Below are 144,179 nucleotides of genomic sequence, written 5' to 3'. Positions count from 1 at the left end.
ACTTAAGCCCAGAAGCGGATGGCTGCATCTCCAACAGACATTGCATAAAACAGAAGAATTATCCAGCTGTGTCCAGATAGCCCACATAACTGTGAAAGATAATAAAATTGTTGTTTTTTAAGGACACTGAGTTTTGGAGTGCTTTATTATAAACATTGGATAACTAAAATATGTTATCTGTATAATATATTATAACATGTTATTATAAGATATTATCCTGCATCGTATCCCTGATACTTTACACAGTGACTTCAACATTGTAGACACTCAATAGCTATTTGACGAACAAATGAATGGAAGAAACAATGCAAGAATATATTCAAGGCGATCAAAATATATCTATATTAAATAACTAAAATAATTTGGTAAAATAAAAATGTTCATGCTTTCATTCCACCATTTAATTACAACGCACATTAAAGCAAGGGTATTTTCACTATTTAAAACAGTGTTTCTAAAAGGGTGGTTCAGTGACAATCTAAACACTGAGCATTCCCAAAAGAGAAAATCATTTCCAACAGGTTTTGCTTTTTCTTTATTTTTTTCAGATTTGGTTGCTACTGACAAATGCTTGATTTTCCAAATTTTTTTCCTGCTTTCCTGCTCTAAGAAAATCACTGATCTTTAACTTATGCAAGTGATTATAATATTCTTTCAAATGTGCTTACTGTAGTCCCACTCATTTAAGTTGACTTGTCTTTTTCCTCTTCAATCGTAATGAAAATCTTGACGAGCAAGCAAATGTGTGAATAAGTAAGGGATAGTGTGTCTAGGACTCAGGAATATCAGAATAAGAAATAGTCATATTAAATTTATTCTTTAAAAGAAAGAGAATGGAATGAAATAAACCAATGGTATAATATAATTGACGTTATTGCAAAAATTAATCATTTGTGATATTACATTCTTTTACTTGAGAAAATATACTTTAAATGCTCATAGATTATCTTGCAATTAAATGAAGTATCCCATGCATTATAGCTTTCAAATACATCTTTAAAATTCAATAGAATAGGTCAGACATTGATTTTCTTTCATTGTTAGCTTTTTCATATTTTTCTGTTACAACCTGAAATATGGAGTGGGTTCCAAATTTGATTAGATTTAGAGAAAAAATATTTTAATATATTTTAATTGTTCTATCAACCTTTTTTTTATTAAAATAGTTGCAAAAAATGGGAATTATACAAATAAATTATAGCAAGACCTTCCTCCAATGAACTGTAACTGTGTTCTTCAAGAGCTAACATTAAAAAATTTAAAACTATGTATCATATAGAATAAAAAAAAACTATATGTCCTCAATAGTAGTCTCAATTTTCTTTGTGTCAATGGACGCCTCTGACCATATACTGTAGAGCAAAATTAGTGAAGTAATGGTGGATACTTATCAAGTTTATTTACTGTATTAGCACTAAACTCTTCGTTTTCAAATAATGTTTGGATTCTTAAAATGTAACTAAATTATTAATTTTTTGACAAAACTTTTATTAAAGAAAACCTAATATTACAAAGTAAGCAAACTGAAAACTGTGTAGTATATAATAGCCAATAAATGAGCTTTTGTACAGGTTTTATATATATATATATATATATAACTATAAAGTTTCCAAAATGTTTTATATAATGCATGTAATTTACCTTCCTAATAAAGTATATCCCAAAGTAAACAATAAAATAAAAGCTAAGCACTGATTTCTTTTGTGTATATGTTTCTTCAATAATAATCCTAAAGACCTATATCAATAGATGCCTCCAACTGGCAATCACTTAATATCAAGATCAATAAAAAGGTAGCAGATAGCACTGATTAGTACTTCATGATAGTTTATCTTCACACATATTCAACTAAGCTGATAAATTTCTTATTATAAACTGTGAATAGATGAATCATAGAATCCTAATATACAAAAGTTAAATATATCATATCGAAAGACATTAATATTGTTAAATCACTTAAAATTTGCTACTTTCTTTTAAAAGAGCAGGTAGGACCTCTAAAATAATACATGCTCACTATGCAACTATAAGTAATTACAATAATATAGAAAGGAAGGAAATATTTAGGTCATTTTATGTGGCTATGTGGATGCTCTTAGATTCTCTGGAATTTTAAAAATGCATATATGAAATTATAAGAGAAAATAAGTAACCATATAAACTATATATAAAAAGATTGTCATTGACTTTCAAAAATAGTGTCAACCATAAAATTACTTTAAAAAGAAAGAAAGCTATTAGGCTGCTGATTGCAACAGGTAATTTAATGTTATTGTTAGGGAGTTTGAATTTGACAATTTATAACATTTTATTTTAGACTTTTTGTTAAGAAGAAAGCTATTAACTGAGAAATAACTCAGCTTACTTGGAAGATAGAGTCAAAAATATAAGTAGACAACAAAGTGAGAGTAACTGTTTTTTTCCTTGTATTATGCTCAGGATAAAGGTAAATGAGTCACTGTTCCTACCCTCAAAGGCTTTTGACTTGCCACAGGAAGTAAACATGTAAAAAATTAACACAGAGCTATTGATGACTCTAAAGAGTATGGGAGAAATTAGGGGATCTTAGTTTGCTTATGTGTAGAAATGATGAGAATCAAGTTTCCAAAGTTAAGTTTAGTATTGTGCCTATGCAATTTTTCAATATTGTCAATTTTGAATGGTGACCTGTTAGGGGCAGGTGAGGAGCCTGGACTGTGGGAACCACAGAAGCAGGCTGAAAGGAACGTTCTCTCTTAATTCCTATTCCAATGGCATAGTTGATCTTGTAATTTTTCATTGGTCTGTGGATATGAAAGGAGGTAGAAGCAAGGTCCCTTGAGTTCTGTAAATAATCCTAACTTCCCAGGCAAGATTGTTATTTATAAGAAATGTGGGTGAAGCTTAATATGGTATAATTTTGAAAAAAAATGAGGGCTTGAAGATGAGAGTGGCCAAATGCTTCCAAAATTTAAGATGTGACAAATTAGACGTTACAAACTTTAGACATGTGGTCTTGATAGAAAAAAATAATAGGGGACGCTTGAAAGCATTATGAATAAAATACATATATAATAGTAGTTCTTTGAGAACAAATTGTTGTGGTAAAATTCCTGGTGAGCAGGGAATGTTAAAAACATGGTATTTAATTTTTCATCAAGACTATCAATGAAAAAAATGAGATGTATAGGCTGCATTAAAATAGAGTCATGCAAATTCTAAAGTATTTAGTAGTTTATGACAACCTGTATGAAGGCATGCTTTTAAAAATATACCATGGAGCACATTATCTGTATTATCAGTAACTCAGAGAAGCCATAGAGGTAATGGTTGTCTCATTTTCAGATGACAAGATTCCAGATGGGATGCAAATGCAGGAATTCACAAGATATCCAGAGATAGAAAGGATGAGCTGAATCTATCAATACTGTATATAAAATATATGAACATAAAGTTCAGAATTTTATAAGGAAAATTTGAACTAACAGTGGACTACGCTCAAAATCTAATGTAGCTAACAAGATAAACATTAAAACAAAATTTAAAAACAATATAAATGTAGCACAAGCACGTATAGAGATGTTTTACTAACCATGGCATTGTAAGGAATTAGAAAGTCCATTCCTTGTTATATTTTAATTTTGTTTTCTTCCAAAACCACAAGAATCTATGAACTGAAATATTTCACAAAACACATCAACTGAGAAACAACTAATAAAACTTATTTTGCTTTTCCTGAAAATTTCATTATATGTAATATTCCTAGTTAGTTTTATTTTATATTTCAGATGCAATAGAGAACTGCTTGTGACAAGCCATCTCTCGTTGTCATTCACAGCTCAAAATAAATGTCTGCACAACATTAAAATGAGAAAATTAAATGTTCCAGAGAAACATTCGGGGAATTAATTTTAATATTATATAAAAATTTGTTTGTTTGCTACCGCCGTACAAAAGAAAAATTCAACCATTCATTTACCAAAGATTTTTATCCTTCTTGAGATGATTGTACAACTCCTCCTTTCAAGCAGCAAGATCAAAGTGGAAGAGGTGAGTGTATGTTTTCTAGGGTGGAAACTCCAGCCTTCATATTTTTGTCAAAAATTAAAAGACATTTGAATTGAAAACTAAAAGATCATAGAGACTTGGATTTAACCATTTATTTTATTGAAGAATGTAATATTGTAATAGCTCTGTATTATAGTTAAAGCAAGGGCTAACTTGCCAGAAGACATGCAAAACAGTGCCTAACTCTAAAAAAACAAATAGACACGCATATTTCATTGAAATCAGTAGTGTACATATTAGTTGTTTGCATCACTGCTAGTTTTTGTGAAAAACATATATGTACTTTCATCGTATTTCCCTTTATTTTTTTCATATTTCAATATCTAAACCGTTACCTTTTATTCTATCGGATCTCTGCTATGTTAGGTTATATGATACCATATTGACTGAACAAAAAGAGTTAGTAAGATAGTTTGTTTTATATATTAATATATAGCGAAACTTTATAAATTACTTATGTGTATATTAATTTAAAATTGACAATTTGTATATAAAATATATTGTAAAATAACTTTATTTATTTGGTGAGGAAGTTTGGCCCTGAGCTAACATCCATTAGCAATCTTCCCCTTTTTTTGCTTAAGGAAGGTTAGCCCTGAGCTAACATCTGTGCCAGTCTTCCTCTATTTTATATCTGAGGTGCCCCCACGGCATGGCTGATGAGTGGAATAGGTCCACACCCGAGATCTGAACCCGTGAACCTGGGCTTCCAAAGCAGAGCATGGGGAACTTTTTTTACCACTCAGCCACTGGCCGTCTCCAATAACTTTATTTTTGATTAGTGGGAAAACAGTAGTTTTGGGTTTTACCCTTTATTTCCTTTTCTAGCATTTCAACTCATTTTACACTTGATAAAATTGGGGTTCAAAGAAGTTAAAGGGCTTTATATATATATATTTTCCCCAGAATTCAGTATGGCAGCAATAAAAATGTGCTCACCCGATGTTTAGGCAACCACATAAAAACATTTCCTGAAGGTCCCATTAGAAGTATCTACCCCTATTCCCTGAGTCTGAGCACTCATACATGCTTTTTAGCCATATAAAGATTGTATTATCAGGGTTCTCCAGAGAATCAGAACATATACGTATACATGTAAATGGAGAAAGATGTATCTTAAGGAATTGGCTCGTGTGATGCTGTGGGCTGTCGGGTCCAAAATCCCCAGGGCAAGCTGTCATGACCTGGGGAAAAGTTGATGTTTCAGTCTCAAGTCCAAGACGGTCTGGGGCAGAATTCCTTCTTCCTCCTGGGACTTGAATCTTTTCTCTTAAGACCCTCAACTAATTGGATGAGACCCAGCCACATTTTGGAAGCTAATCTACTTTACTCAAAGTTTACTGACGTAAATGTTAATCACATCTAAAAAATACCTGCACAGTCACATCTAGATTGATGTACTACCAAAAATATGGTCAAACATAGCCTAACCAAGTTGACACATAAAATTAACCAACACAAAGGTAAAATCCATTTCCCTGGGGAAGAGAAGTCCTGATTACTTTTGCAGCATATTATATCATTAAATTGGTTACCTAGTAAAGCAGACAGTTTATCAAGTTTAAATATACGTAGTGCTTTCCTTTCGGTCAGAGGCTAACCCACTTTGGGTGTTATAGTCGGGTTTTTATGAGGAAAGCTGTTTGAATCTGAGAAATTTTGATTCTATACTATTAAAAAAGTGTTAATAAACTCAACTATATAGGGTGATGAAAAAAATGACAATAGACAGCATGTGGGAAAAGAAGTTTTTGAAGTGCCTATGGCAATTAATATCTATCACTGTTATGTTTCAAGAAACATATGGGATTTTTACAATATAAAACCATTATTAAACTTTGAAGTCTTATATTCTTGAGGCTAAAAGAAACCATTTCTGTTAAATTTATTTTTATGAATCTTCTTCCAACCCACTGTGGTTATTCTATGACATTTACGCACTGAATATAGGTGTTCAAAACTCTAATAAAAGTCTGGTGGATAGTTGGTAAGTAAGACTTTGTATATCAATTCGTAAACATTTTCTTTGCTGACTTCAATATATATCTAGTATGTTTCCAGTATGAGAATATATGTTTAAATACCCTTCCCAGGAAATAACCCAGCATACGTGTGTGTGTGTTTGTGTGTGTGTGTGCGCGCGCGCTTTGGGGTAGTTGTCCATCAATCCTGAACCTAGGTGAATGAGTCTACAATATGCTACAAAATTCAAGGATCCTTTTTTTCAATATATGAAACTTATGGAAACATGGTCAAGTTTCACGAGTACTTTTTGTTTGTGTATATCATTGCACCCAGAGGCCATAGCCCCAGAAACTGAAAGCACATTTACACACACACACACTCTTGCACAAATCCTCACACACAGCCACATCATAATGTTAGACTCTCTGGGTTGGCCTGAAATGACTGAGAGAGGCTCATCAATTAGAGGACAACAAAATAAAATTTAAGTCTAATCACCAATATAGTCAAATTGAAAGGAAGAAATGAAAAGCTGTTCTGGTTTGTCTTTGGTTATATTCTGCTCCACCTTATTATACTTGGTTGAATTGACTGTTGGGCTATTTTAGTCATGAGGACTGTTAACTTGATTTGAAGGCAAACTGTAGAATGGGTCTTACTCCCGAAGAATATCAATGTGCTCATAGACATCGACATCTAGACTATCATGACCAGTGGAGAGATGCAGCTTTGTCAGAGACAGACTTTATTGTGGCATCAAGGTTGCAAATATTCTGTCATGAATGACATTGTTTTACATTTTGCATGAGAGTATGTGTGCACTTTAGAGAGGTTGTACATTCCTGTAGTTCTAGAAAAAGTGGGGTAGAGGGGTCCCCTTCAGGAAAAGAGGCAAAAGTCCCATTTTCCTCTTGCAAAAATGAAACAAACACCAAGATGGGAAGAACATATTGAGCATATATGTTCTATATAAAATATTTAGAACATATTCTGAATACATCAATATTCTCTAGTAGTGAATGTAGCAGTGTAGCACGGGCTCTGGAAACAAACTGGGCCAGCTCTTTACAATCCCTGAGATGTTGTGCAAATTACCTAAGCTCAGTTAATATTAGCTACTATCATCCTAAACAATTTGGGTCAGGAAAGAGACATTAGAACCTAATCTTTTTAATTCAATGCTTAGTAAAAGAAACAGTAAAAATAGCTTTGAAAATAGTACCAGAAAAAGGAGGCATTGATTTGTTAAAAATGTAGAGAAATTTCCCTGATTAATATGCCTTATATTGACTGCATCTTTCTGTTTAATAGATTGATGTCTAGCTGGAATGGTTTTTAGTGGTTGTGCCAAAGAATATTATTCCTGACCCTGCATTATTGGACATTTTAGCTGATGATTTGGAGAAGCCAACTGTGCCAGACATCTTCCATTTGATTCTCCGGCTCCACTCCTTCCTCTTCTCCACTCAGCTCTCTCCTGGGGAAGCTGACGTATTCCCGTGGCCTTTGGTTTGTGTTTGGAGATTGGAGAGCTCCTCTGGGAGATCAAATGAAGGGAAAAGAGTGAGGCTCATCTCCTTCCCTCCAGGCCAGCACATGACTCCCACAAGAAATAAAAACAATTTGTTTAAATAATGAATATCAGATAAGGTACAACTGTCTTTTGACTTATAAATAAAAGGCTGGAGAAGAATTTTAGGTAAAATCTCTAAAATCCAGTCTCTGTATTTTTCCTTTCCTTTGTCTTTACTATTAAGCATAAGAGACAAACACTTATGGTTTCCTCTCTTTCTAATAGCCAGGACTAATGTTTAGATGGTCCTGGGATAATATAGAAAGGAGTCAATTCCTTTGGGAGAGGATGGAAAAGTGGCTGGTAAATATAATAACACATTATTTCCATTTTTATTGTATGTATACTTGCTTCATGAATATAATAATAATTACCACAGTGTTTTCAGGAAGACTAAATTAATCAATATTTATAAAGCACTTACAACTGTTCATGGCTCACTGGTGCTTTGAAAGAATGGGTGGCAGGTTGTGTTTAAAAAGGGCAGCATCAGTCCCTTCCCTCTTTGTACAAGGATGCTGTTCCAACTATCTGCAAGGTAAGAGTCTATTTTTCTCTCTGTGGACATGTATATTCCTAACTAAACCAATGGAATTTACTCATTTATTGACCTTCATAAAAAAAATTAGGCATCATTCCATTGATATTGGATGTAACATAAACTTTCTAGATCATTTTGCAACAAAAGAGCATGTTACATTCTACTGCCACCACCTCTAGGTCACTAATTTCTGTTGACATAGAATAGCAAAAAAATGGGAAGATAAATTGGATATAGCCATGTTTATGGTGGTAAAACTCTAGGAACCACTGAGCTCTAGTAGTTAGAGTTGGAAATAAATCTCCTACTGGCTAAGGAGTGGCCAGAAATTAAGATTGCTCTTAGGAGACACCTAAACATTTTATTTGGGGTAAGCATCTCTTTTATAGTATACCCAAATGATGCACTAGGTGCCTATCAACTAAGCACCAACGGTGTCAGCCTGAAGCTAGAAGTAAAGTCACTGGGGATATACTATTTGTAAGCATACACCTAAAACCAATGCAATTTGAACATTTCATTTCTTAATACTGTTTGGTCTATAGTGCATCTCAAATTCAAACCAAGCAAACTCGACTCCATGAATTGTTACAGAAAGCTCAATTTACCCACAAGTTCATCACCCAGGTGTGGGCAAACCGACACCAAAGGGATTTTCAAATATTCCAGTGAAAGCATGTGATAAATACTGGACAGAAATACAACAAAATATTTACAATGGTTCGATTGTGGATGATAACTTTTCTCTCAACATCGCTGTGTTTTCCCCAGAGACTTCAAATAATGTTTACTCTTTTTAAATTAAAAAAAAAAGCCACAGGAAGAAGCTAAAAATAAAGTGGCACCACTACAGTTACAAAAAGAAAAACTGAATGGAGTCTATGTTGATTTATTTTTATTTTGGCTTTCTTGGATTATTTTATATAGGTGTGTGTGTATGTATTTATGTGTATAGACATATATTAGATTACAGTTGTTTGTTTATTTTTGTTACTTGATGATATTTACTTGTAGTTACTAGAAAAAAAATTGCTTAAGAGAAAACAAAGCTGAACAAGAATGAGCTTGAGGTGTAATTCAGAGTAACAACAAGATAAAGACAAATTTAATTATTTCTTTCTTGATTGTCAGTCAGAGAGAAATTTGATGGGTGCAGAAAAGTGAGTAGTGAATTCCAGGAGAAAAATATATCTCCAACTACTACAGCAATAAAAACACACTAACTTTTTTTTTTCATCAACAATTCCAAATCCCAAAGTTGTAAACTTTCTTCCTTCATAAAATGTTAAATATAGTCATTGTCAAATAATGTTTTACTGATAACTGTAAACTTGTTAAGATCTCTCCCACAGTTGAGAAACAAAATAATCTGTGTATTATCTGAGTTTGTCAGTTTAATTATTTGTTTAGCATTTATAGAAATAAATTATAAATATCTTATTATTTTGCTTTATAATTTTTCCAGTTTACAACTACTCTTGACAATTTTATAAATTCTTGACAGGAAACAGAAATGAATCTATAAAATTAATACTTTCTCCTTAGCTTTTCTCATTTCATTCTGACATATGTGCCAGGGATTGTGGTATATATTTGTGTTTCCACTGAGTGACAAACTAACCTTGACCTATTTATAATGGCATGTTGTGTTGTCACTCAGGCTCAAGAAGTCATTAAAGCTTGACAGCATTGCCTCCTGTCAGCTTTCCCCAAATCCCAGTTGAATATAACGTCTATCAGAATTATGACTTTGTTTCACTTTTTTTTTTGAAATGACATCTTAACTAATTAAAAGTAACTTGTTGGATTTCAGTTCTGGCCCTACACAAGCTAAAGGTCAGCCCATCGAGGATTTTCTTATTGACAAGGCAGCTTTGCTTCTTATGGACACATCTTCATAGCAAATAGGGTAGTTTGAAAAAAGAAAAAAAAAATCATAAACCCTGAACTTTGGCTTAGTATTTTTTTTCCTAAACTCGTGGTTTCCTGGCAGATAATCCTTTAATCTGAAGGGAAAAGCAAATACAAACCATAACATGAATCTACAGAAAAATTTTCAAATAATTTATTTATGTTTATGACAGATTATAAAATTGTATGCATTCGTAATTACAACCAAAATACAACATTGCACGCTTAATCTTGAATCTAAATTTTAGAAAATATTTAAGTATATAAATAAGGCTGTATATCAAAGAAGAAAGCATAAGTCAAAAGGATGAAATGAATTTCCAAAAGAGCAATTGAACTAAATTTACCATTCTTAATGATCCAAGAGAGATGAAAGAGGTCACAGTGAGTGGCTGGGAACCGTAAGCTAAGCTACAATTTTCATCCATTAGCTATTCTCATATTTTTAAACACAAAAGAACTCAAGAGAGAAACAAAGGGTATTTGAATTAATTCTCCAAGTAGCCCTTTAAAATGATTTTCCTGTGGAGACTTCAAATTTAACTTAATATTATCTTTGAATAGCCTATGAATATGGCTAAATGGTGCAAATAAAATAAAATAAAGGTAAATAAAAGGAAAAAGCTATCAAAATTGAAAATTGTATTCTTACTAGCAGTAGCTGTGTAACCTAGAATATATTAATGATTTATTAAAAAAAAATCTACCATACAAACTGTTGTATTATTTTAGCATCCCATTTAAATTTAGTAAGGAGGGAGTATTTTAAATAATGCCGTATTTGGCAAGAGATGATAGCATCACTAAACAAAAATTAATTTGGATCCAGAATCAAAGAGAGAAAGCATTTCTTTGATGAAAAATATGAGATTATTATAGCCTTGGCAACTGGTTGGGAATGTGATTCTAAATCCTCACTAAACATAACAACGAAAGAAAACTTTCAGATGATTGTTTATTGTGAGTTTTACCTTTTTAATAGACAAGATTTTTCAGAGGTCCCCAGAGTCCACGCCAGTTCTTGATCTTCATAAAATGTTTGTCTTATCCAATTACACTCCTACAGTGCACTTTTCTGATAGCTAAATTTGCCTCCAGTGCCCCTTGTAAACTGTTCCTATATCACAGGTGTTGTGCTGGGCACAGAGAGGACCCAAATGAGAAAGACCTAGTCCAGACGGCACTGAAGGGTTAACAAGAATCGGTAGGATAAGTCGTTTAGGAATGTAATTCTGATTACTCAGAGAACGATTATGTAAGGGTACAGGACTGAAAGCAGGAAAACCAATTAGGAGGATATTGCTGGAGAAAATGTCAAGATTTGAATGTGTTGCGTAAGGAGAGAGGAAGGGAAAATGAAGGGTCAAATATAACTTTCAGGATTCAAGGTTGGGTGTCTAAAGGTAGACGATGTTGTCCTTTATAAGGTCAAGTACAAAAGAGAAGAGATGTAGACGAAGATTTAAAACGACTGGACTCAGTTTGGGATATATTGAATTTGCAGTGTCTTCAGAATATCCAGGCAAGTAAGAGATTATGAAGAAAATAAGCATATGAGGACATTGTCTGCCTATCAACATAAAAAGACATAATTTGTGTAGGAACCTGGGCTTAAGTGCATTCTTGAGGTATAGAATTTACTTGACAAATTAAATCACAGTTTCTGAGAAACTCATGTTTTAAATATAGGCTAATAGCATCCCAATTTTTTATATAAAACCAGTTCACATAGCCTGTATTTACAGTCACGAAAAATTATGTCTACACAATGGAGGCCAGCAGTATATTAGGTTCACTTATACTTCTAAAAGAAAACCTCATAAGAAAACATAAGGGTCTTCTGATTTTGGAAATTACCATGCTCCATGCATGCCATTGCCAATATATTATAATTATCTTCAGTGTGCTAAAAAAATATTAGTTAATTGGTATCTTAAAGTGGGAAAAGGCACTACTTAGGATTTAGAAATAAAAGTTGCTGTTGGTTTTAACAAAAAGGGTGATATTTTATTTGAGTTTGAAAGATGACTAGCCTTTTTCAAGTGGAAGAGAAAGCTATATGTGGGGAGAAGTAGACCTTTTAAGCAGAAGGAAGACCATGTTCAACACCATGAAATGGCATTGCACGTTTTGGAATGATATTATATATGTCACGACTGTTACATAGGATACAAAAGTAAGTAATAATCTCCAGAGAAGTAACCAAGTGATCATATTGGGAAGTACCTTACATTCCATGTTAAGCGATTTGCACCTCGAATATTTATTCTTCAGCTGATGGAGTGCCAATGGTGGTGTTACATTTTCCCCAGAGGAATTAAATGATCTGCTATGCTTTGTTTAGAAGTTAACACTCCTGACAGTGTGAAAAATGAATGTGTGTGTAAACAGATTTGTAGCAAGAGAGCAGTTAGCAATTTAGCAATGGGAAATGATATGAGAAAGAGCTAATGTAGGGACAGTGAACTGGAGAAAAGAGAGAAAATAGAGAAAATATCTGTAAGGTATCAAAATTAACGATAGAATTTGAAAACCCATATGTTAATGTCTTCATTATGCCATACACTAAAAGTATTACAATCAATTCAATATTTAATATAAAATTAAATTTTGAAAGTCAAAGACACTATTAGTGAAAATTTAACTAACTTTAGAATAAGACATTACTTTTTAAGGATTAAAAAATACTCCAAACTAAAAAATGATGAGTAAACTACATAAAGTAAAAACATCTCTAGATTAATTATCATATAGATAGTCAAAATGGTAAATAGTAAAGTGGTAAAATGGTAAAGTGCATAGAAATATTTATAGCAAATCCTGAAAAAGTATCATTAATGGTCTTAGTATTAAAAGAGATATGATAAATAAATTAAATACTCCTTAGTTACTTCAACAAAATAATTTACAAAATATATAAAGACAATTTTTGAAAGAACAACAAAGACCAATAAAAAGGAAAAAGTATATTTTATCATTGCTGGTGATCAAACTTATAAAATAAAACCAATATTGATGTATTTTTTAAACTATTAGCCTGTCATATTTTAAAAAGATAATATTTTGTGGTAAGAGTGTAGTATACATATCTTCAAACAGGTATTATTCAATCATTACTTAACTGTATTCATATGAATGTTATCATTATATTTTAAAAAACTGCGTTAGAACAACGTAAACTGCAACTTCTTTCCACGTGTATCAAAGTGTTTAATCAGAAAATTATTTGAAAAGGCTTCTAAAGTCTGTACAAACCCAAAGTTGTAATTATAATGCAAACTAATCAGAAACAATCTCTATATTTGATATATGCTGAACTTAGCATAAATTGATAAATTGCATAGTATATATTTTCAGTTAAATGCTTTCAGATATCACTCAAGGGCCTTTTCTACAAAAAGACCATTATCCTATAACTTATTAGTTTAAAGAGAACTTACACTAATGATCTCATTTGCCTTCTGCCAAATCATTTTTTTTTATTGATGTTTTAATGGTTTCTAACATTGTGAAATTTTGGGTTGTACATTTTTTTTGTCCATCACCATATATATGACTCCCTTCACCCCTTGTGCCCACCCCCTACCCCCACTGCCCCTGGTAACCACAGTCCAGTTTTCTCTGTCCGTGTGTTGGTTTATATTCCACATATGAGTGAGATCATACAGTGTTTGTCTTTCTCTTTCTGGCTTATTTCACTTAACATAATACGCTCCAGACCCATCCATGTTGTTGCAAATGGGACGATTTTGTCTTTTTTCATGGCTGAGTAGTATTCCATTGTATATATATACCACATTTTCTTAATCCAATCGTCAGTCGAGGGACACTTAGGTTGCTTCCACTTCTTGGCTATGGTGAATAATGCTGCAATGAACATAGGGGTGCATAAGCCTCTTTGGATTGTTGATTTCAGGTGCGTTGGATAGATTCCCAGTAGTGGGATGGCTGGATCATAGGGCATCTCTATTTTTAATTCTTTGAGGAATCTCCATACCGTTTTCCATAGAGGCTGCACCAATTTGCATTCCCACCAGCTGTGTATGAGGGTTCCTGTTTCTCCACATCCTCTCCAACATTTGTTGTTTTTTGTCTTGGTGATTATAGCCATTCTAACAGGCGTGAGGTGGTATCTTAGTGTTGTTTTGATTTGCATTTCCTTGATGATTAGTGATGTTGAGCATCTTTTCATGTGCCTATTGGCCATCTGTATATCTTCCTTGGAGAAGTGTCTGTTCATTTCCTCTGCCCATTTTTTGATCGGGTTGTTTGTTTTTTTGTTGTTCAATTGTGTGAGTTCTTTATATATTATGGAGATCAACCCCTTGTCAGATGTATGTTTTGCAAATATTCTCTCCCAGCTGGTTGGTTGTCTGTTCATCTTGATTCTGGTTTCATTTGTCTTAAAAAAGCTCTTTAATCTGATAAAGTCCCACTTGTTTATTTTTTCTTTAGTTTCCCTAGTCTGGGTAGGCATGTCATCTGAAAAGATTCCTTTAAAACCAATGTCAAATAGTGTGTTGCCTATATTTTCTTCTATGAGTTTTATAGTTTCAGGTCTCACCTTCAGGTCTCTGATTCATTTTGAGTTAATTTTTGTGAATGGCGATAGCACATGGTCCACTTTCATTCTTTTGTATGTGGCTGTCCAGTTTTCCCAACACCATTTATTGAAGAGACTTTCCTTTCTCCATTGCATGTTCTTAGCACCTTTGTCGAAAATTAGCTGTCCGTATATGTGTGGTTTTATTTCTGGGCTTTCAATTCTGTTCCATTAATCTGTGTGTCTGTTTTTGTACCAGTACCATGTTGTTTTGATTACTATTGCTTTGTAGTATGTTTTGAAGTCAGGGATTGTGATGCCTCCTGCTTTGTTCTTTTTCTTTAGGATTTCTTTAGCAATTCGGGGTCTTTTGTTGCCCCATATAAATTTTAGTATTCTTTTTTCTATTTCTGTGAAGAATGTCATTGGGATTCTGATTGGGATTGCATTGAATCTGTAGATTGCTTTAGGTAATATAGACATTTTAACTATGTTTATTCTTCCAATCCACGTGCATGGGATATCTTTCCATTTCTTTATGTCATCTTGGATTTCTTTCAATAGTGTCTTGTAGTTCTCATTGTATAGGCCCTTCACCTCCTTGGTAAGATTTATTCCTAGGTATTTTATTCTTTTGGATGCAATTGTAAATGGTATTATCTTTTTGAGCTCTCTTTCTGTTAGCTCATTATTAGCATATAGAAATGCAACTGATTTTTGTAGATTGATTTTGTACCCTGCAACTTTGCTGTAGTTGTTGATTGTTTCTAATAGTTTTCCAACAGATTCTTTAGGGTTTTCTATATATACAATCATGTCATCTGCAAATAATGAGAGTTTCACTTCTTCGTTACCTATTTGGATTCCTTTTATTCCTTTTTCTTGCCTAATTGCTCTGGCCAAAACCTCCAGTACTATGTTGAACAGGAGTGGTGAGAGTGGGCAGCCCTGCCTCATTCTTGTTCTCAGAGGAATGGCTTTCAGTCTTTCCCCGTTGAGTATGATGTTGGCTGTGGGTTTGTCATATATAGCCTTTATTATGTTGAGGTACTTTCCTTCTATTCCCATTTTATCGAGAGTTTTTATCATAAATGGATGTTGTATCTTGTCAAATGCCTTCTCTGCGTCTATTGAGATGATCATGTGGTTTTTATTCTTTGTTTTGTTGATGTGATGTATCACGTTGATTGATTTGCGGATGTTGAACCATCCCTACGTCCCTGGTATAAATCTCACTTGATCATGGTGTATGATCTTTTTAATGTATTGTTGTATTCGGTTTGCCAATATTTTGTTGAGGATTTTTGCATCAATGTTCATCAGTGATATTGGCCTGTAATTTTCTTTCTTTGTATTGTCTTTGTCTGGTTTTGGTATCAGGGTGATGTTGGCCTCATAGAATGATTTAGGAAGTGTTCCATCTTCTTCTATTTTTTGGAATAGTTTGAGGAGGATGGGTATTAAATCTTCTTTGAATGTTTGGTAAAATTCACTGGAGAAGCCATCTGGTCTTGGACTTTTATTTTTTGGGAGGTTTTTGATTACTATTTCAATCTCTTTACTTGTTATTGGTCTATTCAGATTCTCCATGTCTTCTTGGTTCAATTTTGGGAGGTTGTATAAGTCTAAGAATTTATCCATTTCTTCTAGATTGTCCAATTTGTTGGCATATAGTTTCTCATAGTATTCTCTTATAATCCTCTGTATTTCTGTGGGATCCATTGTAATTTCTCCTCTTTCATTTCTAATTTTATTTACTTGAGCCTTTTCTCTTTTTTTCTTAGTAAGCCTGGCTAAGGGTTTGTCGATTTTGTTTATCTTCTCGAAGAACCAACTCTTTGTTTCATTAATCCTTTCTACTGTTTTTTTTGGTCTCAATTTCATTTATTTCTGCTCTGATTTTTATTATTTCTCTCCTTCTGCTGGCTTTGGGCTTTGTTTGTTCTTCTTTTTCTAGTTCTGTTAGGTGTAATTTAAGGTTGCCTATTAGGGCTTTTTCTTGTTTGTTCAGCTGGGCTTGTATCGCTATGAGTTTCCCTCTCAGGAACGCTTTTGCTGCATCCCATATGGTTTGATATGGCATGTTATCATTTTCATTTGTTTCCAGATAGTTTTTGATTTCTTCTTTAATTTCATCAATGATCCATTGGTTGTTCAGTAGCATGTTGTTTAATCTCCACATTTTTGTCACTTTCCCAGTTTTTTTTCATGGTTCATTTCCAGTTTCATAGCCTTATGGTCTGAAAAGATGCTTGTTATGATTTCAATCTTCTTAAATTTATTGAGGCTTCCTTTGTTTCCCAACATATGGTCTATCCTAGAGAATGTTCCATGCGCACTTGAGAAGAATGTGTAGTCAGCTGTTTTTGGATGGAGTGCTCTGTATATGTCTACTAGGTCCATCTCGTCCAGTTTTTCATTTAAGTCTAATATTTCTTTATTAACTTTTTGTCTGGATGATCTATCCATTGCTGTAAGTGAGGTGTTAAGATCCCCTACTATTATTGTGTTGTTGTTGATTTCTCCTTTTAGGTTTGTTAATAGTTGCTTTATGTACATTGCTGCTCCTATGTTGGGTGCATATATATTTATAAGTGATATGTCTTCTTGATGGAGTGTCCCTTTTATCATTATATATTTCCCTTCTTTGTCTTTCTTAACCTGTTTTATCTTGAAGTCTACTTTGTCTGATATGAGTATGGCAACACCTGCTTTCTTTTGTTTGCCATTAGCTTGGAGTATTGTCTTCCATCCTTTCACTCTGAGCCTGTGCTTGTCTTTAGTGCTAAGATGTGTTTCCTGAAGGCAGCATATTGTTGGGTCTTGCTTTTTAATCCATCCTGCCACTCTGTATCTTTTGATTGGAGAGTTCAATCCATTTACATTTAGGGTAATTATTGATATATGAGGGCTTAATGTTGCTGTTTTGTCACTTATTTCCTGGTTCTTTTGCATTTCCTTTGTTTCTTGTCCCATTTGTTTTGGACTGCCAATTCAGTTTGGTTGTTCTGTCTTATGATTCTTCTAGTTTTCTCTTTGTTTATCATATGTGGTTTTGCTTTGATTATTTGTTTAGTGGTTACCTTGAGGTTTGGGCAAAAAATCTTGTGTATGAGATAGTCCATTATCTGATGGCCTCCTATTTCCTTATACTAAGTCAATTCAGTCACTTTCCTCTTCCCCTTCTAAGTTGTTCTTGTTATACCTTATTCTATCTTGTGTTGTGGCTGTGTGTTTACAGTGATGAGGTTAAATTTATTTTTGGTGAATTTCTTCCTTTGCTCTTTGAGTTTAGTATTTAAGTGGTTGCTAACCTATTCCGGTAAAGATCTACTATTTCTCTGAGTTTGTCTACCTACTTTTCTCCTTCCTCCAAGCTTTGTGTTCCCTTTCTCTTCTTTTTTTCAGGCCTGAGGGCCTTCTTGAGTATTTCTTGTAGTGGGCGTCTCGTGGCCATGAACTCCCTTAGCTTTTGTTTATCTGGGAGAGTTACTATTTCTCTGTCATATTTGAAGGATATTTTTGCTGGATAGAGTATTCTTGGCTGAAAGTTTTTGTCTTTCAGTATTTTGAATATATCATTCCAGTCTCTTCTAGCCTGAAAAGTTTCTGTTGAGAAATCCGCCAAGAGCCTGATGGGAGTTCCTTTGTACGTTATTTTTTGTTTTTGTCTAGCTGCCCTTAATATTGTTTCTTTGTCATTGACCCTGGCTAGCCTTACCACTAGGTGTCGTGGTGAAGGCCTTTGTCTGTTAATATATGTAGGTGTCCTGTTGGCTTCGCTTACTGGTATTTCCTGCTCCTTCCCCAGATTTGGGAAATTCTCAGCTATTATTTCCTTGAATAGGCTCTCTGTCCCTCTTTCCCTCTCCTCTCCCTCAGGAATACCTATAATTCTTATGTTACATTTTCTAATAGAGTCAGATATTTCTCGGAGTCTTCATTTCTTTTTCGTCTTAGTTCTCTCTCCTCTTCCATCTGGAGTATATCTGTATTCCTATCCTCTAAAGTACTAATTCTTTCCTCCATATTGTCAGCTCTGTTCTTTAAAGATTCCAGATTCTCCTTTATCTCCTCCATTGTGTTCTTCATCTCCATCAGCACTGATTGGTTTTTCTTTATGATTTCAATCTCTTTTGTGAAGAAACTCCTAATCTCATTGAATTGTTTGTCTGTGTTGTTTCGTATTTCATTGAGTGTTTTTATGATAGCTATTTTGAAATCTCTGTCATTTAGTTTATGGATTTCTGTGTCTTCGGGGTTGATTTCTGGGTGCTTGTCATTTTGTTTCTGGTCTGGTGATTTCATATATTTTTGCATTGTGGTTCCTGTGTTGGTTTTGTTTTGCCTCATCCTGGAAGTCTCTGATTGCAATTTCCACCTGCTGCCACTGCCTGGTGGTAAAGGGCTGTGTAGTCTAAGCCCCCTGCGCTCTGCCCCAGTTTTTCTGCTGCGATCCGCAGTTTTGTTTTGTTTTTTTTCCCTGCTGCGATCCACGGGTCCAGTCTTTTGATCAGGTCTGCCTGGGATCGCTAGGTCTGGTCTGGTCGGTTGAGCTGCAGAGTCCGGGTTGCGGGGAGGGGGGAGCTCTCTCTTTTGCCCTCTGGGTCCCTGACGTGGGGGGCTTCTCGTTTGCCCCTCTTTATCCGCTCTCTGGGGTGCTCAGATGTTGATGGTAACCCTGTGGCTCCTCTGAGTCCTCTGTGCGGGAGTTTCCCACTGGCTGAGAGAGTCCGAAGAGCCACGGTTTCCCCGCCGAGGGCCACCCCTCCCTCCTCTCTGGGAGCTGCGCGCTCCGGGATCACTGATCTGATGGGGAGGGAGCGGAGTTCTCCTTACCTCTCCCCACTTCCTCCGGGAGCCCAGCACGTTCCGCTCTCAGATGTGCGGCAGTGTGGATCCCTCCGCTCTAGGTTTTCACTGTCTGGGATTCCGTTGTTGGTCTGTGACTGTTGCTTTTGTTGTATCTTGTCGGGGGAAGAGTTCACGGGAAAGCTCACTCCGCCATGATGCTGACATCCCCAAATCATTTTTTAGCTTCAACAAAACAGTGGTATTTTGATTATCTCATTTTACAGAGAACTCAAAATTATCAATCACTTTAAAATGCCCTTTCCTTTTGGACTTAAAAATTAACATATTTTTCCAAGTTGTGCATCAAAAAACCCCAGATATTTATTCTACTAAAGTCCTCCAAATACTCAAAATGAACACTTCCTTTTTCAGTCCACATTTCCACCTGGATTTCATGAATAGACAAAGAATTACATTTCATTTATCTTGCTAACTGAGCATTTTAAGTTAGATAGGGAAAATGAGTCAGGGTTAACAATAAATGCAATCTTTATAAACTCTTAATATTTGCCCAACAGTTCTTGAACATTTCTTATATTTATTAGATATTTTATTTTTATCAGTTGAATTCCTGGTCAAATAGGAGGTAGTGGGGGAACTGGTAGGTATGTAGAATTTCATTGAAAATTCATGCCAATTTATTTGAGAAAAGATTACTGACCTACATCTGTTCTTCAGTAAGTAGATTTAATTATTCATATATTTGTGTTTATTCTTTTATGGTTCTCATCACACTGCATTATAATTATATATTAACATTTCTAATTCCTCTAAATAGAATAGAAGCTAATGCTCTTCTGCTTCTTCTAGTAGATCATGGCAAGTTGGGTAAAATATAATAATTAACCAAACAAACATCGGATGCATAAATGTTTCTGATAAATTTACTAACTCACAAATGAAATGCTTACAAAGAGTGTCTGTGGATCAAATTTTGCATGTATTTAACTAAAGACAAGCTTGGATAAAAGTTAACATCCTAATAAATGCACCACTTCTAGATCAGCTAAACCCTTTGTCTTTGGTACATTGTATTGATAAAATGGTTCATTCATCCAAGATCAAATATATTCTCTTCTGATGAAAACATGATGGAAAAATAAATGATCAAGGAGGAGATAATTAAATCACCCAGGATGCCTTATCAAATGAACCATGAAAATTGTCATACGGCACTCATTCAGTTGGAAACACCATTGAAAATATCTTCCCTTTCACTTTGTTAAGTGCTCACTGTTCATAAAGGTTGTCCAGGTTTGTTCCCAACATTTGCAACTTTGCTCTTTCTTGCCTTATAGGAGGCAACATAATACTGTTATCAGTTTTTGCAGGGTTTGAAGGTAAATTGTCTGGGTTAGAAGCCTGGCTCCACCACCTCCTAAAAGGGTGATCTGGGTGAAGTTTCTCAACCTTTCTAAAGCTTCAATTTCCTCATCTTTAAACCTAAATATGTATCTCTTTAAATTAGTGTTTTCATTTTCTTTGGACAAATACCCAGTAGTGGAATTGCTGGATCATACGGTAGTTCTATTTTTAATTTTTTGAGGGAGCTTCATGCTATTTTGTAGTAGCTGCATCAATTTACATTACCACCAACGATATACTAGGGTTCCCTTTTCTCCACACCCTTCCTGCACTTGTTATTTTTTGTCTTTTTGAAATTTCATAATGTATGTTAGTGTTGAATCACTATGATGTACACTTAAAACTAATAGAATGTTGTATGTAAATTATACTTAAAAAAACAGCAAAGGGGCTGGCCTGGTGGAGTCGTGGTTGGGTTCATGCACTCCACTTTGGTGGCCTGGGGTTCACAGGTTCAGATCCCTGGAGCAGACCTACCCACTGCTCATCAAGCCATGCTGTGGCAGCAGTCCCACATAAAAAAAAAAATGGAGGAAGATGGGCACAGATGTTATCTCAGGGCTAATCTTCCTCACAAAAAAAACCAGAAAACAAAAAACAAAGCCAAAAAAAAAAAAAAGCAAAAAAACCACTAAATATAAATAACATATTTACTATCTCAATTATTTTCATAATAACCTTAATACTAAATGTTTAGCACAGATCCTGGCTACTAGTAAGTGGTTGTTAAGAGTTGTCATTTGTCTTGGTTAGTTTGTAAGTTTGTAGATCTTATTGAATTGCCTGACTAAAAGCAAAAATGAGCACAACAAAATGATTAAGATAAAACTCCTTTATGGGAGATATGTATGTGTATGTACTTACATGTACGAATGGAACTTTGTAATTGGTAAAATCCATTGAATATCAGATTTCCATGTTAATTGGATTCCAAATCAGTTTTGATAACAGATTCTCCAAGACAAGAGACAAATTACAATAGATACAAGCCGCCTATGACTCCTCCAGATTTAAAATGCCTTTACCTGCTTTGAGAATCACTACATTCTATATAATTATGTGCATATACACATGACACAAATGCACACACATATCAAGCCAGAAGATGGCATTTCAAAATATACACAGATTTAATTTTTACAGTATTGATTTTCGTATATATAGTGTATATTCTAGTGCCTGAAACCAGTATGAAGAAATTTATAAATGAAGACATGAATCAAAGAATCGATCAAATTCTCCTCAGATGTATTCTTTAGTTCATGCAATGAAAATTCATTGACATTGTACCCTAACTTAAAGTTTCGTTTATTATTACAATTGCTATTGTTGTTGTTGTCGTTAGGGAGAGAGATAAGAATGGAAACAATAAATTATAGTTAAGGCAGGATTACAAGCTTCATGTTAAAGTTTATAGGCTTCTACGGAAACATATGACTTCCATTAGATATATAACAATTCTGATTCCAATTCCAATGTGTGGATTTTTTCCCCACACTATCAAGCAGTTCTTCAACACTGGCTGGATGACCTACAATTCAACTCAACTCTGACACTATCTACCCAGAGATAGCATCACATTCCACATGTTAAGGACTCAATCCCAAAAAACTGTCCTCTCCACACACACACTTCTGACAATAGTCACAAGCCCAGGTTGTCACCTGTGCTTCTGACCCTCCAACTATAGATGGAAGGTTTAAGGACCTCTTCCTTGGGTTTAATTTGCTAAAGCAACTCACAGAACTCAGAGAAACTTTTTTCTTGCTAGATTATGAGTTTGTTATAAAATATAACTCAGGAACAGTTAAATGGAAGAGATGCATAGGGCAAGGCATAGGAAAAGGTCATGGAGCTTCTATGCCCTCTCTGGATTCACCTCTCTCCCTGAATCTCCATGTGTTCACCAACACAAAAGCTGTCTGAACCCTGTCCTTTTGGGTTTTTATGGAGGCCTCATCACATAGGCATAGTTGATTAAATCATTGGCCATTGGGGATTGATTCAGTCTCTAGCCCTTTTCCCCCCGCCAGAGGTCAGGGAGGTGAGACTGATTGGTCCAATCTTCTAGTACGTGGTTAGAAAATAGAAAAGCCTTTAGAGATAATTGTGAATATTTTATAATAAAGCCCCCAAAACTCAATGAGTGATAGTTTCATAACTTTCATTGCAATGTGAAATCTGAAACCATATCAATCCAGTTTTTGCACTCTGCTGCTTTAAAATCTTTTGATTTGTCTTTTATTTTAATGGTTTTTTGCAATTGCAGGATTTTGTTACCTCATGCATTGATCATTTGTAAAGTGTTAGTTCACTAACTTAATCAGATTTCCAAATTTTGGCACACTTATTATACAATATAGAAAACACACATTTGTTAATATCTCATCAGAATTCTTCTAAGTATTGTAAAATTTCAAGCTTACAGTGGCAAATGCAAATTTTCCAAAATTTTAATTTTTCTTTGAAAGTTGAAATTTTATGATTGACAACAAATACTTTCTTTTGTTTCAATAAAATTTATACCAGATATTAAAATTAGAATAACTGTAGTTTGTCTGTCAGTAACTCTTCAAATGAAAATGCTGTTTCATGAGAAAAAGCAACTGGTTCAGCTCACAACCCAAACAATCACCCCGACCAGGGCTTTCTCTTGAGACAGCGTCATCCTTCCGTATGCAGCGGAAGTGCCAACTTTAGCTTCCTATTCGGTTTATACACTATTAAAACTTTTTTCTATTCACTTGTCTGTATTTTTTAATGATTTGTTGGAGTAATTTATACTTCCTTCATTGGATACAAGACTTTCTTCATTGGATCTATTCATTGAAAATATCTTCTTTTACTCTCTGATTTGCCTTTCCACTCTTTAAATGATATCTTTCAATAAGCATGTTTTGAATTTTCATGTAGTTTCATTTATGATTTTTTTCCTACATGGTTACTGATTTTCTATCCCATTTAAGAAATCTATTTTTTTTTTCCTGAGGAAGATTCACCCTAAGCTAACATCCACTGCCAATCCTCCTCTTTTTTTGCTTGAGTAAGATTAGCCCTGAGCGAACATCTGTGCTAATCTTCCTCTTTTTTTTTTTTTTTTTTTTGTGAGGAAGATCAGCCCTGAGCTAACATCCGTGCTAATCCTCCTCTTTTTGCTGAGGAAGACCAGCTCTGAGCTAACATCCATTGCCTAATCCTCCTCCTTTTTTTCCCCCCCAAAGCCCCCCAGTAGATAGTTGTACGTCATAGTTGCACATCCTTCTAGTTGCTGTATGTGGGACGCGGCCTCAGCATGGCCAGAGAAGCGGTGCGTCCGTGCGCGCCAGGGATCCAAACCCGGGCCGCCAGTAGCGGAGCGCGAGCACGTAACCGCTAAGCCACGGGGCCGGCCCCTCTATTTTTTTTGTATATGGGACACCACCACAGCATAGGTGGTGAGTGGAGTAGGTGTGCCCCAGGGATCTGAACCCACGAACCCGGGCTGCCTAAGCAGAGCATGCAGAACTTTAACCACTGGACCATGGGACGAGACCTAAGACATCTTTTTTATCTCAAGATCATGAAGATACTTTCCTAAATTCACACCTCAAAAATATTGTTTTAGCTTTTAGTTTAGAGGTGTTATGTATGTTTTTGTTGTCAGTGCCATTGAATCAATTCCAACTCCTGGTGACCCTGTGTACAGCCGAGAAAAACCCTGCCTGGGCTTTTCATGCCACCCTCTCACCTTCTGGCCCCAGATCAGACAATGCTCTGCTGCTATTCACAGGGTTTTCTTGGCCAATGTTTTCAGAAGTGGATGGTCAGGTACTTCTTCCGAGTCTGTCTTAGTCTGGAAGGTCTGCTGAAACCTGTCCTCTATGGGTGACCCTGCTGGTATTTGAAATACTGGTGGCATAGCTTTCAGCATCACAGCACATGCAGCCATCACAGTGTGACAACTGACAGATGGGTGGTGTGATTCCCTGACTGGGAAATGAACCTGAGCTACAGAGGTGAGACTGCCAAATCTTAACCACTAGACCACCAGGGCTGGCTCCTATATATGTTTAATTAGCTTTATTCTTAGGTATTTTGTATATTTTGATGCTATGGCAAAGGATATCTTATTTTCTCACGTTCTATACTTTGTTGCTCCTACAAAGGAATGCAATTGTTTTTTATATATCATTGTATCCAGCAACTTGATACATTAACTTAATAATTCCAATAGTTTGGCTGTAGAATCTTTTGAAATTTTTACGTATACGATCATGTTACATGCAGATAATGACGGTCTTATTTCATTTTCTCCAAATCATAAACTTTTTATTCCTTTGTCATGCCTCATTTTACTGACTGGGAACTTTAGGACAATATTGGATGGAAGAAATGGTAATGGGTCTCACTGTTTCAAGAAGATTTTTCTTAATTTAAAGAAATATATTTTTATTCATAGTTTTAATGTTAATTTCTGGTTTTAGTGGAATCATAATCAGAGGTTATGGCCTATAAGATCTCTTCTGTAAGACCGAACGCATAAAGTAGATGATGGACAACAGAGTACAGAGATGAAGAACAAGTCCTCTGAAAAGAAGTCTGCTGTTTACAGAGGGAGTCATTGTGATTGGTCACCCAGACTGGGCAACAAGTCTTGAGGAACTTAGGGCTGTGGTGGTTCTAGGTACAGCAGAAAGGCCGTACTGGAATACATCTCTATCTCCTGAAAACAAAACAAACAGACCAAACAGTTCTACATGTGACTTGAAAGATATGTCTGACTAAACTGTAAAACTTTAGAGCCAAATAAATCCCCACTTGGGATCTCCATCTCCATCCCTAGACCCAACTCTTTTCTCACACTACCAACAGATCATCACTACCGACATCTCAATATCTATTTTTAGCTGAAATGAATCAGCAGGAATGAAGAAAATAGCAAATACAGCTGTGTACATACATTCTTATATACTGATAAATCTGTGGATGCAATTCCTCAAATTTGGGTCAAAGAATATGAAATTTAAATGTATATAGGCCCCACCTCATAGAATCTAATGTATTTGATTTTCAGTGCATCCTTTGAAGCAGTATTTCTAAAATTCCCTTGGTGATTCTGATATAAAACTATGCATGTAAAACAGTGCGTGGAAACCATTTACATAGTTTCTGCCTCTTACACTAGTTGTGTTTCTTTTGTCTTATGTATCTTATTCAGTCCATTTTATGCTCTTTCATGTGAGGTCTTTGAATTTTTCTCAGATCTATAACAATATCATTATTACTGCAAATATCACTTTGAGTTTATTTACTCTTTTTTTTTTCTTTTAGGCTAAAGCTTACAATAGTTAGAGGCTGTCACACTCACTTTCCTCTTGACCTTTGGCTGAGAACTATTTCTTAATATCAGACTTACTTGCTGTCTGGAGAACCTGCAATTCTCTAACCAAGCATGTTCTGGTTGCTTTATGTTTAATGTCTTTTTTCTTTTAGCTTATCTCCCTTCTCTCACATTTTAATGTAAGCAGCAGAGAAAGCCAGGCTCCATCTACAATACTACATGGTAATCTCCTCAACTTGATCACCCAGTTCATTGCTATATTCTGTACTTTTAATGTTACTTCAGCAACAGTGTTGCTGCCTCTACATCACAAGAATCCCCTTGACTCTAAAATTGTCCTCATGTTCCTTTAAGACTTTCAATTTCATCAGGCATCTGCCAGCATGATGCTCAAAGCTCTTTAAACTCTGATGAACACTCTCAGCAGTTTCTATCCAGCTTCTATTCTAGCTGTGTACTGGTCCCAAAGCCACTTCCACATTTTTAGTTTTAGTGTTTTTTTTTTATAAGTAGAAATAACTTTTGATATCAAAATCTGTGTTAGTTATCTACTGTTCTAGAATATATTTCCCAAAACACTAATTGGCTTAAATGGATGGTTCTGGCTTGCGATCTCTCATGACATTGCAGTCAAGGTATTGCCTGAAGTTGTCATCATCTGAAGATTGACTGGGACTGGAGAATCTGCCTTCCAGGTGACTGACTCACTCACATGGCTTTGAGTTGATATAGGTTGTTGGCAGGAAGAGGAGAGGCCCCACATGGGCCTCTCCACAAGAATACTTAAATTCTCATGATATTGAAGATGGTTTTCCCCAGCATGAGCAATCCAAGAGGCCAAGGCAGAAGCTACAATGCTTTAGAAATCACAACTCATCATTTCTGCTACTTTCTATTGCTGCACAGACAAGCCTTGATTTAATACAGAAGGGAAATACACAAGAAAGTAAATATCAAAAAGTGAGGCTCATCGGGGCCCATTTTGGAAGCTAGTTATCTCATTTATAAAAAGTAACAATTTTTTGACGTGGTGCTGTGAATACTACAGCAAATGAAAACATGGACCTGATTCACCTTTATTAATTTAAAAAGTAAAATTCAAGTCGCTTGAACAAATAACTGAGAACTTTATACCTCCCTAGTCATAATCTAGTAGTAATATTTACTGTGTTCTTATGATATGCCAAGCATAGTATTAATTTCTTTAGCTGCAACTTAATTTTCATAACAAAATAAATTGTGAAATGCTGGAATACCTACTAAGATATATTTGTTTTCCAAAAATAAAATATTAGTTTATTATTTAACATTTATGAATGCATTCTGACACCAGTTCTTTGATATCAGTGGGTATCCTGCAATTCAATTCAAATCTGTCACTAAATACCTAGTGTTAGCATCAGTCCCACAAGTTAAAGGGCCAGATCTCCAACAGCACTGCTTTTACTTCAGACTCCCACCACAAAAGGCTATTTCCACTTTTCTCCCCCTTGGCTATAAATTCTTGGGTTCACATGACCCCTTTTTAGGTCGTATAATTTGATCGAACTCACTGAATGTGCTATACTTATGATCATAGTTTTATTATAAAGGATACAACTCAGGAACAGCCAAATGGAAGAGATCACTAAGGCAAGATCTCAGGGGAGGAGGGTGGCATTGAGCTTCCACACTTTCTCCTCCTAGAACCAGTAGAATCCAGGCATGTCATTCAGCCAGCGCATCAATGTGTTCATCAACTCAGAACCACCACTGAGCTTCAGTGTGCAGAGTTTTTATTTCGGTTTCATTAAGTAGGAATGATTGATGAAATCATTGGCCATGTAATGTGAACTTAATCTCCAGTCCCACGTTCCTCCCTGGAGTGTAGTGATGGGGCTGAAAGTTCCAACCCTCAAATCAAGTGCTTGGTCTTTCCGGCTTGGTCAGCCTCTCCCTTGAAACTATCACCTCATACTTAGTATGGTCTAAAGGGGCTCATTATAAGTACAAAAAACACTATTATCACTTAGGAAATTCCAAGGGATTTTGAAGCTCTGTGCCAGGAACCAGGAACAAAGAACACCTATATTCTTTATGATATCACAGTGAATACTATAACTAAAGAAATTCAAGTTTTTCTTTATACTATACTTTTGGATAGTACTTGTATGAAAATATCAAATAATTGCAATCTATCAACCATTATAATGCTATTGGCTAGCACTGCTGGTCTAGTGGTTAAGAATCAGCACTCTCACCTCCACAGCCCAGGATTCATTTCCCAGTCAGGGAACCATACCACTCGTCTGTCAATTGTCATGCTGTGGCGATTCTGTTGCTGTGATGCTGAAAGTTATGCCACCAGTATTTCAAATACCAGCAGGGTCACCCATGGTGGACAAGTTTCAGTGGAGCTTCAAGACTAAGACAGACTAGGAAGAAGGAGCTGACCACTCACTTCTGAGAAAATTGTCCATGAAAACCCTATGAATAGCAGTGGAGCATTCTCTGATATGGTGCCAGAGGCGCGGCAATGATGCAAAAAGACTAGGAAGAGTTCTGCTCTGCCGTACACAGGGTCACTAGTGTCACTGACTAGGTGCCTTGAGAAACTCAAAGTTGGGTTTGGAAGCAATTAACTGTTTTTCCAAGTTGTTTCTCTTCCTTTTGTATGTTAAGGAGATGTAACCACAAGCCAGCCTGAAACTGACCAAGCCTCACCACAAGAGCTACGCCCATGACCTTTGCCTTATTTTTAATGCAAAGATCTCTCCAGGAGGAGCATAGGCCTCATTATGTGGAGGCACGTTCTCCAGCTGAGACTGTGCAAGCAAATACCCAACTCTCCCTTTTGTATATTCATTCCCTAACTGAAATAAAAGCTCCTGCTTCCCTTTGTTTGGGGACGCCATGACTTTGGAAATGATTCCTCACAGCCTCCTTTTAGCTGCAAATACACCTTACTTTGTGAGAAAACTTCCACTGGTGTAGAGTCTTATTTAACTCACGAGGAGGTGAGCCCACTTGGTTCAGTAACACTAGGAGTCAGAATCCACTTGATGGTAATAGCAATAACAAAAATGCTATTAAGCTTTTGTTCTACTATTCTGGATAGAAAACATAAAAGATATTATATGATAAGGCATTCATTTCCCTCATAATTCTCCAAGTTAAAAAAAAATGGATTACATAGATATATTTGAAGCTTGCTCATTTTACTTTGCCTGTATATAAAAACACAAATTTGAGTAAAATGTCCCTTTTACAGAGAGCAGCTGATATAATTCATTTTTTAAAAGGGCATGAATTGATGGGAACGTTGTGGTAGTTAGGTCATTAGTAAGCTATACTTTAGATAGCAAGGGGCATATCTAAGAATATATCTTAACTTTTTATCAAAAGAAAATTTATCATAGCATATTCAATTGGTTAAGATGTTAGATGGTAACCCGAGTCTTTTATATTTATTGACATTGGAAATTCTTTGGCTAAGTCAGGATATAAAAATAACTCAAAAGCTGTTTTAATGTAGCTAAAGGTTTTTATTTTTAAAAAGTCATTTCTTGTCTTCCTCTGGGCTTCAATTCACAATGATCTTCTTTTAACTTGGAGTCAGTCCTGCATAATGCAGGAATTGAATATGCCCTTTAAAGACACTTCCAAATCTGAAGATCTTTGATTTTAAAATATAAATGTAGTGTTATTCAGTGTCAGACCTGCTTGTTTTCTTCTACTCGCCCTATCTTACAAAGGATACCAATTTAACCCTTACACAAAACCCAGCTCCACAAAAATCTCATTCAAATTCTAGCTCTTAGAAAGGAGCCTTTCTTTATACCTCTCCGACTCTGAATCAACTCAGCTTTGCTGTTCATCTCATCTGGCTCTGGTTTTTTAAATTCTTAGAGGCCGGGTTTGTAACATTTGTAGTCTTGTGTCTGAATTCCACTCACTACATTTCCCAGATTCTGCTTTTTAATTCTTCTTGCATTCTAAAACCACCCACCAACTCAGACGACAATGAAACCACTATTTCATTAGGACATTTGTTTTATCTTCATTTAGAAACTCACCATCACACTCATAGTTCACATGTCCTCTGTATGTCAAATTTACCTCTTTCTTTAGTTTAATTCCTCCCTATCTTCCTCTTCTGCCCATGATTGGACTGACGTAACGAATTTGGACTTTGCCTTGATCTTGGTATATGGTACTAATGTTCTACTAGTCCTTTCCCTTCAGTCTCATCTCTTGTTTCACTCTGCTATTTAATACGAATCAGTATGTTTTACATCATTTTGTGAAGCTGAACTGATTCTTACAGAAGTGAAGTGACTTGAAAATTTAATAGGTGGTGCAGTTATTCCTCACTCCTGCATTTTCCTTCCACGTGGAGAGTGCGCCAGTCACGGTGTCTCTATCAGAGGAGAAGGAACGATTTTGCCGATTTATGAATGTGGGGGAACGCAGCCTGCAATGGTCAGCCCCTTTTCCCCTTTCCTCTCTTTATTTGAAGGGAGGGAGTATCTACCTTTCTCCAGCAAGGACATTCTCTAGGTTACTTCAGTTCTTTTGGGAAAGGTGTGGAGAGTTTCCCTTATCTAGATTTGACTGTGACTGGCTATTTGATGAGATATTCACATCTCTCACATTTGGTAGCTATACAAATCTCAGCCCTCCATTTACCAGATGTAAAAGAGGTTTCTCGTCTCACCAATAAAATAATTTCTTTAAAACGGTGACCATGCTTTTTCTTCCACTCCTGCACAGAAAATCTTTCATAAATAAAAACACTCTGATAAATGCTTTCTTTCATTTAACCTTCACAACAACGTTTTGTAAAAGGGTTATATCATCCTCAGTTTACAAATAAAGTTCAATGAGTGTATATAGTCAAGTAGATTATCTAGGATATCACTCCACAGCCTACCGTACACCACTATGGCAAGGAATCCTTCAGCTAAGCTGGGTCTTTGCCAGCTTCCTGCACTTATTAGTCAAGTCACTTCAGGCAAGTGTTGAATTTATTTGCTACTTTTCCCTCCTTTGTAAATAATGAACAACAAATCCTGTCTTGCATAAGTTTTAAAGTTGTGTATGCTTAAGAAAATATATAGATGCACTTTGTATATATGATCAATGACATTAAAAAGATCAACCAGAGTCCTTTAAAAATTACTTACATTTAAAAAATTGCTTTGGTATTAATAATGTTAGTTCTTTAATAGGAGTAAAGCTTATATTGCCTCATGAGTGAGTTTGCTATGAAAATCAAACAATTAATTTAACAGTTTTTAACTTACGGGTCCACTGATGGAATTCAGCAGGTGCATGAAATTGGATGGGAATAAAATGATATCTTTACTTTTTCTTAACTTTGAACTTAAATTTAGCATCTTCTTCAGTTACAAAGGTAGGCAACAGCCACAGTAGTATAAACAGTAACTGTCCCTTTTTTTCCTATATAATCATTGATATTTTTACTTTTTTTACCATAGATCCTCTGAAATTTTGAAAGTATCACATATTTGTTTCAGTGTTTACCTTTTGATTTTGTGTGTGTGTGTGTGTGTGTGTGTGTGTGTGTGTGAGGAGATCAGCCCTGTGCTAACATCTGCCAATTCTCCTCTTTTTTTGCTGAGAAAGACTGGCCCTGGGCTAACATCCGTGCCCATCTTCTTCCACTTTGTATGGAATGCCGACACAGCATGGCTTGCCAGGCAATGCGTTGGTGCATGCCCGGGATCCGAACTGGCGAACCCTGGGCTGCTGCAGCGGAGCGCGTGCACTTAACTGCTTGCGCCACCGGGCTGGCCCTATCTTTTGATTTTTTTAGCCTAGGTTCGCATCAAAAAGTGGCACCTAAGACAAGGGCTTGTTGTGCAGGCTTGTTTGGGGAAGTGATCCCAGGGACCAAGAGTGGGGACTGGGGAGAGTGAAACAAGGAAGGAAGGGAAGAATACACACAGCTGTGGGCCATGGTGCTCAGTTCCGCCAGGGTGTGCCGAAGATTTAGCCACTAGCACTCAACCCTGTTGGTCAAGCAGCTGCTTCCTGGTGTGTTAACCATTAATCCCTGAACACGTTCAGGTTTTCCATGAGTGAAGGTCCTGTTATTTGCTCAGGAGTCCCAACCTATGGAGAGTTCAGCTAAACTACTCCATAATGTCGCTGCCTCGGCGTCCATTTTGTGTGGCCAAGAGGCCTGCAAGGGGCCTCGAACTGACACTAGCTCCTCCCACATACCCCAGATAAAAGCTGGCAGAGTCACAAGTAAATGCAAGTAAGTTCCTGATGTGCCTTCCCCAATGCACCTAGTGATAAACAGTCTCTCCTGCCTCACAGCTCCTTCCCCTTGTTCGCCCCTTAGATAAGACCCCCGCTGAGCTTACCAAAGCTCCACTCTTTTTGGTTTGAATTACCCAATCTGCCCTTAGCTGAAAACCCCAAAGCACTCCACCTGGGGACCCTAATAAAGGCATGTGCCCCAGGTCGTACGGCTAGCTTTCTGTCTGCACCCTGCCTTGACTTCTCTGTGTAGCCCCTGGAGGCATGTTGTGTATATCCTCCAGGACCTTTGAGTAATAAACTTCTCTATTTCACTTTCCCTTTCTGTCTTTTATTGAACTTTGGCTCACTATCCAACACCCCAGGGTTCTACTTAACAAATGTTAGTTCAACAAAAATCACAACACAACCTAGTTCTCAGAGAAAGTGCCGGAACAGCAAGAAAGAAATGATTGCGAAGCTGAGGGAAGGCCCTATCTGGTTACAACTGCATGAAACTGGTTGTCACAGCAATGGCTAGAGTAAAATATAGGCTCAGAAGTTGCGAGACAGGGCGAGAGAGATGTCTTACATAATTTTAGACTTAGGGTTTTACATAATATATCTACTTCTTTCTTTTTTATTTACAGCAGCTATCAGATCCTTTCTATAAGAATAATAAAATTAGCTTCAACTCTGAATTTTTGTCACTAGCATTATTTTTCTTAGAGTTTACTTTTGTATTCTTGAATAAGCTTGGATTTCTAATACTTGTTTTGTCAGCTTTGACTCACAGTTATTATAGATGAGGCGTGCATTAAGCATTTTAATTTTTCCTACATATTTTCCCTGTTTTTCTCCCCCTTTCTTTTAGATGTATCATGTCTACATTGTCAGTGTGTATAATGTATACACTCCATTCTTTCCTCCTTATCCCATCTTGGTTTTAGAACCAAGGATCTTTAATTAAATTTTTTAAACGCTCAGTGGCATTTCTTTTGCTAAAATTTCCACAGTTTCACTTGAATGAATTGGAGATATTTCTCTTGTCTTTCTTTAAAAGGGCTCATGTTAACAATATTCCCTATGTTATTCCAAGTTCAAGAGATTTGTCTATAGTTATTTGATGTAAAAGATAGATTGCCTGGATATAAATTTCTTTATTCCCATGAGAATGTTGTAGCTGTCACTCCACTAATTTTGGTCATTAAATGTTACTGGATCCATTAGCTTTTGCTTCATAACAAATTACCTCAAAATCTCAGTGGCACACAACATTAAATAGTCGTTTTTCACGCCTTTGCTGCTCAACTGAGATTCCACTGGTCTATTCTGAGCTCAGCGGGGCAGCTCCGATAATTTTGGTTGAAGTAATTTTTATACCCACAGGCTGGGTCAGGTGACCTGATCTAGGGTGGGCCTGGATGGGGTAGCTCCATTCCACATGTCTCTATCCTCTCAGAAGGACCCGTTCATCCTAGGAGACATCAGGCTGCTAGCACAGGCATGTCCTTATGGTGATGGTATAAGTTCAAAAGCAAGTAAGTGCTATCATAGGAACACTTTTGAAGCTTTTAGTCACGTCACACCAGTAACATTCCTTTGGCAAAAGTAAGACATGTGGCTTATCCAAATTCAAGTGTTGGGGAACTATATTCCAGTATTTTATTTTTAGGAATTGCAAAGTCATATGACAAAGAATCTGGATCCAGGGATGGATGAAGAATTGGACCAATACTGAAATCTACTTCAATGCAGTAAATAAGTTCTACTACAGCCTGACTTTATTTTCCTACTGAAATAACTTGATCTTATATTTGGCTGCCCAAAGTATTATTTCTTTGTCTTTAAAATCCAAAATTTTACTAAAAGGGACCATTTGGGTTAACTTTACTTGGAGTACTATTGCCCTTTCCATATGTAATTTATCTCATTAGATTTCAGAATACTATTCTTGAATGCGTCAAAGCAAAAATTACATCGGACAAAGTTAAACAAGCTAGGGGGACTTTCTTCAAGGCCATTGGAATAGAGAAGAAAGACTAGAACTCAGTCTGAGCCCAACTCAGCTGAAAGAAAGGGCTGGAGAGTTTTTAAGAGATGGGGTGGAAGAACATCTGTATTTGCTAATTGGCTTTGCTCAAAGGAAAAGTAAACTTTCTCATATCTTCATGAGAGCAGATAGTTTTACAATTTGGAGCAAAACGGTGAGGAAATTAAGCTCCTACTCTCTCACAGAAACTAGAGGATAAGGTACTATCTTCCTCGATGATTACATTTCAAAGAGATGGTTACCAGGTCATTGAGAAAGGTATTCCTGGGTTGTAAAACTGTTAAGAAGTTTTTAAAAAGATTTACATCTCAAAAGGACGAAGGAAGAATTTACAATTACACATTTTCGAAAGTAAATTCTCTAAGTAGATGCTCTAGGTCAGGGACCTGGAGCCAGGAAGAAGCCTGTATAAGTTTAGTCAAACTGAGGGAAACATTAAAGCCTTCTTGGTCAAATTAAATTTTAAAATATTTTATTCCCTTTCAGTTACTTTAGTTCTCTCTAGCTTAGCTATCCCCCTTCCTGTAGGCTGAGTCATTGAGTTCAATGAGGTTTGAAGGAATAGTTTTTCTTACATTTCAGAAGAGGTTCCAAAGTTGTAAAATATTTTGTCAACCATGAAGGAAAGTTAATCAGAATGTTTTTTATTTACTTTTGTAATACCATACTGTAATAACTTTAAAAGGAAGGCACATATTTTTGGAAAAAGCATTTTGGACCAAGACTAATGGCTTAAAAATAGAACCTTATAATTGGATTTTGGGGTCAATATTTTTAAATCCAACTACGTACATCTTGCAGTATGAAGGATGCTCTAAGTAGAGTGACAAGGGTCCAGTTCTCCTCCTAAAATACTCTTGATGTGAACCAGTCCTGATTGCCTAATGATTCAAGTTTGGCGCTCTCACCACTTCAGCAACCCAGGTTCCTTTCCTGGTTGTGGAACCACACCACCTGTCTGTCAGTTGCCATGCTGTGGCAGTAGCTTGCATAGAAGAACTAGAAGGACTTACAACTAGGATATATAACCATGCGCTGGGGCTTTGGGGAGGGGAAAAAAAAAGAGGAAGAATGGCAATAGATATTATCTCAGGGTGAATCTTGTCCAGCAAAAAAAAAAAAAAAAATACTCTTGATGTAAGCTATCAAAACTAGTGTTTGTAGTGGGATGTCCTAGTTTTCCCTCATATTGTGACTGTTAATTCAAAAAGTTAATTTCACTTGTAGGGGAGCAGAATTTGTTACCCCAAAATATGTCTCTTTGGCATAAGGATTATTTTAGGCTGGTTATTTTTAAGAAACAGCAGACATGGAAGAAGCTCTGAAAACCATGTGGAAGTTACCATTTGTAAGAGACATCTACATGTATAGGGGATATCTCCATTTGTAAGGGTGTCTCCCTGGCTGTACCAGGGAGAGGGGAATGACTCAGTCTCTAGAAACTCTTATCAGTGGAGAAGGCAATGGCTTTAATTTGCATAACAACCTTATCCTTGTTTACTGTGTTTTTCCTGGTAACCTCCCACAACTGACTTCCCACCCCCAACATCTTCTTTTGTCTTTAGTAGAAGATGGAATTTAAGGTGGTGGCTTTGGCCATTTTGTTGCGTTTTTCAGTTTTCCTGGCTCTCTCTCACGTATACATGTCATAAATACAACGTGTATTTAATAATACGTGTGATTAAACTTCTGCTGGTTTTTTTCCTGTTAGCCTGTCTCATTCAATTTAGTCCTTAGGCCAAAGAGAAGAACATAGAAGGGTAGAGGAGAAATTTTTCCTCCCTCATGCACTGAAGTACAATCCATAATCTAAATTGTAAAGTAACACACATGAAAATACTTTAGGCTGGAAGCCAAACTTTCTGTTTATTAGTGCGTGTTATATGTAAGGGTAAGGTGTGTGTGTGTATGCATGTGTATTATTTTTCAAGCATCTGTTCACAGGAAATTTGGAACTGAGACCACAAAAAGTGCAGGAAAGAAGTTAATGCATGCCCTTCCATTCAGAACAATCCACCAAAAGGAACTGGATTGAGAACTTTTGATGTCTCGCACATAATATTCAAACTTAAACAACTCTTACGTTAGAAAATAAATTGTTTGGACTGTCATGGTATAATGTGACCATAATTGTCAATCATATTTCTATTGAAATCCCCTTCTCAGATTATAAATGTGGGGTTGGTCATGTTATTGACATTAGCAGTTCAACCACTCAAGAGCCTGAGGAGTACAGTGCCAATTGCATGTACAGAATCTGCAGAGGAGGGATATGTTTTACCTGGGCTACTTTTCGGTAAATTGATCTTATTTTTTTCACAACCTTCATGTGTCAAGAGATTTTCACCTATTGAGGTTTTTGGGGCAACTATTCGGGTTCAAACCGATTTGGCTTGAACTAAAGAAGCCTGACTTACGGCCAATCAAACATACATTGTACATCTGCTTTAACCATTAAAGTAAAGAATGTGCTTTTAAGATAAGAATGCATACTTCCCCTCCTATGCCCTATTGGTAACGTCCTCTTGGTAACGTGTGTATTAGTCCCTTTCCCAACTCAGAGTCATGTTGACCTGCTAAATTGCAACTAAATACCTCTTTGAAACTTTGAACATGTATCCTGAGTGTGTTTAATGTATGTTTTTTGTTCTAAAAAGATATAAGACTATACTGAAAACCATGCTTCTCAGGAATGCTTTCTTCCTTTCTGGAAAAGGCCTTCTCAGGTTATAATCCTCACTCTGGCTCAAGTAAACTTACCTTATTTCTCTTATCTATAGAATGACTATTGGTTACTTGCATCAGCACAGGGTAGTCACAAGCTGTAAATGTTCACAGACTCCTTCCTGGGCCATTGTCTCATTCCTTAGGAACAATCCCCAGCTATGCATAGATTTTATGCTTGTTACCCACAGGAGACTATTAATACCTTACTACTTTATATGTTGTTAATTTACCACTAAGAAATTGGTGACAATGTTGTGTACTGTTAGGTCTGGTCCCTCCAAATTAAGGTATTTTTTTTAAGGTTTATTCTCATCAATTTACCAATGATGCTGCTACTTCTGTGGACGGAAAGGTTCAGCCCTTGATGCCTTCCTTTAATCCAGTGCCATTGGTAATATAAGAAGAAAAGTTTTCTGGAATATTCCAGGATATTCTAGAAGGACTGCATATTTTCATCATTTTTTAGAGTACATAGATATATCTATAGCTTGTGCTCACATCAAAATTATATCTAGATCTCCCATGATCCTCTCAGAGTTTTTAGCTTTTGACACATTATTGGTTGCGGTTGATAGTTAATTGGTTGATGTTAATGGCACTCTTAATAGTGCCGTTTAAAAGACCAGAGAATAAAAACACATCTGTGGTGATATTCGGACAATACTTTCTAACCAACAAAGATTACAGCTACAGACATAATATTTCAACAGTCAAGCTCAAGAAAAGTATAATTGTCACCTAATATATGAAAATAATAAATAATTTGCAAGTGAATGGGAATATCTAATACAGTCTGATTTCCTTGATAGCTTATAGAGAGAATATACTTTTCTTTAGAAGAAACTTATGTACCATATGACTACTTAGTTACTTTATTTCTCATAGCATTTGAAAAGAGAATGTTCTCTGTACTCCCTCAGAGGATAAAGTAAAGGGATAGATAAACAGATTTTACATGATAAATCCCCTCTAGCTTTCCAGTCTTCCCAAGGCTTTGAATATCTTTCTCTACAGTGCACCAATAAAATTCCGTTTTTTCTGTTGCCTTTAGTCTGGGCCACCATTGGGTCTATATTTCAGTCAAATGTGGACAAACAACATTAGAGCCTCGGCCATTCCCAGACCCTTGAACCAGCACAATAAATTGGGAATCTCTCTTAGTGAGCTATATCAATAAATTCAGCCTGATACAATTTTATATTCCTTCCACCCTGATCTCACACCCTTACTGTCTATTACCACGCATATTTTCCAGGTTTCTGTACGGACAAATTGGCAAAATCATACATTTCTTTTGATATATATCATATTTCCTCATGGGTTATACTTTGTATCTCACCCTTTGGAATCTGTCAGGTCTTGAGTCTAGTTATAGGTGAAGAAGGATGGAGAGGAGGCAGAGAAAAGTCCTGAGGGAGATCAGCAGTCATCTGTACACAAGCTACCTCAAGAGAGGCCATTAAAGTCTTTATTGAAGAGGAGACTAAACTCCTCGGGCAGGGGTGAAAGAGCTGCTTCTAATGGCAAAGAAGGAATTTAGGGATTAAATGTCCCCAGCTTCATCAGAATCTGCCTTATGTTCAATCCAATTTTCAGGATTTCATTTCTTTTCAATCAATATCCTAATTTTGATAAAAGAGACTTTGTGAAGATGAGAATTCAGTTTGAGTTGTAATTTAGTCACTTACAGGATTAAATTTTGGATTTGGCTTTCAGAAATTCAGACCCTATGGCTACAGAAGATAAGAGTTTCTTTTATGGATGTCATTTATGCTTTTATGTTCCTTAGACACACCTTTAAGTGGGAATTTAAAGCCCCGAGCTCATCATCTTTATTCCCCAACTTCTCAGAGCACTAAACAACTAACCAACACTTTTATATTCTTTATTTTCACAAAAATGTTCTATGGCAGCAAATGCTTGATTACCCAGAGCCTTGCCCTCTATAGACACTTCATTATAGATATCTACTAATGATAATTTACATTTTAAAATTAAAACTGATGGGTCGGCCCTGTGACCTAGTGGTTAAGTTCAGCACGCTCCACTTTGGCAGCCCAGGTTTGCGAGTTCGGTTCCCAGGCATGGACCTACACCACTCATCAGCCATGCTATGGTGGTGACCCACATACAAAATAGAGAAAGATTGGCACAGATGTTAGCTCAGGGCAAGTCTTCCTCAGCAAAACAAAACAAAAACAAAATTAAAACTGAAAACATGGGTATTAATACTTTAAAATCTAAGATCAGAGACCCAATTACAGACAACATACAATCAATTCAGAGAAGTGATCTTTAAGATTATGTTTCTTTGGAACCACTCTTGATACCAAAGTCTGTACCAGTCAGGGTTAAATCAGAGAAATAGAACCACTAGTGTTGCAACTTACATACATACATATTTATAGGAACTTATTTCAGGAATTTAAACTCACACAATTCTGAGAGCTGTTTAAACAGTCTGATACTTTCTTATTTTATATGTACTTAAAGTGCACAGGGCAGGCAGTCAGGAATTAAAAATGGGTATAACATGGGCAAGAGCAAGGGTAGGCTGGAACCCACAAACTGTAGAAGAACCCGTGAGGACAGAAACCCAAGTCAGTTCTCCCTGCCTTCATCCTTGATGAAGAGAATATCTGATAAAAGAAGCTGATTTTTTTTTTGTCATGTAGCTAAATATACACATGGCCCAGAAGTAGGGAAGCTAAAGGAAGATTCAAGGTAAAGTGGATTTAATTGCAGGCCCGGCAACCACCACATGTTAATGAGGAAAGTCAAAAAATAAGCAAGGAGACATGTGAACAACAGAAGTCTCTATCCTGACCTGAGTGTAAAAACAACTGCTGCTTTACTTCTGCCCTTCATATCTTGAGGAAAAATACTTCCTGTGACTCATCCAGAAGCATTTAAGGAAGGCAATTCTGGGAAATGTAGGTAAGTCAAGCCAAGTTGACGAATTGCAAAGCCAGCACAAACACATTAATATTTGTGCAGCAAAACATATGAATATCTACAAGTGACATAAAAACTATAAATAGGCTCACATTAAATACATATCAGGTTTTGCCATCAAGAGATTTTGCATTAATCTGACAGAAACACATTCTTTTGGATTTCCTGATTGTCAAGAGATTCAGGTCTTGTATATCTTCCTCTATGTTTCCAGGTAGAACAAATTTAAACATGGTTTTGAGCAAAAAAGAATGTGAATAGAAATTGATAATCAAGAAAACTGTTGCTCTGCAACATCCAACATCCAATCCAACATCCAGTAAAGCACATACTCTCCTTGACTCTAAATAATGACTTTCAAGTAACTCTTCTCTTCTCAGTGGACATATAATATGTATGACAAAAAGCTACATATCCTCAAGGCACAAGTATTCTTTGAACTACCATTTTTTGTCTAATTATATATTTTTTTAAAACTCTGGCAATGAGAATAACCTCTATCAGAGAATCCAGATTCTCAAACCTAAAAAAGTATACAGGTATTCAAAAGGATTTTCCAAAATATATAGAAAATAAATACACGAATGCTGTGGCCATGAGAACATGCCTCTCAGACCTCTGGCTGCAGTTACTGTCATTGACCAAGATACCAAACCTTTGCATTCTGAAATCCATTAACATTTTTACGCCTAGACTTGACCTCTCATGGGCTGTTCCAAGCTAATGCCTGAGCATGGTAGAAATACTAGACTAGGGTTGTCGCAGGAAAACCTGGGAGTCCCGTCATAAATGACTTTGACTCTAGGATTCCCTGTGAGCCTTGGAGAAATTTCTTTAGAACTTCACAGTAGTCTAGAGTGCTTGCACTTAGACTTCCATCCATCTTTTGCTCACTCCTGCACTTGAGATCAGACTTGCGTCTCAGAATGATAGCTCTCCAAGCTCCCTCGTCTTTTCTTCTCAGTCATTTTCTCTAATATGTATGTTTACACCTAATCTCATCTTGGTATCTGTTTCTTGAAGGAGCTGGCATAACACAATGTTATGTGCTGGGGATGTGTGTGTGTGTGTGTGTGCACTGTAAGGGCAAATACAAATAAAAATAAGAGACTTAACTCTCATGTTGTAAATACAAGGGAAGAGATTTCTCCCAACCTTTTTCTTAGCTCATTTACTTTAGAAAATTTTTAAATTCCTGTCTTTCTCTCTCTCTCTCTTTTTTTTTTTGTGAGGAAGATGAGCCCTGAGCTAACATCCATTCCAATCCCCCTCTTTTTGCTGAGGAAGACTGGCCCGGAGCTAACATCCGTGTCCATCTTCCTCCACTTTACGTGGGATGCTCCTGCAGCACGGCCCAACAAGCGGTGCATCAGTGCAAGCATGGGATCCGAACCCCAGCCACCAAGAGCAGAGCTCGCGCACTTAACTGCTACGCCACAGGGCCAGCTCTTGTCTCTTTGAAATGTACGTAAATCTCGTGAAAACGAATGAATCTTCTGGCCAGTTTTAAGACCCAGCAATGCCTTTCTCAAGGACCTGGGAGCCATCTCTTTGAGATGCAATCATCAAGGAAGATAGCACCCTATCTCCCAGTTGCTGTGGGAAGGAAGAAGTCTAACTTGGGTGGATGCCTCTCTCCAAGTCTCAAAACTATCTCTTGTCATAAAGATATAAGTAGTTTATTTTTCCTTTGGATAAAAGTCAATTATATAACACAGATGGTTACTACAAGTAACAAGTGAATTAAGAGTTTACTATGCGTGCCCAATTGGTGTTGTTAAATCCTCTTACTCGAGGACTGTTTATTATCTTGAGAACATGTTATGTAATAGGTTGAATCTACAAGCCTATCTAAAATGGTGAGATTCTTTCTGATTTTTCAATCTCTTAGTGGATTGCCTGTGATGCACATCACATTCTGGTTTAATGCTTATTCAATAATAAAATTATTTTCTTTCTCTCCTATGTGGAAGAGGTTTTCAGGATTAGGATGAGATTTTGTGTTTAATTATATGTCCCCAACAGTATGTATAGGTACGTATATACACACACATATATATATACACGCACATATACACACTAAAGAAAACTTTTCAAAACATTGTATTCCAGAAATGTTCACATAGTATTAATTTCGGTTGTTTTTAAAGATGTTCTATGGTAATAGTTTCTTCAAAAATCATCAGCTAATTAAGAAGATTTCAACAAGTTATTAGATATTTTTAGCCCTTGTAAGACACAAACTTTGTGACAAAAATATATTGAAAAATAAGACATGGGTTATGTATTTATAACACAATATGAAACAAGTATAATAACTGTGTCTACAGAATTTTGGAAGATTTCATAGAGATACCTTCTTAGCTTTATTGTCAAAGCATATACAGTACCACTACTGTTTATCTTCCCCATCCTATCCAAGATATGTCTTTTTTTTTTTTTAATTTTTTGTTTATTGCAGTAACATTGGTTTATAACGTAAAAATTTCAGGTGTACATCATTGTACTTCTATTTCTGCATAGATTACATCATGTTCACCAGCAAAATACTAATTACAACCCATCACCACACACATGTACCAAATTATCCCTTTCACCCTCCTCCCTCCCCTCTTCCCCTCTGGTAACCACCAATCCAATCTCTGTCCCTATGTGTTTGTTTATTGTTGTTATTATCTGCTACTTAATGAAGGAAATCATACGGTATTTGACCTTCTCCCTCTGACTTATTTCACTTTGCATTATACCCTCAATGTCCATCCATGTTGTCACAAATGACTGGATTTCATCATTTCTTATGGCTGAGTAGTATTCCATTGTGTATATATACCACATCTTCTTTATCCATTCGTCCCTTAATGGGCACTTAGGTTGCTTCCAAGTCTTGGCTATTGTGAATAACGCTGCAATGAACACAGGGGTGCATGTACCTTTACAAATTGGTGTTTTCAAGTTCTTTGGATAATAGCCAACAGTGGAATAGCTGGATCATATGGTAGTTCTATCCTTGATTTTTTGAGGAACCTCCATACTGTTTTCCATAGTGGCTGCACCAGTTTTCACTCCCACCAGCAGTGTATGAGAGTTCCCTTCTCTCCACATCCTCTCCAACACATGTTGTTTCCTGTCTTGTTAATTATAGCCGTTCTGATGGGCATGAGGTGATATCTCATTGTAGTTTTGATTTGCATTTCCCTGATAGTTAGTGATTTTGAACATCTTTTCATGTGTCTGTTGGCCATCTGTATATCTTCTTTGGAGAAATGTCTGTTCAGGTCTTTTGCCCATTTTTTAATTGGGTTGGTAGTTTTTTTGTTGGTGAGATGCATGAGTTCTTTATATATTTTGGAGATTAAGCCCTTATCAGAAGTATGGTTTGCAAATATCTTATCCCAATTGTTAGGCTGTCTTTTCGTTTTGTTGATGGTTTCCTTTGCTGTGCAGAAGCTTTTCAGTTTGATGTAGTCCCATTTGTTTATTTTTTCTATTGTTTCTCTTGCCGGGTCAGACGTGGTGTTTGAAAAGATGTTGCTAAGACCAATGTTGAAGAGCGTACTGCTTATGTTTTCTTCTAGAAGTTTCATAGTTTCAGGTCTTACATTCAAGTCTTTAATGCATTTGGAGTTAATTTTTGTGTATGGTGTAAGGTAAGGGTCTACTTTTATTTTTTTGCATGTGGCTATCCAGTCTTCCCAACACCATTTGTTGAAGAGACTTTCTTTTCTCCATTGTATGTTCTTGGCTCCTTTGTCAAGGATTAGCTGCCCATAGATGTGTGGGTTTATTTATGGGCTTTTGATTCTATTCCATTGATCTGTGTGTCTGTTTTTGTGCCAGTACCATGCTGTTTTGGTTACTATAGCTTTGTAGTATATTTTGAAATCAGGGAGTGTGATACCTCCAGCTTTGTTCTTTTTTCTCAGGATTCCTTTAGTTATTTGGGGTCTTTTGTTGTTCCATATAAATTTTAGGATTCTTTGTTCTATTTCTGTGAAAAATGTTGTTGGAACTTTGATAGGGATTGCATTGAATCTACAGATTGCTTTAGGAAGTATGGACATCTTAACTATGTTAATTCTTCCAATCCAAGAGCACGGAATATCTTTCCATTTCTTTGTGTCTTCTTCAATTTCTTTCAGCAATGTTTTATAGTTTTCGTTGCACAGCTCTTTCACCTCTTTGGTTAAGTTTATCCCTAGGTATTTTTTTCTTTTTGTTGCAATTGTAAATGGGATTGTATTCTTAATTTCTCTTTCTGCTACTTCATTGTTAGTGTATAAAAATGTAACTGATTTTTGTATGTTGATTTTGTATCCTGCAACTTTACCATATTCGTTTATTACTTCTAAAAGTTTTCTGGTGGATTCTTTAGGGTTTTCTACATATAAAATCATGTCATCTGCAAATAGTGACAGTTTCACTTCTTCCTTTCCAATGTGGATCCCTTTTATTTCTTTCTCTTGCCTGATTGCTCTGGCTAGGACTTCCAGTACTATGTTAAATAGGAGTGTGACAGTGGGCAACCTTGTCTGGTTCCTGTTCTTAGAGGGATAGCTTTCAATTTTTCACCATTGAGGATGATATTAGCTGTGGGTTTGTCATATATGGTCTTTATTATGTTGAGGTACTTTCCTTCTATACCCATTTTATTCAGAGTTTTTATCATAAATGGATGCTGTATCTTGTCAAATGCTTTCTCTGCATCTATTGAGATGATCTTGTGATTTTTATTCTTCTTTTTATTAACGTGGGGTATTACCTTGATTGATTTGTGAATGTTAAACCATCCCTGCATCCCTGGAATAAGTCCCACTTGATCATGGTGTATAATCTTTTTAACGTATTGTTGTATGCGATTTGCTAGTGTTTTGTTGAGGATTTTTGCATCGATGTTCATCAGTGATATTGGCCTGTAATTTTCTTTTTTTGTGTTGTCCTTGTCTGGTTTTGGTATCAGGGTAATGTCAGCTTCGTAGAATGAGTTAGGGAGCTTCCCCCCCTCCTCAAATTTTTGGAAGAGTTTGAGAAGGATAGGTATTAAGTCTTCTTTGAATGTTTGGTAGAATTCACCAGGGAAGCCGTCTGGTCCTGGACTTTTATTTTTGGGGAGATTTGTGATTACTGTTTCGATCTCCTTACTGGAGATCTATTCAAATTCTCTATTTCTTGATCTAGTTTTGGAAGGTTGTATGATTCTAAGAATTTATCCATTCTTCCAGATTGTCGAATTGGTTGGCATATAGCTTTTCATAGTATTCTCTTATAATCTTTTGTATTTCTGAGGTCTCTGTTGTAACCTCTCCTCTTTCATTTCTGATTTTACTTATTTGTGCCTTCTCTCTTTTTTTTCTTGGTGAGTCTATCTAAAGGTATGTCAATTTTGTTGATCTTTTCAAAGAACCAGCTCTTGGTTTTATTAATTTTTTCTATTGTTTTTTTTGGTCTCTATTTCATTTATTTCTGCTCTGATTTTTATTATTTCCCTTCTTGTACTGATTTGGGGCTTTGTTTGTTCTTCTTTCTCCATTTCTTTTAGGTGCGTTGTTAGATTGTTTATTTGAGATTTTTCTTGTTTGTTGAGATAGGCCTGTATCGCTATAAACTTCCCTCTTAGAACTGCTTTTGCTGTATCCCATAGATTCTGGCATGTCGTATTTTCATTTTCATTTGTCTCCAGGTATTTTTTGATTTTGTTTAATCTCCACGTATTTGTGGCTTTTCTGATTTTCTTCGTATAGTTGATTTCTAGTTTCACACCGTTGTGGTCAGAAAAGATGCTTGGTATTATTTCAATCTTCTTAAATTTATGGAGACTTGTTTTGTGGCCTAATATGTGATCAATCCTGGAGAATGTTCCATGTGCCTTTGAAAAGAACGTGTATTCTTCGGTTTTTGGATGGAATGCTCTGTGTATATGTACTAGGTCCATCTGTTCTAGTGTGTCGTTTAAGGCCAATGTTTCCTTATTGATCTTCTGTTTGGATGCTCTATCCGTTGGTGTAAGTGGAGTGTTAAAGTCCCCTACTATTATTCTGTTACTGTCTATTTCTGTTTTTATGTCTGTTAATAATTGCTTTATATATTTAGGTGCACCTACATTTGGTGCGTAGATATTTACAAGTGTTATATCCTCTTGTTGGATTGTTGCCCTGATCATTATGTAACGCCCTTCTTTGTCTCTTTTTACAGTTTTTGTTTTAAAGTCTATTTTGTCTGATATGAGTACTGCTATGCCAGCTTTCTTTTCATTGCCGTTTGCGTGGAGTATCTTTTTCCATCCCTTCACTTTCAGTTTGTGACTGTCTTTAGGTCTGAAGTGTATCTCTTGTATGCAGCATATATATGGGTCTTGTTTTTTTATCCAGTCAGCCACCCTATGCCTTTTAATTGGAGCATTTAGTCCATTGACTTTTAAAGTAGCTATTGATAAGTATGTACTTACTGCCATTTTTTAACTTTTTTTTTTTTCTCAGTGTTTTAGTAGTCCTTCTCTGTTCCTTTCTTCTTCTATACAGAATTGATGGTCACTTTAGTTTGACCTCTGTCTGAAAGCTGTACTCTTTAACTCCCCTCCTCCCTCCTTTTATGTTTTTGATATCATATCTAAACTCTTTTTTTTGCATTTGTATCCATTACGTTCTTATCATAGAAATAGATAATTTTTCCTATTTGTGGTCTTCTCTTTTCCCCTTAAATCAGTCCCTTTAACATTTCTTGTAGCACTGGTTCTTGGTGACAAACTCCTTTAATTTTTGCTTGTGTGGGAAAATTTTGATCTCTCCTTCCATTTTGAACGATAACCTTGCTGGGTAGAGTATTCTTGGCTGTAAGTTTTTTCCTTTTAGCACTTTAAATATATCGTGCCATTCTCTTCTAGCCTGTAAGGTTTCTGCTGAGAAGTCAGCTGATAGCCTTATGGGGTTTCCTTTGTATGTAACTGGACATTCTCTTGCGGCTTTTAGGATTCTCTCTTTATCTTTAATTCTGGACATTTTGATTATGATCTGTCTTGGTGTGGGCCTCTTTGGGTTTATCTTGTTTGGGGCTCTCTGTGAATCTTGTACCTGGGTGTCTGTTTCCTTCCTTAGGTTAGGGAAGTTTTCCTCTATTATTTCTTGAAATAGATTCTCTGGCCCCTTGTCTCGCTCTTCTCGTTACGGGACACCTATAACATGGATGTTAGTGCACTTGATGTTGTCCCAGAGGTCCCTTAGACTGTCCTCACTCTTTTTAATTCTTTTCTCTTTTACCTGTTCACCTTGGGTAATTTCTTCTAGTCTTTCGTCCAGCTCACAGATCCGTTCTTCTGTATCCTCTACTCTGCTTTTGAGTCCCTCTAATGAATTTTTCATTTCCAGTATTGTATTCTTCATTTCTGATTGGTTCTTTTTTATATCTTCCATTTCTTTGTTGACATTCTCACTGAGTTCATCTATTCTTCTCCCCAGATCAGTGAGCATCCTTAACACTCTTAGTTTGAACTCTCTGTTGGGTAGGTTGCTCATTTCTGTTTCACTTAGTTCCTTTTCTGGTGTTTTGTCCTGTTCCCTTACTTGGAATGTATTCTTTTGCCTCCTCCTTTTGCCTCTTTCCCTGTGCTTGTGTCTACTTATTAGGTAGGTCAGCTACGTCTCCTGTTCTTGGATAGGTGACCTTATGTAAGTGATGCCTTAGGAGGCTTCCAGTGTGCTTCCCTCAGTTCTCAATGTTCCAGGGTTGACCCCTATGTGGGCTACGTGTGTCCTTCTGTTGTGGCCTGTTTGCTCTCTCTGTAGGCTCCCAGGGAGGCTGAGTTATGCTCCTGGCCAGCTGTTGTAATGCTCAGCTGCTTGTAGTTGTTGTGGGCCCTTCAGTCTCTTTATCAGGTGTGGGGAGCCCCAGCACAGTTGGCTGCAAGTTCTAATAGCACATTTGTGTTGCAGTATTTCTTTTAAGTGAGTAGGCCCCCACAGTGGCAGGTTGTTAGGCTCAGGGCTTTACAATTGCTGTAAGCCTCTAGCCTATTAGGTCTCTTGTCAGCTCTCTGAGGATTGCAGCTGGGTGAGGCTGGCCTCAGGCACCGGAGCACCCAATTGTTTCAGGCTTTGGAAGGTGGGGCAAACCTCCTATGTGGGTCTTTGAGAAGCACAAGTCTTCTGCAGCTGACAAGCCCTGCCGCCCACAGGTCCACACACAGTCCTGCCCCGTGTGAGTGCCACGACCTCCCCAAGCGGACCCAGTCTCTCCACTGCGGGAGCCCCACACACTCCGCCACTGCCCCACACTCTCCACTCGCTCCTTGTAGACACCCTGCCCTGCTCAAGCTGGCTCAGTTGCCAGGCTGCAGAGAATCCAGTCACCAATCTATGCAGGCCCACACGTTGCCTGAGGGCTTGTTGTGGGGTGGGGCCAGTCTCTAGGGTGGGCTGCCTGCCCTGGCTGAGCTGGATTAAATCTGTGCTCTGGCAGGTGGGGCAGAGCCTGGGCTAGCAGGCCTCAGGGAGAACTCCAATGGTGTCTGTGTCAGCTCGCCCACACCAGGCCACAACAATGGCCACCACCACTGTCCCAGTCCCTGGAGAGGTCTCACCCCTCACCGAGATGCACTCAGGGCCTATTAGGTGAGTCTCTTTTCACCACAGCACTGTGCACCTTTCTTTCTGGTGATTTTAGGATGCTTTCTGAAACGGGTGAGTTTGCGCGCGGGCCCTTTAAGAGCCAGTTTTAGTTTCTTTGTGAACCGGGTTTTCTGGGGGTGCTCCCCAGTGTTTTAGTAGCAGGCACAGTCAGATATTATGCCGCTGGTCTCGATTGTGCTGGGTCCACAAAATGCCCACAGCAGGGGCGCTCCCCGGCTCAGGGCCCCGTGTCTCCAGGGAGGCTGCGTACCTGTGAGCTGCTCCCGGGGGCCGTGAAGCTGGCGGCTTGTGACGGCGGCGTTTTTCCTCTCCGGAAGGGAGTCTCTGCCTCTTCTACCCCAGTTAGGATTGTCCATTGTTGCAGGAGTTCCTCTCATCCAGTTTTCAGTTCTGTCTCAGGGGTAATTTTTCCACGAGTAGTTGTAAATTGGCTGTGTCTGCAGGAGGAGGTGAGTTCTGAGTCTGCCTACGCCGCCATCTTGACTTCCCCTCCCAAGATATCTCTCTTTTTTGGGGGGGCAGAGACCTCTTGATTATGTCAGTAGCTTCCTAGCTTCTCATGTCCTCCCTGCTTCTACCTGCCCCCTTTTCCCCAAAGAATCACACAGAAGCCTTAATGATCCTGTAAATATGTAACTCAGATAACTTCACTTCTTTGTAGAAATCTGTGCATTTGCCCCCATTTTACTCATTGGCCTGTAGGATTTGCACCCCACCAATCTGGCTCCCTCTTTGAGAACTCTAGTAAACTAGCTTAACCCCAGACTCACTGGCCGACATCCCATTTCTTGCACATCCCAGGCATCCTCCCTCCTCACGCCCTTTACCCCAGCTGAGTCCCGGATCTCCCTGGGCTACCCTCCTCATTTTCTTCTGTATTTTACTTAAATGTCTCATTTTCAATGAGACCTGCCCTGAACACCCAGATTTAATACTTCAATCTGCATCCTCCCTCCCCTAGTACTCCTTCGCCCCCCATACTTTTCCCTTAAAAAAAAATCCATAGCATTTTTCACCTTCTTAACAATCTAATGCCTATTGTTAATTCTTTGACTGCTCTAGCCTGAATATAAGCTGTTCAAGTGCAGGTAGGTGTCTTGGGCAGTTTTCCTCATCAATGCATCTATATCCCAAGCATTTAGAATGGTGCCTGACACTTAGCTGGCACTCAATAAGTGTTTGTGTAATAAATGAATGCAGGCATACACAGAAGAAGCCCTGTAAGATAGCAAGTGAAGGCGAAATGGATTTTAGTTGGCCAATGTAAGATTTTATGTAAATTATTGTATGCTGAAGAAAAGCAGCAAATCTAGGAATCGAAGGGTAGGTTTGTGAACACTGAATAATGCAGAGAAGAGGAATCGAGTTCAAGAAAATTGAAGAAATATGTGCTGGCAAAATAAGTTGTTGCTATATATTTTTTCCTAACTGGTTGTTTACACTTAGATTTGGAGTCACTAGAGAACCCGTAAGTATGTACAACAGCCAATGGCATAATCAGCACTGCTTCAGAAGATAGTATATCAAATGGGTTGTAGTGGGAAAAGCCATTTGGAAACCACTGCAATCCTCCATCAGTAATCTTATGGGGATAGGTTTGTACAAAATGCCATAAAATTCAAATATCACTAGTCCTAATATTTTTGTGATAACTGCTAATTTCTGTATCACTAGTATGATTCTCTTTGTCCAGCAGTTCTGTATTTCTGTTGAGAGTATTTTTTTTTAAACTTTTACAAAACTTTTATAACAGTTATACACTTGTCAAACCCTTCACTGAATTTATGTTCTGTAATCATAATCTGAAGAGGGAAAGGAACAGAATTTACACAAGTTAAGGCTTAAACTTTGATTCAGTTTTTTTTTTTTTTTAATTTGTATTAGTTGAGGCCTTGTAAATTATTTCAATGTAATATTTATAAAATTATTATTCGATTTTGTTTTAAATGTTTCTTAATTTGAGTTGTGTACTATAACATTTAGGTAACTTTGAGGAGATATACAATATATCAACAGAGATATTGAGAATATGTACTATGTACACATCTTTAAAATAGACAAATTATAGTCAAAGCTCAACTGCTCAGATTAATAAACGGAAATGGGTGGCTTTGTTTGATGGGAGATGATAAAAACTCATTTTATACTTGAGCATAAATGTTCAGAGTCTAAGACGTAATGTATTCATTTCATGAAGACCACACTAGAGGGTGCCTGGAGTTTCTTTACTGGTATTTGCTTATCCGTAAAGCCATCTCCTGTGAATGCTAGAGAGAATCGTCTCTCAGATGGATGCAGAGTGTCCACCTCAGAGAACTGAGCCAGCTTTCATCTCTCCTCAAACAGAAATAGTTAAATGCTTTGGTTGAAAGTAGCTTCCTGTTTGATTGCAGGATGAATGAAATGATTATACAAAGTATAAACTAATAAAGTACTAAAACCCAATAACTTTGAAGTATAAATAATTTGGAAAATAGAATGTCCTAATGATAATTTCCCTGTAGAAAGCTTGGAAATAATTGCACGAAAATAGGACACGGTGTTCTGCTTCCGTAGTCTAATTTACAATGAGCATTTAAATGTTGAAACCTCTTTAAGCCAGTCATTTCAGGCCAAGGTCAGTCTAATAAGGATCCAATGATGGAAATTTTTTCTAGAATTCATGAGTCAACTTAATAAACTCTAACTTGCAATTCAGAAATCATGTAACATTTGTAATAAAACTTGGTGTTATTAACTTCTTAAAATAATTTTTACTTTAATAAATATATTTTGTGCTACTTGAACTATAACTAGCAATTTGCATTTGAAATTACTCAAGTCTCATAAACACTGATTGATAACCTCAAATTTCATCCACAATATTGTTTATTGAGTTACTGAATATTTAATATTAAAATATACCTACATATCCATTTTTCAACAAACACCACCACTGATTCTGATGCTGAAAATAGAAGGTATTTATGAGTGATGCCAGATTGAGAGTAATTTTGAAATATCATCACTTGTAAGATGCATTGCTATTTTAAGTAAAATAAATGTGAAAATTGTTCCTCTAAAAGTGATAAACTAGACAAAAGTAAATTTGGGACATGACCTTCTGAAGACAAGATCCATATTTAAAAATAAGAAATATCACAAAATTTCTAAAATGTTGGAAAGAGAAATTGATGAAAATCATTACAAAAAACATTTTGTAAAGTAATTCTGTGCTTTTTCATTATATTCACTTAGTACTGCTTTTATGCTTTTAGCTATTCAATTATTCAATTTTTTTTTCACGTTATTGACTAAGTTACTATTTTATATAGTTCTCAGCATCACAAACTTGTGGTATTTCTGGGAAAGACTATGTCATGTTATTACTGATAATTTTAAGTATTTATAATGATTGGTCAAGCTATTTTTCAGGGTAAACTTCCTCATAATCCTTCAGAACTGAAAGCTGAGTGTCTGCATTAACATAATTCTGTTATTCAACATTCTGCATTAACATTATTTTACTCTTCCAGGAAATTCTTTCCAAGGAAGATAAAATTACAAATAAGTTTATTCCAGGAACTTCATGAAAATCCAGATATCCAAACCGTAGAATATTTAACTAGCTCTCCTGAAATACTACTCTCTCCTCAGGACCACAGATTGTTCAAATGGGCACATCAAAGCTCACTTCAACAACCCCACCTCAGTGAGTCCCCCACTGATAAGTTATTATTCCACAAATGTGACCCAATTTCAAATATACCCTCTCACTGAAAGGCCCACCTTTAACTGGACTCCCCAAACTCTTATAAACATCCTGTCCTTGGCCTTCCTGTTCCAAAACCTTCCTAAGACTGTCAAATAAAGCTATCTTTACTTAATGGGTTATTTTGGTAGTCTTTCTGGAGAGGCGGCAGGAGACACCCCCACTACTTGAAAAAAAATGCTTAAGATTATAATGGATTGATTTACTATGAGATTTCTATAAAATAAAAGAGCATTAGCATCACTGTTTTGTTATTCTCAGCAGCTTGCCATATGGTAACATACCTTAGAAGACAATTCAGGGTGAAAAAGGACCCTTTTCTCACATAACACAATAATGTAGTGTGAAAACATTCAGGGGTGTTTATGAACTCAGTGGATGCTGAAACATAAGCTACTTCTTCACAAGACATAAGAAATTTTGAAGGAAAATATAACTAGTATTTTAGTTCTTTTTTAGAGATCTAATTAGTACAGCTTTTTTTTTTTTTTTTTTTTTTTTTTGTGAGGAGATCAGCCCTGCGCTAACATCCGCCAATCCTCCTCTTCTTTTTGCTGAGGAAGACGGCCCTGGGCTAACATCTGTGCCCATCTTCCTCCACTTTAAATGGGACGCCGCCACAGCATGGCTTGCCAAGCAGTGCGTCGGTGCGCACCCGGGATCCGAACCAGTGAACCCCGGGCCGCCGCAGCCGAGTGCGCGCACTTAACCACTTGCGCCACCGGGTCGGCCCCTAGTACAGCTTTTAAAGAAAAACTGTCTAAGATTTAGATTATTTTCATGTGAATTTTAATTACATGAAATCAAATTGTAAATCAGGCAAAAATCTTTAACTCTTGATACTCTCACATATGCTTATGCAGTTTTAAGGTAGGTTAATGGCAGATCAACATTTATATTAAAATCTAGCCCTTGAGTTATTTGAACATACAGTTCCATGAGACTGTTATAATGCCTGGGAGATTTGAATCTTTACTCATAAATGTGTGAAAATATTTTTGTACAGAAAAGAATTGCACAAAAGAGACATTAAGATTCAAATAAAGCAAAGCACAAGAGATTTGATACAAATTAGAGTTGATTTTTTAAAAAAATTACTGAAATTTAACATACATTAGAAAACACCTCACAAATCATCAGTAATAGCTCAAAGAAACTCTACAAAGGCAGCTGCCTAATTAACACTCAGATGAAGGAACAGAATTTGACCCGTATCTTGGAAGTTCCCTGCGTGTTCCCTCTCCATCACTGTCTCCCCTCAAAGATGAAGTGTTCATGGAGGCCTTTAGGTGTTTTCCTAGGTGTATACTTATGTCAAAAGTTATACTTTAAATATGTGAAGTTTATTTTATGTCAACTATACCTCAATAAATTGTTTATAAAAAAGTAAATATACAAAATTATTTCCAATATGGCAAGTGCTGTAAAGTAGTTAAATGGAAGGAGGAGGAGGAACATAAAAACATGTCCTTTGGGAAGACTGCATTTTCATGATAGACCTGAATAACAAGAATGGGTCAAGCATGAAAAGATCATGGAAAAAAAGCATTCCACACAGAGAGAACAGTGACTCTATGCAAAAATATGGATGGGCCTCACAAACATAATCTTAAGTTAAAGAGGCCAGGTATAAAATAGTATTAATGAACAATTATTTATTTATAAGATGCAAAAAGGGCTGCAATTAATCTCTACTGTTAGAAGTCAGAACAGTGATTACCCCCGGCGAGTTAGGGATGGGTAGAGACTGGTCAGGGTACAAGAGAGGCTTCTGGGACCTGTTAACGTTTTTGATTTAGGTGCTGCTTGTCTAGCTAGACTGTGTTTGTGAAAATTCTGTAAGCCACACAGTCATCACATGAACACTATGTATTCGCACATAGAATATGGTATGTGGACTGAAATTTAAAGTTAAAAATTACATTAAACATATTAAATAAATACATTATCCCCATTTGGACACTTTCCCAAGAGTTAACTTTTGTTAAAAAATGATATCCCTCTTCTGTCATGTCTACATTTAATACTCTCTATCATAACAATTAAAACACTCCTTTTTTATTCCCAGGATTAAATGGCTAGCATACGAGTATTAGTCTCCACTCAAGGTGAAGAAAATATTACATTGCTTCGCATCTTCCTATTATGTAATTAAACATCAGATTTGCTGATTTGCTGACCTAATACTCATTTTCTGCTTTTTTACATAATATGCAAAGAATCCATTCAAATTCACTGTTAGTTTAAATCTAAAATCTGTGAAACTTTATTCTTAAAAACAAAACAGCACGCTTTCATCAAAATATGAAGTATTTACACTGAGAATACTCTGTGAAATCTGACAGTCATGTCTTGAAACAACAGAATGGAGACACTAGCAATTATCAAGATGAGAACCAGGTGAGAATGAAAAAACTAATATGGGGAGCATCTACAGAGAGATTCACAGTACCCAACAATTAAATTTTAATTGTGAGCTAGTTAACCTCATTTCAGTTTTACAGAAGAGTAAATTGAGTTTAGAAAGATTTTGCTCTCAATTACATAACCAAGGAGTGGCAAAATCATGTTTTGCCTAGCATATCATATGTTTTCTAAGACTGAAGACAAAGCATTTAAAAGACAATAATATCAAAAAAGTGTGACTACAGCAGATAGTATTTTACTCATAATTTCCTTTAATTAACTAATAATTTGTCCCTATAATCTATAGAAAGCTAAACTATAAACTTAAGACGTTATAAATATACTTTTATTACGTGGGAAGAAGGTGATTCAGCAGTAGGCCTGAAAACTGTTCTCTCCCTTTACTTGAGGGAAAGGCCTATCAAATCTTATAAAAGTGCTAATGGTAGATCTCCGGGCAAACTATGTAATGGTTTTGCCAGTGGGAGAGTCCTTATCTATGGAATGCTTTTAGCAGGGTATACCTAGTTTGTCTAGGATGCTTGAAGTAAATACTCTTGAAATCTATTGATTTATGTGGCATAGATTCCTGGAAAATATCCTATTAGCTATTTAAATATTTCAGTATAAAATGGAAAAGATCGAGTGGCTCCTTTCTATATTATGAATGTAGCCCCATATATTTCTCAGATACTTCTATACTAACTGGCCAAAGTATCTCTGATGTGGAAAGAAAGGACCTAGGATGCTACAGTGTCTGATCTAGACTTATCTCTGTTTGCTTGCACCTTATGATTATTTGAATCCTTGAATTTTTTAATAAAGCTTGATACCAGGTGTATCAGCTTCCTAGGGCTGCCAAAGTACCACAAGTTGAGTGGCTTAAAACAACAGAAATGTATTACTTCACAGTCTGGAGGCTAGAAGTCTGAAACCAGGGTGTTGGCAGGGCCATGGGGCAATTGTCCCTCACCTCTTCCTAGCTTCTGGTGGTTTGCAGGCAATTTTTGGTGTTCCTTGGCTTGCAGCTGACTAAATCCAATCTCTGGGTTTATCATCACATGACATTCTCCCCATGTGTGTCTAACTTAGCATGGCCATCTGTTATAAGGACACCTGTCATGTTGGATTACAGACCCGCTATACTCCAATATGACCTGAACTTAACTAATTACATCTACAGTGATCCTATTTCCAAGTAAATTCACCTTCTGAGGTATTAGGGGTTAAAACTTCAACATAGCTTTTTTGAAGGGTACACAATTCAACTCATAACATCAGGTAAGATGTCTGATTTGTGTATGATCGACCATCTGAACCATTGTGTTATCTGATTATAAGCCAAAGGAGAAAAATAACCTGGTACCACTTTAATTTTAAAGCTGCTAATAGAAAATACCAAAAGTCTTCCAACAAAATGTGTATAAATAATAAATATGAGATAATGGTACTTTATTAATTCAAACAAGTATATTTGAACTACTTTTCTAACCTCTTGAGGCAGAGATCAAAACGATAAAGTACATAGGTAACAAATTTGGGCTACATGAACCATAAATATATGATCAATTCTGGAAAAGAATCCTTGTGTTTTGCCTTATTTTGGGTTTTGTCATAAATAGACACTCACGCAAGAATTTGGATGCAAGAAATTTCTTTATGAGTTGATCTCTGGAACCACTTGAGAGAGAAGAGAGGTGAGAAAGTGAAAGGAGTAAAGCTACTAGAAGATATGTTAAGGAGCAAGTTACCACTGTTGGCAAATGGGCTCAGTATGACCAGACTCCATTGAAAGACTGTGCAGTACATGCCATAGAATTTTCCCACTGAGCTTCAAGGAATTGAAGGATTTATCTACAACTCCTGGCCCCAGAACTAAAAATTGGGTAAATTATCTACAACTCTTGGAGCTCTAGGAGCTCCCTTTGACTTGCTTGCACTTCAAGCTTGCCCTGTGTGACTGTCTAGCATCCTCCCATGGCCAGAGAAATCTCCAGAGAAGAGACGCAGAAAGTTGTTGGCATGTATGAGACCTTTCTACAAGGTACTTCAGGTGTAGGCCAGGGATGTAAAGTGGGAAATTGACAGCTTGTGCTACTTACTTTGCCCCTTTCTGTGACAGTATCATTGACATTCTTAACTGTACTCTGACTTTGCTTGTAATTAAGACCTAAGGTGAGCTTAATGTTGGTGGCTCCCAGGGCATCCCTTCACAGAGGCAGCATAAACCTAAAATTGTTAATCTCTTTTGGGTATGCTCCATAGTGTTTTATGGTCTTTTCAGACTCCGTGTTACACCACTGAGGGGACTAGACAGATAATTGTCTTTCACACATATAGTTTCCCCATGAATTATAATCTACTACATTTATCGTAAAATGTGATAAAATCAACCACATTCGAAACAGTGGATCTTGAAGGTAAGTAAAGGTGGATGGAACTGATAGTGTCAGGACTGCTATCCCAAGTAAATAAGATAGTCACAGTTGGGTGTAGTGAATTAGGGGTCAAGTGGCCTAGGCCGCTTGACATCTGATAGCACAGCAAGAACGAGTATAGAGCTAGATTACATAAACTGTGTCAACTGAAATAAGAGAAGGTTACTCACAGGAAGAAAATAGGCAGCTAAGAAAGAAAATTAAGGCATGAGGATATTTTCAGAAAAGTATAGGATAATGGTCTACTACGGAGGTACTTAGTTCTTACTCTGACATCTAAAAAGAGCTTTTCTGGTGCACATAACTGGTATAACTGGTGCTCATTTAACTCAGATGAGATACATATTGTCCATATTATTTAAAAGATATGCATCCTCAAGAAATAATTTGGAGCCTGAAGTGCTTTACAAAGAACCCAGAATTTAGTGGCAAGGGTCTTAGGCCTCCTCATGACTGACACATTTATCCAGTGACCGAGTAGGGCTCCTAGTGGTGGAATCTCTGCCTCAGGCAGAAAGAGCAATATTTGAAGCATGAAGCTTCTGGTATGTGCATAGTAGTGAAGCTTGTGAAAGTCACTGTGGGAGTATAGATGACAAAGCAGTTGAGCAGAAGTTAAAAAAAATGTTACTTTCATACTGTCAGAGGTCTGATCCAACCACTATATTTTGATCAAAGTCTCTTTTAAGTCCCATAAATAGATTATGAGAGACGACTTGGATGAATAAGCCTTGAAAGAGAAGCTTTGAATTGTCAGAACAGTCTCTAGATCTAATGTTCCCCTGCATAGTAACTGAGACATGTTCTGGGAGCCTGTTAATGTGTCAGAAATAGCCTAGTCTCCCATCTATTAATAAGGCGGGGAGAGGGAGGCTGGTATACCGTCTTCCTCTGCCGTATAATCTGCTCACCATGACTATAGAATGTGGCTGATATTGAGAGCATTCAGGTGGTTTCTGGTAGGCACTGAAGTATAATCATGCAAAGAGAAGACAGTTTAAACGATAATTTGAATGAGATAATGTTATTTGATTGTAACTTTATTAGTGATATCAAGAAACCATCGATTTTTTGGCATATGGTTAACTATCTCCTAAGTTTGATATGCATATCGTTAAAATTCAAACTCAATTTACTCTTCTATTTTTTCTCTGTGTGTTTATTATTGTGTGGAGTTGGCCTATTGAGATTTCTGTTAATGAGTGAATATATTCAACAATCTGTTTTTGAGAAGCAACATGAAAATAGTCATAAGAAACACAAGTTCTATGAGAGTAACTATGTCCCTATAATTTATAACAAGGAATAGCTCTATTTTGCTTTAGATTTCCTTTGGAGATCTATTTAGTTAAAGCAATGATTATCCTTCTTGCTTAACTTCAAAGATGTCGATACTTCTGCACATCTGATAGCTTTCCTAGATAGGAAGCATCGGAGTCTGCCATGGGTTTTGTTTGAAATATTTGTTTTCCTTTTCCAAAAATGGTCAGTTTCTGCTTTGGATTTTCTCCTCTAAAGGATTTTACATATTCTCCTTCTTTTTTTAAGCAAAATATTGTTTAAATCTAGCAGCCCTTTGTCTCCTGCGTTGTGCTAATACATTTTGTTTCCCATATATCAATGTTGATGTCAAAATTATTTTCTATGTGCCCTTGAGGCAAAACCTGGTGCATCCAATGTTCAGATTTTCTCTATTCTTGTTTTTTTTCATAACAGTTTGAAATTCTTTTTTCATTTCTCTCAGACTGGGCTAATGCACAGAGGGACTTTGATGAACATGGCCTAGATAGCATTCATAAGGAAGCGTCTAACCTACTCCTGAACACACACCCAGTTTGGAGATGTCACAAGAGACATTATCATGGCTTCTATGAAATTACTTCTTCATTGATGTGAACTTTACTTAATGGGGAAATTATTTACCGTCTTTTCCCCACTGCTGCATTGATCACTTCCTAGCATAGCAAAGGGTTGTGAAGCAATATGTTTAAAAATACAGCTTCATCTTATTACTACACAAACTACACCAGAGAACATTTTCCCAATCTAACACTGTGTTGGATTTCTATTAAAAATATGTGCGCCATTATTCTCAACAAACTCAGTGCTAAGTAGTTTATGTGTTTTATGTCATTGAATCTTTACCACAAATCTCAAAAATACATATTGCTGTTTATCCCACATTACAAATAAAAAACCTGAGGCTTAGGGAGATTATATAATTTGCCCAAAATCACACAGCTAGAGAATTTGGAACAAAGATTTAAAACCAAGTTGCTAGACTTCAGATACCTTGCTCTTAATCATGGAGTTACACTGAGTCAAACAAGGTTCTTCAGAAATTATGACACTGTTTTTATTCTGTTCTGTCCTCTGCTAATAATGAGTATCTAAAAAACATGCGAGATCACTTTTCCTCTTTGGGTAATATAAAAATTTAAGTAAACATTTCTATTATCCTCTGTAAGTTGTGTACGCCCCTCCCACACATAGATACAATCCTGTCTTTCATTTGCTTTCAATATAGTATATCATTATTTTTAATTTCAGTTAGTTCTCCAGTAATTTCATATAATGATTTTGTTTTTTTCTTACCAGTTTTATTGAGTTATAACTGGCTTGCAATAAAATGCACAGATGCAGAGTAGATATGCATATATACAGGTATTCTACTTGAGTAATTGAATGATTCTGTTACTGGCATAATATGACTAAGTGTTCTATTTTTCTTCAGACAGTGAAACTACCAGAAATGTTCTCTGACATAGCATTTTTTTTAGAGTAAGGACTTTCTGATCACACCTGATGCTATTTTTGTAATATTATTGCCTTAGATAATGACATTGCAATATCAGATTCATATTTTTCATAGGACTTACAACATTGCTTCTCTAGTGCACTTGTGTAAATTTAACATTTTCCATGGTTTTAAATTTGAGTGGACATGCTGTTTTGAAAAGAGAACTTTCTTACACATTTTCAAATTTTCAAATAAAAACAATAAATGTCACTGTAGTTAGAAAGGTTGCTATTTATTTAAGTTCCTATTCTAGGTCAAATATGTAGCAAGCACTAGGAGGAATTAAAGACAGGTTACACAAGAAAAGGAAAATATAAGATGATGTGGAATATATTGATAAATTTTAGATATCATGGTACAGTTCTTAAATAAATTAAGATTACAGAAAAAAAGATCATGCAGATTAACAAAGATTTCAAAGGATTACATAAGGTGAAAGAAATTTAAACTTTGGGGAAAATGGGAAAGTAACTAAACAGAAATTAATTATACAGACTTATTCGATCTACATTAATACTATTAATAAAACATGCATTTATGACCTAATGCTATAATTCAATGGACATAAATATATGTGTACCAGTAATTTCCCTGTTGCCTAATAAGCAGCAAATTTTCTAAAATACAGAAGTCAATATTTTTCCTTTTAATTCTAAGAAGCTTATTATCAAAGATCTCAATATTGAAAGGGAAAATCTGAGTAAAAATAGAAGAAAAGCATTTTTTAAACAGCATTTTATGACTTAGCAGTCTATTGCTAATCTATTGTCTCCTGTATGACTAATATTCTAAATTTTAATTCTAAAATATGACTTCTAAATGTCACAAATAGTGGAAAGAATGTCTCAAACAATAAAAATGGCTCAGATTATTGTGTAACTTTGGATTCTGGACTATTACCCTCCATTTTAATTAGACCCAACAAATTACAGTAAAATTCTTATGGATGAATATAGAAAAAAATCGTAGTTAAGTCCATCTCACATGAGATCTGTCTAAAGATAATAAACCAAAACATTTCAGGTTAGTTGTTTTGACATATGTTAATATATCTTTCAAGCCTGTCACAATGCATTCATTTGCTTATAAAATCTGTTTCATTTACACTTATAAAACTTTTGGGGCCAGCCTGGTGGCTTAGCAGTTAAGTTTGCGTGCTCCACTTTGGTGGCAGGGGGTTCACCGGTTCGGATCCTGGGTGCGGAACTACACACCGCTCATCAAGCCGTGCTGAGGCAGCATCCCACATAGAGCAACTAGAAGGATGTACAACTATGACATACAACTATCTACTGGGGCTTTGGGGAGAAAAAAGGAAAGAAGGAGGAAGATTGACAATAGATGTTAGCTCAGGGACAATCTTCCTCAGAAAAGAAACCAAACAAACAAACAGAAAGACGTTCCACTAATGCTTCACAACTCATTTAATATTGTTTTGGAAATTATAAGATAAAAATGAAGCAGCTCCTCTATGTGACATTATTACATATGCCATATACTATGGTGTTAATAAATTGCATTCTTTGAATCTGTCTATGAAATGTGTTAAGTATAAAGGTTATATTTTTATGGTCAATTCAAAAGTAAATTTAAAGCTAAAAAAGCTAGACCATTTGCTGTAATCTCATTTTGTAGCAGAAACTAAAGCCTGAGAGATTAAATGATGTACAGAAACTTATACAACTAGCTGGTGATCAGGGAGTAGAATGCAGATTCTCCTATCTCCCTTTCCAGGGCTCACACCACTGGTGTACTTCCTGTGCATTTGCACAGGACGCAGTGTTCTCTGCAGAAAGCCTGGATTCCTGGACTCTCTTCCTCTCTCTGTCTCCATCCAATCTGGAAAGGCAGAACTAGAGGAGATTTGGAGTAAATGTTTCCTGCCGGCACCACACCTATCGACTTAAAAGAACTAGTAATTAACATCATGAGAAGGAAGAGGTCGCTGAGAAATTGGGAGTCATAATCCATATTATTCAAAATATTCAACTTCCTTCGGCCACGGGGTCAGGGGACAGGTCTTACTGTGTATATGGTGTAGAGCTCCCATTCATAGACTTCTCTCCATAATTTTTATTTCACCTAAGTAGAAATTTGTAGGTTATATAAAACAACACAGTAAAGTGAACCTGAAATTCGATGAAATTATTGGTCTTACCAACACCTCAAAAACCACTGTGTGTGTGTGTGTGTGTATATATATACACATAATTGCAGTCTCTGGGGAATTATCAAAATTCTCAAATTATGAGTAAAAATTAAAGAAAAGTACTGATTGCTTCAACCATATTAAATATGTCTTGAGACAAATCCTATTCACTTCTCTCAGCACAATTTTGGGAAGACAGTAGTTGCTAAAAAAATATATGCAGTCTATATGTTTACATAAACTGTATGATTTATCTTTTGTGTTTATTATTTTTAAATTAGTCATTAACATTCCAAGAACTTATGTATAATATTATAACTGCGATTTCTTCTTTTCAAAATTGCTGTCTTCTGTTGTTTCAAGGCTCGCAAATACACTTATCTGATTATTTTTAGATCCACTTTTATTTACAAAAACTTCCAAAGCTATTATTCTACCTTTTCCTTCAATTTTCTGCTAAATACTTACTGTGTAGTCCATGGTTAAAAAAAAATGTTATCTCTTAAAGAACAGATAGTAAATATTTAGGCTTTATAGGGCTGTGCATTCTCTTTTGCAATAATGCAACGCGACCACTGTAATACAAAAGCAGTCATGGACAATATGAAAATAAAGCAACCTTACTGTGTTCCAACAAAACTTTTTTTATGGAACATAAAACTTGAGGTTCTTATAATTTTCACACACCAGGAAATATTATTCTCTTTTTGTTTGTTTTTGCATCGCTAGCAGATAACAATGTCTTTCAAATATTTTATATTTTGAACTCACAATGAAAAAGATATTTTACTTTATGACCAAGTATACACTTACATATCTATATCTATTTGTATCTATATGTATTAGTGTGAGAATTTCATTGAACAATCTTTAAACTTATTAAGTGTAAAAACTCTTTCTATTCTAAATAATTATATATTTCTAAAATTGGTCATGATCTGCTAAATTGACTTCAGAACCCACTAATTGGTTGTGAACTACAGCTTGAAATATGCTGCCTTACAATAACCTGTGCTTTGTAGCATGGTATTAAAAAAGTATTGTAATTCATTATTTAATCTGGCCTCTCTTTCCATCCCCTTGGGTGATCACTTCCCTAGCAACACTGACTGCAATCAGCTGTGCACTATTCCATTTATATAATGTGCATACTTATGTTTCAAACAGTGATTTTATCTTAAACAACAAAAAGAGGGTGTTACTCTATCTGCTTATGTAGATAATGATACTATAAATAGATATGGAAAAGTAAATAGATATAAATATATACACTCTTTTGATAGACTAGTATCATTCTGTTTGCACTGTTTTATATGTTGATTTTTTTTTTACCTTAAAATTATTAACATTACCCATAGTTTTGGAGAAAACTATTTGTATTGATTGTTATATTCCATTTTTAATGTATTTTTTTTCCTGAAATTCCAATTGTTAGGTGTTAAAGATATTTCCAATTATTGGCTATTATATTTATTTCTATAGTAAACATATTTTTATATCAAAATTGTGCATTTATAATCGTTTTCCCTCAGACCGATGAGTAGAAACAGAATTAAAATGTCGAGTTATGATATACTTAGGACTATTGATAGATATTGTAAAAATTTTTTTATAATCTTGATAACAATTTAAGGGAGACTACAGTACCAGCACTCTCTAACAAAAAGTGATTTTATTTATAATAATTTTGGTCATGTTAATAGATATATTATTACGATTAATATAATTCATTATACTATACACCTATATAATTACATCTATAATAATATACTGAGAAATATCTATAGATATATAGAGTGTTCCTCGGTATCCACAGGGGATTGGTTCCAGGACCCCCGCGGATACCAAAAATCTGCAGATGTTCAAGTCCCTTATATAAAATGACATAGTATTGCATATAGCCTACCCACATCCTCCTGTATACGTTAAATCATCTCTAGATTACTTATAATACCTAATACACTGTAAATGCTATGCAAATTGTTGTTACATTGTATTGTTTATGGAAAAATGACAATGGCAAATTCAAGTTTTGTTTTTTAGAACTTTCTGGAATTTTTTCCTAATATTTTTGATTCCTGATTAGTTGAATCCTTGGATGCAAAACCCGAGAATACAGAGGGCCGACTACAATTGAATCACAATTTAATTACGTTAAATATATTGTTAACAAGTTTGCTATGCATGTTACGAATTTTTTTATCAATTTGTCATTTTTATTTTAATATTACTTGGGGTATTATCAAATTTCTAAATATTTAGAAATGAAAGTTAGTCATATCTACTTAGTCATATCCATCAAGAGATGTCATTTATGGTTTTTTGTCATGTTAAACCCAGGAAAAATATCCTAATCTCAAGAACAGAAAGACATTTATATATGCTTTCTTCTAAGATGGCCTTATAAGATGAAAACTAGAGATTTAAATTTTAATTTACCTGATCATTATTTTTACTTATTTTACTTATTGCCTGAGGGTTAATTTCTCATGAATATATTAAACCAGAACAATGTAATTTATGAAGAAGATACATTTATTTTGTTAAATAATATCTTATTCAGAATAGTAATGATATAAATTATAAAATACCTAAGAGTAAAATGAGCATTTTATCTGTTATGAAAAAACATACAAAATTGTGATGAATATAAAAATAAAATTTTATATTTTTATTTTGTGTTTTCTTATTGCTTTTGGTGTATCAGAAACATTGATTTTATTTATGCTTATTAGACTGAAAATAAACTGTATAATTTTCAGTTCAAATGTGCATTTTACTTTCTTAATAAAACATTTATTTCATGACTTTGAACTTAAAAAATATAAGTAGCATGTATGCTATTGATTTTTTGTTGACATTTTATACACAGTAAAATAGACTTCTTGGTGTACAGTTCTATGAGTTTTGACAAACACATACAGTTGTGAAATATCACCACAGGCAGGATATAGAATAGTTTCAGTGTCCCCTCCAAAATCTTCTTATGTTCATTTAGTCAAACCCTCTCCCCACTGATCTGTTTCCAGAATGTCATTTAAATTGTATCACATATGTCGTCTTTTGAATCTGACTTCTTTCACTTAGTATATTGCATTTGAGATTTATCTATGTTGTGTGTGTCAGTAATACATCCATTTTTTATTACTTAGTAATATTGCATGGATGCACCACTCTTTGTTATCCATTCACCAATTGAAGGGCATTTTGATTGTGTCCACTTTGGGGTGATTATGAATAAAAATGACATACATATTTGTTCACAGGTTTTTGTATTTTCATACGTTTTTCATTTCTTTTGGGAAAATACCTAGGAGGGAGATTGCTGGGTCATATTGTAAATATATGCTTACATTTATAAGAAATGTCATTCTGTATACCAGAAATGTCTGTAGCATGTTATATTCCAACCAGCAATGCATGAGCATTCTAGTTGCTCTGTATCCTCACTGGCATGTGGTATTGTCAGTTTTTACCTTTTTCTTTTTCATTTTAGTCATTCTAACAGTTATATAGTGATATTTAATGTCAATACATGAGTGTGTGAGTGTGTACGTGTTTTAATTGAGAAAAAATTCACGTACCATAAAATTCACCAAAGTGTACAACTCAGTGGTTTTTAGTATATTCACAAAATTGTGCAACCATTACCAATATTTAATTCCAGAATAACTTCATCACCCTAAAATGAAACCCCATTCCAATTAATAGTCAATCCTCATTGCTCCCCCCAGTCCCTGACAAACACTAATATATTTTCTGTCTTTATCGATTTGCCTATTGTAGACATTTCGTAAAAATGGAAACATACAACATGTGGTCTTTTTTGTATGACTGTTTCACTTTGCATAATGTTTTTCAAAGTTTATCCACATTGTAGCATGTATCAGTACTTGATTCCTTTTTTATGACTGAATAATATTCTATTGCATGGCTATACCATATTGTGTTTATACATTCATCGTTTGATGGACATTTGGTAGTTTCCAGCTTTTGCCTGTTATAAATAATGATGTTATGGACGTTCATGTACAGGTTTTTGCGTGGATATATGTTTTCAATTCTCTTGGGTATATACCTAGGCGTGGAATTGTCAGGTTGTATAGTAAACTTATGAATAAATTTTGAGGAATTATAAACTGTGTTCAAAAGTGGCTGTTCCATTTTAAATTCCCATCTGTATATAGAGGGTTCTTATTTCTCCATATCTTATCAAATACTTGTTATTTCTGACATTTTGATTACAGCCATCATAGTAGGTGTAAAGTGTAAAGTGGTATCTCATTGTGATTTTAATTTGTGTTGCCCTTATAACTAATTATACTGAGCAACTTTTCATGTGCTCATTGGCAATTTGTCTATCTTCTTTAGAGATATCTCTGTTCAAATCCGTTGTATATTCTTATTGGGGAATTTATCTTTTTATTGTGTTGTCAGAGTATTCTATATATTCTTGATACAAACCCCTTATCAGATATAGGATTGGCAAATATTCTCTTTCATTCTGTGGGTTAACTTTACACTTTCTTGATAGTATAATTTGAAGCACAATTTTTTTTTTAAACTATCTCTGGCCAATTTCAGTGGGAAAGGAAGGTTTTTTGTTTTTTTTTTTTTTTGCTGGAAAAGATTTGCTGAACCAGCATCTGTTGCCAATCTTCCTCTCTCTCTCTCTTTTTTTTTTTTTTTGCCACCCCAAAGCTCCAGTATACAGTTGTATATTCTAGTTGTAAGTCCTTCTATTTCTTCTATGGGAGCTGCTGCCACAGCATGGCTACTGACAGGTGAGTGGTGTGGTTCCACGCCCAGGAACTATACCTGCGCTACCAAAGAGGGCTGGCTCTTGAAGCACAATTTTTTAAAAAATTGGGGAAATCCAATTTATCTATTTTTTCTTTTGTTTTTCTGCTTTGGTTTCATATCTATGAAACCATTGCCTAATTCAAGTTCATAGAGATTTACACTTATGTTTTCTTCTACTAATCTTATGGTTTTACATCTTACATTTGTGTCTTTGATCTGTTTTAAGGTAATTTTGCATACGTTGTGAGTATGAACCCAGATTCCTTTTTTTTTTTGTATGTGGATATCCAGTTGGCACGGCAGCGTTTGTTGAAAAGTCTGTGCTTCCTCTTGAATTGTCTTCATACCACTGTTAAAAACCAATTGACCATAAATGTAAGAGTCTATTTCCAAAATCTCAATTCCATTCCATTAATATATATGTCTATTTGTATAAAAATACACATGCTCTTGATTATAATATATTTGTAGTAAAGTTTTAAAATCAGGAAAAGTGATTCCTAAAAGTTTGTTTTTTTTCCAGCTTGTTTTGGCTCTTCAGTGTCCTCAGAAATTCCAAACAAATATTAGGAATGGTTTGTCAATTTCAGTAGAAAAGGAAGCTTGGATTTTGATATGGATTGTGTTGAATCTGTAGATAAATTTGGGGAATATTGACATCTTAACGAAACTAAGTCTTCCTCTCCATGAATACAAGATGTCTTTCTATTTATTTAGATCTTCTTTAATTTCTTTCAACAATATTTTATAATTTTCAGTGTATAAATCTTGCATTTCTTTCATTAAATTTATTTCTACAGATTTTATTGTTTTTGATACTATTGTAAATGAAACTGTTTTCTTAATTTCAATTCTGGATTATTCATTGCTAGTGTAAGAAATACAATTGATTTTTGTATATTGATCTGTTGTCCTGCGAACTTGTTGAATTTGTTTATTATATAGCTTTTCCCATGGATTACTTAGGATTTACTATATACAAGTTCATATCATCTCTGAAAAGAGAGTTTTACTTTATTCTGTGCAATCAGATGCCTTTTATTTCTTTCTCTTGACTAATTTCCCTGGCTAAAACCTTCAGTACAATGTTGAGTAGAGGTGGCAAGAGTGGGCATACTTGTGTTGTTCCTGACCATAGCAGGAAATCTTTCAGTCTTCATCATTAAATATGATGTTAGCTATGAGTTTTCCATAGATGCATTTGTCAGGCTTAAAAGATTCCTTCTACTCCTAGTTTGTTTAGTGTTTTTATTATGAAATGAAGTTGGATTTTGTCAAATGCTTTTTTGGCATTAATTGAGATAATCATTTGGTTTTGTTTTTTCCTTCATTCTATTAACGTGCTGTATTATATCGATTTTCTTAGGTTGAACCAATCTTGAATTCCTCACTTGAAACTTGCTTGGTCATGGTATATAATTCTTTTATACATTGTATATATTGCTGGATCTGGTTTGGTAGCATTTTGTTGAATTTTTTAAAAAAAAATTTTTGCATCTATATTCCTAAGGGATATTGATCTGTAGTTGTAGTTTTTGTTACTTCTAATAGTTTTGTCTGCTTTTGTTATTACAGTAATCCGGGCCTTATAGGAAGATTTTAGAGTGAGCCTTTATGTAAACCATGAACTTTAGTTAATACTAATGTATCAATACTGGTTTGTCAGTTGTAACAAATGCACCATACTATTGCAAGATATTAGTAATGGGGAAATTATGCAGGGTGGAGAGGGGTAGGGAACATATTGGAATTCTCTGTACTATCTGGTCAATTCTTCTGTAAACCTAAAACTATTCAAAAAGTAAAGTTTATTAATTAGAAAAAAATCAATTGATTATTGTTGGGAATATTCCTAAAGTTCATATTTTATTCCATTGATTTATATATCTACGCTTTCACTAATATTACCCTATCTTGTTTAGTTTCTACACAATAAACTTGAAACAAACTAGAGTGAGTTCTTAAACTTTCTTCTTTTTCACAATTGTTGTGGCTATTCCAGTTTTTTCACCTTTTGAGGAAAAAAATGTAGATTCAGCTTGTCAATTTCTGTAAAATAAGCCTGAGATTTTTGAGAGTTTTAGTTTTAATGAAAGAAAAGTTATGTTTGTTTACTGATTTTTTTTTTTTTTTTTTTGCCTTGTGACCCTCTTCACCCATTTCCCTCACCCCCACTCCCTGCCTCTGACGACCAAGAATTTGTTCTCTGTATGTATAGGCTGGGTTTTTCTTTTGTTTTTTTCAGATTCCACATATGAGAGAGATAATACAGTACTTGTCTTTTTCTGCCTGACTTATTTCACTTAGCATAATACCCTCAAGGTCCATCCACGTTGTCACAAATGGCAAGATTTCATTCTTTTGTTTGGCTGAATAATATTCCATGTATATAATACCACAATTTCTTTATTCATTCATTATTGGTGGAAACCTAGGTTGTTTCCACATCTTGGCTATTGTAAATAGTGCTGCAATGAAAATGGGGGTGCATATTTACTAAAGTTATATACCCATTATCAGAATGAAATTTTAAACAAGTATTAACTTTCATTTATTTACAGATGCTACACAAATTAATTACCTATCTAATAAATAGCAGAGGTGAGACAGAGTTTTAGTATCTGCATATTTTTCTTGGCTTGATGGTCACAGTAAATAATACTTTTTGAATGGGTGGAGTGGTATAGTTGTTTAATCATTGCTCAATTGGATACACTTGTATTTCAAATAATATGTTCTTGAATCAAAAGCAATTGTTGCCAGCTGCAGCCAATTTGTCTGTTAATACAATAGAAATAGAAGTGAATACAGTTTTCAGTTAGCTAAACTAATGTGCCAATCCTATCCTTACACACACACACACACACACACAAACAGGCACACACATCTCAAATGTAGATGTCAAGGATTAAACATGTACATATTATATGTGATAATGATTGTTTATACTTGGGAAGTAAAGATGGCCAATTTGCAGTCAAGCACAAGTTTTCCCTGAATAATCAAAATGCTGATGGGATCTAGTAGCTGAGCGCCTACTTTATTCTTATCTTTAAATTTTTATTCTGTTTTTGTTGAATGAAATATGAGTCAGTCCTTGGGAAATTTACATCACTACAGCTTTTTAGTTAGTTTTAATCCCAGTTATTAATTGACTGTATTTCTAACATTGATGCTTCAGGCTTAAACAACATTTCATGTGGAACAGGCCCTGACTAGTCAAAGCCAGTTTTAAGGATTTTACAATGAAGGAATACAAAATTTGGTGCACATACGCCAAATATTGTGAGATAGCAGTTGCAAATAGGAAATCTAAAATCTTAGTCAAGGTCATCTCAAAAAGTTTTATATTGTAGTTTTGCTTTATGGTTGACAGTTATATCAGCATTTCATTTCCTAAATTATTTCTATGGAGAAATTTATCTTTAAGATAAATTTATGTTAAGAATGTATTTGGTATATAAAGTTAAAATGAACTGTCAAATAGCTATGAAGTTCATAGTGAACAAATACTAATTTTGGAGATTGTTTTTCTTTTTTATAATGAAAATAAAATATTTAGATATTACTTTGAATCTTTCAGATGCAGGGTCTATGAAGTTTCATAGGTGAATGGATGTGACTGACAGACACAATTATTTATTTTTTATTGACATTCAATTTACATAGAATAAATTGCACAGATCTTCTATATTCACAGGAACCTATCAAGAAGCATATTTCCATCATACAAAAGATTCTTTCTGTGCTTTTCCTGACAATCTGAACCTCACTCACCATAGGCAAATAATGTTCTAATTTCATTCACCAAAGATTATGTTTGCCAGATATAGAACTGTACATCAACGAAATATTGTATCATATACTCTTTGATGCCTGGATTTTTTTCTCTCGGGGTAATTTTTAAAAAGATTATTTCATGTATATATTAGTAGTTATTCTTTTTTTATTGCGGAACAGTATTCCATTACATATATATACCACAATTTTTATGCTTCCTCTAATAATGAAAGGCTGAGGGTATTTTTTTCCTAGTTTTATGCTTCTATGAACCTTTTTGACTAGTCTTTTTATTAGCTTATCTTTTCATTTCCCTTGTGCAAATACCTGGATATATAACTGCTAGATCAGAGTGTAGGTAAATGTTTAACATTATAAAAAACTTTCAAACCATTTTCTAAACTGGTGATAGCAGTTTGCAATCCACCAGCAACATATGAGAGTTCTTGCTGCTACAAATCCTCACCAGGTTTTGACGTTGATGAATGTCGTTTTTGCCTTTCCACGATGTAAGTAGTGCCAGGAGCTCAGCTGAGCTGAGAGCAAGCGAGCTAAGTTCTCAGATGGTGGAGTAGACAATTAAAGCAAGCCAAAAATGAAAAGAGTTAAGCCTTTAATCACTTACTGTGATGGTGTAAGCAAGAGACTAAAATCGGAGAAAGCACCAACTCTCCCTGTTACATGTCCCGCTATGGACCTGGGCGCTGGTTGATGGTCACATGGCCCAGCCCAGATGTGGGGATTTTCTCACTGTTGAGGGAGCTGGAAAAAAAGGCTCTGCTAGTTTTATGGACACTGAGGTGGGGAGGATGAGAAGGAAAGGATAGGAGTAGAAAAATGCTGGATACTGAGTCAAAACAGGGTAAAGTGTGTTCACGGTTTCCCCTCTTCCCATGACCCCAGATAAGTAAGTCTCAGCAGGTGCACCTGAAGAAGACCTCTTCCCAAATCTCAGATAAGAAGACCTAGGAATGAAGGCACCAGGGCTAAGAATGCAAATGTTGGAAAGCATGACCTGCCAGGGGGGCCTGATACTTGACTGCAACTCCCTTCAAAGACTGCAATGCATTGGCTGTGCACTAACTCTGGTGTGGGGAGGGCAGCTTTCCCCATGAGGCCTGCCAGGTAAAGCTTTTGCAATTGCCTATGGTCAGGCCTGGAAAATCACACATAGGTTTTTAACCTGGAGCAGGACTCCTCATGTAATGGTATCTCGCTGATGTATTAATTTGCATTTCTCTCTTGACTAACAATGCTGAGTATGTTTTCACATCCTTATTGGTCATCTCTTCCTTTACAAAGTGTCTCTTGAGGATTTTGCCCGTTTTTAATTGGATTACTCTTTTAAATTTATTATTGAGTTGTAGGAGTTCTTTGTATATGAAAGATACAAGTTCTTGTCAAATATATGTACTGTGTATATTTACTGCATACTTGACGCTTTCCTTATTCATTTTCTTAATGGTATCTCTTTTTCTTGAGCAAATATAATTTGATAAAATGTTTTGGTTATCTCTTATTGCATTCTACCATGAAATATTTTCCTCCCTTTTTATATTTATAGTGCATCTTCTGTAAACAATAAATGGCTCTGTCTTGCTTTTTTATCCAATTTGACGATATCTGTCTTTTCTTTAGTATGTTATTCCATTTACATATAATCCAGTTGCAGTCAGATTCAAGTCTACCATTTTAATAGATGCTTTCCATTTACCTCCTCTGATTTTTGTTCCTTTTTTTCCTCCTTCTCTTCCCAGACTGTGATTAGTTGAGTAGTTTTTAAATATCTATTTGCTTTTTAGGTACACCTTTTTCTTTAATGATTTCTCTAGGGATTACAATTTATATTAGGAATTTCACACAATGTCCCTTGAATTAGTATTATGCAACTTAGTTTATGATTTAAGAATAATACCACAGTATAAATCCATTTATTTTTGTCCTCTTTTTTGTGCTTTTCCTGCTTATACCTCTGCTTATATTACAAACCCTTAAATACATTGTGATTATTTTTCCTTTCAACTTCAATTATTTTCTAACAAAATCAAAAAAAGAACAAAATAGTGTCTTTTACATTTCTCCACATATTTACTATTTACAGAATATTTTTGTTCTTTCTAGTGCTTTAGAGTTTTCATTTGGTGTCATCTTACCTCTGCATGAAGGATATCTTTTAGTATTTCTTATAGTCCAGAACTATTTGTGTCAAATTCTGTGAGTTTTTATATATCTTCAAATAACTTTATCTTGTCTTTATTTCTAACAAATATTTTCACCTGATAATGAATTATAATTTGACAGATTTTTCTTTCAGCACTTTAAGGATGCTGTTCCCTCATGTTCCTCTCTCAGGCGTCAAAATCATTTCACTATGTGAAAACTTGTGAAAAAAGTTTCTTCCTATAATTTGTCTAGTTTTGTAATTTTACAAAAGAGGTTAGGTTGGTAAGAGATACATTGTTGCAGTCAAATGCTTAAATTTGGCCTTACTGACAGCAAAGATTATGTTTCTCTTTAGTGGATTCGTATTTATTTTCTTTGAATGAAAAGTCTACTATGTATAACACTGTGCTTGGCTTAGTAATAATACTGGAGTAATATTGTGTACTTGTGTTGCCTATTTCAACAATATAATTGTATTTTGTTCTATAATTCTCAATATTGGACAATCATAGTATTTGATAATTATTAGCTACTGAAGGACAGTTACATTTTGTAAATATTGTTCGATTGTTATCACTTATAGAATGATACTTGAATGCATTCATTCTGGAAAACTTTTTAAGTAATAAAAGCAGCATGCCTAGGTAATTTAACTTTTTCTAGAGTAAGCACTTTTTGGCATCATTATCATGCAATAGTATATTATTATACTATCAGTACAATAGATATTGCTCCCAGGTGTCTTAGCAACTTCTTGAGTTAAACTTGTGGTAACTAGTTTCTGATGATTTTGAAAACAATAAAAAATAATAAACATCTTATATTTGTTAATGTTCTGAAAAGTATGATCTTGAGATCAGGAAAATTAATACAATTTCTTTGAATATTAAAAAGTCTGCTGAAGTTTTTTGGCTTGTAGAACATTTGCTGACTGCTATATTGAGTAAAGTCTATGAAAGTAATATGTTGGAGTTGAAAATTATCGGTTCTTATACACTCTGAAAGAAACCCTCCAGAGATCAGAGCAGCTGTGACACAGCTTTGACACAGTAATAATATTTTAGATATTGTTTACTTTCAAGAGAAATCTGATTGGAGATTTTTTGAGTTAAGTAATTGATGATCTTGATTGTGTCAGTTTCATCAGGATATTAAGCCTTATTTGTATTCTTAATTTCCAATAATATAGTATACTCCTATTATACTAAACTATTAATAATTCCCTGAAAATGTCAAATTCTTTCAAGTCTGTGAGATTTGTCTTATCACTACACCTGCTTGGAATGACCCCAACCCACTTGCAACTGTTGAATACTAATGGATGTTTCAAGACTTAACTCAAGGATCACTCCTTCCATGAAGTCTTCCAGTCTCTGAGACAGAGTTGACTAGTCCTTACTTTTTGCCACCAAAGCAATTATGACATGTTCATGCTTTTTAATATATATTTCTATTTCTCTTTAAGGACATAAAATTTGAATGATCTGAGAAAAAGTATATATTTAAAATAATTTAAGTGCTGGCCTCTGTGTAGGTATTCAGTCTCTAGCTATGACCTTGTCAACTTACTGTACACCTGCAAGTCTCAGTTTCCTCACCTGAAAATGAAAGTTAACTCCCATAACTACTTATAGAGCTGTTGTGGAGATTATCTCATCTAACAGTACAAAGCACCTAAAACAGTAGGAACACAGCAAGCTCATCGTAAATGTCATTGTAATGTTTCAGAAACACACTAGGTGTCTCCACTTTCTAATACAGCTTTTTCAAAGTGCAATTAAGCAGACTCTTTAATATTCACTCAGTGATAACAGGTAACTCAAAAAAAATACTCAAAAGTTATTTAAATGGCATTTGATTACACCTGCAGTGGCCAAAATAAAGCATTCAGTCTTCATGAGTTATTGCTGGATTCTCAAGTATAAATTATTTCAAACAAACAGGGCTCAAATTGGAACTCATAATCACCAATCACTTTGTCATGATTTCTGAATATATCCAACAATTGATTGAAGGAACAAGGTGAAATATTGCTAATGCATACGCATAAATAAGGTTGGGAAAACAAGCATCATAGAAGTTTAATTGCATTTTCACATTTATAAAATATTTCAAAACTTCTTGTTATGTGAGATATCCATTTTAAGTAATTCTGTTCCATGAACATTGCCATAATTATAGTTATTAAAGAAATAATGGAAAAAACTGGATTTAGGTTAGTTACTTACGCAAAGTTAGGGAGGAACTATCCTTCTCGTTGAGTGGGGAGCAGGAAAAAGAGAAAACAGCCCTGCTCTCTAGTGAAACTTCCTAAATAAAATTTTACTTTCACACACATAAATATCACTTTGATTTATATAGTTGCTCACTGCTTCTTGAAAAGTAATGGGAGTAACGTTTTTAAAAAGTGAAGCGATGGATCTACTAAGTATGAGTGTCTTTGTACGAGGGTTTGGATTGAGTGATATTTACTTCATTAAAAAATCAATATTAATTTTCTAATGATGCAAAAAACATATCTTTTTCACTTACAAAATTTTTTTGTAATTTGATAATGTAATTATTTTGTGATTTGATATTATTAGGTTCAGAATGAAAGGCAGCTATGCAAAGGTAAAGCTCAATTACAGGTAGGATTTTTCCCCCAAATACAGACCTTCATGGACGAACATTCCTTTGGAGTAAAATGGTAGCCCGTGTCCACTGGGTCATACTGAAGCACAGTTCAGAGGACAGCTACAGTAATTTTCTGCTTGAATAGATTATTTTAGACTGCTTCCTTCATCTCAAGTGAACATGATTAACAAGATAAAAAACAACACTAAAAATTGTTCAAAGGGCTTTAAAAGTCAACGGTGAGAACAAATTAACTGATTATATAAAGCAGCTAATTTCTGCCTCATAAGAATCACTCCTGTTAAGTGGGATCTATTGATTTATCAGGCACCTATTTGGGCATTATCTTTAAAAGTAGATTAGAAGAAATATTTTATTAAACTTAAAGCTTTTTATAGGTAAAATATATTATTACTAATAATCTCCTTATTGATTTATTTTCAGGTTTACTTTCCTTATAGTTTAACTAATGAGCAGAAGGATATGTAATTTAGGGGAATATTTTTAGTCAAATATATTTTCTACTTCCTCAAGTGATATTTTCTTGAGCTGAGTTTCTAAAGTCACTCAAACGTGAATAAAATCAAAGACATTATAAAGACGGGCATATTTTGAAAAAATCAATGCAAATTTTTAAGTTCAAACATTGGTCCTAGTTGTTCACCAGGACAAGATCTTCTTTTCATTCTCCTCATATACTCCCTTCTCAGGGCCCTGGGTAGAAAACCGATTCTCAGAGTGATTGTAATCAGTTGTTTTCCACATTCTACTTCATGTATTTAACAAAATTGACAGGGTATAAATATAGATGAATATGATAAAAATTAACCTAGTGAACCTGATCTTCAGAAATGTTTCACTCTGTGTACAACTTATGACTCTTAATTATAGTAATGCTATACCTAGTGTTGTTACTTTTGCTGCTGTTTCCCTTTTCACGTTTGCATATTTTGACTCCCTGCAGCAGAATGTAGGTTAGCTCACCCAGCACGTGTAGCAGATGTTAGTGTTCTGCCAGTGTCCTCTGGGAGGTCTTTGCCATTTTCACGTACACAGGCTCCCGGTACGCTTTCAATCTCACAGGCCAGCACTTGTATCTCCTCTTCAGGGGGCTTCCTCGGGCTGGCAGAGCTCAGATATGGAGTATGGGAATTGCTTGGGCAACTGCTCTCTCCAGGAAGCTGCCCTGGACCAATGACCTGTGAGTGTCGGAATATAAATATTTCTGCTCTCCTGCCCCAGACAAGACAATCATGTGAGCCTGCCAGTGACTCCAAAGCTCCCTTGTGGGACGGAGGCAAAATTATCCACTGGAGTGCCAGACTGGATGTTGTACCTTTGATTGGCTTCTTTCTTTTCTTTGTCTCACCCCCCATCTCTATTAGATTTTCCTGTAAATAAATCACTTCTTGCAAAACTTCTAGGTCTCATTCCGTGGAACACAATTTAAAACAATACTCAATACCAACTTCCTTCTCCTTTTCTTGATTTTACCAATAACTTTTGTAAAAGCTAAATACTGAATCTCCCCACCTTTTTTTATAACTCAACTAACCTAGAGACTCTCAAAATCCTGGCCTGACTTTGCTGAGCCTCTGAAACAACGGAAACAGCAATCTAACTATGGTTCTTGTTATATGAGACAAATAAACTTTCATTTGTGTTATTTTAGCTGGATATTCCAATATTTCCAAATAGATTATGATTTGTGAAGGAAAGGCACCATATTTTCTACTTCTTTATGTCTTTGTATTGCTCTCCGTAATGTAAAAAATATTATTATGTATATACATAGAAAATATTATGTGTAATTATTATATGTTGTATGTTGATAAGTAAACATTTCACATATTATAAAATATTATGTTATTTATTGATTTTATATATGTACGGTTTTTTTCTCTTCCTATCAGAATATAAACTCAATGAGGGCAAGGAAGTAGATTTTCATCACTTTGTCCCTAATGCCTAGAAAAATGTCTAACGCATGGCAGTAATTAAATAAAAACTTGCTAAATTAATTAAATGAATTAAAAAATAAAATATATGCAAAAAACAATGCAAATGATATAGTATTTTTAGAGCTTTCAAAGTAATACTGCATATTTTTTTGTTCCTCAAAGAAAACTTAGAAAATATATTAATAGATTATTATATCAAATATGTTTCCTAAATATTTTTTATGAATAACAGAATATCTGCTGTATGGTTAGATAAGTAAATAGATAAATGGATGAATGTAAGAATGAATAAAAACCGGTAATTTTGACTGCAGTTCCTATAAAAGATTAATTCTGAGTTCACGAGAAGCACGTAGATTACATTTTATTTCAAAATACAATTTTTTTTTTAACTTGTAAGAATTGGTGAGATAGCAAGCAGCAGGGGATTAGCAACATGGCATATAATCCAAAGTGCCCTGGACTGTGTAAGGACAAGGAAAATCCCTTTTCTTCCCTTACTGTGTTCTTATGGCTGGACTAATAATGAAATTGACACAAGACCAGATTAACAGGAGAAAAAAACAGTTTAATATGAACATATTGGAGATCATAGAGAAATGATGCTCAAAGAGTGAACAAAACAGGCAGTATGTATATATCTTTTATGCAAATAAACAATACATTTGTGAGGAATGACAGGGCAAAGAAACATAGATTTGAGGTACATAATTAGTGAGGAATTTAAGCAGAGTTTAGGCTTGAGGTAGTGAATTAGCAAGGTTTGTTTATGCAGGATTCTTGACCCTGAATTCCCTAGCTCTGTTGATAAGGATGCAGGGAGAGCACCTTTTACATGGGAGATGTATTTCCTTCTTTTAGGGGGAACAGAGACAGGAGGATCAGAATGCCCTTTTTTCTTCTCAAGTAACTTTAATTCAAAATAATATGCTATTGTGGGATTTTGGGGTGGCTTGCCCTGGGGGACTCAGGGACTCGCAATTTACCACTTTTTGGTTACATAACCTTGAATATATTTTCACCCTCTTCTAAAGTAAGGGTAAGTGTGACCTTACAAAGCTGCGCTGTCATCCAATAGTGGCTACTGCATGCTGCTTATGCTGTATTACCACCAGCTACACTGTCAATGGGTACTTATAAGACATCTGCTATTAGGTTGAACTACATGAATTTACTGTTTTTATAAATTTAAAAAATGACTGAATATTGGCAATTCACATTTCAATCTAATTTACATGAAAGATATTTTAGAGGGTATAAAAATTAACAAGACTGTGCCCTGCTGTCAACGTTCTGTTAAAGGATATGGTGAACAAATATGATTTTATGTAAAATGACCTAAATGGTAAGATAAATCATACAGTTGACTCAAGCCCTGTTCAGAGTCACTTATAACTGCTGAAGCTGGCTTATAGTAAATATTGTAACACAATGACATGATGGAGGACCTGGTCATATTTTTTATTATTTATGATCATTGATACCTTTACTCCAATTTGGTGATTTTAGGTTAGTGTATGTTCATATGCTTATAGGTATGTGTTAAAGATGCCCATTCCTAACACAAAATACGCTGACCATTTTGTTTTTATCATATTTTATGACAAAAGTTGACAATTGAAAATTTAGCCCTATGCCTTAGGCTACCAACAGGTGACCAACAAGTCTTTGGAATGAATTGGAGACTCAAGGTCACGTCTTTACCCCATTAACAACATAATGAGACATACTGTCTTTCCTTATTTAAATGAAAATTGGTTTGAGGCATTTTTAGTCATAATCTCAACTAACTTCATAATTTCAATATATTGCTATTTAATTGCTTTAGAATACTTTATCAAATGAATTAATTCAGTAGGAAATGCATCCTTGAGGGAACGCATTGCTTATGATTTGCTAAATAGTCTCTGACCCAAAACAGTTAAATTATCAGTGTTTTATTTTGGTCAAAAAATCCTTGCATTTGTATTTTAGTTATATTAAATATCAAAAATAATCCATACGTACCGTACATGACTAATTCATAAGAGCTAAAGGAAAAAGGAAATGAAAATTCCCTTTTCAGTTCCCTTAGGGAGAGAGCAGTTGCCAGTTTAATTACCTTTTTTTTTTTTTTACATTCATAAAGTAGATCCATGAAATTAGACACTCTTTATTGCAATGATTCAAGGGAGATTTATATTTATGTCAGCTTCTAGAATCAGGCAAAATTAGTTTTGGGAGAGAACTGAAAGGTCATGTACTCCAAACAGATAAGGAAACAGTTCTGTGAAGTTTAATGATTAATCGAAGGCTGCACGGATATTTGAAGGTAGACACAATATTTGAATATAAGGGAATGAGTAAGAGGGAATAGTCAAAGAAGAGATGTCAGGCTACCAATTACAGAAAGAGAAGTCAGGAGGCAAAGATGAATTTCAGAAGAATGAAGAGCTAGCTTTTAGATACGTTGAATTTGAAATGAAATGCCCAGGGTACAATCAAGACATCCAGGATTGAAATTTAGGGTACCGAGATGAAAGCTGGAGACGTGGATTCTAGGACTAGTCTCAGAGAGGTGATTGTTAAGCACTAGGCTCTATGAACTCTCTGGGGAAGGTTAGGACTGAAGACTAAAATCTGCAATAAGCCTATATAAGGCGTGAAAGAAAGGAAAGCTATAAAGTGACATCAGGGGACTTGCTCTCATTTGTCTCGCTCTCTGCTACGTATTTAACTGCCCCTTTCTATTTTGGTTATTTCCACCAGTATTTAAAGATTATTAAGAATCTGCCGTCTCAAATACAAAAAGAAACAACGCCCCATATCTCTCCCCGGAACACACACGTGAGCCTATCTCTATCCATTGTTTCGTAGCCACCTTTCTTGAAAGATTGTGTACTCACTGTCTCCATTCCCTTATTTTCCTTTTTTGTTTCAACTTGTACAATATGGCTTTAGCTCCCACTGCTCTACTCAATCAGCTTCATAAGGTCACCAATCAATGGCTCCTTATAGTAACTGCAATGGACAAACTTCAGCATTTATTCTGCTTGACCTCTTGGAATGAAGTGATTGTGTTAACCACTTTCCCCCAGGATATTCTCTTTCCTAGGCACTATGCCAACCTCTTTGGGTAATCCTTTTCAGTCACTATTTTATTGTTTTTTCTTCCTTTTCCTTAAGTGTTAGTGTCCCTTGAATTCTGCAAAGTTGGTATCTTATTTCTTAACCAAGAACCCTACCTCGATAATTTTACTCATAAACTTTTGTTTAAATGAGTTAACATCCATAAGACATTTGGAACAATGCCTAATACAGAGTAAGAACTATACAGCTTAAAAAAAAATTATTATCACCTGTGTGTTAATTAATCTTTATTTTCCCCAGGATTTTGCACTTTTGAAAACTCAAGTTCCCAACAATGCAAACACCGTGTGAATTGCACTGAGCAAAGATGGAAGCCCTGAGCATACCTGTATTGAATCCCACAGGCAAGTCACTTAGCACTATAGAGTCAACATACTTAAAACTGATCTGAGCACTAAGCCCCTTCTCTCGACCTGCTCTCTCTCTGTGGAATGCTGATCTCTGTGTGTAGATACAGATGGTATGTATAATTACCTGACCTTTTGCATTGTGAAGTGCTTAGAATTTACATGCTTACTAAATAAAGAAAATTCCCTATTAATTTGAAAAAAAGGCTTACATTATGAATGCTTCAGCACAAGTTGGCATATTAAAGGCAATTGTCATTTTCCAAATCAAGCCATGAACAATCTGATATAAGAATAATGATTTGTAAAGTGTACAGAATGAAAAACAAATCTAAGTTTAGAATACAGTCTTTTTCATTTGCTGCTGTAAGGTTGAGGGGAGAAGCATACGTGTAAATTTATCAGGTTTATTATCATCGTATTCAAGTCGACGCTGATATTTTTCTCTTTCACAGTAATATAACCCAAATGAGATGATGTTTCAACTGTATCTTCATACATGTCTATTTCTCCTACTACATGGTAAAGTCCCATGGAGGCTCTAAAATGTTTGGGGGACTCAATAAATCTCTAAAGTGTGAGGGTGAACTAGGAATTACAACATTATGAATATAAAAAAGAACCAATTTCTGGAAGGGTAATCAATGATTCAAGGAACAGAGAAGACAATTTGGAAGTAATCAATGACCTTTGATAGAGAAGGTTAAATTAAATGGTGGGACATGGAATTAGAATAAATGAAAAGATAAATAGTTATGAAATTATGCTTAAGGGAGAGGTTGATTAGAATAGGTGTTATATTAATCATGATAAGCTGGATAATACAAAAAATAATTTTAAAAAACTCTCTATGACTTCTTATATCAAAAGTTAAATTTGTTCTTATAGTTGGCAGGTATTCTGCTACACACGCTCACTCAGGAATCCAACTAAAATAGGCTTTACCCATTTTATGGCTGTAACATACTTATATTTTTACGTCGGATTGTAACATAGTCTCTTTAATATTTGCTGCAGGAGAAGGGAGCTGAAGAACCACATGTGGACTTTTCCTCTATCCCTTTGGAAGGTTTTAGACTCCAGATCACTAGTCAGAACTAGTCACATGGCTCTGACTCACCAAGTGGTGATTTGGGAACTCAAGAGCAGAAAATGAAATATTTGGCCAGCATTACTGTGATTTCCATAGGTACTGAATTGCAGAGAAACTTGATTGAATTGGATTCAGTTTTACTCCCTCACAATATGGCAAATACAAAATAAAAATCCTTAAAAAGATGTTATAATTTTTTTAAGAAAAAGAGAGAGAGATTACATTCAATAGATGATTAAGTTTTCAGTCTTGCCACAGCTTGCTGTCTACTCCTTTTCTTTTGTTTTCTTTTCTTTCTCCTTCCTTCCTTCCTTTCTTTTTTGATTTGTCTCTCCAACTTCTGCCTACTCCAGTCTTTCCAGGTTACTGTCATGATTGTCCTGATTTTCTACGTTTTTCTTAACCCTTTGTCTTCTATTTCGTAATGCACCACCTCCTTCCTGGGACCAGGCTAGCTTTCAATTAGCCTTCTGATAAAAGACTTTTTAAACTTTTCTCAGTTTTTTTCTTTATAAACTGCCTCAGTAAGCAGCCTCAAGTGAACTATAAATAAAAAGAAGAAATAAGAAATCAATATCTTGCTGGAAACTCCAGGATCAGACTACATAGAAGCACTCTTTATTAGATTTTTAACCCAATGTGTTAATTTGAGCTAGGTCTACATTCAATCATACCTGTTTTATGGTATACTATTTTTAATTTCTGGCAAAATGGATATGAAATTTTATTGTTGTTCAAAAACATCTCACTTTTATGTTATTCCAGTTTCCTAAGACAATAAACTTACTTGGTTATCCCTTTAAAAGATTGTTCTTGTTTTCTGTTTTTTCTTTTGTTTTGTTTTAATACAAACTCAGGTCAGGAAAAACAAAAAGAGTATTTCAAAGTATGATTTATATTAAAAAAACATACAGAGAGAAATGGAACTCAAGAATAAGAAAATAGTCAAAAAGTAAAAAATACATATCAATCAGAAAATGGTTGCTTCGTTGTAAATAGGAGGAAAATGTGATTGAGGATTAGCATTTAACTCTATCTCTTATTTTTTATAGTAAAAAGATAGGATATGATTTTGACAAAATATTATCTGTTACTTCTGAGTGGTATATACATATGTTTTATTGTTATGTTTTTATAATTTAGTTTAAAAATAACAAATATAATTTTTAAAAGACCATGTAGTACTTTAACCTGCCACTAACTTTTCTTCTCAAGCAATCTTCTATACAACTTTGAAAGGATAGTCTATTTAAGGTAATTTATTAAAATAATAAAAGCAGGAATCTTAACTCAGGCTATAAATGGTTGAAATAGGCAGTCTGGAAAAGTTAATTTTGAAAAGTGAGACACAAAGAAAATTATGCACATTTGGTTTATTACATTTCCTTCTTACTTTATGCAAAATAATTTATTTTTATGGCAATATACATGTACAGAAATAATATAACAACATGGGCTTCTTCATTCTCTGGAGTGGAGAATGTACTCATATAACCACTTTAAAAAGAATTTCTTACACTTTATTTGCAGTATTTGCCTTATATAAGATGTTTTAAAATGCTATAACCAAGTTAAAAGATCATGTAGAATATTTATAAATCACTGGTCTTCCCATTTAAAATATTTATCCAAACAGGTAAGAGATATGGCCTACTTACTGTTCTTTTAAGTCAAATTCGGTACACTATCCTGAGTAGTCAATGCCTTTGGTTTTTAAAGACTCATTTTCTCATAGAACACAATAATATTTACTTACAGGATGTTAGTCCAGTCTTGTTTCAGCAAAGTCACAGGCTTTTCCAAATGGTTTCACACATATTAGAAAACAGCAAAAACACTTTTTTTGTTGTTGGTTTGATTGGTTGGCTTTTGTAAATTTTAGAAACTGGAAGGGAATGATACCATGAGAATTAAATTACAGTAAAATCAACATCATAGAAACTAGAAATGAAAGGGAACCCCAGATGTCACTATTTCATTCTCTTATTTGGTAGAATATTTTTTACAACATTACTAACAAGTGGTAATTCATTTCTCTTTCAGCCTTTCCAAAACAAAAAAAGAAAGCTAATATTCCTATGAAACATATTTGTTCAATGCATGTGTATGTCACAAAGCACTCTGTGAGCACAATATGCCTACTCGTAACTTCCATTTATTGATCCAACCAATCTCTGAAGTTAGATCTGCAAGAAATAACCCTTAATTTTGTGTGGGCAGCTTAATCTCTAGCATTGAGCACCATCTTAGCCAAATTCATGAAACTCTTAATCTAAATAATTCTTATGTTTACCCTTTTCCTCTGACGTCATGTCAAGACTCTGGAATCTTATACTAAGCCAAGGTATATGTTTGGGCAAGGGAGAGTAAAAGGATGTGACGGTCATTAACCAACCGTAAATTGCTTCTCTAGCATGCTTGGGAAATGGGAGCTGCTGAGGTGGCTCATCCCAGGGCAAGTGACTTACACACTAGATGATCTTCTCCGGAATGTCCCCACTTCCCAGAAATGATGCCAACCAGTGGGGCACAAGCCCTCATTGCTCCAGGCTCACAAACCTCTCTCTCTTTTGCCAATATTTCCCTCAGATTATTGAATGAAGCAGTGTTGTTAGACCTCATGATTTTCCAAGACCTTTTTCTCTTCTCTTTCTCTTTTTTACAAACTCTCTAATATCACCTAAGGATTTAGGATTTTGGAATAAAAAAGCCAGAAAATTAGTGAAATTTACTGCGCTTTCTGCCCTGCCACATACTTTCTCTGAGGTAATGACAAACATTGAATTGGGAGAAATTTGAGAGAAAAGTAATGGAGGAATAAAAATAAAAATCATACATAAATTTCCCAAATTAGTAACAACTACATGACTGATCCAGGTCATATATATTGTCCATTCCTACAAATAAAGATATATCTACTCCACAGTTCTCTTCTTTTACCACCTCTGATATTTCAGCATATGATGTAGTTCCCTGTCTTCCTACTGCCTAATTTAGTTTCTGATACATTCCCATGAAACAACATCCAATTTTAAATGAGGCCCGCTCCCTGATAACCCTTCTGATAAGATGTGACAACTAACATTACAGAGGGCTAAATGCCACATTTGTGCATGACTGTGCTGTCATAATGACACAAAATTTTATCTTGTTTATTATCACTGAAACCAAATAATCTTTTTTCATATTAAAAAAAGCTAAGACATATTCAATAATTTGTACATATACTGTTGTGTGTGTGTAGTTTTAAATTTAAGCACACGACTTTCCATTTATCTCTACTAAATTCATTGACATTTAGTTATTCATTTTAACATCTCAGTATTCATACTTTCGAAAGTTGTAGAAGAGATTTCTCCTAGGCTATCATACGTTGTTTTTTTCTCATGCAACAAAAATTCACCAATTTGTACTGTACTATTCGCTGAAGGATTTTTCCACTAATAGATCAGAAAAAAACCGTCAAAAAACAGTTTTGAAAATCCATGGATTTGATTTAGTCTATAGTTGAGCAGACATATTTTAAATACACATTATCACTTATGTTTTCTTCTTAATGAATTTATGCTAATCTTTCATTATTTTCTTTTCTAAGGACCTCTAGAAATAATAGTCATATTCTAGAATATTGTGAGATAAACTGTAAGGGTTACTAGTCCATAATTTTCAAAGTTTATCTTTATATAAATTAGGTGATATTTGCCAGTCTCAAGACTTAATGACCTCTCACATTATCCATTAATAACTATTTTTATATACATAGTACATAGTATAATTCCTAATATGTAACGATTGCTCAAAAATTTTTCAGGTGGAAGGAGGGAGAAAGAAATAAGTTATACTCAGATAAGTGAGTGGGAAGGAATCCTTCAAATAATGTATCCTTTCCACTTTCTGGGATTAAAAAAGATAATCAACAGAATACTTGATAGATAGTCACAGAGCCTCTGTTTAGGACTAAATAGTAAAGAACTATCTATCTTATGTCAAAAGAACTGGGAATGTTTCCAAATAAAAGAGCAAGTAACATTTTACTCCTCACTGATTTAGTTACATAAATGTCACTTGCCTATCATCATCATTTATGTTGTGTTTGTTTAAATAAATTTAACACAGTCTAAAGCTGCTTAACTTTTTCAATCAATACTTTCAATTTTATGAGTATTAGAATATGCAATTGTAAAGGCACATAGACACACAGCCTTGAACTTATAAGACAATTAACGAATATTTGTAAAATAAATAAGTACAGATTCTATAAATGGCTTTTTCAGAAAATCTACATTGTCAACTCAAGCAAGTCACTTAATACTTTAATGATTCTACTCCTTTACTGAAAAGGAATATAAAAATACTTACTTCATATAACTTCTGTGAGGATCTAACTAAATAAGTATATGAAAAAACTTAAGTTTAAAATATTATTTTTCAGGATTTTATTATAAGATATTACCATTCTATAGCTTTCTCATTTCACAGCCAAACTTCTTGAATGAACTGTCAAAATTTATTGTCCTTTATACCTCAATTCGCTATCTATTCTTTTCTTCTAAATTATTTTGTTTAATTTATTTGTAAGCTGCTATATCATCAGCCTATCCCTTAAATGATGGTATCCTTTAGAGTCTGACTTTAGCCCCATTCTTGCTTAATATTAAAAAAAAACCCTAAAATTAAAATAAAATGTATCCCTTGACAATCTTATCTACTTTCATAACGTCAATTATTGCTTATGGTGTGATGATTACCAAGTACACATCTACAGTCCAGGCACTTCTGAGGGTAAGGCTCATTATCTTATTATCTGCTGGAAATTTCTAAATGGATGTTGTGTGGACTCATCAAATAAAATATGTAAACACTGAACTCATTCTTTGAAACTAGGAACTAGAGATAATTGAGATATTTGAAAGACGTGGACAAGAAATAGTTTTAAATGATCAGAAACATGAAAGGAAAATTAGAATCTTAAGGTGAGAAAAGAAAAGAAAATTATGACATATTTCAATGAGTTAAATGAAAAGTATCTAAATGGAAGATATAGCTACTGAAATACAAAAAGAAAAAGAAAACTACCTGTAATAAATGGGTGAAGTGGTAGATTCCACACAGATGACAATAGAATCAAAGATTTGATGAACTCACTCAGAATGCAGCATAGAAGTATAAAATATTGAATATATGTGAATACATATGTGTGTATGTACATGTCCATGTATATGTTTTTATAAATATGTATGAATTTGTAAATATATACATATTTGTAATAGAAAATAGATGTACTATATTTATACATAATATGTAATAGACATACATTTATATATAATACTATAATAGATATACATTTATATACATGTGTGTATGGCATAGAAGTAGAGTATAAACATCTATCAAGTATGTAACAAGCATTCCTCAGAGAGAAAATAGAAATAATTTGGTAGAGAAATCTTTGAAAGATAATGGCAGAAGAATTTCTGTTGCTTGTCATAATGAAGTAGCTGGTATTGAACTTATTCTCCTAATACAAACAAGTCCAACACAGGACAAAATATATGAAGGAACTCCTTTCAGATTTTATATGCAGGCAGCTCAAGAAAATGACTTTTGAGAAAAATGAAGAGGAAATGAACCCCACATTCAACTCGTTCAACTCCTGGGCACTTTTCAGACAACAGAGCAGGAAGGTGGCATCCCAGCAGTGCTTGGTGGATTCACTGAGATGAGGAGGCACAAAGCATAACTTGGGGTTGTTGAAGTGATTGGTCAGGACACTGGAGAGAAGACATCTGTGAAGCAATATGGCCTGAAAAGCCTGCATGGCGAGTCCTGCATGTCCTGGACCAAGGACTGGGAAGAGAATTCACAGGGCAGAACTCCAAGGGGCCCAGAAGACACTGGCTCCTTTGGGGCTACAAATTGAACAGAGATGCCATAGGTTGGGCAAGGCTGGAAGATGTTGGAGTTGCAGTCCAGTCATATTTGAGAGACCTCACTGAGCAATTCAGTCATTCAGTTGATATCTCAGAAGCTCACATCTTATGAGATGCTTCCTAAACCATGCCATAGTCTACAACAAAGGACAAAAGCCAAGTATTCCAGCCTTAATGAAGAATCCAAGCCTGGTGCAGTCAAGAGGATAAGCCAGCAATGTAACCACTTGTCAGAAAAAACCCAATACCGGCCCTCAATCATTCACAATGTCAATCATACAATAAAAATTAATAAGAAAGAACCAGATGTTGCAAATAGCAAATACTTTAGAACAACTACTATAAATGTGTTTAAACCCTTCAAGAAAAATATTGATATAATGAGTGAACAAATACAAATCTCACAGAAAAATGGAAATCATAAGAAGAAACCAAATAGAAATTCAAGAACAAAAACTGTAATAACAGAAATAAAAATTAAAAAGTATAATCCTTCCAGTGTTGGCAAGGTTTTGAAACAACTAAAACTCTCATGCACTATAGATAAGAAGTTAATTGGTGCAACACTTTGTAAAATGGTTTGGCACGTTTATAGAAAAGTTAATCACATACCCACATATTACACAGCAATTCCACTCCTAGATATTTACTCAGGAGTAAAGAAAATGCATTGATACATAGAGACCTGCACACAAATGTTCATAGATGCTTTTTCTGAAATATTCCTAGACTGGAGTAATCCTAATGTCCATTAACAGGTGAATGAATAAACAAATCAATAAAATGCAATAATTCTCAGCAATGCAACAGAAATTAACTACTGATACACACAACTTATATCATTCTCAAAATCATTATGTTGAGTAAAAGAAACTAGACAAAAAAGAATACATTCTGCATGATTTCACCTATTCAATAGTCCAGAAAATGCAAACTAATTTATAATGACATAAAGCAGATCAATGGTTTCATGGGGTGAGTGGAGACAAAGATGGATTACAAAGTGGCAGGAGGAACGTTTGAGGGAAGATGGAAATGTTTATCTTGATTGTGGAGATTGTTATGCAATTTTATACTGATGTAAATACCCCTTAAATTGTAGTTTTAACATATGTACAATTTATTATACATCGATTATACCTCAACCAAGTTGTAAAGCAAACACAAACAAAAACCTACAATTGGCTTAGGAGTGAGTAAGAGATGTCAGAAGAAACGGTTAGTGACTTGAAGATAGATCAACAAAAGTTATCCTGACTGAGGAACAGAGAGGGGAAAAAAAGGAAGATATAAACACAAACTCAGTGACTGTCGGACAATAGCAAGTAGTCCAGCAATCATGAAATTAGAGCTCTACAGGAGGGTAGAATAGAAATAATGGGGAAGAAAAATGTGTGGTGAAATAATGGCTGATAATTTTCCAAATCTATTAAAAACATCAAGCTATAGAAGTCCAGCAAATCTCAAGCCGGATAAACACAAAGAACTTTCATAATCAGACACTACAAAAAACAACAAAAATCTTATATCAATCAAAGAAAAATGAGCCATTGCATACAAGGGAGTGTTTATATGAACAATGGGCTGCAACTATGAAGTAATATAACAATTTATAAGGGCTGATTGTAGAAGAACATATTATACAAAAGTGAGATTCAATACTTTCCCCAAATTTGTTTCAAAAGCATTCCAATCAAAATCCTAATAGATTTTTTGTAGAAATATAAAAAATTGATTCCAAATGTTATACAGCAATGCAAAGGACCTAGAAGAGACAAAACAATCTTGTTGAAGCAGGAAAAGAATGGAGACTCACACTAAGTAGTTTCAAAATTCATTATAAAATTGGCATGAGGAGAGACAAGTCAATCAGTGAAACTGAACAGACAGTCCAGAAATAGGTCTAACCATAATAGTAAACTGATTTTTGACAAGGGCTCCTTACAACAATTCCATACAGTAAGGAAAAACTCTTTCAAAATTTTTTTCTGGAAAAACTGATTAAATGTATGGAAAAATTAATCTTGGCTCTTAACACAGCACACTGAAAAATTAATGTAAGATACTTTATAGACCTAAAGATTAAGGTTAAAACAATAAATCTTTTAGAACAAAATATATGAATAAATGACCCATTAATAAAATGGTCTGGATACAGAGAACACATTAGCATAAAAATTTTTGTAATAAGTTCTTCTAAAATACGACATTAAATTTAAAACTTAGTTTTTTGGAGGTTTGCTTGTTTTAAGCTCTGCCTCATTGCCAACATTGTCCTTCGAGAGTTTAAACTTCAGTTGAGGCTGAGATCTGCAGCTGGCTTTGGCACAGTGTTCTCTTGCTTTCTGGAATGTAGTTCACACAGAGCACCAGAACTGCAGGGGGAAGGAGAGGCATGGAGGTAAACGGCACTTCAGGTAAAACAAATGTGGTATGTCCATCCACAGATGCAGAGTGCTCACAATGGGGCAGAAATTCTGTTTCTTGTACCTGCCTATAAATAAATGCTGGTGGCTCAAGGCATTGGTCAACAGCATTACATTTCTAATACGCAGTGCTTAATATATTTTACCATATGTGAGGTTTCCAGAAAAACTTTGGGAGATTTTCCAGAAGGAATCAAACAGTAATTTCCCCAGGACTTTTGTATTCCAGGACACAGTTTACTAACTTTTTGTTTAGAATTTTTGCTGTTGGTTCACAAATGAGATCAGATAGTAATTTTCCTTGCTCCTATACTCTCCTATCTCAAGTTTGCATCAATTTTGTGTGTCTTTGTCTGTTTGGTATAACAAATACCACAGAGTATATATTACAAACAGCAGAAATTTATTTTTCACATTTCTGGAGGCTGGAAGTCCAAGATCATGGTGCCAGTATGTTCTGGTGAGGGCCCTCTTCCAGGTGGTGGAAAGGGTGAGGGAACGCTGTGGGATCTCTTTATAAGAACACTGATCACATTCCTGAGAGCCTCCACCCTTATGACCTAATCATCTCCCAAAGACCCCACTTCCCAATACCATCACATTGGGCATTAGGATTTCAACATATGAATTTGGAGAGGACTCATTCATCTGTAATTTGTATTATGCAAATTTTAGGGGTAGTATATTGTGCAAGTCTGTAGATTAAATTTGTTAATCACATTCAAATTTTTTGTATGGATATCTTTACTGACTTTTTATTTAAATTTTTTATAAATTACCAAGAGATGCATGTTAAAATCTCTTGGTGACCATGTGTTTGTCTGTTTTCTCCTGGCAGTACTGTCAAATTGAAGTGTCAAAATGAATTGCACCTACTATCACTGTGTTGGACCCTCTTTGTCTGTAGTAATGCATTTTATTCTCAAGTTTGTTGTGCCTGATATTAATATAGCAACTGCAGTTTTTTCCTGGCTGTTAATACATATTTTCTATCCTGTTAACTTAAAACATTTTTTATTTTTATATTTAAGATATGTGCCTTAAAAATAACAGAGATTTGATTTTGTATTTTTATGCAGTCTGATAATGTTTTTCTTTCATTTTGTCAACTTTACAGTCAATATAATTATTGATATACAGTCAGATTTAAATATAACATTTTATCTTAGCCATTCTATTTGTCTCATCTGCTTTTTGTTTTCTTTTTCCTTGTTTTAAAATTAGCTATTTTATAATTGAATATTTCTCTACAAAATTATAACATATACTTTTAATTCTTAGTGCTTACCCTAAAAGTTATAATATATACAAAATTAGTTCATCTAAAGCTAAAGTTTGATTGTCTTTGATCCTTCTTCCAAATAATATAAGAACTTTTTAAATACAATTTATCTTCACTTCCCAATTACATACTATTCTTACTTAGTATTTTAAGTCTTTCTTGTTTAGATTTATTTTTATCATTCTAGACATGTGATCAGACAGTGTTCATAAACATTTGCACATATGTTTATAAACTTATTGGTCTTTTGCATTTCAGATCATTCATCCATCTGGGATAGTTTTACTTCTCCTAAAGTTCTTTGATGTGATTCTGTTCATGATAATATCTCTATTTTTATTTATTTTTTCCTGTGGGAAAAAATGGTGAAGTGACTTCTTAGTGTCTATTTATTAATTTCTGGAGTAGAGGTATGTTATTGATTTTATAAGGTTCTTCTTTCCTCTGGAAATGTTGTTGGAGGGGTCAGCCTGGTGGCGTAGTGGTTAAGTTCACATGCTCTGCTTTGGTGGCCGGGGATTCATGGGTTTGGATCTCAGGTGCAGACCTAGGTCCTGCACACCGCTTATCAAGTCATGCTGTGGCGGCATCCCACATAAAATAGAGGAAGAATGGCACAGATGTTAGCTCAGAGCCAATCTTTCTCAGTAAAAATAGGAGGATTGGCAACAGATGATAGCTCAGGGCTAATCTTCCTTACCAAAAAAAAGAAATGTTTGATCTTTAGTAATTTGCTTTCTTTACAATACAACTTATCATATATAAAAATAATTAAAATTTTGTTTCTGCATGTGGTAGGAAGAAAAATGACCTCCCCAAAGATGTCCATATACTAATCCCTGGAACCTGTAAATATGTTACCTTATATGGCGAAAAGGACTTTGCAGATGTGATTAAATTAGGGATCTTGAAACGGCGATATTATCCTGTGTTACCAGAATGAGCCCAATGTAGTCTCAGAGGTCCTTATAAGCGAAATAGGGCAACAAGAGAATCAGAATCAGAGTGATGCAATGTGAAAAAGACTCGCCTGGCCATCGCCGGCTTTGACAATGGAGGGGGACCTATTGCCAGGGAATGAGAGTAGCCTCTAGAAGTTGAAAAAGACAAGAAAATGGGTTCTCCACTAGAGCCTCCAGAAAGCGATGTGGCCCCGTCAACACCTTGATTTCAGCCCCATGAGACACATTTCAGACTTCTGATCTCCAGAGTTATAAGATAATAAATTTGTGTTGTTTTAAGCCACTAAATTATGGCAATTATTTGTGGTCATTTGTAAAGCAGCAATAGCAAACTAATACACTACCATTCTAATTGTTATTCTTATAGATTCATATTTTTTTTGAAGACACTCTCCTCCTGGAAATAATGCTGTTCTTTCTACACTAGAGTCATGTCAACTTGCTGGACTCCTCCTGGGTAAAAGCACACACACACAGTCTCTGTGCATTTAGAATTCCCAATTCTTTATTACTTCTTTCCATCTTACAGCTTAGTACGCAGGGGATAGGGTGCTAGCTCTTTTCTAAAAATATCTTTGAAATTATTCACACTTTAACTCTTGTTAAACTTCTCCCCACTCCAACCCACCAAAGAACCAGTATTGTTAAGTTTGGGGTTAGGACAGGCGCCAAAGGAAGCATTGCTTTCATTCATCAGGTCTTTGCTTATATCCGATTCTCGTGCTTCGAATCATAGCTCCAAATATCTTTTCGAAGCTGGTCATTTAATACTCAAACGTTGAAAGAAGCTTTTATTTTTCATTTTCTAGTGTTACAACCTTCTCTTAAAGATTAAGTAGAGAATGCTAAGATGTTTGAATGTAATAAAGGACATAGGCTGAAAAAGCATATGGGGTTATTAATATTCTTTTTAAAGTATGTAAAATTTTGTTAAAATTACATTCTTCTGAGAATATTTGTCAATCTATGTGTACATGTGTTTCTTAAATTTGATACTGACCATTGTATTTCTCACTATCTCCTCTTTTTTTAACACTGTTATTCTTTCCCTTTCTTCTCTTTGATTTTTTTTTTTTTTTTTTTGAGGAAGGTCAGCCCTGAGCTATCATCCGTGCTAATCCTCCTCTTGTTGCTGAGGAAGACCGGCTCTGAGCTAACATCTATTGCCAATCCTTCTCCTTTTTTTTCCCCAAAGCCCCAGCAGATAGTTGTATGTCATAGTTGCACTTCCTGCTAGTTGCTGTATGTGGGATGCGGCGTCAGCATGGCCGGAGAAGTGGTGAGTCGGTGCACGCCCAGGATCCAAACCCGGGCCACCAGTAGTGGAGAGAGCACACTTAACCACTAAGCCAGGGGGCCGGCACCTCTTCTCTTTGATTTTGAATGAAACAGAACAATGCATTCACAAGGGTTAACTCCCCTCACTTGAAGAAATATGACGAGGGCCTGATGCAAAGATCAACAGGTGAACGTGTTAGCTTCTAATTCATTTATTCCCACAGCTACGGAATTGCAGTGACTAATCCGATCTAGCTTCAAAATAACATAATTTATGCCTTCCTTTTAGTTATCCTATTAAAATTATTTTATTCTTTAAACATTATTATATTCAGCAACTGATGTAAATCATCCACACATTAACCCGTTTTCTTGTTAATCATCATGTTTGCAAACAAGTTTACTATGTTCAAAACTCTCCAGTAATCAAATTACAAAATTAGCTTCCAAATAAATATGTTGAAAATCAGAATACTTTCACATACATTTTTACAAATTACTAGTCTTCTAACACACTGTTCACATTATTTGCCAAAAAAATTTTTTGAATTCAATTTTCATAAACTGGTATCCCTGATGCCTATTTTGGACCACTAATATATACACCAAAGAGGATGTTAATGTGGTAGGTGTCCATAATCCAAGCTTTCATTATTAGATTTATTTCCAATTACAAGTTCATGTAGGGAGGCAAAATTCACCATGACACAAAAAACATTCACTAATAAACTGACTACAATAAAAACTAGTTTCTATTCAAACACACCTCTTGTTTAACATTAGTACTCTTTTTCATCCTCTAGGCAATTAAAAAAATAAGTATCTTGTCAATTGAAAAATATGCAATGCAAATCAATTACAAACTGAAATAGTTTGTTTTTCAACAGACGAAACATTTCATAGAGTCAGTTACAGTGTTTATGAAAATACACTTATATGCAAACCCAGGACTGATAATCAGCTGATATATACTGGTTCAATATCTGTTCAGATATTGCATCTCCACACCATATCAGTTGTAAATATTTCGCATAAAACCATATAAAGACTGGTATTTAGAGCTCTGGCACAGATAGACTAGCTATCAATTGAAAAGAGAAAATGGGCAAAGATGATGACAGATGATATGCTTCAAAAGAAAATAATTATCGTATCAATAGATTAAGAGTGGTCCTTGGAAAAAGTGATAAAGCCTCAGATAGTCGGACATGAATGACCCTTTTAGTGATCATAATTTGAGAACCTCCTGTAAACTGAAGATGATTTATTTTGTGATTATGCAATTTTGTCTGAAAAATTATCCACAAGGGTCAACTCAATTAATTTTTATTCATTCATTTATTCATTCATTTGTTCAATATCTAATCAATTTGAAGAAATATTATGTTAAGTATATACATTGACTGAGATGATTTTCATCACATTTAATTTCATTCTGTTTGTTTGCGTTACTATTTACTATAAAATTTTGACCCCATGTGAAAGAATTTACTTTAAGTGGACTTTTTCAAGTAGTGATTTTCCATAATTGGTAAGAAACTCTTCAAATGACAAACTGTGATAAATAAGATAAAGGAAATATTACGAATTCATGGAGAGGACGTTTAGGGCAGTAAAACTACTCTGTATCATACTATAACGGTGGGTACATGTCATAAATTTGTCCAAACCCACAGAATGTACAACATCAAGAGTGAACCCTAATGTAAACTGTGGACTTTTTTATTACAATGTGTCAATGTAGGTTCATCAATTGCAACAAATGTACCATCCTGATAGGGGATGTTGATAGTAGAGGAGACTATGCATGTGTGGGGACAGAAAGTATTTGGGAAATCTCTGTATGTTATGCTCAATTTTGCCATGAATCTAAATGGTTCTAAAAACTAAATTCTGTTAAAACAAAAAAAGAATCCATAGGAGTGTCCAAGAGAGTAACCAGTCTTAATTATGGAGAATTGGGAGAACTAAGAACATTTATATGAGGCTAAAATATCTATATTGAATAAAGCATAAACAGGATTCAGAAAGACGCAACATGCTCCTCAGAGAAATATGTTCTTATAAGAAAGCCTATTGGTAGGACTAAGTACAAATCGTTTAGGAAATGGAAAGAAAACAACAGCCTGGCCATAGCAGGGAAAACAAGAAGCATACTAGAGGGACTCAAGAGATATATACATGTAGAAACCAGGTTTGAAGGGGACTTGCAAGTTATATTTTTAAAGTTAGTTCTTTAGTTTTGTTCTCCAGAGAAAACAAAATCAATTATCTATATATCTATAGCTGTATCGATATTGATATTGATATATTGATAGATATAAACAAAGATTTTAAGAAATTGGCTCAGCATGATTTTGGGGGCTGGCAAGTCTAAATTCTGCAGGGCAAGCCAGTAGGCTGGATTCAGTCTTGAGTCTGATGCAGTCTGGAGGCAGAATTCCTTCTTCCTCCAGAGGATCTAATTCTTTTTCTCTAAGGCCTTCAACTGGTTGGATGAGGCCCACCTACATTACAGAGCATAATCTCTTTACTCAAAGTCAGCTGATTTAAATGTTAATCACATCTAAAAAACACTTCCACAACAGCCTCTAGACTGGTATTTAACCAAACATCTGGGCACCACAGCCTAGCCAAACTGACACATAAAATTAACATCACTATTAAATAGTCATGGAAAGCAGGGCTATAACATGATAATATAAGTCTGCAATCTCAAATCTGAATCCTCAGGTCATATATGTTTAGGAATTTAGATTGAGGGGGTGGTGATTTGCAGAAACCATAAATTGCATATATTGCGTATTTTATTACATTCTAAACAAAGTCCAGGCATGGAAACTCACAAATATTCAAACTAAATGAGATAAATAAATAGTATCATGTCAGTTAAGGTAAAGTTTCACTGCTAATGAGTTTTAGCAATAAACTTATAAAAATGTGCCAGATCAAGATCATAAACAAAACCTCACAGTGTTATGCCACCTTTTTGCTTCCCTCTCTTCCCTTCAAATGTGTGTTTCTTCTCTGCTCTGTCCCATATTATCACCATAGATATTGAATTTTGGATAGGCACTTCTCTACTCTTTTGAACTTTTGGCACCGATTGGCATTAGGCAACTCAGTACATTCTAATTAGCACAAACATATGTCTTGCCTTGCCCAGCGTAGTTCTGGTTTACAAACGTGCCCTCTTTCACCTTCAATATATTATATAGTGACACCATTACTAAGTCAAGCAATTAATCAAAGTATTTTTCCCAAGTAATGCCATGTTTTTAAGTGGAATTCTGGTTCTACTGATATATTAATTCAGTTTTTTCTTCTTTTATTAAAGTGGACTGGAGTAGCTGGCAGTGGAGATAGAAATTGGAGGTGTATTTGTAACGTATAACATGAAGAACAGGTTAAAACTGAAGTTGTTGCTGTTAGAAGAAAATCCTTTTCCTTTTCCAAGTATCACTGAAGATGACCTGGGGATTTACCCCAGCTGAGAGCCCCAAAGCTCTATTGTCCCTTTCAACACAGCTCCAACAGATGCTTTCATAATCTTAGTGAACTCAACCTGCTCTGCTGGAGCTGCTTCTATTGACCAAAAAAATAGATAATGTTGCTTCGGATACAAGAGAATATTTGCTCCGACAGCCTAACAGTAAAGGGGTACAGGACTTGCTGATCTCTTTGTCAAGTTAGCAATGAAAGGAGATGTGTTCTTAGTATATCAAGTTGGAATTCTGAATGCAATTTCCCAATTATTTACTCAACAAGTATTTTTAAGTGCCTATTTATATGTTAGACCCTGTTCTTGGACATAGGGGTGCTCTCCTGCTCATGTACCACTTACATTGTAGTAGAGAGAAACGATGAATACTATACACAATAAATATATGTAAATATGTAAACTGTGTAGTACCTAAGAAGATAGTAAGTGCAATAATAATTAACAAGTAGAGAAGAATGTATTACTCAGAGTGCCAGCAGAAAAAAAAAAATGATGCACTCAGAAACATGATTAAAAAGAAATTAATAAATGGACTATTACAAAAGAGTGAACATAGTTACAGAAGAACGTATGGACTAGCAATACTGGAAAGCCTTTACCACATCCAGACCTGAAACAGCAGGGGAAGAAAGTCATAAAGCATTACGTAGTGGGCTCTGCACCCATGGGAGTATGGTTGCCCTTTAGAAACTGTAGCCTTACACAAAGAAATTCACCACCGCCAAACTAGGGCTTAGCAAGGCAGGAACCACAGGAATAAATCTTCTTACCTCTTTCTTCTATTTTTTAATCTCCTAGAGTGTGATACAATAGCCAGCCTCAACATGAAGCCACAGAGCAAGGGAACCTGAAATGCAGGCTATAAAGATTAGCCTCCCAGACCACAAAGCAAGTCAGAGAATCATGGAGAATGGAAGAGAAAGGCCCACAGAGTTGGAGTTATTGAGTTAGTCACTGTGGCGTGGGTAGATTGCAAGTTGAAATAAGTTAGTTCAGGTTTGTTTTACTATTGAATGTGTTGGTCATGTTCTAAAGCATTGTTAGCAAGATATTATACATTAAGTACTATATATTTCATTGTCTACAATAAAACTTAATAAACATGAAAAAATGTTTCTATTGGATAGTAACTTGTTTATCAATCTGTACATAAATTTTTTATCATAAGCCATTAATATGTTGGTTACTTTCTATACTTAAGCATTAGAAATCAGATCAAAAATTCTTATTTTGGGCAAGCTATCAAATAAACGGTGCTTTTTCTTTCTTATTTTTTTAGTTTACACTTAACTATGTAGTTCTGTGAAAGCTATGCTAGCTTTAAAAGTTAGTATATAGAGCAAGAAATATTGAAAAAATGAACTACATTAGTTGTGACTGTGTAGCCCATCATAAACAATGTAATAACAAACAAACAAAAAGATAATCTTTCTTTCCCATTTTCAGGCTTTACTACCTTAAATTCAAAAATATTATTTTATTTTGGATCTCAATATATTAATTTAACTATAATTATGACCAATTAAATACACCATAATTTTGTGATACAATGAAGCACATCTGTAAAATTAAACTAAGTTATTGTTCATACAACATGTTCTACGTGTATTCCGTAAATACTGGAATTCCAAGGCAACACATTTAATACCAACACGTCAAGGATGGTAGAGTGAGATAATATAATGGTGCTCTATCTTTGGTGATTTGAATAATTCCCTGAAATCAATATTGAATCTTCTACTTCCAGAAATATTACATGAGACAATTAAATACCTTTTTTCATTCTGGTATTTTAATTGGGTATTCTGCTACTTTCAGTGGATGACAATACTAGTGGATACAACAAATTTGACCTAATGGTACATAGGTACATGAAAACAGATCAAGATAAAATACTTACAATGATTTAACATGTAAAGGTATGGCAACATGAATGTGCTGAAGATGGCACTAAAGCCTGATTTTTGAGAAGAAAGAGAATTTTATGTTAATATTACCTCAAATCTAAGTTAGCAGGATAAATTAGAGGAAAACAACAAAAACAACATTTTGGGGAAAGGGAACAATTTTAGCAATGCCAGAAAGGTGAAAAATCCAACTATGAGTAGGGGACCCAGCAATTTAAAATAGTTTAAATGCTGGAGATTAATGCAAAGAAAAAAAAGATAAGCTTAGAGTGCTAAGCAAAGGTAGGATCACCAGGGACATTTTACGCTCTGTTAAATGGCAGGAATTTTATCCTGCGGAATTTAGGAACCACTGAATATTTTTTTTAAATAAGAAGCTTTGACCAATTATCTATATTTAAGAGGTAGATGTAATAAAAAGATCTCAGAAAAGAAAAAAACATTTCAGGGAAGTATGAGGAGAATTAGGAGAGCTTAATTACATAGTAGCCATTTGAGCAGGGAGTTTCAATAATAACTAATAAAAATAATCATTTTTATTATGTGTCACTTTTTAGTTTTATTTTTCTTGTGTATCTGCATTTTTTAACATGTATTTTGGAATCTGATTACACATTTAAAATTAGATTGCTATTATCAAAAAGATTAAAAGAAGATCTTTGCAAATAATAATAGTTCCCTAAGTGTAAAGGCCTAGGTTTAATGGTTTCTTTTTCACCCATTTTTATTTATTTGAAATTTGAAAATGGCCTGACATGCCCTAAATGAGTGACTTATCTGTCTAATATTATTGGTACATGTGAGGAGTGCTATCCTTTCCGTACATCATTACACAAACATATTCTAGGTAGCACGCTTAGCTAAACCATGACTAGTGTATATGAAGTTTATTTGAATACGTAACTTAAATATAGTCTCAATTATAAAGAGAAAAATGACATGGCAGTAGGAATATTCATGGATCAATTCCAAAAGAAAAATGAAAGGATAATTCTGCATTTTTTTAAAAAAGCTCAGAAATAAGAAAAAACATTTCATCTTGGAAAGAACATAGGATTTAGATTTAGAAATATTTGTGTTCAAATCTTATATCAAATATTAGCAGTGCAACTTTGAACCTGTCATAGATACATATTAAAAAATAAACTTACAAGTTTCTTTAAACATGCTTGAAGAGGGCCAGCCCGTGACTTAGCGGTTAAGTGCGCGCGCTCAGCTACTGGCGGCCCGGATTCGGATCCCGGTCTCGCACCGAGGCACTGCTTCTCCAGCCATGCTGAGGCCGTGTCCCACATACAGCAACTAGAAGGATGTGCAACTGTGACGTACAACTATCTACTGGGGCTTTGGGGGGGAAAAGAAAAAGGAGGAGGATTGGCAATAGATGTTAGCTCAGAGCCGTTCTTCCTCAGCAAAAAGATGAGGATTGGCATGGATGTTAGCTCAGGGCTGATCTTCCTCACAAAAAAAAAAAGAAAAAGAAAAAGAAAAAATATGCTTGAAGAGAGAGAAAGTCTTAGTCAAAGTGTTTCAATTATTTTCAGCCTCTCTGATGAAGATATCCTTAACTGTAGACATATATTCAGGGAATTTCTTTCAATAGGCTTCAAAGTATTTTGTCGACTGGTAAGAACATCTCATTGAGAGATGTATGACTGCATCATGTTATTATTGACTGATGGCTTTAAATATTTGATTTATATAAATGAATCATATTTTTCTCATCTGATACCAAGACACTGTCTTAATAGTTGAAAGCAGCTTATTTAAACCCACTGACCATATTTAAGGTTGTTAAGAATAAATCCATTTTACCAATATGGAAAGCAATGCTATCAGATATGAAACCATTCCCTCCAATTTCATACAGCTGTTATGTACTATTAATGAATTTTTCAATTTAATTCTGCCTAGTTTTAAGCATGCGATTTTTGAAATTTATCATGATGTCTTCTGGGAGATGGTTTATCGGATTTCAACAGGTATAGAACAGATAGCATGACTAAACATCATTTTAAAAAATTGAGGTTTAAAATCCAATAAACAATTGAATTGACTTCCTGTGAAACAGGGAAAATTAAGCACATGTATTTGCCTCAATTTTCTCCTAAAATTTTACTAAGATGTCAGTAAAATGTTTGTATAAATAAATAATACATCCTTAATTTAAAAAATAGTAAAATAGGAATCTACAGGAACACAATTTTGGAAGTTGAAAAGCACATGGATTAGTGGACACTGATTAGCAAATTTGAGAATCATAATAGCTGAGCTATAGCAAAAGAAACCCAAAAGTAACATGATTTCCACTGCAGAAGCCATAAAAACCTCAGAAATTGATAGCTCTAAATGTGGGGGCAAATTTGGCTTAAAAGCAAAAGGAGTTGTTTACTTGAGCTCTTTTGTAACAAATTGGTAGACCTTCAGAGTCTTCCTTTACACTAGCAGAAAATTTGGTCTTTGGAGAGGGTGATACAGTGGTATCTGTAGAGGACACACTAGAAACATCTAACTTCAGGAGTACTGTACCAAAAACAAAAGGATACGTTGAAAATACACACAGTGACTAACAAAATTCCCAGGCCCCTTCTTGCCCTCATCTCTTATTTTTTTTTATATAAGGAAATATTTAGTTTAATATTTTTTAGAAGTGGTACATTCCAACTTAGTAATAATAGATGTAGAACAATTGTATGCCATGGGACAGGACTCATCTCTAAAGGAAAAAAAAAAAAGAGTTGGACTCATCGTCACTATCAAAAGAAACAGAGAGATTCATTATGTGGGGAGCGAGTTTGGTTTTTACAAGGGAGAGGTCTATTTCACCCTCACAGTAGAGCTTGCTGAAATGATAATGGAAACTCCATGTTACAGTAGAGGAACATCAGCACCACGGCACATGGACAGCACCCCGGTGCATCCTCTTTGAACCTCATCTCTTTTTAGCAGCCAGACTTATATCTTGTGGGCAGGAAATAGGAAGATTTTTATCTGAGTATTATAATCAGACTGAAATAAATTTCTGAAGATGCTACCAGATTATGAATTTGAAGTCTTCACTTGATAAGCCTTGCCCAAACATGCCAAGCTTCTGCTCAACTTTTTACTGCCCCCTTAAACATGAGTGCACAGCCACGAATCCCCAAATGTTTGAGGAAACCCCTTAAAAATAAAATCAGATACTGAGACAAACCTGCAAGCAAAATAAGCTTGGATGGCCAAAGACAATTTCTTCAGAGTGATGAGAAAGATAATATATTGCTATGAAAAGGAGTACTCAGAGAATGAAACAGAATTTGTTTGAATTAAACATCCTATAGCAGAAAATTTTTAAAAATTCATAAATTTTTTTGGAAGATAAAGTTGAAAACATTTCCTTAAAAAGAAAGAAAATCATAGAGGAAATAAAAGAGATAGGATAATGAAATTTGAGAAACACTTTAGGTGTGCAATACTAAATATTAAAAATTCCAGAAATAGAGACAAAATTAGGTCATGGTGCATGCAAACTATCTGCCTGCTTAAGCTGGAGGATAATGAATATTTGCAGGGTTGAATGTATTCTACTATTACCTGATTGCAAGTTTTTCCCAGTAACCTCTATTTTATATCTGCATTTCTTGGTGCTATGACTGTCTGTTCATTACCTCTATGCATGACATCACTTCAATGGTTATGACTTAGAAGCCTCACCATCATCATTTATTCCTTCCCTTTTTTATACATAATATTCATTCAAACTTACCAAGTCCTTCTGTTTTTACCACCTTTCTCAACTCTATCCTCTTTTCCATCACTTTGGTATTTGATTAAGATTTAGTCATTTCTTGCTTTATTGTAGTGACCTCCAGAAATATATAATCTAATGTGAAATCTTTATAATGAATAGCCATGAATTCTGGTCACTGGGTCACTCTGCAATGACATTTGATTTTTTTGCTTTCTTTTTTTGGTGAGGAAGATTGCCCCTAAGCTAACATCTGTTGCCAATCTTCCTCTTTTTGCTTGAGGAAGATTGTGTCTGAGCTAATATCTCTGCCAATGTTCCTCTATTTTGTATGTGGGACGCTGCCACAGCATGGCTTGATGAGCGGTGTGTAGGTCGGCACCTGGGATCCGAACCCATGAACCTGGGCCACTGAAGTGGAGTGTGGCAACCCAACCACTATGCCACCAGGCCAGCCCCTACATTTGATTTTTTACTGCTGTTTTTAACTGTTTGAAATTTTTTAATTTCAGTGAATTTAGTACTCAAAACTGTTTGCTTTCTGCCTCCGTCTACAAGAAATGGTATGTGTGTGTGTGGTTTTCTTCTCATCAAAGACCAGTAGAAAAGATCATATTGAAATTAATATTTTAAAAATTAAGCTTCACAGTATTCTATTTATTTTATCACACAAAATTACTTCTACCTGGAGATAAAGCTGGACTTCATTGGTATGTAATGGAGGCAACAAAAATCTACAGTTGGAAGTTGGAGAAAAAGACATCTCAAAAGTAAATGTTATATGCTATTGTTCTGCAGTGAAGTGTTATTAGCATAAATGCAGAGGAAATTTTATTCAGGACATAGCAAGTATGAGGTTCCTTGTTGACTTCTCCTTAGCAAAACCTTGCCTGACTTCAAAAGAGGAGCAATGGCTCTGGGCTTTTGAAATCTAGTAGAGAGGGCATGCAGACGTGCACTGTAAAGGATCAAGACCTCAACTGGTAATGAGAAGTAGAGTCTATTTCAAGAAATCCAATAGCAAAAATCATAGATTAGGACTTCTATTATATTTAAACTTTCAAACTCAAATAGAAGGGCTAAAGAATTCATAAGAGAACAAGAGAGAATCAACGGTCTTTAATAAATCACCCTGTGACTTTCTCCATCACCAATAATGGTCCTATTACAAAGACTAAATTAAGATCTAGGTTTCATAGCTTATTTTGAAGGTGTTTCCAGGGAAAGAAGCGGAGGCAGTCAATTTTTCTTTTAAAGGAACGACACGGGCAAATACTCATAGGCCAAAAGGCTTGAATGTCTTCCTGGATAATACAGCCCTCAAGGCAAGAAAAATCAAACAAAAATCTGTCTTGAGCTTTGATGAATTTTGATCTTTAAAGTTTTATTTCTTAAGCTTGAGCAAGGTTTTGTGAAGTTTGCACTGTATTTAGAGTTATTTTAACTATAAGCCATGTGTCGTGTCTATTAGTGCCGCTTTATTTTCACATTAATTTTAATTGTTTTATTCTAATATTAATCTAATAGAGTATTAAGTTGTGTCATTATTTTTCTGAGTCTGGAATTATTTTTTAGGATTTTAAGCCATGGACTATTTCTCTTGTTCAGTTCTAATTATATTTCTCCCCTAAATTCTTACAGTAGTTTCTAAATAAGATAAAACATTCTAATCAGCTAGGGATTATCATAGGATTATGTAGGATATAGAGGGTCAATATAAATGTCAGTGATCCAGGCTATTTCAAGAAAGAAATAGGATCCTCTTTTCTAATTTACATTTTGGGATTATATAATTGTATTTTTTAAAAATGTCTTTTTAAGCAGCTTTCCATCTTATTCCCAGGAAGAATGTAAGCACACACACATGCCCATGCATACATGCACACACGCACACACACACACACACACACACACACTCAGTTACAAATTTTTCTAAGCTTACAAGAAGATAATTTAAAAGTAAGTAATCATTGATAGATACTGTATCTATGACCACTGTACACATAACACTTGCCTAAGAATCTCTTTAACTTGAAGTAATAATGTCAACTAACAAGCTTATGATTATTTTCCTCACGCATGGATTGGAATTCAAGAGATAATCTCAGTTTTAATTTTTTCATGCCCAACTTGTTTTTGACGAGAAGTATATTTATCAAGTATATTCAAAAGATTTATATTCAAAGAATATTTTATTTTGTTTATTTTATATTTTATTTATATTCAAAGAAGTATATTCAAATATTTATCAAATTTTTGAAATTTGTGGCTGGAAATTAAAGTTATTACTGGGGTCTTAGCATATTTATTTTCTGCCTACAAATTTCATAAAAGTGCTATTTATTCCTTAATAATTGATATTCAATACTTTTGCACCTCTTTCACTACTCTGATCTTAGCCAAAGTTCTTCATCTCTCTCTCTGGTTCAATTTCCCCTTCTGTAAAATTAAAAAGTAGAAATGAATTGCCATTAAATATCCTTCCATCTCTAGTACTCTAGATTCCATATTCAAATTAATCGTCATCTGATAATATGTTAAAGTAATATGCACAAAAGCTATTATTTAGTAAGTATTTAACCGTCGAACACTGGGATAAGCACTTTGCATTATCTTATTTATTCTTTATAACAACCATCTAAGCTATTATACAAATTAGATAGTTCAGGATAAAAAGGTTAAGAAGCAGATCCAAGAACATATAGAAAATAAGATTTGGAAGATCTGTGTTTGATGCCAAGACCAGGCACTTTAACATTATCCTAAACTGAAATGATTGCTTCTGTTCTATGGACAAATTGTGCTTCAAAATTTAAAGTATGGGAAATCCATTTTGCCCCCGTTTAACTTTCATTATTGTTGGGCTAGAAAAATGAGCAAAGTGTTCCTTTTTTTTTCCCTCTGCCTATATCTAGCGTTGCAAGATTCCCAGCCTCCCTTTATAATCCTTAATAAAACTGGAGACGACTGGCGCCTGGATACCTGGAGACATCCAGTAAATCCTCTGGGTTCTGGACATAGTTCTGCCTGTCCCCATTGTGTGGCAGACTGAAAGCCAATTTCCACCTGGTGCTTGGAATCAATCGCCACAGCCATTACAGCAATCTCTTTCTCTATCTTGTTACAGTGGCATGAGATGCCCAAAATGGCCAAGTAGTAAATTTTACCTTCCAATCCAACGTGAATATTACATTCTTTGGTGGAAATACTTTTCTCAGCCAGACCCAAAGTTTCAGATAGAGGAATAAAAAATTATTTCAATGGATCTTTAGGTCTATTAGTGAGACCACTCCCACACCTTGATTCCCAGGACTATGTATTCTGACTATAGGAAAAAGAGGACCATATACAGCAGTCACTGCTTCAAAGTTTAGGGCATACTTTGTAAAACAGTACACCAAGCTTTCAGAGTGTTGTCTCACAGATAGTATCATAAATAAGTGTTAGCAAGTATTTTTCAATATGGTAATGAATTATTTAATCAAGTAATCCTAGACTGGCACATAATATTCCAAAGTTACATCTGACCTGGTAGGGCTAGTGCTATGTAAGCCACCTCATATATTACTGCCATTTGGCATTCATAGCACAGGTACAGGTTGGGTATACAATATGAAGCAAAATATTCTGTGCTCCATAAAACCATCAGTTGGTCATTCTACTCCAAAGATAAGTCTGGGTGTGCCCTAAGTCTTCTGACAAGTGCTCTCTCTGAAGTGTCAAAGGACGGTCATTGGTAGAATGAGGCAACCATATCACCCCTGTGTCCACTCCCCTCAAACTAACCAGGTTCCGTTGCCACTTTCCTTAAAGGCATTCCATTAGATTTATATTCAGTGTAGATGAAAGAGTAAATCAAGTGATATTTCAGGTATGTGGTAGCAATCTGCTACCAGCACACATAGACAGCTGTCACGGAACTTGATTCAAAGTAACATAAGCTATAGGTGACTGGCTGTTCAGCAGTCTCCACCTTGTGCACATCAGATGTACTCTCTTTCTCAGGTTACCAGAAAAAAAAATTACTAGTAAATATAGCCCAGAAATTGTGAACCAAATAGCAAGTCTAACTTGCTACCTACCAGTTGAGTGTTCTTGGGGAGTCTGTGTCAAATCTTTTCTCCAAATTATCCAGTCTTTAGGCTGAACCCATAAGTCTTCAGGAGCCCTATTTCCCTTCTGTCAGCATCAGCTGTCTATCAGCAACAAATTGGGAGAAATAGCTAACAGTATTATTTTCTTCTTCTGGGAACCTCTCATTGAATAAAAATACTGCATTCCTTCCATTTCCCGGATGGTTATAATCTACTTTTTGTTCCTTCTTCCCACTCACTATAATCTCTTCTATGTCCACTTATTGCCTGTTTTAACTCATACCCGTCCTCCCTTGGTGGCATTTGCTGGCTTAGAAAATAGACAGATGTGTCATTTTCATCAGGACTTCTTCTTCAGCCTAATCTTAGGAAAATGTTGTAGGACGTGATAGGAAAGTAATTAGAGATCTGATCCTGCCACTTAGTAACATGGCCATATTCAAATTTAATTCTAATTTAACTGCATGTAGAAGTTATAATCTACCCACATAATCTCCTAGAAATACATGCATACAGTAAAATCCGGTAGCATGGATACCATGGCTTGTGGATTGATCTCTCTCTTTCTAATGGTCCATGGATCAAGTGAGGTGAAAGAAAAGTTTGAGAGGTGGAAAAGTTCTAAAGTTGTGTTGTGTGGTTGCAGCATCCTCCACCCCCTCATTTCAAAATTCTACAAACGTTTCCAGTGGACTCTCTCCTCTACTGCCTTTCCATTGTGAAAACATTCATTAAGTCAATTTAGGCAACCATTCAAACCTTACATACCACTTATTTTAAATTGCAATGTTTAATTGTCCATTTCATTTTCAATGAGATCAGTGGGACCAATGTTCTGAGGGGTAAGGATTGTGGTATTTTTATGCAATATTATGTTACCTTGTCTACGTGCACAACTCACCTTTGTATACTGGTAATAGTAAAGTGTACAGGAAATACATGCATGTGAGCAAACTGATAGACTGTTTGCAGCTGCAGTCTTTTAATTATGCTCACTATGGTTGGTCTGTTGCAGAATAAGGAAAACCTAGAATAGAATAGTTGTCAATTCAACAGCTATTTGTAGCTCCCCCAGGGCTACTAGTAGGATCCAGTGTATTCTACCTGCCAGCTAGTAACAGATACTTTTCCTCTGGGAATTACACCTAAAGACATCTGTAGGCAATTTCTTTCCTGCTAATAAGGAAGTACAGTCAGTTACTCCACATTTGTTACTTCAACATATGGAAGCAAATATGTAATCATTTGACACCTTTGCATTGCTTAAGTCCTCTTATTTCATGAACCCAGATAGGAACTCAGGTCTAGGGATCTGACTTAGGCAGTTGTTTAAGTATTCCAGTCTAATTCTGATCTGGCTACTAGGTTTTGTGGGTGAAGGTCTTCATGATTCATCTCAATTTTTCGTCCAAATTTCCATAGATATTTCCAGAATTGAGTGTATGCATATGGGAATGCTTTTATTGCATAATCATCTAGGGTCCATTTATGTGACCAGACTGCCAGCGTAGTTATGGCACTCGGATCTGTAAATATCCAAACTCTGCTCTGAGGACACAAGCCTAATTCTTTCTGTACTACTAAATACTTGCTCTCAGTTCTAGTGGTGGCATGGATTTGCCCTTATTCTCTTCTGTTAGGCATCTTACCTTCTTCCCACGGTTTTGTAGTGTGCAGGATATTTTGCATCCAATTTGCAAACAGCAATACACTCAATTAAAACAAAACAAAACAAAACAAAAAACATGTATCTTGTTTTCCTTTGACTTGAAAGGAATCATAGAATTCAAATCATATAGCAACGGCTGTGGGAAGATCCTTGGAGGAATTTATCATTAAACAGACAGGCAGAGAAACATACTGCATATGTATGGGTTGAACTCCCTGAACTCGTCTGAATTCCTCACATTGCAGCCACCTGATTATATCAACTTTGCTAATGAGTGAGATCTGTTGAGCAGCTCCTTTTATATCTAGATGTTTCTCTAGCATTACCAAAGACATGATAGCCATTTCTGTGCTGAAGATTACCTGATGTATGTCTATAGTATAGTCTCAACTAATGCCTGGTAGCAAGTTAACAATTGTCTTTTAAAAGGGATCTATTGAGGAACTGCATCAGGCAGTTTTATCTAAAAATCCCATAATCTCTGCCTGTCTCCCAGATGTAGACACTTCTAGAATCATTTGAGCAATTGAATTAAACCAGTTCAACAGTGCTGCCTGAGACACAGCAGTTTGTGAATCTTTTTTGTTAATTTTAAAAACTTTAGTGAGGTATAATTTACATGCTGTAAACCACATATATTGAAAGTGTACAATATGATACATTTTGATATACGTGGACACCTGTGAAACCAACACTGTACTCAGTGTCATAACCATATCTGTCATCCTTAAAAGTTATCTCATGCCCCTTTGTAAATTCTTCCTCCTATCCCTCCCCACCACTTTTTACCCCGCACAACCACTGATCTGCTTTGTCATAATAGATTAGTTTGAAATTTATAGAATTTTATGTAAATGAAACCATAAAGTGGATATTTACTTATGTCTGGCTTCTTTCACTAAATCTAATTATTTAGTGATTCATCCATGTAGTATGTATCAAAGGTTCGTTACTTTTTATTGCTGACTAGTGTTCCCTTAAACGTGTATATCACAATTTTATCCATCTTGCTTGTTTATAGGTTTCGGTGATTATCAATAAAGCTGTTATCAGCATTCACATCAAGGCTTTTGTGTGAACATAAATTAACACTGCTCTGGGAATGGGATTGCTGAGTCATATGATAAATGTATGTTTAACTTGATAAGAAATTGCTGTACTGTTTTCAGAAGTGGTTGAAGAATACATTTCCTCCCTATCCTTATAACATTTGGTACAGTCAGTCATTTTTTTTTGTTGCAACCATTCTAAGAGATGTGTCGTGGTATTATAATGTGATTTTAATTCCTATTTCCCTAATGACATTTCATGTGTTTGTCATCTTTATATGCTCTTTGGTAAAGTGTGTGTTCAAAACCTTTACTAGGTTATATTTTTTTTTATTATTGAGTTTGAGAATTTTTTTAATATATTATGGATAAAAGACTTTTATCAGATATATAATTTTCAGATGTTTTCTATTTGTCCGTGGCTTATCTTTTCATTCCCTTAACAATGACTTTAAAGAGCAGAAGGTTTTAATTCTGCTGAGGTCTAATTTATCAATTTAGTCTTTAACGGATTACGCTTTTGATGCTATCTCTGCAGAATATTTAAAATATATACCTAACCAAGGTCACAGAGGTTTTCTAGAAATTTTATAGTGTTGATTTTTACAATTAAGTCTGAGATCCAGCTTCAGCTAATTTTTGTTCAATGTTGTGAGATATAGATTGAAATTGTTTTTTCCACATGTGGTTATCAAATTGTTTAGTAACCTTTGTTGAATAGACTATCACTTCTCCTCAGAGTCGCCTTTCCACTTTTTTTGAACATGAATTTTCCACTTAGTGTTGGCCTATTTCTGGATTCTCCCTTGTGTTGATTGATCAGGTTGTTATTATGCCAATAACTCTTTGTCTTGATTATTGTAGCTTTATAGTGACTCTAGAAAATACTGTTAATCTTCCAGTTCTGTCCTCTTTCAAAGTTGTTTTGGCTAGTCTAGGTCCTTTGCATTTCCATATGAATTTTAGAGTTTTTATCAGGTGGATGCTGAATCTTGTCAAATGCTTTCTCTGCATCTATTGAGATGATCATGAGATTTTAAGTCTTCATTTTACTAATGTGGTGTTTCACATTGATTGATTTGCATATGTTGAACCATCCTTGTATTGCTGGAATAAATCCCACTTGATCGTGGTGCATGATCCTTTTAATGTATTGTCGTGTTTGATTTGCTAATATTTTGTTGAGGATTTTTGCATCTATGTTCATCAGTGATATAGGCCTGTAGTTTTCTTTTTTTTTGAGTTGTCCTTGTCTGGTTTTGGTATCAGGGTAATGTTGGCCTCATAAAATGAGTTAGGAAGTACCCTCTCTTCTTCTAATTTTTGGAAGTGTTTGAGAAAGATAGGTATTAAATTTTCTCTGAATGTTTGGTAGAATTCACCAGAGTAGGTGTCTGGTCCTGGACTTCTGATTTTTGGGAGGTTTTTTATTACTGTTTCAGTCTTCTTACTAGTGATCAGTCTATTCAGATTTTCTATTTCTTCTTGATTCAGTTTTGGAAGGTTCTATGATAAGAAGTTATCCATTTCTTCTAGGTTATCCAATTTGTTGGCATATAGCTTTTCAGTGTTCTCTTATAATCCTTTGTATTTCTGTGATATCCATTGTAATTTCTCCTATTTCATTTCTGATTTTATTTATTTGAATCTTCTCTCTTTTTTTCTTAGTGAGTCTAGCTAAAGGTTTGTCAGTTTTGTTTTTCAGTTTCTACAATGAAGGCTGCTGGGATTTTGATGGAGATGGTGTTGAAACTATAGATCTATTTGGAAGAATTGACATCTTAACAACGTTGAGTGTATCAATCAACGAGCATTGTGTAGCTCATCATTTAGTTAGGTGTTCTTTGTAGTCAGCAATGTTTTATAGTTTTCAACATATAAGTCTTTTGCATGTTTTGTCAGGTTTACCCCTAAATTTTTCAATAACTGTTGATACTAATGTAATATTTATTTTAATTTCGATTCACATATAAGTAGTAATACAATTGATTTTTGTGTGCTGATCTTGTATCTTGTATTTTTGCTGAACCATTTTATTAATTCTAGGAGTTTTCTAGTAGATTGCGTTAGATGTTCTACATAGACAATAATGTCATCTGTGACTACTTTTCCTTTTCTAAACACAATGTCTTTTTTTTTTCTTGTCTCATTGAGCTTGTTAGAACCTCCAGTATAACACTGAATTGTGAGAGTGGAAATCCTTGCTTATTCATAATTTTAGGTGGAAATACTCAGTTTTTCATAATTAAGTATAACACTAGCTATAGTTTTTCCATAATTGATTATAATTAAGTTGAGGAAGTTTCTTTTTCCTTGTTTGCTGAAGACTTTTCCAGGGAGGTATGTTGAAGTTTGTTGAAAGCTTTTTCTTTGTCTATCACGGTGATTTTATGTTTTTGCTTTTATGTTTGGTTACTATGATGAGTTACATTAATTGATTTTCAAATATAAAATGAGGTTGGACTCTTGGGATAAAAAACACTGGGTCTTGATGTATTATCATTTTAGTACATTGTTGGATTTAGTTTGCCAAAATGTTTAGAAATTTTACGTCTTTGTTTAAGAGGGACATTGGCCTTTAGTTTACTTCCTTTTGGGGTCTTTGGTTTTATTATTGGCCTAATAGAATGAGTTGGGAAATATTCATTTTTCAGTTTTCTGGAAATTTGATTATTATTAGTATTATTTTTTCCCTAAAGGTTTGGTAACATACCTGTAAAGCCATCTAGTCCCAGAGTTTACTTTGTGGGAAGGCTTTAAATTGCAAATACAATTATATTAATAGATTTAGTTCTAATCAGATCTGTAGAATCTGTACAGATGTCACCTTTCACCTGAAATTTGTAACCTGTGTTCTCTCTCTTTTTTTTTTTTTTGATTATGCTGGCTAATGGTTTATGAATTTTATTGATCTTCTCAAACAATCGACATTTGGTTTCATTGATTTTCTCTGTATGTTTTATCTTTTATATTTCATTGATTTCTACTCTGATCTTTATTATTTCCTTACTCCTACTTATTTTGGTTTCATCTGCTCTTTGTTTTCTAGTGCCTTAAAGTGGAAGTTGTGGCCACTGATTGAATCACACCTTTCTTCTATTAAAATATAATTTATTTATGTTGTAAATTTCTCCCAAAATGAAATAATGGCATCTTACATATTCTCATGTGGTGAGATTTTATTTTTATTCAGTATAAAATATTTGCTAAATTCCTTTTTGATTTCTTCTTTGATCTATACGTTATTTAGAAGTGTATTATTTAGTTAGCTAATTTTTGAGAGATTTTTCCCAGATATCATTTTGTTATTGATTTTACTTTAATTTTAATGTGATCAGAGAATAAAATTTATATGACTTGATTCCTTTAAAAATTATTGAAATTATTTTTATGGACAAGAACAAGGTCTATCTTGGGAAATATTTTGGGCATATTTGAAATGAATGTGTGTTCTGCTACTATTTATTGCTTTATCCTAACATCTGAATTAGATCAAGTTAGTTGTTAGTGTCTTTCAGATGTTCCATACCTTTACTGATTTTTTCTACTTATCTATATCAATAACTAAGAGAAGAACATTAAAATCTCTGCATGTAATTATGGATTTGTCTATTTTCCTGATCAATTTTGATCAGTTTTTGCTTTCGTTGTTTTTAAGTGATGTTATTACTTCAAAATGGAAGCCTTTAGGATTGTTATGTTCTCTTGAGGAATTGATTCCTTTGCTATTATGAAATGGCATTCTTTATCACTGGTAATACCCTTTCCACTGAAACCAGATTTGATTTTCTGTATTGTTTTTCTGCTCTCAATATCATTGATTTCTCCTCTAATCTTTACTATATTGTTCCTTCTGCTTGCTTTTGGTTTAATTTACTCTTCTTTCTCTAGTTTCTTAAGGGAAAAGCATAGGGTAATTTTGTCAATATTTCTTGATTTCTAATATAAGGATTTTTTGCTGTAAATTTCCCTTTAAGTATTACTTTAGCTATACTTCACAATTTTGATATATTTTCTTTTCATTTTCAATTAGTTCAAAATATATATTATTTCCTTTGAAACTTCCTCCATGACCCGTGGTTTACTCAAAAATATGGTGTTTAATTTTCCAACAATTACAGGTTTGTTTCAGCACATCTTCCTGAAATTGATTTCTACTTTATTTTATTTTTGTATAATGTTATTTTTGATAATTTTAAATATGTTAATATTTGTTTTATGGCCCAGTGCATGTTCTATCTTGGTGATTGTTCCATGTTCACATAAAAATAATGAGTATTCTGCTGTTGAGTGGAATGTTTTCTTATATAAATTAGGTCAAGTTAGTTGACACTGCAGTTCTTATTATTTATATTTATTGATTTTCTGCTTTTTTATTTTATCAGTTACTGAGAAAAGAGTGTTACATTTCCAAGTATAATTGTGGATTTGTCCATTTCTACTTTCAGATTTATCAGTTTTTGTCTCATGAATGTTGTAGCTCTGCTTTTAGGTACATAAATATTTATGGTTGTTATGGTTATGTCTTCAAGGAGAATTGACCCCTTTTATCATTAGGCAATGTCTCTCTTTATCCATGATAATATTTATTGTTCTGAAACCTATTTTGTCAGAAATTATTATAGATTCTCCAGCTCTCTTTTGGTTAGATTTTGCACAATATACTGTTCTCTTTCCTTTTACTTTTAACTTATCTATGTTGTTATATTTAAAATAGATTTTTATAGATGGCAAATTTGGGGTTTTGCTTTCTTGCTGAATCTGACAATCTGTCTCTTAACTTATCATTTTAGACCATTCACATTTAACGTGATTATTAACATAGTTGGATTAAAATCTATCACTTTACTAACTGTTCTATTTTTTTCCCATAGATTCATTATTTTCTTACTTTTTTACTATTTTTGCCTTCTCTGGGCTTAATTGGATATTTCTAAAATTCTATTTTATCATATCTATTGACTTAAAATTGATAAAAATAGTGATTGCAATATATATTTTTAAATATCTAAGTCCACATTCACATAATATTATAAAGTTTCAAATATGGCATGAGTATTGTATAACACCAAATTACCAATTCCTCACTCTCACTCCTTGAGCCATACATTTCATTTTTACATAAGCTATAAACATGAAATAAATTTAATTTAAACACTCAGTTATCTTTTAAAGCAATTAAAATAAGAAAAATACATTATTCTATCTTATTTATTCCATTTTTAACACTTTTATTCCTTTGTGTAGATCTTAATTTCTGACCTATATATTCTTCCTCTGCATGAAGAACATCCTTTAAATTTTCTTATAGCCTAGATTTGCTGGAAATGTGTCCCCCACTTTTTGTTTGTCGAGAAAGTCTTAACTTCTTCTTCAGTTTGAAAAATACTTCTATTTGGTATAGAATTCTGGTTTGAAAAGGTTTCTTTTCCTTCTTTCAGCACTTTAAAGATTGCCTTTTTGCCTCCATGTTTTCTTATGAGATGTGTGCTATTATTATTATCCTTGTTTTTCTGTAAGTGAATTATCTTTGTTCTCTGGCTGCCTCCACGATATTTTCTTTTTCTTTTTTTTCAGCAGTTTTAATGTTATATGACTAGATTTTTTTTTTCTGGTGGATGGGGAAGGAAGTAGTGGGGCATTTATCTTGCTTGGTGTGTATCTGAGATTTGTTGCCTATCACTAATTTTTGGAAATTCTTGACAATCCTCATTTCTTCTGTCCTGTTTTAGCTTTCTTCTCCCTCTGAGGTTTCACTGACGTCTGTGTCTATATTAAGCCCATGGATAGTGTACAGCTTCTGTATGCTCAGTTCTGTTTTCTTCCTTATTTTTCTTTCTAGGTTACAGTTTGGATAGTTTCTGTTGACTTATATTCAGATTCACTGATTGTTCCCTCGGTTATTCAGATTCTACAAATGAACCCTTCAAAGACATTCTTGATCCATGTTACTATATTTTTGATTTCTAGAATTTTTATTTCATTTGTTCTTATGATTTTCATCTCTCAGCTAAAATTACCTTTCTGATCCTTCATATTTTTTACCTTTTCTACTAGAGCTTTTGGCCTACTAGAGTTATTTTAAATTATGTGTCTGACAGTTACAGCATCTTTTTCATATACAGAAGCGGTCTGGTTCTGATGGCTGCTTTGTCTGTTCAAAAGTGTTTAGTCTTACCTTTTGGTATACCTTATTTTTTGTTGTTGTTGAAAGCCAAATATGTTTTTAGAATAGTGAATACTAATTTAAGTACTTATATGCTTGGGGACTAGCACAGTTTTCCTTCTCCTAGGCCTTTAGTGTGGGCTTTTGTATTAATCTTGTTAGGTTTGGCCTGAGTTTGAAGCTTGTTGTTATTATGGTTACTTTGTCGCACCCAAGGCTTCTAATTCCTCTAGTGACAGTTTGTGTTTTGGATGTAGGCTAGTTTGCCAGAGAGATTTTCTCAATGTCTGCTCTCCACTCATCTTTGGGTCTCCTCACTTGTCTTTGTATCTTTTCTTTGCACCATTTCCCACAAAAAGTCTGTCTTGGAGCATTGCCTGATGCATCTTTCCCACTGTTAGTTTTACTTGATGCTTGTTAGCGTTGTGATGTGGGTGAGGGGAAAACAGCATTCACTGATCCTCTGATCAAGGCTCAATGTTACACAAGGACTGTATACCTGGGTCTTTGGGGTCTGGATTCCACGAGTATTTCTGCTTTCTTCAGGTGTAGCTCTGGGCCTAACAGTATTTTTGGCTCTTCTCCACTGGTAAACTTTTTTTTTTCTTTTTCCTATTTCTTGTCTCTAATGGTTGTGGGTCTCTACCAGTTCCCTCAGGATATAGCTTTTATTGCTCCTGCACCTGCAGATTAAGACTTCTTTAGGTAGCAGAGATAAGGGATGCGCTTGAGTGGATTTTGTATGGTGGCTGCCACTCCCTTCTCTCAGCCTGCAATAATTTTCCAGTAGTTCATTCAATCTACGGTTACTGTTTCCCAGAAACCAAGGGTTTTGTTCAGTAGAAGAGAAGAGAAAAATAGTTCTCGATAGAGTTCAGAAGTGGTTGCCATTCTTCCCCCCAAGAACCGGAAGAGTAAATTTCCTCTCTGGATGTCCAGTGGGGTTCTGGAGAAAAATTCTACATGCGGTTGTGAATCCCCTTATGTCTGTAGCTCCAGGGACTTGACATTCTCATGCTAGACTAAGCAACTGTTAGAAATGCTTAGTGAGTATTCTTATTGGCTTATATGGATGCCTCAGCCTCCCCTACCCCTCACCACATCCCTATCCCTTTACCCGCCCCATCTTCCCATCCACCTTCCACTCGTGCTAATCAGATTTTGGGTCCTATTTTTTCCCTTCAAGCACCTCTCTCTCCATATTTCAAGTTAGTTGGTTGACCTGATATCTTTCTTCTCTAACAGACAATCATTAATTTACAGTTTGCTCAGATTTTTTCTTAAGTGTAGGAACGTTCTTTCTAGTTTTCTTTTTTTTTATAATTTTATTTATTTATTTATTTTCCCCCCAAAGCCCCAGTAGATAGTTGTATGTCACAGCAGCACATCCTTCCAGTTGCTGCACGTGGAACACCGCCTCAGCATGGCTGGAGAAGCGGTGCATCGGTGCGCCTCGAGGGATCCAAACCCAGGCCGCCAGCGGCGGAGCGCACACACCTAACCACTAAGCCATGGGGCCGGCCCTCTTTCTAGTTTTCTAAGTCTCCAATCTCCTTTCTAAATTCTTTTTTATGGACTATTTTTAACTTAAGTTTAATTTTCTTAGCTTTTATCATGTCTTTGTGCATCTATATTTCTCACTACATTTTCCTCAGAATCAATTCTCCATTGAAATTCTGATATTTTTAATTTTATGTGTTTTGTTTTATTCTTGCATTTATTATATCACGTCTTCTCATATTTAGTTTAAACATATCTTTCCTGAATTCGTGTAATTTGTGTGTATGGTTTTCCTACACAATTGCAATTATTTTTTTAAATATTTCAGTTCTTGACAAAATGCTTGCAACTTCTCTTTCCTACATGGTGGCAATATTTTTCTTGTAAATTTTTCCTTTTGGTCACCTGTTTCCTCACCTATTTACAAAGTCTATTTGTTAATCCATTCTAGGCTTTTTCTTTCTCTTTATTCACCTTTAAATGAACTAGATTTTTCAGGGCATGATATTTGCAAGAAATTTCTGAGGCGAGTGGGTAGGCGTGAGTAGCAACATAGTTTTCCAGGCCAGCTCATTCGCACAACCTAAAAGTTCTCGTTTTCTCTACAGACATAAAGACATACTTCATCATGAAAATGTAGCTCATTTTCTTTTTTAAACCAGAAAAGATCCAGGGAAGCTACAACTGTCAACCCTTCTAAGCTCAATTCTCGATCCCGTTGTTGCAGATAAAGGATAACTGCATTGCTTTTGAACTCTGTTTCCTTTGCTGAGATCTCCCAGTAAGAGCCCTCTCAATACCTTGTGTGCTTCTACTTCTCAGTTTCTTGTCTGTGGTTTCTACTTGATCACAGATGCTTTGGGAAACTCTATCACGTATTTTGAAGTGTATAAAATATTTTTGTCTCCAGTTAGGTTCATTGATATATGCATGTAAATGTTTATATGTTCATTGATATATGTTAATTGATATTTAAATGTTCATTGATACATGCATGTAAATATATGCATGTATTTATTTTTACGTGATAAAACAAAAGAGATTTAGATGTTTTTATGCATCCAGTAACTACAAATACTGTGATTTTAGGCACATGTTGCATCATAGACCTAAAGGTAGACATTTCCATTAACAATAGACACATCGTATATTTTGAATGACCATATACACCTTTGTAATATGGAGGTGACGTTATCTATGTGGGAGAGATTACATATGGATCATTATATATACTTAAGTATAGAATTTTATGATATATTTAACATCACATAGCAAAGTGATGAAAAATAGCTATTTTAATGTGGATAAGAGATATTTAAAATGTTTGGACTTACATAGTAGATAAAGAGAAAATAATCATTTCAATGCTATCATATTTCTGATAGTAAATATTTCTTATTGTGCATATATTCCATCAACTTCTAATGCTAAACAATTTGAAAACCTTTATTAAGCACCAGTAGTGAAATATTATTATCTTGGGTTGTAATACATTTATCCTCATCTTATTTACAGGAAACTTTCAGGATGTAATCTTGTTTTTTAGGTTGCTTCAGGTTAAAAATTGTCTCTAGTTTAAGTTTTTATGCATATTTTGTTTATAAATTATTTAGATTCATATGTCTGATTTTGATTTAGAGATCAATAAAGTGAAAGCCCCTGGCTTTCGTTGATTTTTAATATTCTCTAGATAGGACCTGGTTTGTGGAAAACACAATTTTGTAAGTATTTAGGTTTTAATGTTGGTATATTGAAGTAAAAGTGCCTCTAAAATCTGTTCATACTTTGAAACATCAAAATTTATTGCTGAGCATATGCAGTGGGTAATTTTATTTTTTCTCTCAAATCAGCATTGGCAGCATATTAGAATCTTGTAATGGCATAATTAACCAGATTATTTTCTAAGTTACACATTTTGACTATTCCTAAATACACTAACTTCAAATAAAATATTTAAATATATGGACACAGGGATATATTAAGTGAGTTTTTTCAAAAAGTCTTAACAGTCCAACATCATAAATTCTATGTGTTAAAAATTAAATACATTGCTATATCACATATAATATGATTTTTAAAGAGTGGAATATATTGTGTTAATATGTAGATGTACACTCTTCTACAGTGTTATAGAAGCCATTTATATGTGGTTATTTATAGCCATGTTTTCCGAGAGACTCACATTTATATTGGCAGAAAGAACTCACACTTCTTGCCTTTCCTTATTATTTGGAATGACTCTATTGTAAATATTTTCTCCATTGTGTCATAACCCTGGCTTTTCTTTACCCATCTATGCCAGCTTCAGGTGGGTCTTTGGCTTCAGCTGGAAATAGACAGAGTGCAGCGCTCTCCAGAAGCCAGCATAATCCTTGGAGGAAGAAAACTTCATAAGTTGTTGGTCATCGTTGGCTTGCTACCTCAAGGTTTGCCCCAAGGATGCCATAGCATCCATGTTAAATACAACTTGTAAGGGAAGCAATAATATACTTAAAATTTATTTCTATTTTAAGCTATTTATTTTCAAATTTAATAGAAAGTTATATTGATTTTATTTCAATGTTAGGCTCATTTACTCTGTGAATAAAGAAAAACAAAATGATGTTTCCTTATATTATGGTGGTTTTGTAATGAAACGTGGGTATATACTGATATAATGAAACATGGGATAAGCATAAGGATATATCTAAGGCATAGGGAAATGTATTGTATCATTGAGATAGCCAGTCATCAAATTGCCCCCACTTCTTGACAACAATGAATCTAGAACTGGCCCCACTTTTTCAACTTCCCCTACGAATCATCCATAGAAACCTGAATCTTTTAAGAAGACCCGTTTTGTTCCCCTAATTGCATAGCTCCTGAAGTTCCCCTTGGTTGCTTTCTCCTTTACTTCAGCAAGATAAATAAATCTAATTTTTTACTTTATTTAGATAAAAGTGTGTTTTTTCTTGGTGGGCTCTGACAATCCTGGAGCTTCCACTGAGATTTTATTGAGATCCCTGTTGCCACAGACTAATACCCTTAACTTGCAAGTACTGTGCTCACCTTGTGCCTAACTTACTAGAGGCGAACTTGCTGATGATAGTAAGGGAAGTTACTTCTGAATCTGTGCTCCAAATGTTTCATTGAGCTCTTTGAGATTCTTGTTTGTTTCCCGCTTAAGAATGAAGGACCCAGGACTCTTTGCTTATCTGATCTGTCTGTACTCATTTTTCTTGATGAAGGACTGACAAATCATTGACTGGCTATTAACCATCCTCTCTTGATTTATTTATTTATGTTTGGTACTGCTGTGCTTATTAGAGGAAGTTCAAGACCACTATAGGTCTCATAAATGTCTTTCCAACTGAACTTGAAGAGTGAAAACTCTCCTTAGACGTTGTCTTTTATAGGACACACTTTGCCTTGAGTCATTAATCAACACATTATCAACTTTTTGCTGGGTCTTGTTTATGTATACCAAGTTGGCTTTTATAGACATTTTCTCTCCACAAATTCTACCTGCCAGGAGAACTGCTGATGTCTCAGGTCAGCAAGCAGAGCAGCTTGACCTTAAGGTTGAAAATCAAAGATATGTCCAAGAGATACTTTTGCTTTTGACTGATTGGCAACCTGCCTCTAATGGATTGTCTGCTGGTAAATTTGTTACCTCTTGGCACTTGCTTTACTATTATCCTCCTTGCATTTATCTTTCTAAAGTGCATGACTGCTCCAAGGACAATTTAAAATTGCAGTATTCACTTTGGATAACTTTGATATAACCAAAATGCATTTTGGAGGGAAATGTGAAAAAAAAAACCAAAAAACTCATGAAGAAATAATGTCTTGTTTATATAAAAGAGATGACTTTGTTTAATAGAGCAGACCTTCCTCTTTCTTTTTCTGTACTGTGAGGATTAATAAGTACCAACTTTTAATCATGAAATCTTGATGGAATTGTGAAGAATCCAAATTATTGTTTAAACCAGCTACAGTGACAATCTGTCTCTCTCATCAAAATTAATTTTGCTTCATAGATGCCTTCTTCCCATCTTGCAAAGGGAACACAATAGCCTCTAATACTGAACTTTAGTCTCTTCATCTCTGTCTATAGCTGGCTTTCTCTAACTTCCATTTTTCCTTCCTTTCCCTCTCTTTTCTCCCCTTCACTTAGGAAATTAATTCATCATAAAAAAGTACATGTTCTAAGAATAGCTGCTGTAGACAAATAGATCTAATACAAAAGGGGGTAAATTGTGGGATAACATTTTCTACAATCTAAAGGTGTAATATTTTATGATAGGCTTTTACAAACAATTTTGATATGTTAAAGGTTTACGTATATTTGAAATTAGAGAATTTAAGAATTTCCAATGGAAAAAAGAAACACCTCTCTTTTCTTTAATTTTCTTGGTTCTTCTTAAAGAAGCAACTCTATAAAAGAAAAATAATTAAGCTGCTATATTATTGGTCTTATTAATTACATCGCATAGTAAAAGGGAAAGCAGGACATAGTTTTAAAATACGATCTAAATATTTTTTAAAATTTGAGTTTTAAATACAGAGATTTCCAAATTATATTACAAAATAATGTTTTGTATTTTATGTAATAAAATGCATGTAGTTTATGTAATATTTCTATCAGAATGAATATTTGTGTATCTTAAACTGATTTAAATGGTTTTAAGAAAAGATTTATGTCTCCTCCTTGATTTTACCAAAGCATAAAAACAGTTTATTTTTATATAGTACAAGACTACAGGATTTTAGTTTTTACAAGATTTTTATTTTCCTGTGAATTAACTTTATGAATTTCTTACATTGGTTTTAAGGATCAGGAAAATTGTAACTGATTCTATAAATTGTTTCAGACCGCAAAAACATAAAATCGTGTCTATTCCAAGATATTTTAGTACTGGAAGTCTTTTACAGGTTTAATCATTTGAGATGCTTTCAATCTTACAAATTATACAGACTTAACATGTGAATTTTATATTGGAATTTCCAGATCTTTGAGTAGCTTTAAGATTTTAAAGTAATATAATTAACAGATAATAATGTTATATCTCTGTAGAACATAATTTTAATATACAGTGCTGTTTTAAATACATCATAGAGTGGCCACTAGTTAAAAGGTTAAAGAAAGGTGCATAAATGTCTTTGACTTACAGTAACATCACTGTTCTCTTTTTTTAAAAAAAGTAAAATATATGTAACAATACAGCAGATGTTTATGCAAGATCGTAGATATATTTCCATGTATCAAGGAAACATTTTGTCTTTAGAGGAAAAAGTTTCAGTTCATCCAGAATAAAAGAAAATGATAAAAGGTGAACTCGAAGGTATATATTAAATAAATTTTATCCTTCTGTATAATGTATACAACTAATGAGCTTGATGGGGGCAATATTAAAAAGACACAATTGGTTAAATGTATTGGTGTTCATAAGAAAGTAAAGCATAGGGATCTTTTACTGCAAATTTTTACTTAGATGATATACAGAAGAATAAAACTATATTTTTAATTTTCTTTATTTTAAAATGACCAAATATTCTGTGGTGATAAAAGGACAATTTTTATCACCAAAATATTCTGTTGTTTTATCGTGCTTTTTGACATAATCTTAAAACATTTTAAATATAAATTCATTGTTTAAGAAAAATATTATTTTGAAATATGATTGATATTTATTGCTGAGTTAAAAAAATAGTCTCTAACTTTCCTTTATAAACTTACGACTTATGTTCTTATCTTTTCTTCTTTAAAAACTTTTATTGATTTTGTCTTTCCCTAACTCAAGCCCCATATTCAAGATAAAAAATCTATTAAAATAACTTTTACAAGAAAACTATCTTTGGGTTACCTAAATAGCAATTGAGTAACATGAAGATTTGATCTTTCACATTATAAAAGGAAGGATAACAAAGATAATTCTATTTTATTTTTTTGTGAGGAAGATCGGCCCCGAGCTAACATCCATGCCCATCTTCCTCCACTTTATATGTGACGCCGCCACAGCATGGCTTGCCAAGCAATGTGTCAGTGCACGCCCGGGATCTGAACCAGCTAACCCCCAGCCGCCATGGCGGAGGGAGCGCACTTAACTGCTTGCTCCACCCGGCAGGCCCCAATTCTATTTTATTTTTTGTGAGGAAGATTAGCCCTGAGCTAACATCCCTTGCCATCCCTCCTTTTTTTGCCGAGGAAGATTGGCCCTGGGCTAACATCCGTGCCCATCTTCCCCTACTTTATATGTGGGATATCTGCCACAGCACGGCTCGGTAAGTGATGCGTAGGTCCATGCCAGGGATCCAAGCCCACCAACCCCAGGCAGCAGAATTGGAACGTGCAGACTTAACCACTATGCCACTTGGCCTGCCCCAACAAGAATAATTTTGTTTGTAAATCTCTAAATTTTAACTTATAAATATTGTGAGAGATCTTTTGTTTACCAAACTTTAGAATCAAAAAAAAAAAAAAAACAAAACTGACAAATCGAAGGGGAAATTCATTCTATCTAGGTTAATTATTTAAAAACTATATACAATAATATAGAAATGTTTCAATGATAGTGCACTTCTCAGGTTAAAATAATATACCCATGTACATTTCCAGAAGGACACAAACATTTGCAACAAATTAATTAGAAAGAAATTAAGACTTCCTCTCTAGATTTCCATATTTTCTAAATTTGCGATATTCATAGTGTACTTGCGAATTAAATTAAAGGCCAAGAGATTTGTTAATTCCTTCACTGTTCATATTATATTCCTACTCTCAGAAGAATTAATGAAAAATATTATTATTATAGATTAAAACACAAGGGAAGGGCCCGCCCAGTGGCACAAGCAGTTAAGTGTGCATGCTCCACTGTAGCCGCCCGGGGTTCACTGGTTCGGATCAGGGCACGCACCGACATTGCTTGTCGAGCCACGCTGTGGCGGTGTCCCATATAAAGTAAAGGAAGATGGGCACGGATGTTAGCTCAGGGCCAATCTTCCTCAGAACAAAAAAGAGGAGGATTGGTATCATATGTTAGCTCAGAGCTGATCTTCCTCACACACACACAAAAACAAACAAACACACACAAGGGAAGATTCTACTATCTTCTATTGTAGTTAATATTTTAAAAAATCCAGAATTTTCCAGTGTTATCCTCAACAAGTACTGACTGTCTTCCCTTGCCAGGGTAGCATTACATGATCCTAAATCAGTAGGCTGGGATATTTTGATAGTATAATCACTGTACTGGATATCACAGCAGTAAAACTTCAAGGGATTAATTTTTGAATGCTTATTTCCTGCTGAAACAACAATGCCTGGTCCCCAGCAATAAAAATTAGAAATTTTATAATTTTGGAAACTAAAACAGAGAATCCTTAAGAATCCTTCAAAAGCAGACAGTCTTAGGAGGCAGACTGCTAACCCAAGACCTTTTAATTAAAGAGATGACAATAAAAAACAGAAAGTTTCCACCCAGGACAAGAGAAGGATTACTTCTCTGAGAACTTTTCCACCTTTTTGTTCTAGCTTTATTTTTAGTCATCTGTACTGTTGTTATTGTCCTAACCTCCTATAGCATTTCTATAGCCTCAAAGGGAGTGTCGTTTTCCTCTTACATCTGATTGCTGAATTGGTCACCTCCCCAACATGATCTCACTGACAAAATATTAATAAATGTTCCCTTAAGTACTACAGAACATAGGTAGCCTTCCGTTAGTCCTTTCTCATACTGATTTTTCTCACCTTAAAGGAAAAAAAATTGAAACTTTAGTTAAAAAAAAAAAATGAACCATGACCCTAAGACAACAAAATTATTGCACTGAAATCATCACATTGTTGTCATTGGAACCAAGTTCATTAGGAATTAAAACAAATATTGCTGCTATCCTGCAGCATTCAGTCTGTTTCCTTGAAAAACGCTCCAGCCTGTTTGCAGGAAATATTCAGCTCAACACACAGAAGCTTTCTACCTCAAGGGACCAAGCATCAGCAGGAGTCAGGATGGAAATTCAGAAGCAGTTTGCTTTAATATGGCAAAAAGAAGAGTATACCTTTACTTTCTCACCCAGAGCTACGTGAACTCTCCTGTACTTTGTCTTAATATTGTCTCTACGGATCTTTGTCATCTTGAAGTACTACAGATCTATAATGTTGATCTATTTTATTGCTGACATTATACTCCTACTACTGAGCAGAAAGTAGAAGCACCCTATATTCCTTGATAAGACATATATGTGCCAGAGAATGCAAGATAAATCTTGTGAATGTTCGAAGGCCTGGTTTTGGGCGTGGAGAGATATTCCTTTTGAAGTGAGAGACAAAATATTGCACATTACACTGCTCACCATGAAAACAGAACAAAAAACACATGGTGGTCTCTTTGGATTTCAGAGGTAACATATATCATATTTGCTTTAACCTTTTTACTGGTTAAAACTCTTAGGGCTGTCAGTTTCAAATGGTATCTAGAGTAAGAAATGGCTTTGCACCACTGGGTCTGGTGCAATCTTCCCTGTAACTTTGACCTTATGACCCAGCAGACCAATGGAATCAGAAGTGGCTCTGGCAGACAGAGATGATGCACAGATCCTCAAGGAAGCCCCACTGTGCTGGGGAATCTCAGCCGAGACTACTAAGATCTTGGAGAAATCTGTGCCATTCTCTGTTGAAAATCGTTGAAAAATAGTTCTGGGATTGCTGCTGAACCCTGGTAGAGACTGAACCCTTGACCACTGACCACTGAACCACAATATTGCACTTGCACAGAATCATTCCATTATAAAAGGGGAGCAGTATTTTCCAGACTAGGGCAAGTTTCTCACAATCTTTATAAAATGTGATCCTACACTTTTACTGCTTCTCTCTTAATCTCTGACTACTGCTTTTTGGTGGATTTGCTGTGATTATTTAATAAAGAAAAAAGTGCAGGTTGAGTCATGGTCTGTAGGGTGGGCCACAACCCGTCAAGATGAATGGGATCTATACTATAACTTTACCTGAGTGACTTTACACTGATAAAGTGAAATCCTCTCTGTGGGAGGTCCTTAGGCAGTGCATCTCATTGTCGTCTTTATATGACCTGAGATATGGTTCTGAAATGACTACGGGTAGTAGCTAAGGGGCTGGCATGCTACTCACAGACTTGGGAAGAGCAAAACTGGAATAAATCATGACAAGATTATGTGGGTAAGCTTTCCAGAATGTGCAGAGTATGAAGATTTTCATGTCATCTATAAATGCCCACCAGATAGCATCCATGGAGAAAAACGTTCTTAATATTCAGATAGATAAGATGATGTGTCCTAGGAATATTGATCAGTCTTTTTCTCAGCTATCTTAGTGTTTACTCAATAAGAACATGCATAAAGTAACTGTGGTGAAAGTGATGGTGGCTAAGCATGGGTTCAACCACCTGTTTTTCCCAGATCAAGGCTAATCTGGCTATTCCTGACAATAAATGTTAATATGGTACTACTTCCTGATAGGTCAGATAGCTATCTAGTGGCAGATAAATTTTATTATACTGCTTCTATAATGGAGTGGCAAACTTTTGTCATAGAATTAGCCATATATTCCAGATAAGGATTTGCATTCCCTAACCAGAGTACTCTGCCAGTTCCATTATTAATAGATTTATAGAATGCCTCATTCAGCAATGTGGCATTGTACAGAACATTGCTTCTGTCCAAGGGACAAAGGTCATTCTACTAGGCAAAACAAACTGTCACTGGGCCATTTTGTGTCCCTCATGCCATTGAACCAACAGGCTTGGGTGGAAGGCGGTCACTAAATTGTTTTGAAAGATAAGTCCCAAATACAAGTGGCAAATTGTGCTGCTGCCCCACAGTGATGGTAAAGAGTACTATATTTGGAACTAAGCGAATTAATTGATGTGCTTTTATTTGTAATATCTTTCTCAAATGTACTGGTGAATATCAAATTGTAATAACCCAGACCGGGTTGAAGGACTCAGATTCTGAAGTATTTAAGACTTGGACAAAAAGACCTATGCAAGTGAGAGGCTGCAGCAGGTGAAGGAAACAGAGGATGGGCAGTGAAAGAAGACAGCCATGATAACTCTCTTAAACCTCAAGACCAGTACTGAGGTCGTTAACTGTGTTTGTCTTTTTTAAACCAGTTTTTCTTCTTCTTTGCCTCTATTAATTATATGAAGAAGACCAGCGATGGCTAGTATTTTAGGTTTAGGTAGCTATATGAGTGAATTGACCTTAGCCCATAATTATATGATGGATGATGGAATGTGGAGGGGAAGGACAAGTGAGTGAGAGGCAACATCAGTGAACTGTGAGAAATATCTTTTATTTGTCCTTCTTAACCCTGCTTTCTACTTGAAGAGGTTGGCTTGTATGGGTTACAAAAGTATCACCTGTGTCTTCTGGCTTCCAGTTGAGTTGGGCCAATGGGAAGTCAGGGTAAGAAATAAAAGGAGGACAGGAAGATAAGGAATCTATTCCCCTAGTTCCTCGCCTGCGAGATCAGCATGGATTTGCCATGAGCTTTGACACAAATGCATTGATTCTCTCAAGAAAGTCTAATCAGAAGTCACTCGTTCTGATTCTGATAATCACTCCCTCCAATTATACCTTCAGGTCTGGGATGAAAAGAGCTCAGCTTCTCTTAGCCCTGAGTTAATATTAAACCATCTGTTTACCTTCCACAACTTTCCAAAGGACTTTGTAAATAAACTCTCCTCTCAGTTTCCTAATTTGACTGTTCCATATATTTCCAGATGGGACTTAGATTAAAATAGTGGCTTACTTTAAAATGCAATATTAAGTTATTGCATTGATAAACTAGTTTTAAAAATATATTTATGAAATTAGAGAATAATTTAAATAATCTACAAAGATCTAATATTGTAAAAGTTTCCCTAAAGGCTACAATGTCCAACAAAATATGACAAAATATGACTTTTGGGATATGCTGTAGAAATGACAGAGGAAAATCTAATCAGGGAGATTTTCTAAGAAAGAGAAAGAAGGATAGTAAACACAGGGACAGAGAATTTACAAAGGGACCTTGATGAGGGGAATATCTTACTCTCTAAGGACAAGACAAGGCAGAATGTGGTACTCATGGCATAGCACAATAACAAAAGAGAAGAATAAATTACATGCATGTAAAATAAGAATAATATAAGCTGTTAATTCATCTGTAACGCATATACTTAGGTGAAATTGAGTTCTTATGCAAGGTTAAAAACAAATAAAGATACTACATGTGAGTTGTTAAAACTAGATAAATTTATTCTACAATGTATACCCATAAAAAAAGACAGGAACAAATTTGAAAAGCTCATCATCATTATTTCAAATTCTCATCTCTGGGTAGAAATACATGGATAATTAGGTTGATAATAAAATTTAAGAAAAAATGATGCAAATGTAACTGCAGGTAAGTGGTTACTCTGAGTAATAGTCAACGAACAGGTAACAAAAAAATCCTCAAGGGACTACAAAAAGCAGAAACTGCTTGTGAGGGAGTTTAAATGATAAGTTTAAGATTGTGACCAAAATGCAGGTATTTTGTGGTTAGTCCATGAGCAGACAATCTTAGGGAATTGCTAAGGGTTGATATCTGCTAATATCCTAAATTTATCTTCTACCAGAATTAAGTAGCAACAAGTAACATTCATATTGATTACCACATTATCGAATATTTTTCACATATATAGTTTTATTTAAACATTGCATAATGTGTGATGTGAGTATTACATTTATGTTATTACATTATATCCTTTTTACAAATGTGGGAACCAAGGATAAAAGGTTAAATGAGTTAACAAAATATATCTGGTAAACAGGTCATTGAGCTGAAGCTAGAATTCAGGTCCTGAGAAACCAGCTTTTATGTTGTTTTTCACAATATCATGCTTTTCCACATAAAGTTTGTGTTTTTCAGAAGCACAATAGGAACTGGATGGACAATAAATGTGGCTTTGGACTATGTTTTTAAGATATCCTTTAATTATGCAAAAACTCTTCCTAAACATCATCCAGTTTGCTCAAACTATATCAGCATTTCATGAGAGCAACCTCGTGTTTTCTCATGTCAATAAACAATTGTTTGTTGACTTAATGTAGACTGGATATAATGCAATTTAGGTTAATGTCAAGAATTTCATACAGCCTAAACTACGAGATGTCTCTAAACTGGAGAAAAAAGAAAACTACATTGCATAGTGGCAGATGCATTTTTAGTTGCTTTTCAATTAAACAGACAGGATTGGACTTGAAGATCTGACTTTAGCTAAATAATCAAAGTTATTAGTTCATAACTAGAGGCATAGTTGTGAATTTAAAACACAATCAGGGGCATCAGTCAAGCATAACAGGAACAGTTCTGTTCACATATGTTCTTTTTTAAAATGGAACATCCATAACAGTTCAGTGGAGCTCAAAATTACAGCTGAGAAGTGATCGGTTAACCACCCCCAAAAAACTGCATATGGGAAATAGACTGAAAAATTAGTTTCTTAACATTGACATGTTGGTGCAATGTTATGTTCATGGAAAGATCTAAAGAACATTCTCCTCAAAATAAACAATACATACAATAAATATATATCTATTTTCATATATATATAAACTTTAAAGGAAAAATAAAAAATATTTTTGGAATAAACATATTTTTAAGATCATATTTTTAAAAGAATTTCTAAAACCAGGACTGGGAAGATAAACTAAGAAAATGTATAGATTCTCGCTCATCATTTTAAGAGGTACTGAGGGCAAGAAAGATAATCTAGGAAGAGGTTCCATTTTTACAAGAGAAAATATTTTATATATGTTTGCGTTTTGGAGTTTCTTGTTTATTGATTTTCCAGAAACTGATTAGATGTTCCTAGTAGTACAGAAGCTGAGTTATGTGCCAAGAAAAGAAGCTGTGCCATGTAATCTCACACTTTTAAAACAATTCTTCCTCATGGCAGAGATCGTTAACAGCAGTGCTGTTTCATGCCAGTACCAGTTGGGTGTTCCAATTAATTGGAAGGTACACAATTGTACGGAAAAGCAGATGAGATAATAACAACAATAAACAAACACATAGAGACAGAGATTGGATTGGTGGTTACCAGAGGGGAAGGGCGGAGGAAGGAGGGCGAAAGGGATAATTTGGCACATGTGTGTGGTGATGGGTTGTAATTAGTATTTGGGTGATGAACATGATGTAATCTATGCAGAAATAGAAGCATAATGATGTACACCTGAAATTTATACAATGTTATAAACCAATGTTACTACAATAAGCAAAAAATTAGAAAAAAAAAAGAACGATAAAAAAAAAAAAGCAGATGAAAGTAGAAATGAGGACCAATGGTCTAGCAACCTCTTAGTGTAATTGCCAATTAACAGCAACAAAAATAACTCTGTGAAGTAAATTCTTGTAGTAAATTGGTCAAGAATGCAGACTCTATACTAAACTGTCTGGATTCAAATCCTAGATCAATCATTTACTGTGTGACTATGAACAAGGTAATTAACTTATCTGCGCTCCAGATTTCCTTCTATAAATTGAGGATAATAATAGTAGCTGGTTAGGGGACTTTGTAAAAATTGTATATTGATTAACAGATAAAAAGTGCTAAGAACAGTGCTTGGCATGTTGTATTATATAAATATCAATGTATTATTATTATTTGATTAAAATACACACCTCTAAACAGCTAACACTTTTCTTTTAACAGCCATACTAAAATGGCCCGCTCACAACATAATAGGCTCAGACTGAGACACAAGTTGTATTCTACATTAGGAATTGATTCCCGCGTCTTCTAACTCAGTAGAGCTGGATCCCAGAACAGAGGTCTTCAAATTGTAGGGAGAAAACAGAGTTCCTTGAATGCCAATGTCTGTGGCCTTGGCAAATGTTATTCTTATTAGATATTTAGATCATTAATTCCTGTCCATCTTTAATTTCTCAGATTAAACAACACTTTCTAATTGAGGTCTACTTTGGTACCCAATTTAAGAATCCTCTCCCATCTTCAGCTCTAGAATCAATCTTTCCCCCAAAAAATCTTGATTCATTTAGTGGAGAATAGTACTTAGATGTGCTCACTGCTAACAGTCTGTCTTTGCTTCTACTTCGGTTTGATCCAATACCATATGCTGCAATGTAGATTTGTTGCTTTGCATGTTCGTAACCGCCTTCTACAACAGTGAGAAATCTGACTTTTATTATCCTCATTTGTTCAAACCTAGAATGTGTAGATATTAGTTTAATAATTGCTACCCTATATCACTACAAAAACCAAAGCTTTTACCTAGATTTCAATATTGATTCACAGTACGATTTTTTTCAGGTAAAATTTACATGCAGTAAAATGCACAGATCTTAATACAATTTGATGTGTTTTGACAACGACAGACGCTCACTTAACCACACACCCATTAATATATATTTTCATATCAGAAAATTCCCTCATGTTCCCAAGTCAATTCCCCTAAGAGGCAATCATTTCTTTAAAAAATATATTTTTCATGATTAGTTTTCTCTGTTCTAGAACCACAGATAAATGGAATCATAGAGTATGAGCTGTTCTGGATCTGCATTCTATCACTCAACATTATGTTCAATACTTTATAAAAGAATACCCTGAGGGGTCAAATTGGGTGGCATAGCAGTTAAATTCTCACGTTCTGCTTCAGAGGCCCGGGGTTCGCAGGCTCCGATCCTGAGCACGGGCTGACTTACGGCTCATCAAGCCACGCTAAGGTGGTGTCCCACATAGAAGAGCTACAACTCTACAACTATGACACACAACTATGTACTGGGGCTTTGGGGAAGAAAAAAAAAGAAAAAGAAGAAGATTGGCAACAGATGTTAGTGCAGGGCCAATCTTCCTCAAAAAAAGAAAAAGTGCTCTGCTTAAAAAAAAAAAAAAAAGAATCCCTTAGGCATACAGCACTTCTACTGGTTCACCTACCCTCTTTCACCTTTGAACCATGTCAAGCCTTCCACACAGAAGATCAGCAGCTTAACATCGTTGATATCTCTTCTATATTTAGCACATAACATTTGTTAATCTGTCCCCAGACTGTCCTGCTAATGACAAGCCTTTTGTTTTCTAAGGACACCTTATAGCTACAGAGGGTTAAAATATTTTCTTTTTTTATAAAACTTTTTAAAAATATATTTTCTTTAAAAACTAATAATAATATAAATCCAGTGAAGTAGCGTGTGGTAACATAAGGAAATGTACCCAATATTATTGCAAAATATGCATTTCAGGCTTTGTTTTACTTTGAAGGTTGTAATAATATGAGTCATATCCTAAAAAAGACAGACAATTAAAAACCAGGAAAATGAATGAGTTTTATATGTTTCATCTACAAGAGGAAGAAGATAGAATAAAAGAACATTGCAATTGCTTTAAAAAATTTGAGGGGAAAAGGGGCCGGCCCCGTGGCGTGTGGGTTAAGTGCGCGTGCTCTGCTGCTCTGCTGCTGGCGGCCAGGGTTCAGATACCAGGCGCACACCGATGCACCCTTTGTCAGACCATGCTGTGGCAGTGTCCCACATAAAGTGGAAGAAGATAGGCACGGATGTTAGCCCAGGGCCAGTCGTCCTCAGCAAAAAGAGGAGGATTGGCATGGATGTTAGCTCAGGGCTGATCTTCCTCACACACACACAAAAAAATTTGAGGGGAAAAATGATAATTTAACTTGAGAGCTCACTAAAATTAATGAAGACTTTTTTTAAAAAAAAGTAATATTTGAGAACCTGAAAGAAGTATAATAAAAATTGGTATTTAATGTGGCTGTCTTTGGGGTTCAGAATCAGAGGTCTCTATAGATAGTAATAATTTTTGCAGCAATTACTTTTCAACTTCATTAAATCATTCTTACCACTATATCCTGTTAAAATTAAGTGTTTTCTGACTCTGTATCTATTTCTTCTGTCAGTAAATATGAAAATAATAGAAGTACTATTAACAAATGAAAAAGGGTTTATTGCCTCCATAATGTTAATGCTGCTATAAATTTCGAGGCTACAAGATTCAAAATATTAAAGGTTGAGTATCCTATTTCAAGTTGGGCCAATTTTTGAGTCTCAAAAACTCATAAAGATGATTTAAAAAGACATGTTAGAACAAGTTGAAGCTACTGATCATAATTGCTAAATCTCTAAAGATAATTAATTATACAAAGCCCTCTGTGCTAGTTTTGAAATCTGTAGTATGTTTGCCTTTGCCTTCAAACAATTTATCTTCGAAATTAACTCTTCCTTTGATTGACACCCTGTAGGTACTGCATCTAGACAAATTAGTGATATTGCTTGCTATATTACTAAATTTTCCTCTATTTGGGCCTGCTTCTTATGAGCTTTCAACACTTACATATGCTAAATTTTTCGATATGACGCAATTTACTGTTACATTTTAAACACAATCAAAACCATTTATATGTAAACACAAGTAGTATAATTTTAATTATTCCTCAAGTAATATTAAGATGAACAATCCCCTCTGTCTGGAATGCATGTCTACTGCTCTTACATCTGCAAGCTTTGAAATAGGAATACTCAAAGTGTCCCTGGACCTCTAAGAGGTCTTCAAACTGTTAGCTCTCTATCCATGACAAGATAAGGAGCTTGAGTCAGGAAGTTAATGTACCACATGACTAACCACATGGTTTAGTTGGCCCCCACCCTTTTTTTTCTCTGAGGAAGATTGGCCCTGCGCTAACATCTGTTGCCAACCTTCCTCTTTTTCTTTTTTCTCCCCAAAGCCCCAGTACAGAGTTGTGTATCATAGTTGTAGAGTTGTAGCTCTTGTACGTGGGATGCTGCCTCAACACAGCCTGACAAGCAGCGAATGGGTTCGTAGTCAGATCCAAACCAGCGAACCCTGGGCCACCAAAGCAGAACACACAAACTTAACCACTAAACCACCAGGCCGGCCCCTGGCCCTCCCTTTTTTTATAGCAAGACATTTTCCATATAAGAAGTAGTGCATTAATTCACATACTGGCACAAACTCCTGAATTTGTTGCAGACTGGCACTTTGAGAAGCATTTCTCTAAACCGGGGTTCAGAAAACTTTTTCTATAAAAGGCCAGACAGTAAACATTTTAGACTCTGTGAATCGTATAGTTTCTGCTACAAACACTCAACTTTGCTATGTAGCGTAAAAGTAGCCATAGACAATATGTAGGTGAATATGTCTGACTGCGTTCTAATAAAACGTTATTTATAGACAATGACATTTGAATATTATAAATTTCTACATATCACAAAATATTATACTTTTGTTTTTTTCAAACATTTAAGCATGTAAAAATCGTACTTAGCTTATGAGCCATACAAAAATAAGTAGTTTGCTAACTCCTGTTCTAAACCATCATTTAAGTTAAATTGCCACTTGTAAAACTTTCTCTAGCTTACTGACTAAATTTAGTATTCCTCTTGCACTTTCTTTAGAATTCATATACACCTATAAAGTTTATTGAGTTTCATTTGTGTGGCATTTTTTCTCCAGAAGACTGAAGTAACTCATCTAAGGTTCTACAAGTCTTAAGTGTGGTTAGGATTTGAACCCAAGAGTCCTGCAGCAGAGAGTGTGTTATTAGTCACAACAGCGAGTGTCAGTTCTTAAACTATCTATCTGCTGTCTAGTACAAAGTAGGGGCTGAGGAACAGAACTCAAAATGTGGAGAAGGAAGCGGATTTTGGGGATTCAGTGAATTAGCATTCAGGAGATGCAAGTGTCTGGGTGCTTTGTTGGACTCTGGACAAGTTATTTGGTTTCTGAGTTTTTGCTTCTTCATCTGGAAATTTAAAGGCTATGATGAAGTGTTCTTAAGTTTCTCTCATTTCTTTCATTTTTATGATTCTGGAATATCAGGACACTATAGAATCAGGGAATGGATACAGTAAGTATCCAAAATACACAGATTTGCATACTAAGAGGACAAGAGATGGAGAGTGTTACAGGCGGTTTCACAAACCAAACAATATTTTTTAATAGCTCATTAATCAATGTGAGTACCGGAAGTAATTCAGTAAACACTTTAGTATATGTTACACTGATTTTTCCGTCAAATTAACACAGCTGGAGTCTGATCTGGTGCTGGATTGTAACATTTACAGATATGGCCTCTGCAAACTTGGGAATTAGCCATACACTAACCTCAGCCCCTTCAACAAAGCCTGCAATCACATCATGCTCTAACTAAGCTCATCTGTAGCATCAAGAGACCAGAACAAAAAATTCCACTTTTTCCAGATCTTTTTCAGTGACTCTTCTGACTTCAGTCTACATTACTGTCAACAGTGCTACTCTATCAGAATTTCATTTCTGTTTGGAATTTTGGAGCCCATTTATCACATCTTGCCTAATATTCCTGTCATTTTTGGTCATAATCTACGATAAAATCCCCCTTGTTTTCTATTGCTCATGCACACGTTACTCAGAGACTATTTACCTACTCCAAGTTCTCCACTAGCTTCCTACAAAATTTTTCCACTGAGGTCTCTGCTTTTCTTGGTTTAACTGTCATCCAGGATATCAAACCATTCAAGGAAAACCCAGCAATAAATGAATCCTGAATTTCCTCTATAGAAAGAATAGAGGCTGCTAAATTCCCCAGCTACCATATTCTTTGAGATTGGGAGATAAAGTTGGCTTTCTTCTTGTTCTCCAAAAAAACATGCTCCCAGATTACTTCTCCTTAGACTGGTTTCTTAGAACAGCATTCTAACTATTCCACTTTATTGCATTCCTTGTATGCCATATATTTCCTTCCTGGGCATGGAGACATTCCGTATTGATTTTAATACTTGGTTAAAGCTTCTTCACTACTCCATTTGCTGCAGACCAGGTAAATCATTGGAATGATGTTATATGATACTGTCTCCCTAGTAGGTAGAGTACATGGGTTGCCAGAATTATAAAATAAAACACAAAACACCCAGTTAAACTTGGGTTTCAGATAAAGAGCAATTTTTTAAAGTATAAGTATCCCTAATGCAATATTGGGGATATATTTACACTAAAATAATTATTTGTTGTTTATTTGAAACGCAAATTTAACTGAGTGCTTTGCATTCTATATGACAATCCTAATAGATGGCATATAAGCATATTATGAAGTGAAATATATATTTTTGAGTAAGGAAAATCAGGTATGTGTGTATGTGTGTGTGTGTGTGTGTGTGTGTGTGTGTGTATGTGTATATGTTTTGAGAGCAAGGTGGAAGCCACTTTGATTTCTCATTCTAAAATAATGTGGTAGGAGCAATGGACCCTATTGCTATATACCTGTTGCCACACTTCCTTTATTATAAAATGAATTCCTTAGTCTGAGGCAACACTATATGGAATACCACATTAATAAATCAAACACACTATCAGCTGTCAAATAGTGATGACAATAGAAGTCCTGTCAGCAGGAAAGGCAAATCCATACTCAGAATACACGTTAATCTTGATAAGGATGAATTATTGTCTCTTCCAGGATGAAATGGGCCTTAAGGAATCAACTCAACATCAAGTGGCTGGTTGACGTCCATGACAGATCATGTCATATAGGGGCCTCAGAGTCATCAGTGTCCACTGCTGACAGGTTGGATATTTAGCTCCTCTGGTGGCTACATTAGCTGTAGTGAGTAAGAGACCTTGTGATTTGGTCTATGCACAGTCTCTGTCTCTGCCACCATGGCTACTCCATTTATGTACCACCACTGGAATGGTGGAGCTAGTTGGTATTTACTGCATATCACCCTTTCCACCTGGATACTGAGTGCTACTTATCTAGTGAATTCTCTCTTGATTGCATTAACGGGTACCACAAAGATCCTAACATTTTGTGCCCAATCCTACAGGACCATTCACTTACCTCTTTTTCAGCCCCCACTGTCTGTGGACTTCTAATCTCTCTCTCTTTCCAAGTCCCTGACCAAAGCATTCACTACTACCCAGGGGTCTATGTGTGTTCTTATTTTAAGTGACTCTCACACACAGGTGCATGGCCAGATGCATAACCAAAACCTCTGTCTCAGGAGTATTCTCTTACCACTGTCTTTCCAAGATAGCCTGAGAGGGAATATAGTGAAACAGTAATAGATTTTTGGCTCACAAAAGATACTGAATTAACCAATTAATGAAATAAGCCTAGGGTTCTTTTTCCCCCATTTTCTGTTGATTATCCGTTTGACACCACATATGAAGTCATAGGTGTAACCTGGGAGAGAAGCATTAGGACAACAGAGACAAGACCCTTGGGGGGGTGGGGCGCAGAATTACACTTCCACCCAGCTCTGGTTCTGCACATGTGTGGAGCACACAGCTCTAGTAGCCTGATTGCAGCCCTCCAAAGAGTCACAAGTGCTGGTTATTGAAAGCAAATACACACAGAAGCCAAGGAGGGGTGCATAGAAAGTGTGAAATGGATCTGAGAGAGATCAGAGTGGAGCACTGACAGTGTCTGCACATTTTGTAACCCTATTCTTCCTTAACATCTGTTCAGCAGCTCATCAGCACAAATTTTGATGTTTTCTAATCCATTTAGCTAAGTAAGGTGGAGAAAAAACACTGAACTATCCAGATAGATGCCATTGCAACTTAATGGTCTCAAAACTCGCCTGGGCCTTCACTGTGACTGTTCTTGGTCAACAGTCACATATAAACATTTCAAATCCACAAGCGTTACCTTAAGTCCTGCCTCCATCATTCCCAGTAGATAACTTAAAAAACTGAGATGACCATGGTGTTCTCAACTTTCTGTGCCTAAGTTCAAATATTATTTCTATCTATGACTTTACTCACTACCTTTCCTCTGATCTCAGATAGTGAGGTATTTCTCCTGCTCAGGATTAATCCCTTTACTTGTGTCAATTCCATCATTTCCCCATTGATCATATAGTCTCTACCTCTCTTTTCCTTTTTCTTAGCCTAAACTTATGAATGCATCTTTTTATTAAGAACACAATCCTTGACCCTGCAAACATTCTAGCGACTGTCTAATACTCCTATATATGTTTACATTAAAACTTGTCAAGGAGAGTCCTAAATAGTCATTGTATCCACTTTGTTGCACTTCAGTCCCCAATGTGTTGTAGTCTGAGTTATATCTCTTTCAGGTTCTGAAGCTACCATGTATTTTTTATTAGCCAAAACAAAGAATATATTTCAGTGACTGTCTCTCTGGATATCTCCTAACCATTATCACAGTTACACACCTCCTCCTAGACATAGGTACTCCCTCTTCAAGTATGACACTACATTTTCTTTGACTCTCCTCTGTTTAGACAATGTATCTTTCATGCCTTCTCTTTCCCTGCCCAAGAGATACTACAAATTCTCCCCTGGTGATCCTATTTATTTACAGGTCTTACACACAGTTGATATCTGTATTTCAGACTGGGTTTCAGGTTCACATATCCAACTTCCTCCTGTACACATCTACTTTATACTCATAACTAGCACAAAATTATTCAAAACTGAAATCATAATCTCTCTATCTAATTATCTACCCTAGTAACCAAGATGTCATCCTTGACTACTCTTTCTAATTCCATTACACACACTCAGTTTATGTTGCTGCATTCAATTAATCATCAAGTCCTACTGGGTTTATCTCTTGCGCATCTCTCAAATCTATCTTAACTTATCATTTCTACTGCAACTATCCTCATTCAAACCGTCACCATTTCTTACTTAAATTACTGCACTATCCAATACCTTTTTTCTAAGTTTCCAGTTCCATCATGTTAAACTGCCTTTTCTATGGCTTTGCTTCAAAGATTTATCTAAAACATAAACCTAACTGTCTTTGTTTGACTTTCACCAAATGTAGACCAGGAATAAGGATTTGAGTTCATGTAGGTGATCCCAAGAAACACCATTATGAAGTGAGGTGAGACAGGAGAAGGAGGAAAGTCAATAAATGTGTACTAATAAGCAAGTTATCACCTTGGGAAACTGGAGTTCAATCTTGTAAAAGAATTGTATATTGTACCTCAGAATCACTCTACTGAGGGATCAGAAGTCTGGAAAGTTCATTTACCAATTCCCATTTCTCACTGGTTGAGGATTACTCATATGGTAAGTTAACTTCTTGGCACTTCCACTTGCCCCTTGTGAAGGCTGAACACAATCTTATAGCCAAGGAAAGCTGTTCAAAGGAGAGAAGCAGTGCTTGAGGTAGGAAATCATTACTGTATGGGAATTGTATCTGAAGCTACAGTGACCTTCGGTTTGGGTGAAAGGCATGGAATGAGGCTGTGGCAGTCTGTGCAACACCCACATTACTTTGCTATCTCACTTTAGTGTCTTACTATTACATATAAGATGAATTCTGAACCTCTTGCTAGGTTATACAAGGACTTCTACAAATTTCTCTAAGATGCAACAAGTCAATTCTTGTCACTCCCTGCCTTATGTATCTTATTATAGCAGAACCAAGTTGCTTGTAGATGTTAAACACGTATTTCTGTGTTGTCCCAAACTCATCTTCAATTATTACCTGACTAATAATAATTGTCCATGATACAGGTAAAGAATTGGCTCTTCCAGGATGCCAAACTGGACACCCCCATATTTAGATAGGTACTTCTTTTTGTCCTCCAATACCATTACTATAGTCATATAGTATGTTTTTTCCCCACATGTCCATTATAGTAAATTTATGTGTGCTTTTTTCTTTTGTTTCTACTTAACTGTGAGCTCTTTGAGGAAAAAAAATCTGTGTCTATCTTATTTATTAAGTTTTTGTAGCCCTAGTATATGGCTAAGTGTCTGACATAGCAAATTGTTCATACTTACTGAATAAAACATCAACTTCTTGGTGTCTCATATATAGACGAGTAATTCAATCTGAGCAAAAGTCACATTTTAGAGCACAATGCGCCATAACTCAAAGGTATATTAATTTTCTGTGTGAAAAATTTTATGGTTTTAGTTCCATTTATGTCAAAACGTCTCTTCTATATTCAATCTTAAAATACAGTATGCATTGTATAAACATTTCCAGTGTTCACCTAAGATATAGGAGTAAATCAATGTTACTTTAGCTGTCAGTGAAAAAAAATGTATTAAAGGCAGAAGATTTCTACACTACTTATTGGCCTACTGCTAGATGAGGTGACACTAGAAGATAAAATGTAGAATATTAACACCTGTGGTACATTAACATTAATTTTCTTGGAATTGAAGAAAATTCTTTCAGCTTAATTTTCCAGATATCTATTTTGCTGAATTCTTTCTAATAGTACTTTCAGAAGAAAGAGATTCATTTTTTCAGGTATGATGGATGTGCAAATATTAGATTTAACTCACGACTTAAGAAAAGCTTATTCCTCTTTTACCTGAAGCACTACAGAATACCAACACTGCACTTCCCAATATCTCTACCACACAGCAATTCTGTCTTAATGACTAAATGCAATTTCACTGAAGACTCATAGATGTTAAACCAGCAAAAATGTACATTGCCAAATGATTACAGATCATAGTATATGTTTGAAATGTGCGTATTAGTTGTTATGAGGAGGTTTGTAGAAATAAGATAGCTTAAGGCAATAACAGTGAAGTGGTTGAAAGCATTTTGTATAAAATATGATACGGCCAGGTAGAACACGCGTCAATAACGTATAGTGGGAAGAAAGTGGCTGCTCCTAATTTTATTTCTCTCGCCAGCTAGTAAAAAGATGTTCCTTGAGTTACTAGAATCTCTAGTCTTTGTTCCTTCTGTTGTGATCTGACAGATGGGAGCCCAGCGGCAGCCGGGCAGAATGTGGCTCAATGTGACATGTGTACAGATCAGATAATACCTTTGTCCCTGGGAGGCTCACTTAGTCCTCCTCAGCACCTTTGACCCACTTCATCCAATACCTCCTCACAACAACAAAATTACCAGGCGTTTGTGGAATTTTCTGTGAATGAAAATAAGCCTAGGCCATGTACCATAGTGATTTTTTTTTCCTAGATCTTTTTATTAAATACGAATAAAAAAGACATTTTTCCCAAATAACCATTATGGTCGTTACTTTCATTTAGTGTTGATGATTATTTTTCCTTTAAATATTATCATTTAAAAAAATATATTTCCATGAGGCATTTTGGGCTATGTATTTGATGACAGACATACAAACCCAGGTAAATTTAAAATATATTCAAAATATGTTGACTGACTCATGTGTAAGTAGAATTTAAAATTTTAATAATCATTAATATTGGTCTATTTTAAATTCACTAATGAAGAAACAGTGGCTTTAGAAAACATTCTAATGGTTTGTCTTGAAATGGAGTTTGGATAGCAATCCCTAATGCTGCTTCTTCCCACTTCTTACTAAATGAAAACATAGGAAAACAAAATGAAACAAACGAAAGACTCACAACACCGAAAATCAAGACTGACAGGAAGCGTTACGCTGGAATTGAGAGTAATTTCAAAACAATCAAAGCTGGACTTAGAAAAGCTTAACCAGAGTTAACAAATTATGGTTTCACATCATGAAAAAGAAAGCCTGAGAAAAGATAATTTCCTTTTACCTTTCTAGAATGCCATCTGACTCAATGGATCAGGACTTATAAACAGACACTGAGCAACCGTCCCACTCCACCTCTCATGTACTGCTCTGTTCCACAGCAGCAGTGATGAATTCCATCATCATTTGTCTTCTCTGCCACCCTTATAAATCCAGGTCAGCTGGAGATAGAAAATACCAGAAAATTCTGGCAAATTATAAAGGCACATGGTTTTGTGTTTAAAGGGATGGGGTGAAAAAAAAGTGTACTCCTTCAGAAGAAAGTCAAAACACTATAATCAGAGAAATAATAATAAAAAGTTAGTCCATGAAATAATTCTATTACTGCCCTCAAGCTATAGATGCAAATGTCAAAAATTAGACAGAATACATAACTTTCCCAACATCATTCTACAATTTTTAGCAGGTGTAAATAATAATGCTGGGATGTGAATTCATGGAGCCTAATTTCAGGGGGTAGAGTCCTAAAAACAACAGTAATAGACACAGTTAAATTAGTAGCTATAAGAGTTAATAGTTAATGTAAGTTAGTGCTTACTCTGTGCCAAGCATTGTGCTATATTCCTAAAAAAAAATTTTTTTTGAAATAGTTGTATTGAGATATAATTTGTATACCATACAATTCACTCATTTAAATTGTACAATTCAATGGTATATTAAAGTATACAATTCAGTTGATATATTTATAGAGTTGTGTGACTATCACCACAATCAAGTTTAGAACATATTCATCACTCCAAAAAGAAACATTGTACCCTTTAGCTGTCACCCCCAACCCCATTATTTCTTCCAGCTTTAGGCTACCATTAATTTCCTTTTTTTTTTTAGTAAAAATTATATATATTTATGGTGTACAACATGATGATTTGACATACTCAGTGAAATCATTACTACAGTCAAACAAATTAACATATCATCTCCTCACATAATTACCATTTATTTTGTGTGTGATTAGAGCACCTGAAATCTACTCTCTTCACAAATTTCCAGTATTCAATACAGTATTCTTAACTACAGTCATCATTCTGTACATTAGATCTCTAGATTTATTCATCCTACATGATTGCAACTTTGACCTCTTTGACCAGCGTCTCCTCATTTTCCCTACCTCCCTGCCCATAGTAACCACCTTTCTATTCTTTGTTTCTATGCAGTCAATTTTTTTTTTTTTTTTTAGCTTCCACATATAAGTGATATCATGAAGGTTTTTTTCTCTCTATGTCTGGCTTATTTTAACTAGCATAATGCCCTCGAGGTCCACTCATGTTGTCCCAAACAACAGGGTTTCCTTGTTTCTCATGACTCAATAATATTTCATTGTATATGTATACATCTCTATCCATTCATCCATTGGAGGACAGGTAAGTTGTTTTCATATCTTGGCTATTGTGAATAAGGCTGCAATAAACATGAGAGTTCAGATATCTTTTTGCTATCCTGTTTTCATTTCCTGTAGATACATATACAGAAGTGGGATTGCTGGATCACATGTAGATATATTTTTAATTTTTCGAGGCACCACCATGCTGTGTTCCATAGTGGCTGAACCAATTTACAATCCTACCAACAGTGCACAAGCGTTCCCTTTTCTCCACATTCTTGCCAACACTTGTTATTTTTTGTCTTTTTGATGATAACTATTCTAACAGGTGTGAGATGATAAATCATTGTGGTTTTGATTTGCGTTTTCCTGATAATTAGTGATGTTAAGCGTCTTTTCATGTACCTGTTGGCCATTTGTATGTCTTCTTTGGAAAAATATCTATTCAGGTTCGTTGCTAGATTCTTTAGAAGCATAATGTCATGAGGTCTTCTGAACAAGTATATGAGGAAGGATTCTGATTTCCATTTTGTCAATCAGAAAGAAGACTGGTAAGTATAAACGACTTCCCTAATTTCATACCTCTGCTCCTGACTCTGTGACAGAATTGATTCAGACTCTTGTGGAAACTTTACCTGGACTGAGTCAATCTGATTTTCTTTCTTTGGAATTCTGAACTGTGTAACAGCAGCAGGTAATTTCTATATGTT

The sequence above is a fragment of the Diceros bicornis genome, chromosome 10, assembly GCF_020826845.1.
Source record: "Diceros bicornis minor isolate mBicDic1 chromosome 10, mDicBic1.mat.cur, whole genome shotgun sequence".
NCBI classification, from domain to species: Eukaryota; Metazoa; Chordata; class Mammalia; order Perissodactyla; family Rhinocerotidae; genus Diceros; species Diceros bicornis.
Note: the sequence above shows the minus strand (reverse complement) of the source record.